We start from the raw sequence: 144,179 nt of genomic DNA, 5'->3' as shown, positions 1-144,179 counted from the left end.
CGCTTCTTGACTGTAGATTAAGAGAATTTCAATTTAAGAATGATATGTAAGTCATGAGATTTTAGTTAGTAAATGCTTGTTCTTACTATTTTTGAAAAATCTATAAAATGGGCAATATTTGACACACTAGAGTATCTACCTTGTGTTTAAAGTCAAATATATCTGAAGTGTTACTATTATCATATTATTAAGTTTGAAGATACTTAAAATACTGATCATTATTGCATTGTGAACAATTCTTTTTTTTTTTTTTTTGGTTTTTCGAGACAGGGTTTCTCTGTGGCTTTGGAGCCTGTCCTGGAACTAGCTCTTGTAGACCAGGCTGGTCTCGAACTCACAGAGATCCGCCTGCCTCTGCCTCCCAAGTGCTGGGATTAAAGGCGTGCGCCACCACCGCCCGGCCATTGTGAACAATTCTTACATAAGAGAGGAGGCAGCAGAATATTACACCTTGTTTTATTGCAATGGAATTGAGTTTACCCATGACATTGATTGAAAAATTGAGCATGCAGAGCACAAAGGTCTTCCTGGGAATGACATAAGTCAAATTCTAACCATGCCCTGATTACATGCTCTTCATTGCCCATAGGTTCTCACACAAATAAAAACAGCACGTAGCTCTCTCAGGGCACTTATTCAGTGCAAAGCCAGCATGAGCAATTGATTAATGGGCTAAACTTCCCAAAGGTAGGAGCCCAGCTAGGTCTCTACTCCCGACACCTGCTACTTGTTACATATTGATGAATGAAACACAAACGACAGAACAAAGTTGAGAATTGACCAACCTACATATCACCTGCCAGAAATAAAAAACAAGATTTGCTATAAAATTTCATTTTGAAGTCAGCTATTTTTCTTTGGGAAAATGTGCCTGTTTCCATGCTAGCTTTCAAAACCAGCTCATCCAAAAATAAATTTCACATTCATTGTTTTCATCAATATGTATCAAAACACCAGTTCCTGCACTCAGCAATTTGGATATAGATGTGGGGAAAAAAAAAAACACTGTTTAATTGGAACATGTGGTCAACGAGGGAGGAAAATGTGATCAGAAAATTATTCATATATGTAAATTATGAACTCTGACAGCAACACTTAAAGGAATGATGACAGTGTATAGCAAGTGAATAGGATTTAACCTGAGAAGATCAAGAAGACCTTGATGAGAACATGACTTTTGAGACAGGCATAGAAAAGTCATCACATATGGAATAAAGTTAGAAGTTTGTATGGATTTCTATTTATAGGAGGAAAAGAACTTGAATGAAGTCCTGGACTAGGCATCAGACTGAGAGAAGTAAATGATGGGTAATGAGGCAAGAAACTAAGGAACAAATGACAGATTAGCAGAGATAGGAGCTATGTGGGAGAAAGAGCATGGGATAGAAGACCTTGAATGTGTATGGAGGGGTTGCTTATATTTCTAAAGACCAAAGAACAAGACCAGGTTTAGCGTACTTGCTGCTGTATGTTGTATGTAAAGCCTGGCCAAATGCAAGTTCTCTCTCTGGGGTTGCCTACAGCAGTGGTGGGAGATGAAGCCAACAAATGTCTTCTGACCTATTGGTCCTATCGCTTCCTGGTACACAGATGCATTTATTGGACTTATGTGCAGGATGAGGTCTGAGTATTTCAATAGCTGTTTTACAATGCGAAGACTAAGACTTTGGTAATGCTCACTCCACACGGCTAGATGTCTCAACAGTCTCAATCAGAAGTCCTGCAGGGTTCCTGGAGAGCTACCAATCTCCAGTCTATTTATGTTGGAATCACAAAGAAGTCGGTTCTAATACCAGTGAAGAAACACTGCAGCAGCAGGACTGATGAATTTGTCAGAAAGAGTGAGGACAAACAGTTTCTTCTTCAATGTCCCTTTAGCTACACTGCTACTCTGCATGGCTCAGATTAACACCTGGTCTTGTTGCTTCACATAATCTGAGGAGTAGAACCTGCCCATCTCCAAAGTTCATTATTTAATCTGCTTCAGTACCTCTGGGGAGGACTATATGTTCAGGATGGAGAAAAAAGTAAATAAAACAGCCTAGGGAAATACTAACATGTGATAGCACATGGAAGAGGTGACTGGCTGTGTTTTTATAAGTCATATATGTAGGGAATTGCTACGTAGCAGGGACTAACTGTAAATTATTTTTAAAATCAGTTTTACAATGTTTCCTTTCAGAGTAATTCAAGTTCTACACATTGTATATTTTCCCCATAAGCTTTCATATTCAGTGAAAAAAATTATATTTTACAGGGTGACATTTAGGAAGGAATAGAGTAAGTGATGCTTGTTGAGCCCAGAAGAAAATCAAGTTCAGAAAAAGAAACCAAAAGCTGTAGGACAAATATGACTAAAAGGGATGGGGCCAAGCCAGAAGCAGAACGTCATAGCAAGAAAAGAAGTTCAGATTAACTCCATCTTCGCTTCCCATACTTCACAGATCAAATGAGGTGTATTAGTTAACTTTCTCATTGGTGTGGGGAAAAAAAGAGCTAGCCAACACATCTTGAGGCAGGAAGTGTTTATTTTGGGTCACAGTTTGAATGTATGGTTCACTGTGGTATGAAGTCATAAAGGCGTGAGTTTGAGGCAGCTGATTACATAGCATCTATAATCACAAAGGTGAAGGGAGTGAATGTGTTTCTCATTTGGGTTCAACCTGGGACCACAGCCCGCAGAATGTTTCTAAAATCAACGAGGAAATGCTGGAGCAGCAGGACTGATAGGTTTGTCAGAAGAGTGAGATCTTTCAGGGAAAATCTTCCCTCCTCAGGCTAATCTCTCTAGAAGCTCCCTTATGGACACAACTGAGTATGTTTTCATTGTGAATCTTAGTCCCAAATTGACAATCAAGATTAACCAGACCTGGATCTTCACCCACGGTATGTGGTGTAGTTGTTAGTTCCTTCTCAAAAGTGCCTTCTAAGCTCCCTTCAAGATGACAGACTACAAGCTTCTCCTTCCCAAGTCTGCATTTCGTCTTTAGCCTCCTTCTCTTCCATTATCAAATAAGCATCAATTTTGTAATAACCACTTGTGGACTTTTGTTATAGTCTAAATGGTGTGCCTTACAAAATTCATAATTTGAAACCTAATTGCCAGCCTAATTGTATTAAAGGATGGCTACTCAGGGAGACGATGCAGTTAGAAATCTTTGTCCTCCTGAATAAAAACAGATCCCATATATTAAAGGAACTTGTTCACTCCTCGGCCGTATGAGGATGTGGCAAGAAGGTGCCATGTATATAGAAGAAAGTTTATAGCACTCACCAAATTTGCTGGTATCTTAGATATTATGCTTTTAACTACCATGCCTATGTGTAATATGGTTTTGTTGTCTATAAACTAGCTAGTATATGTTATTTGTTGCAATAGCTTGGATGGACTAAGAGGTTTCTTTTCATTTTTTTTCTTTTAATTCAAGAAGTTATTGGATGAAATGGGCAGTATTTTTAAGACATACTTTAAGCCTGGGAATGGAGATTCGTGTATTTAGCATACATGGACTCCTGGTCCAAAACCACACGAAAAACAAAACTTTGTCTAATAGAATTCCACCTATGCAGTGATATTTTGTTTGTGTTTTAACAAATAAAGCTGCCTGAAGATCAGAGTGCTGAGCTAAGCCACTAGAAACTAGGCAGTGGTGGCACACACCTTTAATGATAGTGGGTAGTTCCACATCTTTAATTCCAGCACTAGGGAGGTGGAGACATGAAGGGGTATGGCTGGGTGGAGAGAGGAATGTAGTGGGGAGCTGCAGGCTGTGTTCCTGTCGCCCCAGTTCCTGGTCGCCTGGCTAGCTTATGCCCCGAAATAGCAACACACGAACTGTATTCTTTTAAACATTGCTTGGCCCATTATATCTAGCCTCTTCTCAGCTAACTCTCGCACCTGGACTAGCCCATTTCTAATAATGTATGTAGCACCCCAAGGTGCGTTTACCAGGAAGATTCTAGCCTATGCCCATCCTGGGTCGGAGCTTCATCATCTGCCCCAGAGAGGAGAGCTATGGAGTCTGAGCTCACTTCCTCTTCCTCCCAGCATTCTGTTCTGTTTACTCCACCCACCTATGTTCTAACCTATGAGGGCCAAGCAGTTTCTTTATTATTTAACCAATTACCTTCCTCCATTAGAGGAATCTAAGGAGGGAGGAGATAGGAGCTCAGATGTAGTCTGAAGTGCAGTCTGAGGATGCAGTCTGAGGCAGCAGTTTGAAGCATTCGGTCTAAGGATACAGTCAAAGGACAGAATTGCCCTTTTCACCTGAGGATTCGGTAGAGGTTAAAAAGTCTCTCTAGTGGCTGACTGCACTGCTTTTCTGATCTCTCAGCTTTCAACCCCTATTATCTGATCCCAGGTTTTTATTAAGAACAATTAGTATTCGTGCTACAAACCTATACTAGTTTCCATCAAAGGTAGGAATATTGCACTTCAGAGTTCTCCATTGTCATAAGGAAAATATGTTGTGTGGAGACAGGAAACAGATTTTTAAGGAATTTTGTGTGAGAAATGCTGTGGCTGTGTTCATCCTCACCCACATCTCCTCCAGAGAAATGTCCTTTGCTGCTGTTTTGTGAAAAAACAGAAATGTCCAGCTCAATTTGAAAAATGTGGTAAATAACAGTGTGGGAACAGGACAGTGCGGCAGAAAATGGGGAGTAAAGAATGCAATTATGGCTGTGAAATTCACTTTGAAGCACCGAGCAAAATTAATCAAAAGCAATGGTCTGTTTAAAACAACTCCCTTTTATGTTTCTCTTTGCGCTTGGTGCAATTTTTCAGAAGAAAAAAAATGCTACCAACATCAAATAAACTACCATTTCTATTTTCTCTCAAGTGACTGAAAATAATTGCTTTTATAAATTAAAAAAAATCTTTTCTTAAAGTCAGGAATGTTTTTCTGTTGTTGAGAAATATTTTTCTTTTTACATGGTCCTACCAATAGTCCTCTGCCCGCACAGGGAGGCTTTGAAATAACAGCTCATCTTCCTAAGAAAAATAATTACTTACGTAGAGTGAATCAAATATTATATCTCCAGATTGAATAGATTATGTGGCCAAGGCCACTGGACAGGCAGAGTTCTTTGCCTGAAGAAGGAGGGCATTGTGAGAGAATGAGTCCCCTTGGGATCGATGTGCAGAAATACTCAGCTAATGGGTTTTTCCATGGTTGCTTTTGAAACTTGGTTTTGTTGTCACATCCTTATGTGTGGGGAGAAATTAGTCAAGTGAGTGTTCTGAAGACATGGCTCAGTGGCTAAGAGCACTTGCTGTACAAACATGAAAATCTAGGCTCAAGTCCCTAGGACCCAGGGGTGCTCATGTATGCATCTGTAACCCGAACAATGTGGGGAGCAAAGACAGAGGGATCACTGGGGCTTGTTGGCTGCCATCCAAGATTGGGGTTCAGTTGAAACCATCTCAAAAAAATGAGGAGCTAGAGCAAAACACAGATACACTTATTGTGCTTCTGTGTAACACACACAGACTCATAAAATGAGAGAGAGAGAGAGAGAGAGAGAGAGAGGGAAGAGTCAAAAGTGTACATCACCATTTGCATTTTGACTTAAAATTTATAGAAATGAGGAACCATTCAAAAGGTGACACACCATGCCTAATTAACAAATTCTAACAAAATGTGAGTAAGTTACATTCATTATAATAAAGTTGTTTTTAGTGCAGTATGTGGTGACACACACCTTTAATCCCAGAACTCAAGAAGTAGAGCCAGGTGGATCTCTGTGAGTTCAAGACCAAAATAGTCTAAAAAGCCAATTCAAAGGCTAGCAAGGGCTACATATGTACACCCTCTACAAAAAAAAAAAAAAAAAAAAAAAAAAAAATCATCATGTTTTAAGTTTTGCAGAAAAACAATACTTTATTAGACTATTGATAACATTTCTGCCTTTAAATTGTTATATCAAAAGATATTTTCCAGTTGAAGTATTTTTTTTCTGGCTCAAACTAGCATTTATTTGTCTTTATTTACTTATACTGGAGTTTACTTATCCTGGAGTCAACTTTTAGTTGAAAACTTAGTTATAAAGTCAATTTAAAATGCTAAATTGTACATAAAGATGGGTTTTAAACATCTGTTACATTCTCACTCAGTAGATAATGGTATTTTTAATCTGTATTTGAATACATGGCCTCTAGACTCTAAAATTTGGGGCCATAGTAAGAGAAAAATGCTTATATTTAAACATGAAAATTGTATGTTTATATTTAAATGAGAATTCAGTGCAGAAGTTGCTTATTGCCAGAGAGGCCCATGGGAATTATTTATAAAGTATAGAAGATATATTTTTGATTTCTTTTTGCCTATACTTTACAGTTTATTAACCAGACCTTACTTTGACCTCCACATACATGTCATAGAGTTTTGGAGCATGCCTATACCCACCAAAATAAGATAAGTAAAATTTTTTTTCAAAAGTAGATATATAAGAGTTAGTGAGAAATACATTTAAGTTATTGGCTAAATAGTATTGCAAATCATGGTTTCTGTGTGATTATTTTGGGGCTGAGCAGCCAGGAACAAACAAACAGCCTTCATAAAACAGTGTGTCTTTTAAGTTCTATAGAAGATTTAACTATCTACATTCTCTAAAAGCTCCTGAAACAAGAGGCCCAACTAAACTTTCCCTTTTATAAGTTGCCTTGGTCATGGTATTTTGTCACAGCAGTAGAAACACAACTAAGACACCACCTAAACAAGAAGTTTATGGGAATATTAGAGAATGTTCCCTTCCCTAACATATCACATCAATTCTCATTTCAAGTACTACACTGGACTCTACCTGGAGAAGCTGGGAGGAGCCAACTGCCTGAGAAAGTATGCTTAGGGGAGTTCTAGGGAAAACAGAAGCCAGCTATTCAAGAAATTTGAAGTTCCTGGCACTCACAGCCACAGTAAACAACACAATCAGATTAACATAAATCCCCTAGTCTATTTTAATTCAGTTCCCACCTTTTATGTATATATCATCATCTTTCAACAGCAACAACAATAAAAATCTACAAGACCTTCCAAAGGTTTGGAAAAGATAATCTGAAGAGACAAAGAAGCATTAGAACCAGGATTAGATATGATATCAACTTTGAGATTATCAGATCAAAATTTTAATTGGAAATGATGTGTTAAAGGTTATGGTGGAATAATCAGATAATCAAGGTTAAGTGAGTCATAGAAGCAGAGTGATGGGAAAGCTAAGAAGGCATCGAAAGGAAATGACAAGAATGGAAGCAACATTAAAAGAAATAATGGATGGTGAAATTGGACTTAATAGATCCAACAGCTATGGAAAGACTCACTTGAAGACTAATCAATAGACACCGCTGAATTAAGGACTCAATGGCTAGAAGAGATGTCAAAGGTTGCAATATTATTTCCTCTTTGGAAAATAGTGTTGATTCTCTCTCATTCATTCTCTCCCTCCTCCCACCACTGGAATGTTGAATACCAACGTTACTTGATCCTAGTTTCAAGGCCATACAACATACAAATTGTATATAATTATCATTTAATTAGGATAATTAGTAAGACGGACTTGAAGAATTGCTCAGTGGGAAGAGTTCCATACAAGCATGAGGAGTCGAATCTGTATCCCCGGGGAACATGTAGAGCCAGATGTGCCACTGTTCACCTATGAACCAGTGCTGGGGGTCAGAGAGGCAAATCCTTGTGGTTTTCTTCTAGGCCAGTATAGCAAAAAGGATGAGGTATTCAAAAATATTTCAAAAAATAAGTAGAGTAATGATTGAGAAATATATCTAATGTCAAGTTCTGGTCTCTATATCCTCACATGTGTATATGCATACATACACCACAGATGGAGAGACATACATACATGCAGAAAGACAGACAAACACACACAATCAAAGAGACAGAGTCAGAGAGACACACACAGAAAGAAATTGTATATTTTCCCCAGTATTGACATAAACTTTGCAAATAATGTTTAAATATTCCGTACTATTTTGTTTTAATGAATGCTTCATCCTCTTTGTGCTGTGTGCTTTACCCAGATCTATGACTGCCTTGGTCTTTTCTGGGGCTGGGATCAGTTGTCAGGCAATGGAATGAAGAGCTCTAACTACGGCCTTTCCTCCTTGGACTCTAGGATTTTATGTCACTCCAGACAGTGTCAGTTTCAGTTCAGCTGTTCGTGTTTGAACATTTAGGTAATTTGCTTCCAAATATTCATGGCACTGAGTTATTGAAGGTCAAGTTACTGCTAAGTGGCCCTTTTGTAGTAATATGCTATTGGAACAAGAGGTCATCACTTTCTGCTTCTTGACATTTAAGCTAATTGGCACGCAGACACCTAATCATATTCTCCATGCACATCACTGTTGCGTATGTGGAATTTCATACTGCTGTAGACATGGACAAGAAAGTGGCACCTGCCAATCTAGTGTCATCACACTGTACCTGTCATATTGGGATCACCTTGAAAACTGTATCAAGTTCTGTCAGTGACGCCATTTGTGTCAACAACTTTAAAGATTTAAATGAAAGTCCAGAAGCTCTGGAATACATACCAAGAACAATATCCTTCAAATACATTTTGAAGAGATAGACAAGAATGTCACACACACACACACACACGAATGAGAATTCAGAGGACAGAAAGATCTCATTGTATCCAATAAAAACAAGCAATGATGCTTTGTAAGGTAAAATGGTTGGAAAATATTTGGAGAGGAAACCCTGATTGAATATAGATGCATTCCTGGCAGTAGGACACCATGATGAAGGAAAGGCAAACAAAAATACTCAGCAAATACTTTTGTGGACAATGAAAAAAGAGACCCAGAAGAGAACACTGTTAGGGCTGATGGATAACAAGATGAAAAAGATCCCAGTGAAAAGGCCTTAAAGACTTGGATTTCAGAAGATTGTTATTATGAACTATGTCTTATAACAATTTTGTTTTAATTAAATACCTAGAAATACAAGTCTGCTATTCCCCACTTTAAAACGTAAGCATTTTAATATACTTGCAGTTACTTCCATAATTGTCATTGTGTTTGTTCTTTAGCAAAAGTAATTTTCATCATAAATATAGGTTCATTATTCTTAGACATTTTTAATCACCAATCACAAAGATGCAGTTTAAATGTGTATATACATGCTTATTTTCCTAAACAAAATGTATTTTCCATGTTGAAGCTAGATTGTCACCTATTGAAGCAAATACATATGGCATAATCAAAAGATGCATTGGGAATTTGAGCTTAGAGAAAAAATATGAAAAAAAAGTGCCACCACGGACTATTTGAAACTGACCAATAAAATCTGGCTTAGAAAGTAAAATAAATAAATATTAAAGAACAGCAGGGACATCTTAGTGTGTTGAGAATCAAAAACAAGGAAGCAGGATGAGTTAAAACAAGGCACAAACTTTGGTCCAAAGCGATTAGGAGAATGATGTGGTGTTGACAGATTCAGTGAGTCATGAAGGAAGGACTGGTTTCCAGGAGAGTAGCTGTGGAACGTGGTGTCCTGAAGGCCGCTTGCTCATGACTGAGGCTCCCTGCTCCACAGTCTTGGCGTTGCTGTTTTACTTCCTAACTCCCCCTGTGCTCCTTCAATGGCTCCTTACCAGTCTAGTTGGTGTTAGTTTTTAAACAGATCATGCTTTCTGAATGTTTTCATTCATTTCTGAGTGTAATTATCCAAATACTCTAGCTTTCAAACACCTGTGGGAACTGTCTCGGCTCCTCAGGTAACTTTCTTATTGTCTATAGTATCTGTTGCTCCACCCACTCTCAATACGTCCCAAGTGAGACTTGCCTCTCTACTTCATTCTCCTTTGTTTGTAATCGTTGTTACTTATTTCTTCTGATTTGTTTTCTATGAAAATGGACTCCAAGATCTGTCTCTTTACATACTGTAGAAATGGGGAGCAGTACGTAGACTCCTCCTTAAACTTCAGTGCTGGGTAATGAAAGCAACAGCTTACCAAGTAGGCAGGTCTCCCTTCCCTTTAGTTTCTTTCTGCTTTGGTAGAACAATTTCTGAAGTATTTACTTCTCCACCCATAGTCTTTTGAATTCTCTTTGATATTTTTATCTATATATTTTAGAGATTCTAAAACAAACAAAAACAAAGCTAAAACCCCAAACAAACCCAAAGCCTATCTGTATGACATGAGGGACTGCTTGTTGAGGTTTCTGTCCTGCCCAGTACCCTACAGCTGGCAAGTCCCAAACAAAATCACACAGCGGTCTCCATAGGCTATAAAACTGATTGGCTCATTGGCTCAGGCTTCTTATTTACTCTTATAACTTATATAGCCCATTATTCTTATCTATGTTAGCCACATGGATCGGTACCTTTTTCAGCAAAGCAGGTTACATCTTGCTTCTTCCGTGGTCAGGGCAGGACTGGGAGAAATGGGCTTCTTCCTCCCTAGAATTCTCCTGTTCTCATGGCCCATCCTCTACTTCATGTCTGGTTGACCTGCCTATACTTCCTGCCTGGCCAATCAGTATTTATTTAAAACATGATCGACAGAATGCAGACAATTTTCCTGTACCATATCTGATTGTTCTTTGCCTGCAGATGAAAAACAAAAGAAAGCAATAAAACTTCTTAGTACTCTTCATTATTTTCTGCAGATACATTTTTTGCTGCTCTTTAGCTTTTATTAGGATTCTACAGAGTTATCTCAAGGTCAACTGATGGTATCAAGTTAGAAGTTAAAATTGCAAGTGGATTCTTTGGGCAGACATCAGGATGAGTGGATAAGCACAGCTTCTCTTCTCCTATTTCTGTGTATTTAATTCAGCAAATATTTATTGGGCAACAACCATGAGCTAAAAATTATTTTCCATGCTATTACTATCAGGTCTACTAGTTCTTACAACCTATGCATGCTTTTAATATTATCATTTACATTCTACTCAAGAGAGACCGCTCTAGAGATACTCTGTTATTCAAGACACACAGTGTGATCAAATGCAGAACTAGAGCTTGCACTCACGTCATTTGACACCCAACTCCCAGTGGATTGTGTGGGCTCGCAGGAGTGCAACCCTGATCATCCCATGAGAAAAACAGAGTATCTCTTCTACTTTGCACCTGCTCGGGCAAAACTCAGTTATTTCTTTACAGAATTCACAGTCGATTTGAAGGTTAATGTATACTTGAAAAGCTTTGCTTATGAGGCTGGATTGTAAACCATTATATTGGCTCACATCTTTACTAAACACACACACTGACGACTCTTTCGGTGGATGTGTCAGAAATGAAAGTAACACACACCAAGCTTTACTCATCGACTTTTCACTGAAGAGATGGGGTAAAGGGAACCTCCAGTGTGTGTTCTGCAGGATCCACTAAGTGAGCTGACCTCCCCTGCCAGTCTTTCTCCTTGTGTGAGTGCTTCATCACTTGTCTTGCATCTAACGTCTGATATTCTAAGCATAGAATCAATTAGGAAACAAGAACTCTCCTGATTAGGGGAAAGATGAACCTATACTTTTAATTGCCTTTATTCTGAACAGGTGTTGGTGTAGATGAGTATTGTATTTCCTGAGGAACTAGTAAATTTATTTTCAAAATGACTCCTAGTCGCTTGATGGTTGTCCAAACAACTCACAGGGAGTACTGGCAGTTACACAGGTGGAAGGAGAGGGAATTAAGTTTTTGCAGAGTATCATACACAGCATATAAAAAATAAAGAAAGAAAGAAACTCCATCAAGCAGCTACAAGAATTCCATGATTTACTGCAGATTTCTAAAAAGCAGGGGGAACTATCATATAGCATACTACTAACATAGATTTAAGGAAAATTCTGTTTACACCAAGCAGTTCTCACTTTCTTCTCAAATAAATAGCTCTCTCTCTTCTTCCTGTCTATTTATACTTGTCTTTATTCTTGCCATATTTAAGCAACTCACATCAACCCAATTCTAATGTACACAAGAAATAAATTCTGGAATTAAAAAAAAATACACATCTCCTAGTAGGTTTTTTTGTCCACCCATCTGACCACATTGAGAAGACCCTGTCAGACAAAATCAGGTCACTTCTATTCAAGAGAGAGGACAGACATAAATTCTTCAGAAAATATGTTCCTTCATAGTGTCACATTTTTCTCTCATGGTGGGACTTAATAGTTCCTATAGAAGCAAAAACAAAATCATTTATCTTTCTCGCCAATGGTTTGTGAAGATGTCACTTGTCAATCAAGTGTTAGTCACCACAGCAAATACTTGTGAAGACCTACAGGCAACACATGACTGCTGGGAGAATGAGAATTAACCTCTTCCAGGAATGATCCTTCTTCATTAGTGTCCAATGGTTAGTGGTCAGACCTGAAGCCACAGACACACAAAGAACATGAGTCATTTTATCTTAAAATTTTGGGCACTGGATGGAGATACATTCACTGTTATCAAGAAACTGAAGTATTTTTACCAGTGGAAGAATAGAGTTCGCTTTCAAAAACAAGGCATGGAAAAATGAGCAGCCATTAGCATGCTATTTTGTTCACCACATAAAAGAGAAGCCCTAGCTTTTGGAAACACAATGAATAGAGTTTTTAAATGCACTCTTCTGAGTAAAGCACAAAGCATTACATGCACATCAACAACAAATCACTTCCCCAAAGAGAAGGCAGGTTTTCACCTATGAACAGTTTAATTTCATTTTGCAGCCATTAGCTCAAACCTGAGGAATCACACTACTGAGCTTTTTATTTATTTGTGCACAGACATAAGAATAATTCATATTTCACAAACTTTTAGTTCTCAAATACACTATCTATACTCTATTGCTGGTTGTATGGTCATCCCTAGGTGGAATTGTTGTCATTAAGGTTTTTTTCCTCAGTTATTTCTGAAGGAGAGAATAGTGACATTGGAACACAGAAACTCAGAAACCCACACCAAGTTGTTTTAGTTCACTGGTAGTATCAAAGAGTCTTTCTATTTAATATATAAATATATTTATTTAAATTAAATATATTAATATTTAAGTGGTAAGGTTCTCAAGCTAAGCAAAATCTATCTAAAGTAGAGTGCAAACTAGTTTCCTTTTGCCATACTTTTAAACTACAAACTGGTAGTCTCTGGTACAAAGCTTTGATTTGTGTATATATTGCCCAAATTGCATAGAGGTGTGAAGTGTTTAATAATTTTCAGCCTATTCAATGTAAAAATTATTCTCAGATTTATTTTTTTGTCTGACTTGAACAGGTCGGAAAACTAGTTGAACTCTTAAAATAATGCTTAACCTCTTTCTTAGTTCTATGTTCTTCAACAAAATAAAATTCACCAGGGGAAAATATTCTTGTCCGATTTGAATTGTTAGCCTTGAGTTATGTTTGCATCCTTATTTCTTTTGCTTATCTGACATAATGTATTAATGTTTTACTCTAAAGATTGCAGGCAAGAATCTTTAGAGTACCAATGTTTGTGAATGGAGCATTTTGTGATTCTGTTAAGTGTATGTCTAGCAGACTCTAAAAGAATAAGAATTAAGAAGATTAAAGTTTTCTGAGGAAAGATTTGTTTTATTTAGGATCAAAGTTCCTACATATTAGGTGCATCTTTCAAGAAATGTGTATTTTAATTGAAAAAAGATACATTTTTATACTTATAGTCTCTTGAATTAAAGAGAGTCTTCTAATGTACATATATCATGCATTACGCATGACACACAATATAAAATACTTACAATAGAGACTGCTAAATCAAGGGAAGGATAAAATGTAAAAGAGGCCATATTTTCCCTCTAGATGCTGTAACCTTATGTATAAATGGAGTACAGCATTACAAATAGGAAGAAAAGAGACTGTAGTTATAATTGCCCCCCAGAAAGAAACAGGGTAGGATGAGAGAAATATTTTTCACCCTTTAAACATTTTTAAATTTATTTGTGTGCATAATTTACAATTTAAAAAGGAATTTTAAATAAATGAAATTGTAAATTATCGCTCAGACAATGGAGACCAATCTGTACTAAATGCCTAGGTTCTAGCGAGAGCAAGCGATTGTACAGCTGATCACATTGCATCTGCAGACAGGAACCAGAGGGATGAATGCTGGCCCTCTACTTACTTTCTCCTTTTCATTCAATCTGGAACCACAGTTCATAGCATGTGCCACCTATGTGCAGGGTAGGTTTTCTTCTATCCTCAATCTGATGTCTCTAGAAATAATCTCACATATATGCTCAAAGGTGAGTTTCCCAGCTTGTTCTATATTCTGTCATCATGGGGTCCACGTGACCTTTTCAAATTAATATATCTTTCTTCATAAAGCGTTATAAAAACATTCTTCCTTTAGGGCCATTACTTGTTGCTTGGTAATTTTTAAAGCATAAATTGAATGAATTTTCTTTAGAAACTTTTAATATTAGAGGCACTAAAGAAATGTACAGTATATAGTCTAGTCCTTAGATAATTTTGTCTTCATTGTTATAAACAACGGAAATCAGTTGTAATTGAGAAAGTATGTTGGTAACTGACAGAAAAAAAAATGTAAAGTTGGTGGGATCTTAAAACTCCAGTGAAAGAGATAGTTAGTTGTCAATCACCAGTGCCCCGTTTACTGCATCTATGGATAGATGACGGAGACCACATTAGAGATCCTTATTCCCTTATCACCACCGTGTCTCATCACCACTACAATCTTACTCCATACTAGTTCCATTTCTAGAACAAAATTAAAACAATCTATCTTTGTCTCACAAGCTATAGATTTAGAAGGTCCAGAAGAGTATCTGATTAGTGGAATTCATAAAGAATTCTCAGAAAGGAAGTACCTGACATTTTTGGCTTCTGAGCCAGTAAGTAGAGTGGTGTCTGTCTTCATGACTCAGAAAATGATCAGTTACACAAACTTGGACAAAATATTGGACTGCCACCATTAACCAAACAATATCCTTGACACAGGCACTACAAAATGTCCTCTTTTAGAGCTAAACTAAATTTTGTGTGCTGTGGAAATAAATTGTATACTTGATATGAATTTTGGGAAGAATGTTAAAGACAGAGAAAGCAAGAACATCAAAGTAAGTTTTTTTAAGGCTAAGTATAGGATCCATTTTAGCAATGATTATATAAAAGATAAATATAGAAAATGGTTCTGCAGACTTTGTGATTTCATGGAAACCTCACCGGTATTCACAACTGTGCATAATACCATCCTAACAGAGTGAGGGATATGCAATGTCCATGAAGGATGGCTATCATTCTTAAGACTTTCTTTAACGTGAAAGCAAGGAAAAGCGAACCCGTTCCCTAGCTGGAGTGTTGTAAAGGGTGCTGCAAATGACCTCCTCAACACATGGATGTAATTCAATCAAAAAAGACAATGCTATTGCCTTTAAATTTCTACAAAGAAAAGACAAAGGAAAAATAAAACATTAACACATTCACCGAGCTGGCTGTGACCTGGGGCCTATACTATCAACTGACTTTCTCTCAAGCTCACACCCGACTGAGCCCATTTTTCCTGCTTCCGGAAACTTGTAAACAACTTACATCTTTCATTCTGCCATCCTTAGGCCTGAGCTGCCAGACTGAGAACCGTGTGAAAGAAAAATCGTATATTCAGACAGAGTCACATTGTACTGCTCCCTCATACCCTGCTCACTGTGAGCATCACCACATTGATTCTGAAGCAGAGTTACCATTAGACCTCTGAGGGGTAGTTTTTTAGACTTTGTCCATGGTACTGAAAACGCCATTATTGCCGTATGGACAAATGGATAGGGTTTCCTTTGTTTTTCCAAATTATTACTTGTTTGAAGTACTAGTGAAGCTCATTTATATTTGCTTAGTTTTAGAAGTTAATTATGTGAGGAAAAGTTAGCATTTCATTATTTACTCTTGAAAACAGAAAACAGTGGGGCTGGAGAGATAGCTCCGAGATTAAGAGCACTTGCTGCTCTTCCAGAGGCCCGGAGTTTAGCTCTCAATACCCACACTGGATAACTTGCAACTGTCAAACATGTACAAAGCAATCTCCAGATGATCTGGCCTCCTCTTCAGACATCCGTGGGCTCCTGCCAGATGTGACATACACAATTAGAGAAACAAAGAAAGGTATTTTTCAATTAATGTTTTAAATTTGAGTTATATTACACCATTTCCCCTTCCTGCCCTCTAACTCCTCCAACAGATACCTCCTCACAGCCTTTCAAATTCATCACCTCTTTTTTTCTTTAATTGTTGTTATATACATAGATGTGCAGTAATTTTATTCTTTAATAAAAACCTTGAAAGTAGAAAGCACATTTGATGATTTAACCGGAGGGAGAATAGGAACCTTTAGTGTAGGAATGTGGATTATCTTTGTATGTACTTAAGAGCTGCATCAGCAAATTCTCAATCAATACACGAGTATGTCTAATCAATCCTCTTTCAAATAATCATTGCAGATGAGAAACTCTTGTGAAATCTACCCCCCAACCCCCAAGTCAGCCCCTGCCAACTCTAGACATTAGACTAGGAATACCTATTTTCTTATTCAGAGGGCATTTACTGAAGCACTGTGACAGGTGTGAGTTTTACTGTGACTGAACATTGGCTGTGCAATGTGGACAAGTCATTCAGCTACTGCTAAGACTAGATATTCATGTTTGTATAACAAAGGGAGATAGATTATGTGCTGCCTTTTCTCCTAGCTTGATTAGCGGCAGTGAAATAAGATACAGTCTCTGCCCAAGTGAATTATATATGGTACAGAATGGCAATGTGAAGTTATTTCAGTTGTTACATTAGAGTAATAGAGTTCTAACAAATACATTTAATTATGTATATTAACTATAAGTGTCTTATTATTTATCAGTTAATAAGGTGATTACTTATAAGAGTTAACTACTAAATCCCACAATTTGAGTACTGGAAAGTGTGATAACTCATAAGAACATCACACATTAATTTGTTCTCTCACTTGCAGAATATTTTCTAATAGGTTATCTTTGACCCATTCAACTGTAGAAAAAGCAGAGTAACATCTTCTATTAACTTTTCTGTGGACACATTTCAAAGTCTACTTTTCTACAGCTACAAGATGGTTCTTAAAGCTAGAGCTCAAGTACTTCATGGCTGGTATAAGTAAGGATAAGGAAAACATTTGATGTAACTTCTTTAAGACTATCTTCTATGTATTATTTCACAATTTCATGCACAGAGATAATGAATGTTGATCAATTCCAATCTTAGTTCCCCTCTCACTTTCTTATGACCCCTAAGTCTTGCCTCCCACTTTCTTTCTTTCTTTCTTTCTTTCTTTCTTTCTTTCTTTCTTTCTTTCTTTCTTTCTTTCTTGATTTTTTGAGGCAGGGATTCTTGGTGTATCTTTGGAGCCCGTTTTGGAACTTGCTCTGTAGACCAGGCTGGTGTTGAACTCACAGAGATTCTCCTGCCTCTGCCTCCCGAGGACTGGGAAGTCAGGACAGGACTCAAACAGGGAGGGATCCTGGAGTCAGGAGCTGAGACAGAAGCCTGTAGAGTGCTGCTTACTGACTAGTTCCATATGGCTTGCTCAGCCCGCTTTTTTATAAAACCCAGGACCACCAGCCCAATGATGGCACTACCTACAATGGTCTGGACTCTTCTCCATCAATCATTAATTTTAAAAATGTCCAACAGATTTTCCAATAGCCCCATATTATGGAGACATTTTTTTTTAAATTGAGGATCCCTCCTCTCATATGATTTTAGCTTGTGTCAAGTTGACATAAATCTAGCCAGCATACCATCCATACATGGTTTTCCCTATTCAAACTCTTATTGAGATATTTTAAAAAATTAGCATACAAAGCAATGAGTTTCCATAAGGCCTTTAGAGCTCATCCTTAGTTTTGGTTAATCTCCCTTCCATCCATTCTTTCCTGAACTTCCCCCACATTGTAGAAAAGGGGTGTCTAAATATAACAGTTGCTATCTTCAGATCAGCTATGCCTGTTTAAGGAGACCATCCTAATAGGACTGTCAAATGTTTGTATTTCCTCAGAAAAAGAGGTTGGGAATGGTCATTGGATCCTCATCTGAGATCCCAGCTACTAGAGAAAGTTCTTTCCTAGATTTTCTTCCTTGTGTTAGTAAAGTAAAGTGGGAAGACCCATGCGCTGTGGGAGTTCTCCTCCCTGGATAGAATCCTAAACTGTGTAAGTAGAAGAAGGACATTGAGTGGGAGAATGCATTCATAGCTCTCTGCCTCCAGGTTGTACATGAGATGCATCCTATTGCAATAATCCCATGCCACATTTGACTTCCTCATCATTATAGACTTGACCTTTGATCTGTGAACAAGAAAGAATATTTTCTCCTTAAGTTGCTTATGTCATAGTATTTGGACCACAGACACAACAAAACACAATACAACATCATCTAAACAATGATTTTGGTGGTTCACTTTTTGAGTTATAACTCAAAACCCGATATGAAGCCCTCTGTTCACATTGTTTTTGTGAGTAATGAAATAAAAGAGTGATTCTTGTGAGGTATTAGATAGGATTAAAATCTGATAGGGTAGAAGTTCAGGTCACAAGGATTAAGACATGTCTTTTGCTGTAAATACAGCTTCCTGTGAGGGACTTATAAAATCACAGTTTTATAATTTAGAAAGGAGAAAGCCTACCCCCAGAGGCCATGTATAGTTAAAGTCTTAAGCATGATCCATTGCTATCTTGATATTCTTATTTGAAATATTTATATAGCAAATTAATATTAAATCCACTTAGGGAATTTTTGTAACAAATGTTTTTAGTTGCTATGGAATTCAGGATTCTCTACTGGGAGGAAACTTCAATAAAACTCTAGGATGAGAATCCCCTTCCCTTGCTTTGTTCCCCTAGTTTTCCGTGACTTTCTACTCTGTCCAACTAGGAACACAGGCATGTGCCATAGCATCTAGTTTTATCACATTATTTTTGCCACAAAATATTTTATTAATTCTCTTTGTGTTTCACCTCATGCACCCCTCTTGCAATCTCTTTACAGTCCTTCTTTGTCTGCCATCCCCCCCTCCTCCTGAAGTGAAAAAGTGAATGAAATTTAAGCTCTAGCAATGCTGAAACATGCACAGACAGCCCACATATGGAAGTTCTGTTGAACTTGTTTGTACTGGGTTTCATGGTCTAAGTTGAGGAGGATGACTGACCAGATTTTTTCTTCAAGGGGGCGTCAGATCTCATTATAGATGGTTGTGAGACACTAAGTTGCTGGGAATTGAAGTCAGACCTTCAGAAGAGCAGGCAGTTCTCTTAACTGCTGAGCCATTTCTCTAGCCCCTGTGACTCCCACTGCCCCCCCCAAAAAGAAGTTAAAAAAAGAAAGAAAATAAAACATGCCCTCTTTGCATTATCTACATACTCATTGGGGCATGGTTAAGATCTCAGTAGCCTCCCTTAAATAGAACTGAGACTTCTCCTCCCACGTACCTACCAGAAGCCATCAATCATGGAGAACTACACTTCAGTGTCTCTTTCACACTTCTAAGAGTTCTCTTCAGTGGCTTCCTGTCTATGCCATTACCTTCTTTAGTGGTGAGGGGTTATCACAATTCCTCCTGCTTCCTTCCCTCTTAACTGTGTGTCTGCAGTCATCCATATCACAGTAAAAGTAGTCTCCTTGTTCTTCACAGTCAGAAAGAACACACATCATGGCTCTTCACACCATTTCTTGAGATAAAACAGATCACATACAAGGTTTCCAGATGCAGCAGAATTATGGATCCAGATAGGGCCCTGAGAGGCAGCCTGGACCTGGATATCAACATGTCCTCAGGTGGCACCGCAGGCCACTCAGATCAGTATGGTCCCTGGCAGCAGCAAGGCCTATAGACATACACATGGCCTTCTGTGGTAACACAGGACATGGATGTCCACATAGACCATAGTTTCAGTAGGTCCATGTACCAAAACACAGCTCTTGACTGTAGCAAAGACTCAAATATCACCATAGCCTCGGGTGGTAGATACCCACATGGCCCTTGGTGGCAAGATGTGCTTCTGATATTATCCAGGCTGATGACTCTTCTGCCTGAGAGCCCATCCTGGCGCTTTACTACATTTTAATATAAGTGTACTTTATGAAAAACAGTTGTATTTTATAAAAACAACAAACAGTGAAAAGAATAATACTGTTTCATGTTTTTGCAAATTTTTTTTTTTTTTGGTTTTTCGAGACAGGGTTTCTCTGTGGTTTTGGAGTCTGTCCTGGAACTAGCTCTGTAGACCAGGCTGGTCTCGAACTCACAGAGATCCGCCTGCCTCTGCCTCCCGAGTGCTGGGATTAAAGGCGTGCGCCACCACCGCCCGGCATGTTTTTGCAAATTTTGATGGAATTCTCCAATCTAAGGAAAATTTGATCTCACAATGATATCCTGTTGGGAATGGTTGCATCTTGCTGACTTGGGATGAGTCAGACAACCTACAAGAATCCATTCATTCCATTTTTACAATGTCTGTTGACAGGATAGAGTGCTGAAGAATTGAATTAATAAAGACCTCCTATCTGGGGTCAAACCGACCTATCAGGTGTGTGTGTGTGTTTTAGGGCAATTTGCTGCAGTACAACCCACCACAGTCTTTCTTCTGTGCATGTTGTTAAGTCCAACATCCTAAGATGGCTATACGGGTAAAATAATAAGAATGAAGGACTCAGAACACGTCCTGGAAAGGCATAAATTCATTGAAAACCGTAGCTCATTCCCAATGTATCACAGTCTGTTTACTGTATTACCTTGAGATGGAAATCCACCATAGCTCTCCTAATCCACAAAGCAGCAAGGCCAGTCATGAAGAAGAGATTCTGGAAAGTTTGTGTGTGTGGTGGGGGTCTAATTTTAAAATGTGTTCTCCTGTATGTAGATGAGATTTATTGCTAGCCAGTGTTCTCATACACTTATAAGTGTTTCTGCCACAATCACCAGAAAGTTTGGGGAGGTCTGTCACAATTACCAAATGTCCCTTGAGAAACTGGGGTTTCCTTTTAAGGTTTTTACTCTTAATAAAAACAAACAAACAAAAAAAAACCTTTAAGAGTGGACTCAAAAGGAAGCTCAAGGACAGTTTTATTAGAGTTTACAGGAAAAATTCCAAAGCAGACAATCTGCAAATGTTGGCAGCCTGGAGGGGAAAGATGGTGAGGAGGAAGAAAGAATGCCTTAGCGTTTGGTATATGGCATGGAGGTCAGCCAAAGGACAGACAAACAGCCACATGGTTGGCAGGGGAGCTCTAGAGAAAGACAAAGAGAGCCTGAATTACCAGAAAAAAAGCCTCCTTGGATCCAGCCAGTGTCAGAATGAAAGAGACAGAAAAGAAAATGGAAACCTGTACCAGACAGGCAGACCCAACAGAGTCTCATAACCGTTTCTAAGGACTAATGGGTTGCAATTCTGGGAAGGAAAAATACATCACCTCATTAAGGGAAACATATTTCTCTTGCCTTTTTAGTGTGGCTTAAGGGGAACCCGCCATCCTGAGGCCTGGTACCTTTATCAAGACACTGACTTGCCCAATTGGAATGCTACGTTCCTGAGGCATGGTACCTTAGTCAAATCATTGGCTTGCCCAACTGGAATGCCATGTTCCCGCCCAGGCAAGAGATCTCATTCTCTTAACAACAAGGAAATACTTTTTCTTTTTCTTTTTTTTTTTTTACTTATTTATTTATTTTTATTCTTTTTTAATTAAAATTTCCACCTGCTCCCCATTTCCCATTTCCCTCCCCTCCTCCCAAATATTGCCCTCCCCCACTTCCCTCCCCCTATCCCCACTCCTCTTCTCCTCCCCCCACTCCATTCCCCCTCCCTCTCGATACTGAAGAGCAGTCCAAATTCCCTGCCCTGCGGGAAGACCAAGGTCCTTCTATCTACGTCCAGAAAGGTGAGCGTCCAAACAGGCTAAGCTCCCACAAAGCCAGTTCATGTATTAGGATCGAAACCTAGTGCCATTGTCCTTGGCTTCTCATCAGTCTTCATTGACCGCCATGCTCAGAGAGTCCGGAATCAACCCATGCTTATTCAGTCCCAGACCAGCTGGCCTTGGTGGGCTCCCAATAAATCAGTTCCACTGTCACAGTGGGTGGGTGCATCCCTCGTGGTCCTGATTTTTTGCTCATGTTCTCCCTCCTTCTGCTCCTCATTTGGACCTTAAGAGCTCAGACCGTTGCTCCAAATTGAGACTCTGTCTCTACCTAGATCCATCGCCAGATGAAGGTTCTAAGGTGATATGCAAGATATTCATCAGTATAGGATAGGGTCATTTCAGGTTCCCTCTCCTTAGTTGCCCAAGGTACCAGCTGGGGACATATTCCTGGACACCTGCGAACCCCTCAAGAGTCAAGTCTCTTGCCAACCCTAAGATGGCTCCCTTAGATAGGATATATACTTCGCTGCTCCCGTATCCATCCTTCCTATATCCCAACCATCCCAATCCTCCGAGCTCCTCCCATCCTCCCCTTCTCATATTTCTCATCCCATTTCCCCTTTGCCCCATGCCACCTCACCCGCAAGTTCCCAGTTTTTGCCCTGCAATCTTGTCTACTTCCCCCTCTCCATGCGGATGACTATATGATTTTCTTTGGGTTCACTTTCTTATTTAGCTTCTATAGGATCACACATTATATGCTTAATGTCTTTTATTTTATGGCTAGAAACCGATTATGAGTGAGTACATCCCATGTTCCTCTTTTTGAGTCTGGGATACCTCACTCAGGATAGTGTTTTCTATTTCCATCCATTTGCACGCAAAATTCGAGAAGTCATTGTTTTTTACTGCTGAGTAGTACTCTAATATGTATATATTCCACACTTTCTTCATCCATTCCTCCATTGAAGGGCATCTAGGTTGTTTCCAGGTTTTGGCTATTACAAACAATGCTGCTATGAACATAGTTGAACAGATACTTTTGTCATTTGATGTGGCATCTCTTGGGTATATTCCCAATAGTGGTATTACTGGATCTTGGGGTAGACTGAACCTGATAGAAGAAAAAGTTGGAAGTACTCTACAACATATGGGTACAGGAGATCACTTCCTACGTTTATCCCCAGCAGCACAGACATTAAGGGCAACATTGAATAAATGGGACCTCCTGAAACTGAGTAGCTTCTGTAAAGCAAAGGACACTGTCACTAAGACAAAAAGGCAACCCACTGACTGGGAGAAGATCTTCACCAACCCTGCAACAGACAAAGGTCTGATCACCAAAATATATAAAGAACTCAAGAAACTAAACTTTAAAATGCTAATGAACCCAATAAAAAAATGGGGCACTGATCTGAACAGAGAATTCTCAACAGAAGAAATTCAAATGGCCAAAAGACACCTAAGGTCATGCTCAACCTCCTTAGCGATAAGGGAAATGCAAATTAAAACAACTTTGAGATACCATCTTACACCTGTCAGAATGGCTAAAATCAAGAACACCAATGATAGCCTTTGCTGGAGAGGTTGTGGAGAAAGAGGCACACTCATTCATTGCTGGTGGGAATGCAAACTTGTGCAACCACTTTGGAAATCAGTGTGGCGATTTCTCAGGAAATTTAGGAAATACTTTTTCTTTGATGAGACTTCAATGCTATTTGAACACCATGGTTGACATTTCTGAGTTTTTAATTACCTATAGTTAATTACAGTCTGAAAATATTAAGCAAAACGCTCAGAGTATTGTAGTAATGTATATTACTATATGGTTCTCATTTCTTGGTCTAATGCATCCATGCTGTATATGCTACCTCCCTGTTAGTCTCAGTAGGTATCCTACTTGTCAGTCTACACTATCCTGGTATCTCAGACTTGTGTTCAGGAATTACTGATTTTAGTGAGCAAGAGCCACACAGAGCAAAAGTAATGATGGTGAGAATTCAATCATGTAAACGAGTTGTTAAATAGTATTTCCTTTATATGAAAAGGTAAAAATACAATGAGTTATTTTGAGAGAGTTATTTACATAATTTGGATTATATTCCTTAAGGTTATCCTCAATCATTTAGTTGCTTTGCTTAAATATTAAACTGTTTCATAAATATTTACAGAAACAATGCATTCTGGGATTGGTATGAGCCAAAGTTTTGGAGTCAGTGGATGTCTTGAATTATATCCTCTGTAGAGCAGGTGAGTAGTGTAACATGATAATGTAAGCTAAAAGTTATGGCAGATTTCAGAAGAAATATCAAACTAAACTTTACATTAGAACAGTATGTTTAATTTTAATATAAAAACAATAGGTCTAATTAATAAGCATATACATTAGCATATTGTTATAGTTGTATCTCCTTTTATAATGTGACACAAGGCATACACACTAAACAGTTTGTGGAAGCTAAAAAACAAGAATGTAGATTTTCTTATAATTTGCATTATAAAATCATTTAAGTTATCATTCCATGCAGTATAAATGTCATTATTCTAAATGAGAAGCTAAATATCATTTCTCACTAACATTCAAGGCTCTTTCATTGACATGCTTTTTTGTCTACATACTTGTATAATTTCAGAATTCTACAGCCTTAATATGTATTTTTAAAATTTTTATGGGATTTATATACAAGTTTTATGTCTTTTCTTTTTATCCAGGATACAAATATTCAAAAGGACTGAAGGAGTAGCTGCCCAAGAATTTCTAGGCAAGGTCATTTGAACATGATCTGACTTATTAAACCATTACAGGAATTTCAATAGCACAATCCCTTCTTATACTGCCAAGGTTTTCAACTGACCTCCCTTAACCCCCACTTCACTTGTTTTCCTGGAATTGCAGTAGTCAATACCAGCTGGCTAGTTCTTCTCACTGCCCATCCACAGGTTTTATCTACTGAGAGGAGGTGCAAAGAATGCTTTGCTCACACCCCTCTGGGCTTCAAATTAAACTGACAAAAGACAGATCAACAAGAGGGGGACCATATTTAATCAAGTACATGAGAAAGGTGGTTCCAGCAATCAGGGGAATATAGTGTCTGGTTTAAGCTGATACAGATGACAGTTGCTCACACGTGAAGCAGTTAGAGTCAGGAAAGAAATAAGGACATGAGTCTTTGGGAGTGGGGTGTGACAATAGATGTCATGGTAGTATCAGGGAAGGTAATGCAAGGCGAATGAAGGTTGTCATAAGCCAAGCATGGTGCTACATACTTAGAATTCCAACACTTGAAAAAATGAAGCAGGAGGATTTCACGATTTCCAGGTCAGGCTATTCTGGGCAACATTGTCGGTTGAAGGCAAGCCTGCGCTTTAAAATCAAAACCCACCATTGTCACCAACAACAATTTATAAAATGGTTGTCTTGTTCATATGAAATATTTGTCAAGGGTTGAATATGAAATGTCTGCCACAAGGACAAGTGTTTTATCTATTGATCCCCAATTGATTGCACTATTTTGGGAGGTTATGGAGTCTTTAGAAGATGGTGTCTTGATGGAAGAAGCGTGTGAAGAAGCATGTGGCTGAAGACAGGCTTGTGGATTATAGTCTTCCTGGTTCCAGCAACCTGATATCCCTCCTGCTGTGTGAGTTCTGACATGCCTTCTCTGCCACGAGAAGCTGTCACCTCTGGAACTATGAGATAAAAAAATATAATAAAATAAACCATTTGTCTCCTCAATTGTTTTGCCAGCTATTTTTTCTGTGGGATGAGGGGGAAACTAATGTACTCTTAGAGCAGTCTGCCTTCTGACACAGCTTCTTGACTAAATATTCACACCTCACAGCAACTAGAACGCCAAAGGAAGAGGGAAAAACAAAGACATATTAGCCCATTTGATAGCATGACCTCAATGACACAAGATCTTTCATTTGACCCTGTTATTAAATATTTGCATTACCACTCAAGAATGCAAAGACTAAGCCTTCAAATCAGGATCCTTGAAATTCATTCCTGATTCATTCTATAGAATGCCTTATAGTTTTCTGGGCTTCCTTCAGGTGGTCAGTCATTTAGCTCAGAAAATAACCAATATTATTTTTATTTTATGAATAATTTTGTCAGTAAGGATTATGCTTCAAAACATAGCTAAAACATGATAACCTAATCAAAAGAATTGTAGGTATTTTTCCTTACGGATGAATGAATGATGGCCGTAAGAATGCTAATAACCATCCCCTCATTGTGACAAAAATCCAGAAATAAGCAATTTACAAATAGGGAAATCTATTTTGCCCCATGGCTTTCCACCATGGACAGTTGGCTTGTTGCTGTGAACACACATGGTAAGATAGACAATCATCCTGGAGGCATATGGTAAGGAAAGATGCACAACGCAAGTAGCCTGCAAACAAAGTGAGAATCGATTCAGTATCCTGCTACCCCTTCCAGTGCACACATCTTTGATATAATGATAACAGCTTCCCAATAAGAGGCCATAAGAACTCTACCACCTCTCAATAATACCACAGGCCAGGGACCAAGCCTTCCACAGATGGAGAACATTCAAGATCCAAATTGCTACAATAAGTTAATGTAAAGTCTATAGCACGAAGTCATTGCAATGGCCGGTGAGATGGCTCAGTGGACAAAGTCATGTTTAAGCATAACTACCTGAGTTTTGATCCTCAGCATCCATTTGAAAACCCAAGCATGGTGACACATGTTTGTAACCCCAGGACTAGGGATCTGGTACTTGTTGGCAATGATTCTAGCCAGATTTGTGAGCTCTATATACAGTGAGAAACATTCTAAAACATGTTGGAGAACAATACAGAAAGTCACCAATATCTATGTTTGACTTCCACATGTAGTGCCTATACATAAGCAAAACAACAACAACAACAACAACACACACACTCACACAGAGTCATTTAGTTATTGTCATCCTTAAAATGAAAGGAGGAAGTAGAGGTAAAGTTTATATGTCTCAAGAGTCCAACTTAGCAGGAAAGCCCAACATGGGGAGAATGAGTCTGAAATGAGGTTAGACCTTTCAAAAAATACAGTCTAAGTAGATGCCACACAGCGAAGCTAAAGGCACAAGAAGAGTAGCTCAACCTTTCCACTTTTCCACTCCTCAGTGCACCACCTACCCTCATCAGCTGAAAGCATTCTGAAGTCACATGACTTGAGGACATGCACATGCAAGTTGATACTCTCCACAAATCTGAGTAAGGCAAAGATCGATAATCTGAAAAAAGTCAGGATGGTGTAGGAGGTTTACAGAACTTGGCCAAGGTCGCAGAGCTCAAGTTTTCATGTCTATATTCAAGACTTTTCTCTGAAAATGGAGTAAGACGTCTTGTAAAGTGGAATTACTTACTTTCTTATGTAGTTTTCTCAGCTCGTATATACCATAGGATACTTTCAGAATGTGTCTTTCATTTTTTAATATATCTGGGAGAAAGGTAATGAAGAAGGATCTAAGGGATATAAGCTGTGATCACCGTGAGAGAACAACTTGGGTGTTGTTCAAGGTGAGGGAAAACAATACAGGGAAGAAACATCTACTGTTATGGTTTCAGTCAATAAGATGCAGCCTTTTCTCTGTACAGATCTTGCTGTAAGGGAACACTTTGTAAAGCAACAGTTTATATTAGGTTATATATGTCTTTCTTCCTTCCCTCCTTCCCTCCCTCCTTCCTTCCCTCCCTCCCTCCCTCCTTCCTTCCTTCCTTCCTTTCTTCCTTCCTTCTTTCCTTCCTTCCTTCTTTCCTTCCTTTCCTTCTTTTTTTTTTGTTTTTCCAAGACAGGGTTTCTCTATGTAACAGCCCTGACTGTCCTGGAACTAACTCTTGTAGACCAGGCTGGCCTTGAACTAATAGAGATCCGCCTGCCTCTGCCTCCCCAGTGCTGGGATTGAAGGCGTGCGCCACCACTGCCCGGCTTATGTATTTATTTCTGTACGCAGGTATGTAGGTATGTAGGGATGGAGTCAGAAAACAAATTGTTAGGTACTTGGTTCCTCCTTTCTACCATGTAGGTCCTGGGGATTAAACTCAGGTCAACAGGCTTGTAGACAGGTATTTTTGTTCACTGAGCCATGTGGCCAGTCCAAGGTCTTTTCATTTTCAACTCATAGAATATGTTCTCCAACAAAACTATTCCAATGGAACTGTCAATACTGATTTTTTAAAAAAGGCATAGAGTGGGTACCCTTTCATGTGACAATACAATTCTTATCAATCTAAGTAGTTATGGATTGGACAGGCAAAGAATATTTGAAGACTCAAAGGTATGGTGTGTAGAAATAAAGGAAGCATATTGAACATGGCTGTTTTGAATGGAGTGAATTCCCAGAAGATTATATATTGAAGTGCTAGACCTTCTTATTTTAGATCTAAATGTCTTTGGGATAAATTCTGTAAATAAGTTCAAATGTGTGACTGTTCACCAGGATAGTTAGGATAGAAGAACAATATCTTGCTTTACACATGGGCACACAAAATATAATAATGAATGTTGTTAGAAACATTGTTATTTTTCTCAATAAAAAAAGTACTTTGGGGTTTGTCCTTAGTCTATTTTGTGCTTATATGAGAGAGCACCTGAGACTGGTAAATTATGTATCCAACAGAATTTGATGGCTTATAGCCCCAGAGTCTAAGTAGTCCAGGATGGAGGGCTCAGCCTAGATCCACTAGTGACCTTCTTGATGCATCATCTCATGGAAGAAAGTGTGTGTGGTGTGTGTGCGTGCGTGCGTGTAGTCATGAGGTAGTTCAGAAAGAGGGGAAGAATCTTGTTCTTTCATAATAACCACAATAATAATTTATTCCCTTAGTAATGTTATTAACTCACGATGATAGAAACTTTATGTTTTAGGCCCTACTTCCCAATGCTGTTGTCCTGGACATTAAGACTGTATGCTTTTGCTGAGAAATTTTCAAACTACAGCATGACAAAAGGCTATACTTTCATTTCAGATGACATCTACCGTATTATCTTTTCACCAGAATATCAATAACACAGAGTAATGCAGTAGTCTAGGAGTTCTTAAGTAACGTCCTGTGAATCCACAGGTCCAGCTAATCTTGCCTAGTAAAGCGAATGTGTAAAGACCAAAACTGTCAGGTGCATGAACTTTGAAGATGAGTCAGTCCTCAAAGTGGGTTTTTATGCTAATTCATTATATTCTCAAATTTCTGTTCTCCATTTACTTCAACTGCAGACTTTCTAGAAGAAACACACATATATTAACCTGAAATTTTTATGGCAAAATCCTATATTTGGACAGTTGACAGTGTGCTAAAAAACATTGAGCAAAAAACCTTCAGAAATGAGCTGGAAACAAATGCCCTAAGTGGGCCATCAAACTTTTATTTATCTGTCTAGGGACTTTAAAAAAACTAATACCAAAGAATGGAGCTTTGAGATCATTGTACTGTCAAATTCCTGAAATTAAAGTTTAACATCTGGTAATATTTTTTTTTTTAAAAAACACATCCTGAATAGCTTTGTTAGCATTAATTTTAACTTTGTTGGTGCAGTGATGCTGAAGATCAAAGAAAGAGCCTTGTGTTTCCATACTCTCTACTGTTAAGATGTATTTTTGGTCTCAGTTACAAATGGAAGAGTTGACTTTCTAAAGCTCTCTATCCTAGGGAAAACCATGAAGCTGCTCTGTGAATGAGGAGAAACTGAATTGTGTTCTTCAACTGTGGAGAATTAGCTCTAGTGCATTCTCAGACAGACCCATGCTCCCTGGGTCTCACTCAGTGTTCTCAGAAACGGTCCGTGTTCCGGAATTCTAGAGTTATCCCTGAAATTCTTTGCTTCCAACCAATTCTCAACTTTTATATTCTAGCAAGGGTGTAGGACCACTAATAAAGCAAAAATTTGTAATTCATCGGCCTTCCTTTACCAAGCTTACTTTCCTCGTCATGGATTAAATTATATCCCGGTTTGTATGTGTATTGTATTTGCGACCATGCACTCACCCCTTTACGCTTCTCTGGGCTGCACCTTCGCTTTTGTCGCTAGGGTAGCTGGTGCAGTTGGAGATACTTTATTGTCTCTAGGTTGCTTTTTCATTGTTAGGCTTTTCTTACAATACCATTTACAGTAGAATATTCCACACATGTAGTTAATCGTTTGCTTAATTTGGCAACAGGGATATTAGAATTATACATCATCTAGGCAGTGATTCTTTTATAATGTTGTTTGCCTTATGTCTATTCATTTATATTCTCTTCAGTAAATAAACCTTAAATCCCCCAGAGTCTAGCAGTGACTGGCACACATTCCAGTACATGAAATAGACACAGAATGTCAATGCTGATGTATGTAACGATTAGTTAAGGAGAAAAGTACACCCAAGAAGGACTTCTAACAGCATTCTGCTTAGTTGACTTTTTTTTCTTCCAGCAGGTTCATTGCTTGTGAAATTCCTAGAAAGGCGTGGGTGACATAGGAAGTAGCTGGAATTCTGGGCCCATCCAGGTTTGGGGACCTTACAGGTAGAGAGGGACAGTGTTTATTTTGGAGACTTTGTGAAAGAGGGAGAGCTGGTAAACCAGCCTAAGGCTCCAGTCCCAGGTTGGGGGTCAGAATGTCAGAGTTTAACCAAAGCCACAAGCCCACAGACAGTCACCTGCCAGATGGGCGGTTCTGAAGGCCAACCCGCGCGACGGGCGGGGCCTAGAGGCAGGCGGGGCCCTCCAGGGGGCGGGGCAGCAGCAGAGCCCCTCCCCACCCAGCCGTAGGTCACAATGTAGGGCTACGACGGGCGGGGCGGGGCCAGAGGGCGGGACGGGGGCGGTGACGGCGGTAGGGGCGGGGCGGAAGGCGGAGTCGCGGCGGCTGGAGGACAGCGCCATTCTGGCCGGCCGCTCCCTCCGTCCGCTCGTCGCCACCGGCCCGCAGTGGTGCCCGGGAGCCGTCCGGCGAAGCCGCTGAGTGCGAACGCGTGACGCGGCCCCGCTCGCTCGCTCGCTCGCGCTCTCCCTCGCCTGTGCCCATGGGCCGGGCCGCCGCGGACGAGCGGCGCTGAGGAGGGGGGCGCGGAGGACCTGAGGCGGCCGCGGTGGCGCTCTCCGGCAGCCTCTCGCCGCCGCCGCCTGCCCGCGGGGCCCGCGTCCGCCCGCCGCCGCCACCGCCGGCACCGCCGTCACCGCCTTCGCGCCCGGCTGGCGGGGCCGCCGTCCTCCCGGGCCGTCCCCGCCGCTGTCCCGGGCCCGGCAGTGCACGGCAGGCGGGACCACCGCGGGGGCCATGACCGTGGAGCAGAATGTGCTGCAGCAGAGCACGGCGCAGAAGGTGAGGCGCGGGCTGCTCGCCGCTCCTCGACGGGCCGCGTGGCTTCCCCCGCCCGGCTTGACCACCCCGGGGCGTCGCGCTCGGTCCCGCGGGGCTGCGTGCTGAGCGGGATGTGTAGCGAGAGGCTCCCGGTCCACTCCCTTCTGCAGATCGCTCGCCCCGTAACCGACGGTGCAGCGTCCCCAGAGTGACCCTCACATTCCTCCAGTTCTCTGCCAGGCTTTGTAATTAAACTTTTCCCCCTTTGCTTCCTTTCCCATTCCCCTTTCTTCCGCAAGAATGTCACTTGTCACCCTCCTTTGGACAGTTTCTCTTTCGGAGGTGGTGTTATTCCAGGCCTACTGATCTCAAAAAAAGAAAAAAAAAATCTCCCAAACCTAGTTACCTGCCTTCCAGGTCAGGTACAAACAGCCAGGATGGACTCTAGACAAATAGAGGGTTTGGTTGGTTATTACTCTTTTTTTCTTTTCTTTTTCTTCTGAACATTGAAACTATCTCTCACTAGGAGAGACCTTTATGGCTGTTATTGAAATCTTTTGTCCCCTAAGTTTGACCTTGCTCTCCCGTTCGTTCACCCTTTACTCTGAGAGCAGCTAAACATTCAAGGGGGATCGTCACATCTTACTTTTGGAAGAACGTCTTGCTCTTCTAGGTTTTGCTTGAAGAATTTTAAATGCTCCATCATAGCTTGCCCATGCCCTCCCTGAAGAGGAGTTAGTCATGACTTGTTCTGCCTCCCCGCTTATTGCTGTGAAGAGCATTCTGAGCACAAGGGAAACGATGGCTTAGTCGTCTTCGAATTGTAGAAGCAATTAGGTTTACAGTGAACAGCCAAAGCCATGTTTGGCTCATCTGTGTGAGTAATGGGTGCCACACCCTGCTGTAGTTTTGACACTCCATACTTGCAATGTACCTGTGCCTGTCTTTAAAGTAAGGCCTGTTGTACTAAAATAGACCAATTATGTTCCAACAGCCTGCTATTTTTTTTTTCCCTTAGAGTAGTTTTAGCTTTCATACTTCTTGCGATACCTGAAGATGTTGGAGAATTTTGGGAAGCAATGATAGTGCTTTGTTTCAGGCGCTTCTGCTAAAGTTGGGTTTGAAGCCCATTTTAGTTGATCTTACTTGTAAACTGAGATTATTGTAGACTGTAATGTCTTTGTGGAAGAACAATTCAAGACTGAATAATGGACAAAACAGTTAGCCTTCTACTCATGTATGTTGTATCTTGAACACTATAATCTTTAGATTTTGATCTGGAGTGTGTGCTGAAGTGATGACTAGGTCATGTGATCTTCGGAATACTGAGCAATAGACTCAGTATCATTTTGTTTCTAGTTTTTTATATTTTAAGATTTCTTTATTTCAAAGTGGGAAATGTTGCTGTTCTTTGCTTCTCTTAAACATGAAAACGGCAAAGAATTTATTTATTGTTTGTGGTTTTTGTCATTATTGTTCATTTTTACTAACTACTTGGCATAGAGCCAGATCTTTATCTGAGCTCTATACATAAAACTGTAGAATCAAGAATCAAATTACTAGGAGTGATCATGGTTGTCAAGTCTGATATTTTTGTTTAATAAGCTTCCTCTTCCCAAAGAGAATATTCTCTAGTTGAATATATTCATGTTATGATGATTTTTTTTGCACATGTTAAGTATGTTACATTATTTCATTGACATTGGGAACTGTTTTTAGAGCAGCATCATATAGTTTTACTCATCCATCGTATTTACTTTTAATGGTATGGGGGATTGAACCCAGGGTCTCATGCATGCTAGGCAAGAACTTTATCAACTGACTTACATCTGTAGTTTCTTAAATGTGTTCCTTTCCCTTGTTAATACAGTTACTTTGTATCCAGTATTAGAACAGGTTCAAACAATATGCTTACAAATGCTCGAAACAATCTAATTCAAAGTTGAAGTCTTAAAAGTATGCTAGGAACTAGGAAGTATACTTACTTGGTTCTAGGAAGTAGGACGTGGGCTTCATACTTAAGAAGAAACAAAAGTGAAACTGATTTTCTTTAGAAGCTTCCTGGGCTGTCAGGAAAAGGGAGGGCATCTTTGGAGCACACTACTGGGCCGACAGAATTTTAACTGGATTTCTCTTTTCTAAAGAGTATGTAGGTTTGTTGACAAATGTTAAGGAAGTGGCTATTATAATAGTTGTTTTAATGACTGTTTATGTTTTTAAGTTTTTCCCCTCTTTTACTATAAAGAGCTGTAAGATTGTTATTTTTTAAAGCTACAGTCCCCAAAACTTTAAGTGTTTTGTTCACCTACTAAGTAACTAGTGACAATGTAATAACAAGTGACAGGGACTGTGTATTCCCCTCTTGTATTCTCTGCTTAATCAGTGAAGTTTGCTCAAGGAGTTTGGAAATATTGGAAACTGCTGGGAGAGTGGATTTTCTGAGGTTGAGATGTTTCAGGTGAGCATTTGGCAGTACACAGAGTACAGCTGAACCCGTGCTTATTTTCTTCAACCCTTGTGCTGGATATTTACCTCCCTGGGGGATCTTTAGATCTCCAAAGAAATTTGATACCTAAATTCAAGTTCCCCATGCAGGTTCTTTATGGGAGGACTGGGAACTTTCTCCCAGTAAACAAGGTGCTTTTAGGTGAGCGGGGCTTCCCATACTTGAAAGCATCCTGGTGAGTGGGTTGTCTACACTGTTACTCAATAGGGCTTGGACTTGTTCCTGCACGCAGTAGGACCCAGTAAATGTTTGACAAATGACTTTGTAAAGGAATGTTTCTTAGAAGGAAAGCAAGCACAGCGAGCACTTCGCTTCCTGAGTAAAGACTGACATTCAGTTATTGAGAAACGAGAACTTGAAAAACCACCTGCGCTAGGAAAAGAAGCAGTAGACAAAAAGGACAGGATGTGGACTAGGCCTAAGTCACCCTTCTGTGACCTTGCACAACTCATTAAATGTCTCATAAGTCTTCTTATTAAGCCTTAAGCTGTGTGTAGACATGAAAAACTTTTTCAAATCTGAGTGTTTATGCATGAGGATAATATAATATAAATATAATAATATAAATATCCTCTTCAATTTAAAAGATCAAGAAAATAGATTATTCAAAAAGCGCTATCGGTGTTCACTCAGTGCATTAAAACAAAAGCAGTTGTCAGAGAAAATCCAATTAATTTGCCATAAGGAAAATGTTAATTATGTAGGATGCCCATCAGTGAGAAAGCTGGGGCATAAAAACTCTCAGTTCAAGGCCAACTGGGTATATAGCAAATTAAACAATAGCTGCTGAAAGCGAAAGAGAGAGAGAGACAGACAGACACATAGAAAGACAAACAGAGGGACGGGGAAAAGAAAAGAAAAAAAACATGTTTATACACTTCTTTTGTGGTTACCAATCATATTTTCTAAATACAATACCACAATTCAAAACCATTTAAAGAAGTTTACCGGAAATACCATTCTGAGGACTGGAAAGCTAGATCAGTCAGTAAAATGCTTGCTGTCCAAACCTGAGAACCTGTGTTCCATCTCCAGCATCCATGTCTAAGCCAAACACAGCAGCACCCATTTGTAACCAAACACTGGGGAGAGAGGCAAGATGGACTCTTGGAGCACACTAGCTGCCATCCTACAGAGTCAGTGAACTTCAGGTTCAGAAAGAATTTCCAGGTCTAAGGTAGAAAACGATTAAGCCTGACATCCACCATCAGCCACCAGCTTAGTAGACATGAGTCTGTATGTACATGATATGTGTGTTTGAATGCAGGCAGGCATGTATCCCAGCAAGCATTTGAAGGTCAGAGGGCAACTCTGTAGTCATCTCTCTCCTTTCCCTTTTGCAAGGGGTTCTGGAAATCAAATTTAGGGCCCTTAGCTTGCAAGGTAAGGACTTTTACCTGTCTAGCCATCCAGCTGGCCCATTGCTTGTTTGATTATAGTTCAAACAGTCCTTAGTTCTCTGTGCAAAAGTGATATGCATTCAGTAGAAACTGTATTTTGAGTTCTTCTCCCAGACTAGGAAAATACTGTGGGATATGTCTGTCTTTCAATGTGGGGCGGCAGCAGTGAATCATAGCTCACACTCTGTGACTCTAAAGGAAACGAACTAGACTTTACGGGTCCCTTTGCTGTGGCCTCTTGGATACTGAGATTAATTTATGTGAGCTATTCAGAACTGTGTTGTAGAATAAGCTTTAGACTGGATTCTCTTTTCTAATTGAAGAGTAGCATTGTGTTTTCAGCATGATAACTATGATTTGGGGCAGGTAAATTTAGGCTAGTCTTGGTTTTTGCATGGAACCGTAGACATTTTCTTTGTTGTGAAAATCTATCCTCTTTTTGCTATTAAAATGTTTTTGAGCTTCAGATGTCTTCCGTATTTCAGTTTTGTTTCTTTTTTGCTGTTGAATATTTCCACAAATGTGGCTACATGGAGATGTTGGTGGTATATTGCTGGTTCTTTCTAGTTTTCCACCAGATTTTTTTTTTGTTTTGTTTTGTTTTGTGACACTGTTATATATAGATGATAGTAAGACTGAGTAGGCAGACATATTTGTATTTGTCTTGGACAAATACATTGGAGTAGATCCGTTAAAAGTATACTCTTAAATTGTTACTCAGACTCTCGTACATTCTCTCAGCTAGCTGTCTCTGAGAAGTCAGTCGGTGCACTATTTTCTGAGGACTTGGTCCTGTTACTTTTTTATGTCTTAGCCATTTTACTGAGTATAGTGGAAACTCATATTAGCTTGCATTTCCTTAATGACTAACAGGTTCTGAGATCTTTTGTGGTGATTATATTTCGGATGACTTTTAAATATTGTTTCTCATATAGTACCCAGTTTTCCATTATCACAGGTAACAGCAATTGAGTATCTTCCAAATTGAAACAGTAAAATGTTAAAGAAGTTGTTAAAGGAAACACAAAGCATGAAGTTTTAGAATCCATTTTACTCCTTAAAGACTGATAAAAAGGGTGATTGCTGAAAACTAGGAAGCATTTTCTTTATCATGCCTCATCAGACACTCAGTTCATCTCTTTAATAATTGAGTGTGCATGTACTCTAGAAATCCTCATGATGCATATTTTATTACCAGTGTATAAAATATTTTCCTAGTGGATGCGTTGCCACATGTGTGCAATCTCAGAAGCAGTCTAGGCTACTTAGTGAGACTGTGTCTTAAACTTCTACTATCCAAAACAAACTAACAGCAAACAAACAAATAAAACTTTTTACATAGTTTAGTTGGGGTAGAAGTTGGAAAGAACTTAGCGGAAGAATGGTAGGTATGGGATGAAATGTGGAGAGATATATTGGGCAAAGATGTCTGTTATACTTTTTGATCCATCTGAGGACAAGGTAGAAAGCTGATTTGAACCACCAAGCCCTGCTGCATCTGTTGGATTTTTTGCTGTTGCTGTTTAGTGAAAAAGGATAAAGAATATAAAGAGCATTAGGTATCAGGTAGGAGGCTGTAGAACTGAGACCTGAGTTCTCACTGAAGTAGGATGGCTCTGTATAGAGGGATGTGTGGAGAAGGACCAGGAAAGACTTAATGCTCTGTTAACATCAATGGGAGCAGCAATTGTACATGGTGTATGTAAAACTTAGTGTTTAATTTCATGACACAGTCCATGGAGAATCAGATGCCTTATTTCCTTAAGATGCTGTAAAAAAACAGCTTGGGCTGGAGCACTGAGCATCTCTGTCCCCCTCCAAGGCCTCTAAGCTGGGTCCAGAGATCTCAGCAAAAGTCCCTCAAACCTTTCCCTGAAGCCTCTAAGAAATCCCACATGTTGTGCTGAGAGAGAGGGTGAAATGTAGACGAGAAGTAGCTCTAAAGACTGTGTGAGAGGTAGCTGCAGCTCAGCACAGCTTGTCTGGAGTCAGCAGACATTCTGCAGCATGCACACTTCCTGAACTAACTTACCTGTTTCCTACCTAGAGGAGCATCAGCTTCAGGCTAGTGATAGGACTGTAGAACTAGATGAACTGAGGCTCCCTTTGGTGGCTGCCATGAGAGAGAGGGCACCAGTGGACTTGAGTTCATTCAGAGCTGTTGCTGGGCAGGTTACAACAGCCTACCGGTGGCCAATTTCAACTGTATTGTCTGGGTTGTGAGGCAGGGGCGGGGCTCTGGGGATACCCACAGAGATGCTCTTTCTGGTCCCATGGTCCCATGCTATGTGATGTGGTTCTAGGGCAGCAGGAACATTGACTGATGAATCTTACCAGTAGCTTATGTTAAGCTTCATTGGGGCTAGCTTGGGCACACCTCATGATGTGCAGGATTGGAGGGAGGATGATGTGTTGTAGATGGTGTGCCCTGTATTCCTTCCTTTTCTGGGGGAGCAGGTAGAGGTCTGTAACCTTAATATCCAAAGATATGGGCAACTGACTGATTGATTAGGGCCTCTCCTACTTTTCTCCCCTCCTTTCCTCCCTTTTCCTACTTCCTTGGCACTTTCAATTTGCCTATTTCTTTTACATTTATTTAAATTTAATTTTGATCTCCTCCCTCTCCCTCCCTCCCTTTCCTCCTTCCCCCTCCTCCAATGTGTGTGTGTGTGTGTGTTTGGATTCCCACATGGCATACATGCATAAGGAAACCAGATGGACAATTTGTGGAGTGATTCTGGGGTCTGAAGTTAGGTTGTCAGGCTTAGGGAACAAACATCTTACCTGCTGAGCCATCTTATTGGCTCCATTTGTCATACTGTTACCTGGGTTATTTCCCTTTTTGATTTTGAGTTTTAGAAATTCTTTGTGTACTTTCCATGTTGCCTTTTATGTGACTGATGTTTTACTTTTCTTACTAATTTGAGTAAAAATATTTTTTGCATATGTGCTCTGAGGTATAATAAGATTCATCATATATGTATGAAAATATCATAAATTTTGTATTGTTAACATATACTCTAAACAGATTTTTAAGGTTCACTTCATGTGAATTGTCCAAGCACCTTTGATTTGAAAAGATGATCCCTGATTTTTGAGTTAATCATTTCCTTCTGGAAAGTTGGCCGTACCTGAGTGGTTTGGTTTTTCACCTCCTCTGTGCCACTCTTACTCTATATAATGCCACAAATACCATGTCTTAAGAACATGCTTTGAAATAGGTTGGGGAAGTTTTTCTGCAGTCTTTTTGTAAAGAACGTTTTGACTGTTCTCTGTTTTTGCATCTCCATGTACAATTCTAGTGTTCTATGTACAGTTAGACCAAAAACTAAGTAGGAGTTTTGAGTAGAACTGTATTGATTATAGAGATCAATTCTGAGTGCATAGACTCTTAAGGACTCTTTTAATGTAATAACTCACTACATTTTCCCATTAATTTAGATTCTAATTTCTTAATGGTATATCATTTATAGACTTGGTGTGTCATTTATTAGAGTTGATTTTTGATACTATTCTAGATGGCATTTTTATGTTTGTGTTTTAATTGTTCTTTGGCAGATAGATTATAATCGATTTTTGCATAGGCTTTGCCCAATGAGGTTTTTTTTTTTTTCTTTCTTTTTTTTTTTTTTTTGCTGTGTGTGTGTGTTCTGATTTTTTTCCTTGCTGTTTGATTGCAATCTCTGAGTCTCCAGAAAAAAATATATTGACCTGGCATTCTTGCATTGTTCCTTGTTATATGTAGGAAATATTTTGTCCTGTACTACGTGTGATCTTTGCCACAGTTCTTTTGAAAGGTATATTTTGTAAGGTTGAAAATGTTTTCTTCAATAGCTAGTCTGTGAATATTTTGGTAAAACTCTGTTTGTGCTCAACCTTTTGTGTTTCTGGACATACCACAGCTTAATCACGCTACCATTAATAAACTATTTGGTTATCTATTTGAGTTCTTGTAGAAATTTCTGATTCTTTTTGTGAAATTCCTGTTTTTTGTTTGTCTTTTACAATTTCATTTTGATTTGAAGTAGTTCCTTGTAGTCCAGCTTCTATTTGTACAAATTAAAAGCAGGAAAGGTTTGCATTGGCCCCTGAAGTCCAGAGTTGGTTGGCCCTGTTGTTTTGGGGCTTGCTTATATCATGGTAAAGTGCCTGTTAGGGGCAGCTATGCAGATTGTGGTGGCCACAATTAAAGAAAAAGAGAGTGGAAAAGTAAGATCATTTTCCAGGGCATCTCCTCCCATAGCCTATGCCTCTTTCCTTCTTCTCCTCTTTCTTCTTCCTCTTCCTTCTTCTCTTCTGCCTCCTCCTCCTTGTCTTTTTTGTTTTGTTTTTTGTATTTTGAGAAGGGTCTTAAGGGTCTTTCTACATAGTGTTAGCTCTCCTGGAACTCACTCTGTAGACCAGACTGGCCACAGTAACTCTCAAAGATCTGCCTGCTTCCTCCAAGTGCTGGGAATAAAGGCCTGTGCCACTGTGCCCTGGCATTCACCCTTCTATTAGCTTCCTAACCCTTTAAATTCTTTTTGTAGTGAACATTCAGGAATTTAAGTTTCTAGGGAGTTTTTTTTTTTTTTTTTTTTGCTCAACATGAATCACTGAAGGAAACAGAAAAAGGCATAGCTATTGGATATGACTTCTATGAGCCTGGAAAGTGTGTGTGTGTGTGTGTGTGTGTGTATGTGTAAAATATTCGTATGGGTTATATAGTATAGAAGATTTAGCGGTTAATAAAACATCTGTTTCTGTTACACTGCTAAAATTTAATCACTGCTTCCTACTTTATGATTTCTATCTTTGAGAGATTGTGTATTTTATAGTTCATGTCTCCCAAGTTTGTATATTCTCATCAGTTTTGGATTCCAGTTGATTGCCCATTTTCTGCATAAATATATAGTGACCAGTCAGTGTCATGTCTGTCGTTTCATTTATTCTCTCTTAATTTTATGCAAATTGAGAAATTAATAACACACATGTAGGAGGAGGTTGCTTGTTTGCCCCGGTCACCCAGAACCAAAATAATCACACAAACTGTATTAATTAAATCACTGCTTGGGCCATTAGCTCTAGCTTGTTATTGGCTAACTCTTATTTCTTAATGTAACCCATCTCCAATAATCTGTGTATTGCCACTTGGTTGTGGCTTAACGGATGGCATCCGTCTCTGGCAGGGGCTACATGGCTCTGACTCTGCCTCCTTTCTCCCAGAATTCTGCTTAGTTTTCCCCAACCAGCTCTGTTCCTCTATAGCTCTGCTATAGACCCAAAGCAGTTCCTTTATTAACCAATGATATTCACAGCATACAGAAGGGAATCCCATATCATCTCCCCTTTTCTGTTTAAATGAAAAGGAAGGTTTTAACTTTAACACAGTAAAATTATATATAACAAAATGGCTATCAAGTAAGAATTATAATTACAACATTTATATCTAATTATCTTTTATCATATCTAAGGAAAACTATAAGTATAAATTCTTTAACTCCATCAAAGACTCCAAAATGATATATTACCTAGGAAAACAGAAAGTGCATACAACTGCTTAATGGCTTGACATAGACCCGCTCTGGTGTGGTGTGTGCAGCTCAGAGGCAGTGAACAGGCCTCCTGTGCCGTGTTGGACTGTACAGAGCAAGTAGGAAGTATCGTAAATACCTTACCAATGCTGCAGCTTAGATTCTTAAGTGCTTAACATTTTAAGAAGTGCTTTTGGTCAGAAAATAATTACAGATATGCAATAAAGACAAATCCAGATAAAAAAAGACCTCTAAATGGGTCACAGTGTTGGATAATTGTATGTAGACTTGGGGGAGAGAAGAAAAAGGGTATAGAGAGTTGGGAAAGAAGCAAATCGTTTTAAAAAAAGTCTTTAAAGAGACAGCATAAAGAAAGTCATAGATTAAAAGGAATAAAGAAAAATAAACCATGTAAAGATGGAAAATTTACAGAGAGTCTGGATTATGTATATTATTGTGTTTTCTTTGACTTTTTTTTGACTATGAAGGAACTAAGTACAGAGAGACATTTCATTGTATGGGCTACTAAGCTAAACCAGCATGTATATTATAAAGGTATCTTGACTTCAGAATTTGGGTTTAAGGATATGTTGCTTTGTAAAAGAGGTTCTTCTTTTGTTTCCACAGAGGATGAGAACCTGTGGATTTCTCCCAGACTAATATAGTTTACTGGACCAAAACCCCCTGAAAGGTTGCCGTGAACACCCCCCCAAAATTACTCATGCATAAGCTTATATTCTATTGAACCTGTGTTATGAGTAGCCAAAGGCTAAGGGAGGATGAAGGAAGAATGGACTACAGGAAGGGGATGAAGTGGTGAATTCAAGATTCAGACATACTTGAGCAGTTAAAGAGAAGCTTCTAACTTGAAAATAGCAAGGACAAAGAAACATGAAATGATCTGTTGCTCCTGTCACTCCAGGTGGCTCTACGAGAATTGTGGCAGAATAACAAACAAACCTTTAGTCCTTTCCCTTCCCTTGGTTTCTGGCAGAGCTCTGAAAACTCTTGGAATTGCCTTTTTTTCCCTTAGAGAGATGACTCATGATGCTTGATGGATGGTATAGATAGCTTTAGGATGGCAGCCGTTTGCCAGAGAAGCTAACCAGTGCCACTAGAGAGTTTGAACAATTGGGCATCACTGCTATCTCCAGTGAAGGGACAGGGTCTGCAGGTTGAGCTCAGTCAATATTTGTCAATGACTGAATTACCTGTTCCTTAATAAAATGCACTTCTTGTATGTTGTCAATTAAGTGCCCAGGAAATACTGTAGGAGAGTACTTAACATACTTAGTTAAATTTCACCTTCTTAGATTCCCCCCTCCCCATAGCATTTATTTTCTAAGGTTAAATTTTACCTTCCTAATTCTCTTGAGATTTACTTTCTTAGAAAATGTAGCAATATATTATTAGCATAAAGAAATTAAGGAACATTTTCTAGTTAAGGTCTAACCAGGACATAAGGAAAACACAAAAATTTGAGTAAGAAATGTTTATCATAATGAAGAATTGGCCAAGAACAGATTGTTGACTGCTAAGAGAAAAAAGTGCAAAAAGAGGAGGGGACAGGTCTTGTGGCATGATCCCATAGTGCCAGCTGGTGAGGAAGTGAGACTATGGAGCAGAAGGCCTGCTGGGGCTACAGAGTGAGTTGAAGATCAGCATGGACAACTGAGTGAGACCTTGTCTGAAACACTGAAAAGAGGCGTTCCAGTGATGACTCACTGGTTCAGAGCACTGCTGCTTTTCCAGGGAACCTAGCTTCAATTCTCAACACCCCCACTCCATGGCATCTCCTAACTTCAGTTCTAGTGGATCCAACTTCATTTTTGGGTTGCTGAAGGCACCAAGTTCACATGTGTTACATACATGCAGATAAAATACCCATGCACATAAAATAAGTAAAGCTTTAAAATATTAAAAAGAACTGAAGATGTAATTTAGTGATTAGAAAACTGATCTGTTATGTGTAAGGCCCTAGGTTCAATTCCCCACACCCTGCCCCACAAACAACAAAATGAAGGAAGAGTTTGGAAGAGTGGAAGAGGCCTTTTCTAGGAACCTTTCTGATTTTCCTTCTTCAGGAGAGATTATAATATGACTCACTGGGTAGGGGAGAAATATGCTGAATTGTGCATGCTGGGATATTCCCCGAAGCAGAAGAGGGGGTTTGTAGTCTCTAGGACAGTGGTTCTCAACCTGTAGGTTATGGCTCCTTTGGGGGTCACATATCAGATATTCACATTACAGTTTATGGACAGTACTAGAATTACAGTTATGAGGTAGCAATGAAAATAATTTTATGGTTGGGAGTCACCACAGCATGAGGCACTGCAGTAAAGTGTGGCAGCATTAGCAAGGTTGAGGATCATTGCCATAGGGTATTCATTCTGTAATCAATAGAACAACAATAACAACAACAACAACAACAAAAAACTGGATTTGCTTTAAAGAATTGTTTTTACATTATAACATTTAGGAATGATGAGACACTTTAGTTTGAAAATTCTACTCTGAACATTGAATTGTTTAGTTTTGATTTCAACTTTATATAATCTGCAATCACCTGGAATGAGTCTCAGTGAAGGACTGTCTATATCAGCCTGACCTGTGGGCCTGTCTGTGGGGAGTGTCTGGATTACTTTGAGACAGGAAAGACCCATCCATTATGGGTGACAGCATTCCCTGTGTTTGGGTCCTGGACTGCATGTGAATGGAAAAAGTGAGCCAAGTGTGAGCATGCATGCATCCATTCCATGTCTGCTTTGACCATGGATGTGAGCACCTACCTGCTTTATAGGCCTGCTGCTTTGACTTGCCTACTATGGTGGACTTCACCTGGAACTGTGAGCTGAAACAGTAAACCCTCTTTTATTTTAAGTTGCTTTTGACAGGATGTTTTCTCAAAGCAATAGGAAATAAAGCTAGGACAAGGATGTTTAATTAACTAACAAATTCATTATTCTTTCTGTGTGTACATATGTGTGAGGGCCAGATATTTAATGTTGAGTTATCTTCTTCAACTTCTATTTAATATTATGAGATAGGTCTCTTCCTTGAACCTGGACTTCACTGACTGATTGCTTAGGCTGTCTAGCTGGCTATGGCATGGGTTCTCCTGGCTCCACCTTCCCAGTACTGAGTTACAGGCCCAGGTCACTACATCATTCCATTTGGGTGGTACTGAAGAACCCTGCCTATATCTTCAGGCTTATGTGACAAGCTCTAGGTATTGAGTCATTTCAGTAGTGCTAAAGCATGTTTATTTCATTAGTATAAGGTTCTTTAATTTTGCACTACAAATGAATTATGAAAATTTAAGTCAGAAATTAGAAATACATAACATTTTAATTGGATAAAAGAACTATATCAGTGTCAAGAAGAAGCTAAATGCTTATTTTACTTTAAACCACAGATAAGGAAGTTAAAATATATGACTTAATTCTCAGAATTTTGTTTACCTATATGTTTTCTAGAATGCAGGTACTCTAGTTTAGAATCAGACTATGCTCCACAAGAGTTTTCCAGTTTGGTTTGTGGAACTGAATATGTATGATGTTCCCATGGAAACCATGTTTGTTCCTGTAGGGTTTTAATTTGGTCCTGAAATGTGCTTTATTTTGTAGACACTTAGGTTATAATGCTGTTAATAACATTCATTGAGTGAACTGCAATGACAGTTTCTACTTCTGATTATTTTATCTGCCATTTAGTAGGGTGGAGAATTCATGAAATGGTGTGGGTGTATTACAGATAGGACTGAAGAACTGGGTGACAGGTGCGGATAAGAATTCTTGGATGAGAAGGATGTAAACTTACATTTATCTAGGACTAGCTGTATTCATTACTCTTTGCTAGCAGTTTCCTATAGATCAACTCATGTCTTTTCTTAGTTTTTATTTTTTTCTGAGTTACACAACTGCTTGATTAACATGATTTATGAGTTTTATTTTTTAAAAATTTGATTTTTTTAAAAATAAGAGTTAAATATAGAACTGCTGGCATTTATAAGGTTAAATAGATATGGTAAAGAGTTCTGTGTTGAGGCATGGCTTGTTTAACTTCTGCTGAAGCGCTGCAAAGCCCAAACCAGCTTCATCTGGTGGCTGCAGACACTACAGCGTGCCTGAGCCATTCTGAGGATCCCTGTGTGCATTATTTATTAAAGTGAATAAAATAGTGGCCAGCCCAGAGGGATCGCCAACGAAACCAATCAAGCTAATGCATCACCCACACCTTGCTGATGTGCAAACACTTGGAAAGAAACCAACCTTGCAAATAGCCATATTAAAGGCAGGCTGAGTATAAGCTCTCCCCGAAGCTTACATAACTTACATAACCAGGGGTTTTCCAACTGGGTACACCAACTAAGTTGAGGATGTAACTGCTAACCAACAATTTCCTTGTTTTACCTCTGTGGTCTCCAACACTTCTGCTTTGGAACAAGCTAATTTATTAGTCGTTTTTGATTAAATAAGTGCTTTGAAAACTTTCATTTGTTTGCCCCCATTTAAACTTGTAACACTTTTAAGTATGATGGATAGTACCTAAATCAGATAGTAAGATGTATGAGATTCTAAGAGAGGAAAGGATGAAGGAAGAAGTTTTCTTAGCAGGTGAGCTTTGCTTTCTGTGTTCTAGAATTTAAGAGTTAGAAAATCTGCCCAGTGTTTCCTTAGTGTCTCTTTCCTGCATGGGAGGGCAAACCCTGTGAACCTGACGTCATCTTTGCAAACTCTCCAATATTGATTTTAATTAATATTTTTATGTATTTGAAATAAATATTTTCTAATTAAATAAAATGAAATTAATTAATTTTAATATGTGTTAATATTAACTGTGTCATATTAATATTAACATTGATTGAGCTCCTGTGTGCCAAACACTGAACTAGGTAGCAGGTGCACAGTAATGATTGAAATAATACTCCTCTTGTTGGACTTATTATCTGGAGAATAACCTTTCTATGTCATTTTAGAATTTATGTAAATCTGAAGAAAAATTGTAACTTTTGTAGATGATAAATGCACAAATCCTTGCATTAGAAAAGAAAATGAAATTCTGTAGATTTCCAGTGATGGATGGAAGAGAAACCAAAGTACAATGTAAGGCTCGAGACCCCCGCATGCAGACTTTCCAAGTACTAGCGTTTTAAAGGGGGCACTGAAAGCTGTGGAAAGACTTATACACAAAAAGAAGTTATAGATGATTTTATTTGAATGAAGATGAAGGTTCAAATGACACAGTATAAAAAAGCCTCAGGAAATCAAGATTTTTCTTTTCTTTTTTGTTTCTTCTTTCTTTGGTCAATGAAGGGAAGGTTTGCTGTTTAGAAAGTGGTATGCCAAAGATTATGCTTCCATGGAGACCAGATTCCTCAGGCTTAGCCTTCCTTTGGCTTTCTCAACGTTCCCCAGAATCAATGCTGCTTTTAGTCCCTCCCCCCATCTTCTTCTTCCCTCCCCCCCTTCCTTTTTTTCCTTTTTTCCTTCCTTCCCCCTGCCCCCCCTCGCCAGAACTAAGCATGAGACTTTATTGGCTGTGACTGAGGAGGATGAAGTGGGAGGAGTGGGTGGCACCAATAGTAGGCTGACATTGCTTCATGGATTTGTAGATGATGGAGAGCTCACCCAGGTAGTGTCCGATCACCTCTGGCTTGATTTCCTCTTGGCTGTAGGGCTTGCTGCTGTATACACTCACCATGCTGCCTACCTTCTCTGGCAGGATGATCAAATCCCACAGGCGGGTCTTCAGGCTTCTCCATGGGTGGCTCCTCCTTCTTGACCTTTCTCAGGCCCTTGCGTAGGGAGTGTTGCTTCTGCCACAGGCTACATTTCAGGTGCTACCTGTGGCTGTCACTGTACACCTGCATCAGCTGCTCATAGGATATGTCCAGCAGTGGGTCTAGGTCCATGCTGTGCTAGGTAAACTAGGGAAAGGTCTGCCTCTTCATCTGCTCCACTTCAGCCATCTTGCCTGCTTCATTCCTCCCCTTTCTTTAAGACAGGTTCCTCTTAATCCTATGTGGCCCTTGCTGGCCTTCAACTTGAAATCCTCTGACCTTAGCTTCCTGAGTGCTAGGATCACAGACCTGAGCCGCCATGCCTAGCCATCTTCTGTTCCTGACATGACTGATGGTCATGCTGTGTGAAGTCTGAAATCTGTAAGCACGTGTGGGAAGACTTTTCTCATATGGGACCTTTTCAGTCTCACAGAGATCCGTCTATAATCCATTCTTTTATTGAAACCACTGTTGACAGATCATTGGAGGGTTCTGGGAAATCTCATTCCAGAGGCCATGTGCATTTGAATTTCTTTCAGTGAATTACTAGTGAGTTATTATAAGAAACTGACACAGCAGTTTGCCCACTAACAGGCAGCTGCAGGATGGAGGATGTCCACACATGGCCACCCATCCTGAAGGGTGGTAGTGGAGTGAGTGATAGGCCACTTAGAGAGGCCTGCCACCGAGGGCCTAGCCAGCAAGTCTCTGAGCTTTGTGTCACTTCTCTAATGCTAGAAAGTCAAAAGACTTTTTTTTTCTAGTAGTTATTTTAAAATTTGCTGCCCCTAACCACCTTTGAGGGGACAGAGACCTTTGAGTTCTTTTCCTCTGTACTCAACAGAGTTTATTTAATTTTAGAAATTGAGTTAAAAAACCAGTACCAACCTAAGAGCTACTCAAATGTTAGTCTGTTTTTTCTCTGCCTTGTAGTCAGTAATGCTTTGGGTTTTCGTTTTCTTTTCTTTTTTCTATCACCATTATCTGAATACTGCATGTCAGTGCAGCTGCAGTTTTGCCCAGAGTTGTCGTTTTTTCACACCATTGATAGTGAGTCAAGAATCTGGAAAAGACAGGGACTGTGGAACTTCAAAGACCTGTATTTATTGCTGTTCGCATGTGCTGAGCTCTTGAAGAGACTTCAGGGAGCTTCAGTGAAAATAACTTCTGGGGGAGTGGAGCACACACTAAGATTATGAACTCCAGCATTTAGAAAAGAGTATTTTGTATAACAAGGGCATAATAAAAAATTTACCCCCACCCCAGCTAGCGATCCCCATTTTTTCATTCTCAACAGTTTTACTAATGTTAAATACGGTGTTTGTAAGTTATCAGTGAGCTGATCCAGGCCCTCTTGCTCCGCTTGTATAGAAATGAGCAGTGTAGAGAGACTTCATTAGTGTTAGCTATTCCTGGCTCTTGAGTGCCCAAGGCCTGGGGGCAGTGACAGTAGACTATATGCCCTGAAAACTAAGGCTTATTGAACTAGGCTTTAGAACTAGAGATTTTTGATTTTAAACATACAGGTTGGAGGCTTGCAGTTGTGGTTAACCACCAGTGGCTCCAAAATTTGGCTGTAGTCCTTTGTTTTCAATAGCAGTGAGTGGAAAGAACAGAGACCAGAAGGCAGCGCCTCCTAGAGCGATAACTCCTGGGTGGGCTGTGTGGTGCGACCTCAGTTCCCAAAGAAGCTAGTGTTACAGCACTGAGACCTATCCTGTCTGGACATTTGGATCTTGATTGCAGGTAGTGTTACAGCTTAGCATGTTGGGATTCTTGGCTCTTAAGGTTTCCATCTCCTTGGAATCCTTCCAGCTAGTCGAGCCTGCACTGCAGTTTGTCTTTGGCTCTCTTGCTCTGCCCCTGCTTGCTTTCTGAAACTCTGCAGCTGACTTTCTGTTACTGCTGCCACCTTGTGTTAGCTGTTTATGTACTTTAATAAGAAAAAGATGACTGCTAAGAAGATTCCTGCCTGGAAAGAAGCTTTGGGAACTGGTCTCAAGTCATACCAGCTGATTGTACCAGAGAAAGACTCACTCAATAAATGAACCAAGTACCCTAGTTGTTATCTGCAAGGTGTTTGGACCACTCACGATGCTCTCCTTTAAGGGAAAGTTGATGTTTGTGTTAATCAAGGCTTCTGCTTGTGGTCCTATTCTGATTTGGATGGAAATGGCTGCAGGGTCCTCCAGAGTCAGCTGAGAGCGCTGCTCCACGACTGGTAGAGACTGGGGTGCTCGTAACTAGAGTATGTCTTCAACTGTGCTGTACTGGACCTCTGCAGCTGTTGAAGTCTTCTTGGAGTAATTGTGACATGTTCAGTAAAGTTGGGCTGCTATGAGCTCCTCTATCTGGTTTCTGGGAACCAGGTTTCTTGACTGATAGTTCTTGAGGCTGATAACCATAAGGGAAGCCTTCACCCTTCTGGTCTACTTAAGACTGACTCATTCCAAGAACATCAACTGGATATTTATGATGTGGATGTAACTTAGTAAAGCTCAAAACAGAACTAGCAATTCTAAAGCTTGTGCCAAGGATTGGTAAGATTTAAGTGTGTGTTGCTGTTTCACTCCACCCCCAGTATTCCATAGAGCCAGAGTCCAGTGGTCTCTGTTTTTTTTTTTTTTTAAGAAAACATTTTAAAAGGCCCAGCATTTCATAGTCAACTGGAGAGATAAAAGAGATGTATTGAAATTGCCCTTGCTTTCTTATCCTGTATCAGAGCTGTATTCTGCAGGAGAAGAGATGGCATTGTACAATGACATCATGTAACATGTAACGAGGGAGAGGATGAAACCCTGTGTGCATTTTGTCATCTGTGCTTATTGATTTTTGTGGCATTCATAACCCCTCAAATCTGTTGAATTCTGTCTTCTTTTTGGTCCAGCAGTGGGAACAGATAGAACCTGCCAGCTTCTAATCTATAGCACCTAAAGAATCCATACAAAGGAGGCCCTTGGAACTCAGTAATGGACTCCAGATGTAGGAGATTGTGTTGAGTCCACCTTGCATCTGAACTTGGTAGAGGAGAGAGCCTTATACAGTATGCTTGTAATGAGGATGAGAGTGTGTCAAACCACAACTTTGGTAGGTGGGGTGTGGTGGCGCAAATGAATGTAGACAGATTATATAGATATATACAGCTTTAATAAGGAAATAAACTTACAGGACCACAGGTTCCCACGGTGTACCGGAAAAGCGGAGCAAAAGAAAAAAGGCTGCTGGGCTCACGCCCGGCAGATTTATCCGTAAACATTAGCCCGAGGCGAACACGCCCCCAATGGGTGGGGCTATGTCCCTACATCTCCCCCTTTTGTCTAAATAAGATAGAACCAAACCAAATACAACTATATACAATAATAACAAATAATAAATATAACAAACAATATTGAGAACAAAACTTTTGCTAAACATTCTATCTCAAGGAGTCTAAATAACATAGAGAGTAACTACAATTATATAATCTTCAACTCCGTCAAAGATCTGAGAAGGGAATAAATATTACTTAACAATCGAGAGATATCCAAAATGTGCAACAATTGACAGAGACAACTGACTACCTGGGCAATCACCCAAAGTCTCGTTTGCAATGTTGAGTCAACCAACTTTGGCTAAGGCCTAACATAACTGGCATACCATTATTAAAGGCAAGGAACTTTCTTAGGACTATCCTACCCTGTCTTGGCAAGATAAGACAATCCTGTTTCATCCACTTAGGGATATTCTGTATCTTTGTCAGAAGTTGAGGTATGGGCTTTTCTTAACCCAAAGGCCAGTTCTGCCAAGAAGACAAACTCCCAGTGGAGTGTCTTTGGTGCTCAACGTTCTCTCGGGAGTAGAGTGGTGTTGCCAGGAGTAATTGTGTCTCTTTGGCATAGAAATTTTAGGTTAGATTAAAGGCCATTTTCTACAGCTCTTCGAAGAGGCTGAAGATCATACTATCTATACTAAATATAATCTCTATGTAACTAAAAGACCTGATAAACTTAAAAATAAATATGACAAACATATAATTCTCAATACCTATCTAACTTTGAAGACTAAAAGAATAAACAACTGTGCAATATATGAAGACAATGATCTTCAACTGTAAACAATGTCATAGTATCAGAGGTAGAAATGTACAATGTAATATGGTAGATGTATCAATACAATATGGACAAAGTTATAAGCATACTCATACAAAAATAGAGGTAGGAACACTCATATTCAATATTCAACATATCAATATACAAGAAACAGTACCAGTACAATTTTCTATAGACAGTAATTCACAAATACCAATCATCCCAAAAAACCAGTTACCCCCTTCTTCTTCCTCTTCTTCTTCTTCTTCTTCTTTTTTTTTTTTCCCAAAAAAAAATATCACCCCATCCCCTCAACCCTAAACCAACCATTAAAAGATGTCCCCAACCCTGAGGGCAAACTCTGTTGGGAGAGGGGATGCCGTCCTCTAAGATTGCTTCTAGCTGACATGGGGGCGACGTTCTTCTTAGGGGGTCCTGTGAAAGCAAATGATGGTAAAATTTCCAAATTAACCTTTGACCTAAGAAAATTGTAACTAGTCTCAGAGCGTTTTGAGAAGGTCCGACCAGAGTGTTGTCAAAAATGTGCACCATTCGAAATTGTCTCTTGTAGTTGGTACCAAAAAACAGGTCTAATATTAGCGCTTTAAAAAAAAAAAATCATGACGTCATAAAAACCAGATGGAGTTGATGTTGTGGGGCCCCATCTTCATCCTGGAAACTTCAAAGATTACTGTAGGAAAATTTGTTGCTTGTTATGGGAAATTTAAACATTAACAACAAGGACATATACTGACATATAAAGAAAGACACAGATATGAGGAAAAGCAAAGAAAGTTTAAGACATATATGGGGGCCAAATGTGGCGGCGCAAATGAATGCAGACAGATTATATAGATATATACAGCTTTAATAAGGAAATAAACTTACAGGACCACAGGTTCCCACGGTGTACCGGAAAAGCGGAGCAAAAGAAAAAAGGCTGCTGGGCTCACACCCGGCAGATTTATCCATAAACATTAGCCCGAGGCGAACACGCCCCCAATGGGTGGGGCTATGTCCCTACAGTGGGGCAAGCCTTTTTGTTGTTTGAGGTTTCTGTCCTGTCCAACTCCCACAGTCATTAAGTCCCAAAGAAATCACACAGAGGTCTACATTAATTATAAACTGATTGGCCCATTAGCTCAGGCTTCTTATTAACTCTTATAACTTATATTAGCCCATTATTCTTATCTGTGTTAGCCACATGGCTCAGTACCTTTTCCAGTGGCACAGTCACATCTTGCTGCTTCTGTGTCTGGACAGGCCTGCAGATGGAGCTTCCCTCTTCCCAGAATTTTCCTGTTCTCATTGACGTGCCTCTACTTCCTGTCTGGTTGTCCCGCCTATACTTCCTGCCTGGGTACTGGCCAATTAGCATTTATTTAAAACATAATTGACAGAATATAGACAATTGTTCCACACCACCTTTCCTGTCCTGCTGCTTCAACAAGATACCCTGCACAATACAAGGATGAATGGGTTTGTTTTGGCTCATAGCTTTCAGAGATATAGTTCATCATGGCAGAGGAGGTATGATAACAGGAATAAGAGTTGATTTGTCACACCATGTCCACAGCAGGAAGTAGAGAAAATATTATGCCCCAAATTCCTCTCTCTTTTTAAATTCAGTCTAGGACACCAAAGCATGGAATGGTGCTGCCCATTCAGGGTGCGTCTTTCTAATTCAGTTAACTTAATCTGGAAAATCTTTCACAGGCATCCCAGCTTTTGTTTCCATGGTGATTCTAAATCCAGTCAGGCTGACAGAAGAGATTAACTGTTACAGGAAGGTGCAAACCTTACCAGACAAATCGGGGTCATAATTACACCAAAACCCTCGGCAATACAGACACAACTGCAGGAGATGAGCACACAGCTAATGACAAAGGGGACACCTTGGCCTGACAGGTGGCTTCTCAAAATTCTTTCCATTGCTTCCCCCATCTCTTGTCAATTTAACTAAGAAAATTGTCTCTAGCTTTTCTCTCACTTCCCCTTTCCCAATTTCCCTCTAACTTATTTCCTCTTTTTTTTTTTTTATTTTTCAGTCAAAATTGTGAAAGCATAGATCATTGTAGAATATGCTTTTTTTGGGTAATGCATCAGACAGACTTTTCAAAAAAAAATAAAACACTGAGTATATGTGGTGAAAGCCAGACTCTGCTCCCCACCCATTTCTCCACACTTCTCATTGAAATCTGTGTCAACCAGCTATTGCCATAAAAATCACCTTAGTATTCAGTGCATACCAAGGTATTGTCGCCATCTTCACTGACTTACTGGTAAGCTGAGTGGCCCTTTTCCACATCTGCCTCATTTTTGGGGGGTTGAGATTAAGTGTGCTGCCCAAGTCCTCTATTAAGGATTCTTTGGAATGCAAGAGGCAATTCCAGCTGTACAACTCACCCTCATTTCCGTTTGCATGCAGTTCTCTATTTTGCATTGATGAGTGTCCCTCTTCCAGGGAACAGGGAAGTATGTCTTTCGAGAATGGGAATAGGGAGATAGGGAGTAGCAGTAATGTGTTTATATATTGTTTGGTATATTACCATTCTAGCATAGTTTTATTTTATAGCCATACATTCATCATTAAAATAAATGGTTGTTTCTTTATTCATACTGCTTCTAGGCTTATTTGCATAAAGTTATTTGAGGCACATTTTTTTTTTTTTTAAATTTTCGAGACAGGGTTTCTCCGTAGCTTTTTGGTTCCTGTCCTGGAACTAGCTCTTGTAGACCAGGCTGGCCTCGAACTCACAGAGATCCGCCTGCCTCTGCCTCCCGAGTGCTGGGATTAAAGGTGTGCACCACCACCGCCCGGCATTGAGGCACATTTTGTGAATGAACCAGCCTGCCTCCATTTTAGGCTTAAAAGCATCTTACAGACAAACTAGGGTCTTTCCTGTTTATGATTAAACCCCTGTTTCTTAAGGATGGGGTTATGCCCCATCTGTAACCTTAACTATAAATGGTTCCAGGAATGGCAATAGTGTTTTTGTTTCAAAAAGTTATTTATAACCACCTTGCAACCCTACAGGTTATATGACTGCCTATGATGCCCTTATTATGAGTACCTGTTAAGATTATCTTATTTTGGCCCCGTTTTCTTCTGCTCCTGTAACCTTGCCGACTTCCCCCCATTTGAACATCCTCTATCCTGAGCACTATACAAGCCTGGTCTTCCTCACATCCCATGCTGACCTTTCAAACGCTGCCTTAAGGGGAAGCAGCCTGAGTACATGAGTAAAGAAGTTTGCTTTAATCAATTTGGCCATTGTTGTTTTATCTTCGGCACAGTATCTACGCCTTAATCTATTGCTATTTCAGCCAGCAAAATTGCTAATCCACAGTTACCAACCAGCTTCTCTGGGAGTGGCCTGGTCGCTCAGACTACAGCCTGGCAGGAACTCTATTCCCACAGGCACTGACTGTGCCAGTGCCAGTGCCACTAAAGGTAGCTTTAACCAAATCTCTATCATTCTATTTATAAGTAAAACTCAAGGTTCAAAGGCTGGGGTGAAACCTGCTAGCTCAGAGATGTTGAATAGCACGTAGCTAACCCCCTCTCTTTACTGGCATCTCCCAAAGAGAGCGAGCGTCCTTCAACTCAGCCAACCACTCGAAATCTCTCTCTACTCCTGGTGAATCTCATCTCTCTGTGTCTTCCAGGTGTCCTTTCATGCTCTGTGATGACTTTCTGTTAACTCCTGACCCAGGGTTCATTTTATTAAATTAATGCAAATGCAAGCTCGGGGTTTGCAGTGTGATAGAATATCCCCCAACACAGGAATAAAACGAATATTTTTTCATATTTCAGCCTGTAAATTGGTAGTTTGATTCTTTCAGCTGTTGAGTACTTCCTGGCGCATTCTATACTTTCTTGTTGTACTTTAATATTTATTGTATAATTAGATAATCCTGTCATCTTAGTTACTTAATACAGCTTTAATGGAAATAAAGATCCTAGATGGCATGGAAGATCTAACCATTGTCTGCTTGAATGCTTTCTCTCTTTTGAGTTGCTGCATCTTTGATTTAACTTCTAACATGACTTTTGCCTACCTGAAAATTATTTTCCCAACTCCTCTCAAGGTGTGAGGGGCTTGAAACTTTCTTATGAATGGTGGAGCCTTAGTGGAAGTCTTAAAGAAGTTTTTAAAGAAGGCAGGTCCCTTTGCTCTGGGCTAATTTTTCTAGAATTTTAATGGATATGGGCACACTAATGAAAAGAACTTCCATGGCTATTTTTTTTTCTCCTTGAGCCATTTGAGAATCAGTTGTGGACATCTTATTCTGTCACTTAAACATTCCTAAGGAAAAAGATGTTGTCCTACTATAATGCCATATAGGAATGTGCTAAAACATTGTCATACACTGAGCAGCTTTCCCCTATGCTTCTCAGTAATGTCCACTCACACTCTGCAGGGCATGCAGTAGCCTTTGCCAGCCTCTCTTGCTGCCCTGTGTGGTAGCTCCTCTGGATTTCCCTTATGCTGGAGACTGCCTCGTTGCCTTTGGTACTATAGACATCTTAACAGATGAAAGGATGAGAATTCCTTTGCTCTGCATTTCTTGTTTGAGGCTGTTTGATTATTCCTCAAGATTAGATTAGGTTTTGTAGCTGTGACATACTGCCACAGGTTATAGTGTGTTCGGAGGTACAAACTGTCATGTCTTGTACCAGCAATAACAATTTTGATTCCTGGCTAATGTGAACTGTTAGATTTCCCATTACGGTGTTACCCTTTCTTTTTATATTTTGTAGTTGGGAACTTTGTTATTAATTCTTTTTCTCAGCAAACTTTCACCCAGTTGTTCAAGTGTCCCTGAAGATTCCCAACTGAACTGGTACTGAGTTAAGGGTAAGCCATTTTGAAGTAATAATCCAGGAGACCTACATTATTTTAGGGACTAAGCTTGTTTTTTTGTTTGACATATTCTGTGCTTTATTTCATGGTGTTGTTTCACAGTTTGAGGGAACTGTGTTTTAAATACAAAGGCGTGTAGTGGGATTGTTCATAGAAGATCATTGAACACTTTGGTAAGAGTCCTGTGCTGTTTGGGTCATGAGATTTGCTAGACTAGTATACTGTGAAGAGAAGGGAAGGAAATGGGTCAAGCCAGTTCAACTTAGGATCTTTTATGACAGATTGGAGAATCATATGGTTTCTTTCATTGACTGGATCTTAGAACTCTTAGATGCATTTACTGGTTGTTGTATGTTTTGTTCTTTTGGCTTTTTGAGGGGCCCACCACCCAGTGCCCAAATAAATCACACATGTAGGTTTATTCTTAGTTATGAATGCCTGGCCTTAGCTTGGCTTGTTTCTTGTCAGCTTCTCTTAAATTAACCCGACGATCTTGCCTCTGGGCTTTTATCTTTCTCTATTTCTGTATACCTTTCTTTGCTTCTTTCACCGTGGCTTCATGTGTAGCTTGGTGACTGGCCCCTGGTATCGTCCTCTCCTTGTTCTCTTGTTTGCTCCTTGCAATCCTTTCTCCCAGAGTTCGCCTTCTATTTATACTCTCTGCCTGTTAGCCTCGCCTATCCTTGCTCCTGCCTCGCTATTGGCTGTTCATCTCTTTATTAGGACCTTCAGGTGTTTTAGACAGGCCCAGTAACACAGCTTCACAGAGTTAAACAAATGCAGCATAAACAAAGGTCACACACCTGAGAATACTATTCCTCAACAACTGGTTTACTGCGCAGGCGAGGAGCACGCATCTCTCGAACATCTAAACACCCCAGGAGTTCTCCTCAGACTCAAGCTACAAACTGTTCTCTTTTTTTGCTGAGGCATCATCTGATAGGATGGAAAATGTTAGCTCGGTAAGGCAGCCTGGGAGAGAAAGCAGAAGTTGAGGTTCAGAAATATGAGAGTAGAGCAAGGACTCCCTGAACTCTGTTGTGAAAGAGTGGTGTTTTTATCTTGTATCTTTCAAATTCTACTTTCTCTTTCCTCTCTCTTTTTTTTCTCTCTTTTAAAAAATACAATCTTTTTTTTTTAAAATTCCATTGTTTCTATTGTAATAATTCTGATTTTTTCCTGTCCTCTAGCACCAGCAGACATTTTTGAATCAGCTGAGAGAAATAACTGGGATTAATGATACCCAGATACTGCAACAAGCCCTGAAGGTATGACTTTTAGTTGTAGTTTAAAATTGTGGTGTATTTTTGCCTCCTTTGTGTACTGTATTTAAAAGCCAAGTCTCTTAGTTGAACCATATGATACCAGCAGAGATAGAGGAAAGCATTCTCTTGGAAAGCAAGAGCCTCATCTCCTGCACTGCAATTCTAAGCGTGTAAATTTCAGGAATTTGATGTTTGAGGGTACACTGGAGGGAGGCATAACCTCTCTGTATTGGATACTTTTCTTGCTGGCTAGTAGGAATTGTCTGAGTGTTGAGGAATAGTATTCTTAGCCTGTTTCTAGCATCTAAGTGGGGCTCAGAGTGTGGCTTAGAGTAAGAGGTGAAGGAGGATCATCACAAAGGAGAGAATCAGTAGAAATAAGCTTACATCATTCCTTGCATTCAGTTAATCTGAATGCCTCAAGGCTATTCAGCTTCAAATTTCAGTAATATGCGCAACATGCAATGTGACATTTTGGTTGCATTCTAGATACACCCTCATTTTCCCATGGAGGTGCCGAGATGAGTCAAGTCCCATGGATAGTTCTCAGTGATAGTGATCAAGAGAATGAAGTGTTGCTTGAAGTAGAACTGTATTTTGAGCTCATTTGTATGTAACATTTTTATCCCTCTCATCCCACATTGCCCCGGAGATTTTGTAACTTAACTATGGGGAAAATGTTAAAATGGTCCTTGATTCTGAGCCTGATGGCTTTATTTCCAGAGATACTTTATTTTTTTATTTATTTTTTTTTTACGATTGTACCAAAAATCATCAATGATAGTGTTCACTAAACATCAGACAATTTGGACCAACAGCTTTCAGTTCTTTATGTGGGTTTGTTAATTTATTCTCATATTTCCAAGAGATAAATGCTTCCATCTCCCTCTTTGGAGATGAGGAAATGGAGATGCTAAGTAGCCCACCCCACATCACACACAGCAGCGTGTGGGAGACTTGGAATGGAGCTGCAGGAGCCGTTCACAGGTGCCCGAATAAGGCTAAGTGTCTACCACTGTGCTGGGAGCTTGCTTTGTCTCATCTGCCAGGAGAAAACTGATGAAGCAGTGTTCCGGAGGGTGCTAATTCTGAGCTGTACATGCTGTTGTTAGAGGATTCCAGAGTGCAGCCCCAGTTCTGAGGAGCCTGACCTTTAGATGGCTACCAGTCCTTCATTCTGATATACATGACTAATCCATTCCAAGTCTATTTGCAGAAATTGCCTTTTCCAGGAGATCACAGAGGATGAGACTTTAGCCATCACTTTGCTATTGGAAATTTGAGGGAAACTCCCTCCACTTACTAAACTTGAGAAATATAGATCAAATTAAGTCTTGTCCACATTCCTTTGGTATGTTATTTTCTTCTTCACAAACTTTCATTTGAGAGAGTAAATAGGACACTTAGACCCTAACTGATGGCCTTTAGGATTTTTCAAGGTGTGTAGTAATGAGTCGATTCTTTAGCAACATACCAACAAGTCCTGTGCTTTGGTAACCACAGTCACTGACTTCATGATGTTTAACTTGAAAATGCTGTTAGCTACTTTTTTTTTTTTTTTTTTTTTAACCCTGTGGCCAAATACCCAACAAAAACAATTTGGGAGGGCTGGGGAGTTCGCTCAGTGGTAAGAGCACTTGCTGCTCTTGCGGAGGACTGGATTTTGGTTCACGGCACCTACATCACTTGGCCTGTAATTATTGTAGCTCCAGTTCTAGCAGGTCTGACCCCTTCTTCTTGCCCCTGCAGGCACTACACTCATGCATGCATCCACACACAGACAGACATGCACATCACACACATATCAAAAGATAAATAGAGGAGGAAGGGTTTGTGTCATGGTGGGGAGGTAATGGTGGCAGGAGCTTGAGGCTGCACCATCATCAGATCTTGTCAGAACAGGCAGCAGAGCTGGGAAAAGTGGGACAGAGTTATGCATACAACCCTCTCTGTGCAGAGGTGACTTTTGCCACTCAGCGTAGCTGCCTAGAAAGTTAAACAACTTCTCAAACCATTGCTATCTATTGAATTGTGGTCAATCACAGGAGCCCATGAAGAACGTTTTATGTCTAAGCCATAGCAAGAATCTATACTTAGTCATACAAACTGAATAACTGCCAAGTTGCAAAATTCCCAATGTGTCTGGGTTTTCATTAAATGAAGCAGGGCATTCAAAACACTTAGCACACTTCTAGACACCTAGTAGATGCTTTGTCAATGTCAGCTGTCATTCCTGCAGTTCATTTTATGAGCAGTGTACTATCTAACAGGGGCCTATTGTATCTTGGATGAGTCACTTAAGAGTCTCATCATGGGCACAAAGGCAGCACACTGTAAAGCCGTGCTGCCTTCCCAGCCACCCTTTTCTTAACTTCCTGCCACAGTGAGATTGCGAGCAGGTTTTGGTTTTTTTCTTTTGGCTGTTGATAATTTTATGGTTACTTTGATCACTGTATCGTGTCTTACCTTAACAATATTAATAGTGATAGCACACTCTGCTCTTAATCCACAGCCAGCACAAGATTTTTTTTTAAAATGAACGTAAATACGGTGTCCACAATGCTCCAGTGGTTTTCTGCTTAAACAGCCAGGCCTTCTGCATCCTGACTGCAGCTGCTATGGAGATGACTTGGTTAACATCTGAGTTTATTATGCTGTCTCAATTAGCTGTCCTGAGGCTCATATTACATTTTACTTTTAATCAGCCTCTTAGAGAATCTAAAGATAAAGCCAAGCAAGCCTCCTCATACTGCTTTTCGGCCTTCTGTTACTTCTAAATGAACATTAACATATTTGGTTAGCTGAGCTTTCGATGAGCACTGATGTGTGATGTGTGTATGGGAAGAGTTTTTATCTTGATGGCATGAGTGTTTCTGTCCTCTGCTGTACTAAGAATTCTTGACATTTTCTTAAGTTTCTCCTAGGTGCATCCAATATCCTTGTTAAGGAACCATATTTTAAGTATTCACTTTTCCACTCTGAAAGCAAAACCTAGAAAAAAATTCTTGATTACTCATTTTTTTAAAAATTAGAAGTTCATGATTGTATTTTTCCAAATGAATAGGTAGCTAAGAAAATAGAATTGATTTAGCAATGTAATAGAAGTTTTAATAATGAATATCAAATAATGAATATAGTTTTTAAAAGTAATTATTGAGGTAGAGTATATGGGTGACAAATTTTTACTGTTTAGAGTTGCATTACAATATATTCAAATCAAAATGATTTTTGTTACAAAATATTCAAGATAAAATTAGATACATTTTGGATGCCTTTACTCCAAAATCATTGGATGTTCCCTTCTTGCTATTTGAAGGATAGTAATGGAAACTTGGAGTTAGCAGTGGCTTTCCTCACTGCAAAGAATGCCAAGACCCCTCCACAGGAGGAGACAGCCTATTACCAGACAGCACTTCCAGGCAACGATAGATACATCAGTGTGGGAAGCCAAGCAGATGCAAGTAAGTTTTTCTTAATGTTTTATAGACATACAGTGAAATTTTCTTTTGATGTTGTATTACTTTTACTCATTAAACAGAAGTGAAGCATAAACAAAAAGTAATATAAATTTTTATTAGTGACAAACCATCTTATTTAAGTTATATATCCTTTTATGAGTATCTCTTATAGAATACATGACTTTGAAATATAAAAAAATGGTTCATTATATTCATAAAAAGTCTAGAATCTTAAGTGGATAGTTATTTGTCAATTTCAGCCTTCAGTAGAAGCCAAATACTGCTTTGAGGTTATAAATTTATAAGTTTACTATATTATAAAATTTCCTTTCCTCCACATTGAAAATAAAGATTTGAGGAGAAGGCTTTCATATAATCAAAATCCTCCTTAATCCAAAATGAAAACACACACACACACATCCCTTGAGAGAAATGTTTGGAGACACCATGCCCTCTCTCTTGCACCTTAAGTCAAGTTATATGAATTTGCCCAAAACCCTAGCTTATCATCATCACGGGAATATTCTCATGTACCATACAGAAATTTTTACTGTTTACTGACATTCCCATGGCTTAATTAATATGAAATAGGAGGTATTATTTAAGGTATGTACTTGGCCATGGTTTTAGTCCTAAGCACTCCAAAATAACAAAGTAGTATATATAAAGTGTAAGCACTTTTATGTGTTATAGATGTGAGACATGAGATCACTAACATGTTTGAGGAGCGTGTGTGGTCTCATTCTGTGGCCATGGAAATTAGGAAGAAGGAAGGAGAGCCACTTCCCTTCCCCTTTTCATGCTTGCATGAGGTGCACCTCCTGCTTATGTCAAGTTCAGCAATAACTGAGGCTTTGGGCAGTTTCTCCTGTTTTCCCTCCTTTCTTTACACTCTGACAATAAAATAGAATGAGCTGAAGTCACAACACCTGGTGCCACCTACCCCCTCAGTATTTAACTTACTCTTCTTTGGGCCAGGAAGAGTCTCTAACCTTTCCCTCTCAAGTCTAAGTTATTTCTGTCTTAAGAGTTAGCTAGCAACTGCCTGCTGGAAATCGTTTTTTCTGTCCTCTTGCTTGGAACAAGTCTTTCCAGTATCCAAAGTGTGCTTGCTGCTGAGGACTGTCATTTGGAAATCATTTCGTTGAACATTGATGCCACTAAATTTGGCATAGAAAAAAAAATCTTCAAGACCAATGAAACAACATTTTGATGTTGGAAGAAGCTGGGTTCTAAGTATAGGAAGGATGTGTGTTTGAGAATAGCATCCAGTTTTGTGGTGGAAAAAGGAACTAATTACATAGTTTTTTTTTATTGTTTTTGTTTTTTTTTTAAAAAAAAAAAACAGAAAAAAAAACAGAAAAAGCAAAGTGTAGTTTTTCCTGAAGCCAACTAGAAATGGAAATTGGCAAATAGTCCAGCCTTGAGCACTAGTTGGAGAGGTAAGGGTTTAGAAGGGCTTGTGGGAGCTCTTGTTGTTAATGCTCTGTTTATGACACAAAGACCAATGAACAGAGGGAGAAAAATGGAACTGTGAGACTATCCTAATAGAAGGCTTATTTGCTGTGCAAAGGAGGAGATATTGCTTAAGATAGATGATAGCACCTGTTCAAGACTTTCAGTGAGCACCAGTGAAAATGCTAGTGGACTCCGATGGTGACATAAATAGGTTCACTTAGAACACAGCTCACATTCAGAAGGCCATGTCTTGTGATAACCACCCCCATATGTATAACCACACGCACACACACACACACACACACACAAACACACAATCACTTTACTTTTCACCGACATTTGGCATAACGGGTTGTAATTGGACTCAGCTGATGGTCATTTTAGTGCCCTGCTCAACTGCTGTGGCTTCATTGCTAATGTGTTTCCCTAAGCTGGGAGCTCACTCTGTAATGTGTCCATCACATAGAGACATATAGATTACTGAGACACAGATCTGTTGAAATTTAATGAGTACTTACATGATGGCCCTCTTGGTCACACTTCAGTGTCATTACAGCGTTTGTGTCCTGTCTTGTAGAGTTATTGGAAGGAGAACAGTTGTTAGGAACCAGTTTTATTCAGCAAACCTAGCAAGCCTCAGAACTGAGGATTGAGAGGCACATTCAGCAGTTTATTGAAAAGTACTTTTGACTGTGCAGGTATTGTTGAGAAATGAAGCGATTTTCGTGTGTTTTTAGTTTTTATGGATTTGAAGGAAAGATTGTTACAAGTGAGTGTCAGTAAGTGCAGACTTGCTCATAAGCCTGAGTCTAGAGGGAAAAGCAATGACAGCTCTCAGGGCAGAATTTCTCAGGGATAGATGTGAAGGAAATGCTTCACTTTTGAGTACCTTCTCAGTTTTATTTGAAGTACATTGGTATTTGAAACTCTATAATAGTTTGTTTCAGATACTGAAAAGTTTTATTTTCTATAAATTATTACTCTTCTTTTCTTCAGCCAGAATTTGAGGGTAAATAAAATCATGGTCCCAGTCTATCACATGCTCATTTCAATGCTGGCAAAAATCTACCCTCTGAACTGAAAAATTCACAGTAAATATGCTACTGCATTTATGTAAGCTGGCAAATAACTATTTGTACTTGAATGTCTCTTTTAGAGAAAAAGAAACCATACTGTTTTCCACTTGATTTGAAGAACATTTATATTTGTGTCCCTTTCTGTAATATTGAAGAAGTAATAATCTTTTCAATACTTTTAATAGGAAAGCCATTTCATATTTTAGTTTGGCTTTTACTTTTTAGAGAAAAGTTACAATTTGAAGAAAACTTGTTTCTAGAACTTCAGTTATTGTACTGGGTAACTCTTCATAATATTCTTTACTATAATTTAATACTCTGTTATATTCTGGAAAAAGGCTCAAATTTTTGCTGTATATTTAACCTTTTCATAACTTGTATAATCCAGACAATACTAAGTAACAAATTTTCAAAGAATGCCTCATGCTCCTAGGTTAGGAAGGAAACTTTATGAGATCTTTAGAAAAAGAAAAAGAAATGCGTGTTAGTGAATAAAGCTCTTGCTGTACAAGGATGGGGACCTGTGCTTAAACCCCTGAATTCACATAGAAAACCTCTGTGTAGCGTGGTGCTTGCTGTTACACAGCAGAAACAAGAGGTTCACTGATCCTTGCTGGTTTCCAGGCTAGTTTAGACTTAATGATAGACCCTGTCTCCAGGGAATACTGTGGGCTGTAATTGGGCAGGATGCTGACATGAGTTTCTGACTTTCTGCACACACATCAGCCCCTACCACATACACAATTAAAGTGGACTAATTTACAATGCATGGTATTGGCTATCATAATTGTAATTGAATCAAAGCAGAAACAATGATATTTTTGGCTCTTGGCACACAGTGTCTTAGCCATGACTATACAAAAGAGTTTGCCCAATATTAAATCTATTAGTATTATTTTATACCACAACTATTAAATTGTTTTAAACTTTTTTAAAACAGGACAAAAACAGTATATGTCCACCAGAGCAAGATGCACCCCAGTTGAGCAATCAAAATATGGATCAAAAGATAAGAGGGATTTGGGTAGGTAATCATTACATAGAAAGTAATTCAGCATTATTAAGCTTTAGATAAACTGGTATAATACATTAGCACGAGTGCTAAGTAAGTAGTAGGCTCTTCAAACATTTGAATTGCTGTTGATGCCTAGGCTCCATACAACCTGAATGGCATTCAAAATGAGAAAACCCTTGAGGTTCCATCCTAGAATCTAGATCATGGGTGGACTGCTTGACAAGGGTGATTTAAGGTCCAGATGATGATGGGTGCAGCTTCTGTCCTCATGTCTGAGGAGTTATCAACAGACTCTTTCCTCTTTCCATTCCTCACACTTTTTGAAACTTACTTTAGGTAGAAAAAAAATTCAATGAAAGTTACAACTCTGTCTAGAAATTTCTATTACATGAAACTGTTTTGGTCATTCACAACACCCAAAGTTAAGCTTAGAAATAGGTTAGACCAGGGTGGTGGTGTGCAGCTGATTGGATATGTTAAGACGCTTCAAGCATCTAGTAGAATATTCTACTAGACTATTGTAGTAGAAGTGGACTATAGAACGGCCTGGATAACTTTTTTTAATTTATTTCATTCTTTTTTAAGTGGAGCTTTTATTTCTGAGGCTGGTGTTGTACTCAAGGCCTGTTTCTCTTTCCATGATGAAAATTTTCTGAGTTTCAGGAGAGAAGGCTGGCCATGGGCTCTCACTGTTTTCATAGTTGTGGACTGACGTGGAATGTTAACTTCAGTGTTTCCACCTTCTAAGATGCAAGACACAGAAAACAAGTGACAGTTTTTGAATGACTTCCCAAGTACTTTTCATTTTCTACTTTATAGATGCTACCATTATAAATTTAGTAGCTGTTCTTAAAATCAGAATTATATTTTTAACTAAACAGTTCCGTATAGTTGCCAGTAATCAAAATTAAAGTTAAATAATGTTGAAATTTATAGCTCCTATCATAAAAAATCCTGTCCATACATTACAGTTTTAGAGACTGTGTGTGGGATTATTATGTGAAAACCAACAAATCAGAGTAGGGAAGAAGTGGATGGAGAGTGGAGAAGGCACTTTGCCTATGTATATCTGTTTATATGGAAGTATTTTTTTAATGTAATGCCTTATCTGTCCTCTTTGTAGAAATTGGGAACACATACTCACATCTTATTACTGTCATTATACATAGCCCACTTTTGAAATTTATGCTTCATATTTGGGTATTATGTTTCAGTTGTTTTGGTACAGAAGTATTGATTTTTCTATGCTTTTAGGGAGCTTATTAAGCCATTGAAAGATACAGTCTGTTTTGTTTAAGAATGACAGTGAAGAATAATACTCCTGAGTTCTCAGAAGTTCACAGAGAACCACTTGTTATGTCAAGGTGGTGCCCTGGGTGTGGCTGGCTGGGAATAGGAATGACTATTTTAGGTCCTGTCCTTAGAGAATGCTTTTTGGGTGAGGTCACATTTGAACAAATACCTGAAGGGAAGTGAGGAAGGAATCACAGGACTGTGGAGAGAAATGAGCCACAGCGGCTGAATTGCATTTGCCTCCTGACACAAACAGTGAGACCGGCAGCCTCCGAGGCTGAGTTGTAAGGCTCAGTCAGCAGAGTCCTCACTTCTGATCTGTGCTTCCCATGTGAGCTCCCATCCTTCACTTCCTCTTCAAACAAGCCATGCAGTGTGTAGTTCTGGTTTGGCATTCTAACTTGTTACTTCAACTCTGTCTTGTCCTGGTATGTGTTCTTCCTCCAACTGTCCATCATATCTGTTTGGTGTCTTTGAATTGTTCTCACAGTGATCTTTAGGGACAGTATATAGCAAAAAAGTTTTTTCCCAAAGTCTTGTCATGGTGCAGATACGTGCATATAGTATGCAGGTATATGGATTGAGATTTCTACCAAGGCTATTTTGATTTTAAATTTACTTCTGTAATTACCACTTGTTTATAGCCAAGTTAATTCTCAGCATACAGAAAATGCTAGTTTTCCTTATACAACTGATGACTCTATGCATCTAATGTATTCATTGTTTTGCCAATTCCTGGAAAAAGAATTCAGCAAAACCCAAAGCTTGATTTTTCAGCTGGTCTTCAGTACATGCCAGAATCCCAAAGTAGACTTTGATACCATTGAAGGAATGAACTTGTTAGCAAGAGCAAGCAGGCACAGAGAGCAAGCTTCCCTTTCCTTGTCCCTTTATATAGGCTGCTAGCAAAAGGTGTATCCCAGATTAAAGGTGGATCTGGATTAAAAGTGTGTCTTCCCACTTCAAATGATTTAATTCAGAAAAACGTCTTCACAGGTGCACCCAGCCACGGTAGGTTTAGTTAATTCCTGATGTAGTCAAGCTGAGAACCAACAATAGCTAACAGAAAGAGAAAATTAGCTACTCATGAATTACAAAAAAGAAAATTCTCATTTAGCCATTATTAAAATTATATTTTACTTACTAATTTGTTAAGCAAAATGATACTTAAAATTGAAATAATTTAATATGTGAGTGGGTCATAAAAGTTTCCTTTCGTGATGGCCACATTGTTCTCAAACTATGGCAGAAAAAATTCAGTTTTGTAGAGAAATGTGAACACTATGAATAAAATTGTAATTACAGCAGCTTTATAGATAAGGAGACCTTTTCCTTTGCTGGAAGAATGTGTCAGTCAAGAACTGATAGCATCTGGTCTCAGCTAACCTTTTCCATCATTAGAAAGTACTGCTGCCCAGTACCAGGAGAGGCAGGTTCCAGTTCCCATCTGCATTACAGTTGTACCTAACTGCCCACCTCCTAGGGGATTAGAGATGTGGAGAGAGATGGGGAGCAGGGACAACTGAGTGTGGTCATTTCTAGCCACAGACAGGTTAGCCTTTTATACCAGTGGAAGAATAAGCATCTTCTGTATGTAATGCCATCAGGGAAAGGCAGATGATATGAATTGTGGTCTAGACGGGAGCAGAAAGCAGGACGCACAGGGTTGGGCCCCATTGGGGAAGACGAGTTGTCCAACCAGAATTGCTGCTCTGCTGTCATGTCCTGGCCTCCTCACAGGAATGACTGGCACAGAGAGTTGTAGCAATGTTTCTTGACATTTGTCTTCTGTTGGTCAGTTGATTGTGACTTATCTTTTGCCAACTTGATTGTAAAAACCAGATTACAAGAGCCCCAGTCCCGTGCGGCCAGAAGTCTTGTCGAACATGTTCATATTTAATAACGTGACACACTTTTGATCTTCGTGCTCCTTTAAACTCACAAATTTATGACGGACTTCAAAGAGCTTTCATTGATATGAAATACTTTCTGAGTTAATTCTAATTCAGGAACTGTTTAAAACATTTTTAAAATTCAGAAAAGCTTAGAAAACTAATTCTTAGTTAAAATAGCAACCTATTCTGTGAGGTAAATATTTTTGTATAGAATATATTTCTGACACAAACTAGCAAAAGGGTGCACCCTTTACGCTGCTGCGCCTTTCTCCTATCTATGGTATTAGAAAAGAGCTGGGATCTCAGATCTGTGTTGGAGGGTTTCCATTCTGTTGGAATAAGTTGCTTTGGTTCTGTTTTGTGAAGAAAATCTAGCTTCATACAGATGTTCATTTAGCAAAGAGAGGAGTGTTTTAACTGATTATTCAAATAATAATGATTATTCTGCTCAATATACTAAAACTCAATGCTTCTTAATTTCCTAAGGCTGAGTTACAGTGTGAATCCACAGGCACACTCATGTTGCACTGAATGGTGGTTATCAGTTGTCTTTTATACAGTGCTGTTATATTTTAAAATCTACCAATGTTTTGCTATTTTATGTCACCCTTACATGATTCTGTAAAACTATGTTGATAGTTGTAGTTCCATCTAAATTATGAAAGAATAATATACTAATGTATCACATTTGTTGGCAGCTTATGAACTGGTTCTACCAGAAAAGCCTTTACATCCTGAGAAACTATCAGGATCATGGTAGTTGAAACATAAATTTTTTCAAAATTCTGAGTTTGGATGGAATTCTCTATCAGTCATTAACAGAAGTTGCTCTGCAACAACTGACAAAATTGAAGTTTGGGTGTTTATCCTTTGTAGTATGTCATTTGTTTTTTCAACCAAAATATGAGAAATATTAACTTTGCAACCCCAGCATTGGACTAGCATTTATAGCAGGCTTTGTCACGTAGAAACTATGCATTTTTAGTCAGTAACAACTCCAAAACCTTGTAAATTAAGATTCAATTTCTTGTTAAAATTAGTTTTTTTTTGATCAAGGTTATAATTCTTAAGGTAAACTGATTTTTTTTTAAAGTATTGTGTTTATTTCTAAGTAATAACAGAAATTCACCTTGGTACTGGTGCCTTGATCAGCATCAGCAGGGCAAATATTAACTAACAGCAGCAGAGGGTATCACATAGCCATATTATTGTGATTATATTCTCTACCTTCTGGAATTCTGATCCCTTCTTTAAGGGACAAATAGATCACTTAAAAAAACTGATTGTGGGGCAAAATACATGGTGGGGTTTAAGAAATAAAAGCCTTAGACCTGGAGCCCGTGTACCATTCTTTATTTTTACACTGTTATTAGCATCTCAGCATTTGTGGGATAGGAGAAAATATACCATGCTTGCTTATTGTTTGCTTTTGTGTGAACTCCAATTCATGGATCCTGAAAGTGTGTAAGTGAAGAGTATAATTAGTTGCTGTTTCTAAGTGAGTTTCTAGGCAGTCAGGCATGAAACATCAACTATGCTTGGTAATTTCAGAGAAGGCATTTAATCTAAGGGATTAAGCAATTCCAGCTTTGCAGGGAATTGAGGGAGGGCCCTTGAGCTCAGTCTTCTTTAGTAACTGCAGATCTGACAACCACAGTGCTTCAGTCCTCTGCCACACCAGGAAGACAGCCGGTAGGGCGGCTCTGAGCAACTGTGTACTTCCTAAGTAACTTTGGCTTAGGGGATAGGAACCTCGATAAGTAACCTCCACTTGACTCTGACTGGATGTTGAAATGCTAATAGAGTGCCATTTTTGCTCTGTGAGTGACTTCCTTGCAGCTGAACTTTGATAGAACAACTTCTACGTGTCCACTAAGGACACTGGGAAAAACAGAAGCAGTAGGATCATGGCTGCTCCCTTGCTTCTACCATCAAAGTCTCCATTTAGTGATGGTATTGATGAGTTCCAGATCTTACTCTTAATTTTTCTTGCAGGTAAATGTGAAAGATTTGTTTGTTTTATGATGAAAACACAATAAAAAGATGTGGGAATGGAATCCAAGGGCTAATTGATCCTGTTCCTAGAGCTTGGCTTTCTGCTTTTCTGGGATTTTTCTAAAATTTATATCCTCTCCCATCATTGTTCAGGTTGTGTTTTAATTACCGAGAGAGCTCTTGTTTCATACTACCTAGAACTAGCCTCTTTTCTGTTACCGAATTTGGACTGGGTAGTTCTGCCCTCCTTATTGCTCCTCCCTCTTCTAGCTCAATCTTCATATAGCTCCTCCGTCTTCTAGCTCTATCTTCATATAACTCCACCCTCTTCTAGCTCTATCTTCATATAGTATAGCTCAACCTTCTTCTAGTGCTATCTATATATAGCTCCTCCCTCTTCTAGCTCTATCTTCATATAGCTCCTCCCTCTTCTGGCTCTATCTTCATATAGCTCTTCCCTCTTCTAGCTCTATCTTCATATAGCTCTACCTTTCTTTTGCTCCACCTATTTTATAGCTCCACCCTCTTTTACTGTGTCTGAGGATAGATATCTTGTAGCTAGCCTTGTGAAACCTTGTACTTGGTGGCATGTCAGCATCATTTCAGCTATTCTACTCTGTGGCTGTGTACTATCTGTTTTACCTATTTTTACAAACATGATTGAAACAAAGCTTACTATACTTTTATAAGGTTTTATTGTATTCAAGGACATAAAAAAGCCCTTTCTATGGCAACTATTTGTAATATTTTAATGGTTGTTGATTGCTACTATTGGAGGAGAAAGTGAAGATAACAATAAATTTAGACTTTTGTAGTTTCCTCAACACATGTATTTTGTAATTCAGTAACAAAATTAAGGTAGTTTTCTCCATATTTTCCCTTTTTCTCATGTAATATTTAGTTATTTCAAAGAAAATCAATACAGTTTAAACATACTTAAAATTTAAGGTACATGAATATAAATTATGTGCAATACATGAAGATCATTCCATTTCTATATTCTTTCATTAGACTGATTCTTATCATTTCTTAAATTGTAATAATAGCATTTATAGCAACAACTCCTCTGTCAAGGAAATTGACCAACATACATTGTAGAACTGCATTAAGCATGTTTTACCAATAGTGGTAATAGTCCTGGATTTTATTCATTGAATACAGAAGTAGAACTCATAGTGTTCAATGAAATGGACCAAGTGTTTTTGTGTGCACACCTCTGTATAAATGAAAATCTTATTTTCAGTGAAAAGAAAGGCATATGTCCTAAATCAATCACATGGTACAGAAGAGAAAAACAAAAAGTGACAGCTCCTTGCATCTCCTTTCCTACTTTTCACTAGAACTAAAAACTATCAACAATGTCACACACACACACACACACACAAAGTCCCCCTACTCTGTGGTTTGTTAGTGTGATATTTACACATCAGAGAGCACCAATGTAAGTGTTTGATAGTGATTGTTTTGCATTTTATTGATAAACCATATTCCCAGTAGGCTTTCTGCTTATTAGCTTTTTAATAAAATGTTACACAGTAAATAAATACCAAGAAATTTCTTCTTTTCACTACTTTTGGTAGATTTTGTAGAAGAAACTATTTAGTTACTAAGGATAGTTTATGGTAACCATGTTTGGATTTTTAAAGATATATTCATGCTTATAACATAGAGGATTAACTTAGTCCGTCCTGGCTTTTGGTTTGTCAAGGTTTATTGGGCATACAGTCGCTGTGGTGGGAGTTCCCTTTCAGTTGTTTGCCTTAATTCTGAGAAAGCTAGTTTTGCTTTTCAGATGTGATCGATCTCACTGGAGATGACAAAGATGATCTTCAGAGGGCGATTGCTTTGAGCTTGGCTGAATCAAATAAGGCATTCAGGGAGACTGGAATAACCGATGAAGAACAAGCCATCAGCAGGTAAGAGTGTAGACCCAGCATGTGTGTGTGAATCTGTCTGTACTCCAAAAGGAAAAAACAGACTTAAATTTTAAGAGCATTGAGATATACTTCATTCTAAAAAAAAAAAAAATCAATAATATGTGCTTGTATTTTTTACATTTTATGTAATCAAGCTTCATATTTAAAGTTTTAAACCTTTTAAATATTTTTTTAATTATGGAACTCATAATTTTGTCACAAATTTATTCCTTAATTTTTCTTTCTTTTTTTTATTTGTTCTTTTGAATCTACTGTCCAGTCTACCTTTAGGAATTTATCACAGGGTTCAAGTTTGTTTTTTGTTTTTTGTTTTTACTTTTTTTTTTGTGATAAGCCAAAGGTAATTTTTTTTTTTACTTCAATTGGCTATATGATACGGTATGTAATTATTTTGGATAGTGATACTATTTAATACCTTTGTGTGTACATAGACATGTTTGTGTGTGCTTGTTGTGGAGGCTAAAGATTATAGAATAAAAGGTATACTTGCTGCAAATGTTATTTTTAAATGCACATATATATTTGTTTACATCAATTTATATAAGCATATTAATATGAAAATATCTAGAAGGTTATATCCCGGATTAGTATTTATAATTCTGTGTCATGTGTTTTCTTGATGTTTTCATTGTGAGCTTAGCTTTTTAAAAAGCTATTAAATATTTATTGGGTTTATATTTAAATTGCCACCTTACAAATGTAGATTGTTAGATTATTAATCTTTTCTTCAGTTGTAATCTCCACTACATATTTATTTCTTTGGGATTTTTGAGACATGGTCTTATTGTGTATCGGATGGTGACCTTGAATTTTTGACCTCCTTCCTCTATTTATAGGTATGTACATCAATGAATGATAGGGTCATTGCATATTTAACCTGGTTATTTTGTTTAGTTTTTGAAGTGCTGTGCATCAAAATTACGACACTGACCATGTTAGGTCTAGCTTTTAACAGTCAGAGATGCCTTGAGTACTCAGGGTTTTAACTTCTTACCCTGTAATCTACTCTGTCAAAGCATCAAGTTCTAAAGACCCAAAAGGATCCAAAAAGGCAGTTGAGCCATCTTGCCAGTTTGTGTCAATGTTTTCTAATTGAAACACTATATACTTAAGTTCCATACGGGTTAATATTGAAGAGAATCCAAAAAAAGTTGTCAAGAGACAATTTCATCAGAATGTGGGTACAAAAACCCAAATGTTATATCATAGGTTAATACTTCCATGTGTTCCCTGTTGCAGTCCAGAGACAAACATTAGAAGTGTGAAGCTTCTGCCAGCACATTGTGGCATTCATTTTATAGTATGTTTGTAGTAGGGTATGAATACTGTAAAATATTGGCAAATGGTGTAGCATATTAAACATATATGCAGTGTCAGAGCTACTGAGTATTGTGTACTATGTATGATTGTAGGTAGTGTAAGTATAGTAGGCTTGTTTGTGCATCCTCACACACACAGCCTAGTATTGCTACAGTGGCTGTGCTGTAGCACTAGACCATTAGGCAAAGGAAAGTCCATATCCGTTGTACTTTCTTGGGACCACTGTTGCACATGCAGTCTAATCATGACCTGGTTATCCCTGTGTGGCTCATGGACATGTGTATGTCTGATTGTGTATGTATGTGTGTGTGTGTGTATGTGTAGTGAAGGATTATGATTATTTTTAAACTGATGGAGGTTTTGTGTATTTCTTAGGAAATAATCTGTACTTCACTTTATCTGTTGATTATTAATACTGCCATGTTCTTTTTATTTTTTTAAACTTTGTTTTTTATTTACTCTTTGTGTCTTTTACATTGAGCATCTCCATCCCATTCATTTTCCATCCCTTTGTATCCACTCTCCGCCTTTGCAACCTTCCCCCCAAAATAAAATATATTTATAATTTAAAAGAAAATAGAAAAAAGAAAATCAATCTCATCATGGAAGTTGAAGTATGACACAGTGAGTCACACAGCAAACCCTTTTATCTATATATCTTTACTTGCAAATGTTCATTGCAGAGAGTCCTTGGTCTGGTTGAAGGCCTCTGGTTTCTGCTACACTCACTGGAACTCCTCTTGCTTATCCTCTTGTTGCCCTGTGTCATGGAGATCCTGCAGCTTTGGGTCTGCAGATTATAGATGTGATAAATGTTGGGGTGGGTCAGCTTATAACCCTGGTTCTGAGCCTAGGGAGTTGCAGAGCTAGTCAGTTCACCATCTCTCCCTTGTCCTCACCACCAGGGTGAGCTCTCCTGCACTGCACTGGTTGGTTCACCCCTTGCAGCCGTGTGCAAGGGGTGGGACCAGGGTTCTCATGCTTTCATGTAAATGGAGACTGCACTTACATTTCTTGACCACCCAGATCCAAACAATCACACAGAAACTATATTAATTACAACACTGTTTCTTTAAATCTGTGTATCACCATTAGGTTGTGGCTTACCTGTAAGGTTCTGGAGTCTTTATCCTTTGATAGCTACATGGTGTCCCCTGACTCTGCTTTCTTTCTCCTTGTATTCAGCTTAATTTTCCCTCCTACTTATATTCTGCTCTGCCGTAGTCCAAAGGAGCTTCTTCATAAGCCAATCATAATAAAACATATTCACAACACACAGAGGGGAATCTCACATCACTTTCATGTCCTCTGGGTCAGTTCTCCCAAACATACACCTGCAGCACCAGCTCTACTGTGTTGCCCATGCATAGTGTAGGGGCCACTCTGCCAAGTGCTGCTGTTGATGAGGGGCAGGGACAGCTCTCCTGCTCTTATGACCTCAGGACCAGCTCTCCCACCTGCCTCAGGCATTGATGGGAGGGGTGTGGGGTGGAGGAGGCCACTGCCATGTTCCTAATGGCATCTATTTGCTACTTGAGGAATGTCAGGATCACATATTACTTCCCAGAACATGGTAGCCCGATAACAAATCCTGTATACTCACCAACAATAAGAAGTTGCTTAGTGTGTTGTATAATAGTGTAAATCTTTTTCAACACTGTGTTTTCATTTCTTAAGAGTTCTTGAAGCCAGCATAGCAGAGAATAAAGCATGTTTGAAGAGAACACCTACAGAAGTTTGGAGGGATTCTCGAAATCCATATGATAGAAAAAGACAAGACAAAGCTCCAGTTGGGCTCAAGAACGTCGGCAACACGTGCTGGTTTAGCGCTGTTATTCAGGTAAGGGTCAAGATTCAGCTCTCAATCAGCGGGCCTGAGGAGCAGTGCTATGTGCCATGCTGTTTCTTGCATATTTTTAGTAGAAGTTCAGGCAGGATTCATGTATGTGGTATAAAGTGGCTTGATTTCAGAATCTCCTAGCACTTTTTGTCTTTAATTACCAGTGTGACCTTTTTGTCTTCTGTTCTTTGTGTAGATGGGTTCTTGCTGTATAGCCCAAACTAGCTGAGAATCTAGAATTTGTTGCCTCAGCTTCTGAGGGCCAGGATTATAGGTTGGAGATATCACATCTAGTTAATTAAAAGTTGCATTGTTTTCAAACAGAGTCTCTTTTTAAAAACAAGCTTAATTTTCGAACAAGCTCTTGCTAGGTAGCTCAACTGACCTCAGTCTCCTGAGTGCTACAGACATGTAGCACAATGACTGGTTCCACTATGAAGCTTTCAATGAAACACAGGTTAATACCTTCCATTTACGTAAGCTTAATTTCTCCTGCTTCCTTGCCATTAGTAATCGCTGCTATTTTATTGATTTCTGAAGTGGTAGAAAGAAGATAGTTTTGTGGGTATTTTTCTAAAAGTTTAGAGAATAATTGTAACCAAGGTAAAAAATTAGAATTAACTTTTTTGTGTTTCAGATCAGGCTATTTATATATTAAGGAAATATTTATAAAATATACTATTATATTCACAATTGCAAGTTGATTATTTAAGAGGCATTTTGTTTGAGGCTGGTGTTGATGTGTAAATACATCACAGTACATACGTTAGAGTGCTTGAAAGAATAAATATTGATAATTCAAGATTAACACATTTTATTTTTACCTTAGAAAATCTTTGCAAAATGCTTTGTTTGCTTCTTCAAAATAGGAAATGTTTGTAAATACACATACCCACTATCTTCTCAACTAGAAATAATATTTTTGATAATATATTTATTATAATCTCTGAAGTTTAGCTTTTTATACAATGACAATTGTCATAATTTTTCATTCTGTTTATATGAATAATCAAATTTCAAAATTTAAATTAAGCATTCTATAAATATTTTGTGTTTTTTCATAAGACAGTTAAAATGTGGCTTAATTGTGTATTGTTCCTAATAAGGACTTAAAAGTCATTGGGCTTATGTGCCATTTGTTTTTATGCTCAACAAGACTACTTTGTAGCTTTCTGAGTCTATGTTTTTATGTTGGCTTCAGCGGAGTGACATATATATCTTATGCTTTTTGTTTTCTGTCAGCTGTTGTCATTGTTAGGTGACTAATGTGTGATTTTAATGTTTTTCTGTGTAGTTAGTATAGGTCTTAAGCCCCCACCTCTTGCTTTGTGGCACATGGGCATATAAGTAGATTTCCTTTGCTTTTCGGGACTTGCCTCGTTCTTACTATGTTATGATAGACACTGCTAAGTAAGATGGCTCATTACTTGGTTTCACAAATGTTGAGTCTGAGAAATATCTGGATTACTATGAATATGTACCCATTCTTTGACAGTAGTTTTCATTGTAAATTTGTTACTTCTGTAATATAAAAAGGCAATATATAGCATTTATTGGCTACTTGAGAGCCCTGTAGGCATTACAGTGGTGTCTTAGGTTTTTCTCCTCTCTTGTTCATTCATAGCATAATTTAGACAGTTTGACCTGTGAAAAACAGATGTGAAGCTGTGAGCCAAGTGTTCCTGAGTACGCCAGGCTGCCTTTCTCCAGCACTGTGTGGACAATGATTCTCCCTTGCCAGGCTTTTCATGGGGAAGTTCAAGCAGAGGAAGTTCCTGTCCACAGCCAGTGCATGATAGCTAGCTAAGTGCTCTTCAGGTCTCCTGACAGTGTTCACAGGAAATTCCCACTTGAAGTGATAAATTATCAACAGAGCAGCAGAAACTCTGTTTGTTAATGAGTTCTTTTACCAACTCAGCTCTAATGTGAGGGAGTAACCATCCACTTACCCCAAGACTACTAGGTGACCGTGCGTGCGTGCGTGCGTGCGTGTGTGTGTGAAAGGAACATACCAGAAAAAACTATGACGTATTCTTCCTTAATAGAAAGAAGTCATTTTATTAGTCTATGATAGCTAAAGAACATTTGACTTCTCTAGCAGAAATCTAAATGCCTATAACAAATCATCATACCCCATAAGTTTGGGTTATCACACCTTAAGAAAAATGCCTTTTAGGGAAGACATGAAGCTCCAAACTGTGGAATTCTGTGGAAGGAAACATGCGTTCACTCATGGCCAGCTGTGTGTACTGTATCTCCAATGTTCACTGTCATTTCGGGGAGCTATTATTGTATGTTTAATTATTAGGTTTATTTCTTTTTCCTTTTCGGCATCACTGGATTCTCAGGTGTGAGCCGAGATGCGACTGCTTACTTAGAAAGGGAGCTTTTCACCTAAAGTTGCCTCCATTAGCACCAACACTTTCGTTGGAATTCCTTCCAACTGCGTGGAATGCTCTGTGCAGTTTCAGTCCCAGACTCTCCCAGGGCGGAACTCACTCAGCTCACAGTTTAATGTGAGACAAGATGAAGGTCAATGGGTCATCTCCTTAGATCAGCAGACAGCAGCAGTGCTTCTCAGTGGACGGGAAAGTGAACTGGACTACAGGAATCCCTTACTTCAAATTTCTTGATAAAGTACAGGAAGAGGTTTGTTGCACACCCAGACCAAAGGGAATTCTTACTGCTCAGAAACAAGGAAGACATTCCAGAGGGAGTTCAAAGCCCTGTAGTGGGATTCTCATTCCTCTTTGGCAATTTTCTCCTAAAATTCATCACAAAAGTGGCTCAGATTTCCCCCTTAAGCTCTATTCCATTTCAACAATTCACATCTCAAGCATTCTTCCTCTACCACTGCACTGAGGAGGTGACTTTGCAGTCACCATTTCTCAAGGTCATCACTTGCTTCACCCTAAGACAGTGCAGCAGCATTGCTAATCTTTCTTGTCTTGCAGTGGTCTAGTGAGTCCTCTGTGTGTCATAATCTTCAGTGGTATTTATCAAGAGATGTATGATGCTTGATGATTTCCTTTCTCGATGTTTCACAGATTCAAAAGCTCTGCTTTTCTGTTTTCCTTTTCCTTGTTTGATTTCCCTACTCTTGCTACTGTGCTCAAAACCTTTCGCTTGATTAAGCTCTGGCTTTAAAATGGCGCTTTCTGCTTAGATTCTCATTTGCAGCTTTAGCTGTATCCCTTCTGATTTATACTCCTCCTTTCATCCTTTTAATCTGTAATCAGACGATGATAATTCTCATGAAAAAGAGACTGCTTATTTTAGCTGTGCTTTCTTCTTTGTCCTCTGTTGTTCATGCCATGGTCTTCCATAAGTATTTATTAAATGTGTGAATAAATGAGTTGGGCTATTGGCAAGATCCCTTCTCAGAGGAACAAAAACAATAAGTTCAAGAAAATGAGTTATTTTATCTGCTCATATGTTTAATTAAAATCTTTACAGGATGTGGTGGCACACACAGGAGACAGAGGCATGTGGATTTCGCTGAGTTCAAGTTCAGCCTGACTAAGGCCAGCCAGGGGTATGCAGGAGGATGCTATCTCAAATCACAAACAAACAAGTAACAAAAGAGAAGGGCTTATCCATAAGTCAATACAGGTCGCTTTTCTCATAGTTTCTATTAGAAGTTGCTTTTCACCGTTTGTACTTAGCTTTCCTGTCCTCCTTTTTTTTTTTTTTTTTAAGGCAAATGGTGAGCCAGATTTACCAAAATTTATCTACTTTTAATTTTATTTACTATTATCATTATATTGTTATTTTTATTTGGTTTTAAGAGAGTGTTTTTCTGTAACAGCCCTGGCTGTCCTGGAACTCACTTTGGTAGACCAGGCTGATCTTTAATTCACAGAGATTCTCCTGCCTCTGCTTTCCCAGTGCTGGGATTAAAGGTACACTACAAATACCCATTTTTTAAAAAATAAGTTGTTATCATTGATTTGTGATGCTGCATTTATGTCCTATAAAGTAAGCAAATTTATATATCATTAAATTCAATACATTATCGTTGCTTGTATCAATTTATATACTGTACAAAATATGACTCAAGGAAGAAGTATAATTACACTGTCAAACTTGAAGGAATAGTTACAAGTGTGTAAAATATTTATAAAAAGTATCTTTCAGAGATGCTCAGATGAATTTATATCTATTAAGTATGTGTTCTAGTACGTACTATTGTATATTTCATTTTGAACAAATGTTATGATGATAGTGGATTACAAAGTACCCCTTTTAGCTAACAATCAAGGTCATCATGAGTGACTTGTAATTGAGCTCAGTGGTAGAGAAAGTTCAAGGCCTTGATTCAATTTCCAGCAGCTAAAACACCACCAAGAAGAAAGGCTTTCTTGAGTGTCTATCCTACTGTGGACTTTTGCATTATTTCATTTTTACAATTATACATTTGTCTCCTATTGTGTTTTCTTGGGTATCAAGAGAATATGTAATATTTTGTGTTTTTGTCACCTAGCATCTGATGAATACATTGATTTGTACTCAATTTTTGTTGGTAAATAATTTAAAATAGAACACATCTAAAAACTTCTTCACTGTATATTATCTATTTTCAGAAAATTTCTTGTTAATGACATAGTAACGTAAACAGATTTTAATAATGTTATACTCTGTATGCTTTAAAAAATGTTCTTGTATAATTTTGTACTTCTCATGTAGGATAAATGTTAGTTAGGAAGATTAATATTTTGGTATTGGATATAGCATACTAGCCAGGGCACTTGCCTTGCATGCACAAGGCCATGGGTTCAATTCCCTTCAACCCCCATTCAAAAATATTTTAAAAATGAGAATACTATTTTAAAACATAAGTAGGCTGTTCTCAGGGAGAAAATAGGCATTCTTTTGATAATTGCCACAATTCCTTATGTAACTAGTAGAGTTATCAAGAATGAGTCTTGGTAACAGTGATAGTCACAATTCCATTGACAGAAATTTCACTTAGATATCTTAAATTGTTCTTTTTCAGTCCTTATTCAATCTTTTGGAATTTAGAAGATTAGTTTTGAATTACAAGCCTCCATCAAACGCTCAAGATTTACCCCGAAACCAAAAGGTAAAATTATAAAAGATTTTTAAATTCGGGTCCTTTTAGTTTTTATAGTCTTTTTTTTTTTTTTTTGAGAATTTTGGAAGCACTTACTTACTTCATCAAACCTGAAACTGTTCAAATTTTAATGTTATGACATTAATTTCTATTACAGTAACTTCCTTCCTCTTTTCTACACATCATAAATGTGAATTTTCTTTGTCCGTGTGTCACCATAGCATACCACTTTTATGTGGCCAGTTAGGGACCCCTCACCCATAGTGCTGCATGGGTGTAGCTGCATGTAGTGTAGGCTGCATGTTACAATTTAAGGTCTTTCCTTAACTGACTCCCTAAAACTATTGTCAGTCTCAGCATTTCTTTTCTCTTGATCATCCAGAAAAATCCTTTGAACCTCAGATATGTGCTGTGTTCCAGGGCAAACCCATCCCTTCTGTGTTGGAAGTTAGTGGTAGGCAGCTTGAGATTGATGAGAGCAGATTCCAGGGTCTGATGCACGAGTTTAGTTATGGTCCTAAAGCAAGTCATATTTCTTTCTGAATTTCCTTTTCTGTAGTGTAGACAGTGGTTGTAATTATTTCCTAGAGATGCTGAGGAGATTAAATAAGATGAACTTGTAAAGTCCTTATAAAAAGTATCTGTTATACAGTATTATTGGCTATTTTTAAGGAAAATTTTAATTTTAATAAATTATAACTTTAATTTTAATAAAAATTGGACTGATTTGCATGCATATATTTATACCTAGTGGAAGAAAAGCATTGTAGGGGGAGATGATGTGCTTTGGTGCAAGTACCAGGTCATCTATGAAGGGCCGGTGGCCTTAAAGCAACAGGCTGTAGAGCAAAGAAGGTGACGTTTTGTGTTTCAGTGATGTACTGAACTTTGTGTGACCCATTGTTACAGTGATAAATTATTAAGCTGCATTATCCTTTTAGTGTTTAATATTTTAAACCACTTTTTCTGCAAATACATGAAACTTTTATAATGCACACCAGAAGAAATAAAACATGTAGTACAGCCAACTTTTAGAGTGCAGTCTTTGGACTGGGTCAGGCTAAAGAACAACTACTTCTTAAAAAGGAATCAAGGCAATTTAACAACCTCATACTGCTAGGGAAATTACACAAACTTCTTCAAGTATAAGAATCTTTACAGGGGAGTTTGGACTGCTGCCTCTCTGTATCACCTTAGTATCATCAGTTCACCCTTCTCATGTCTCAGTAGAAGGCATATATAATTTACATGCCTTTAGTTAGAATTACCTCCAACTGTGTATTTATGTGTGCTGTGCTTACCTTTTGTTTCTTTCATTTTACTATTTCATAGAACTTCAAACTCTTGTTTTTCATAGTTTGAATAAGACCAAATCAGTTTTGTAACTTTATTTTAAAAGAAGAAATTATCCATGTTTATATACCAGAGCTACTTGTGAAGTCCTTAGGATACTCAGCTGTGCTAATTGAGTGCATAATGAATGCATGCTGGAGGAATATGTAATAAGTGCATACTAGAGGAGTGTGTAATGAGTGTATGCTGGAGGAGTGTGTAATGAGTGTATGCTGGAGGAGTGTGTAATGAGTGCATGCTGGAGGAGTATGTAATGAGTGTTGCTGGAGGAGTGTGTAATGAGTGCATGTGTAATGAGCGCATGCTGGAGGAGTGTGTAATGAGCGCATGCTGGAGGAGTGTGTAATGAGCGCATGCTGGAGGAGTGTGTAATGAGTGCATGCTGGAGGAGTGTGTAATGAGTGCATGCTGGAGGAGTGTGTAATGAGTGCATGCTGGAGGAGTGTGTAATGAGTGCATGCTAGAGGTGTGTGTAATGAGTGCATGCTAGAGGAGTGTGTAATGAGTGCATGCTAGAGGAGTGTGTAATGAGTGCATGCTGGAGGAGTGTGTAATGAGTGCATGCTGGAGGAGTGTGTAATGAGTGCATGCTGGAGGAGTGTGTAATGAGTGCATGCTGGAGGAGTGTGTAATGAGCGCATGCTGGAGGACCGTGTAATGAGTGCATGCTAGGGAAGTTTCTTTCTTGTGCTGAAAGGAGAGTTACCATTTCTATTCTTTGAAAGACCCTTATGCAGAAAAATATTGTGAAAATTTGCAGAAGGTTTGATAAATAAAGGTCTTTAATATGCCATGTAATAGCAGGAAACAATGTGCTCAATGCCTTTAAAACCAGTGTTGCAATTATGGATAATAGTCAATCACTGCTTCATGCTAAATTCACTTGAGATAATGAAACATATTTTCTGTCTTAAAGGTGTAAATATAACATTTGCCATTTCTCTTAATAGTGAATTTACATTGAACTCATGACATGTTTACTGTTACTCCGAACTAGAAGACCAAAGTATTAAGATACAGACTACATCTGAGATTGGCTTAATCATATTACAGAGATGCCATTTTCATGCACTGCTAAGAATATGTTTTTAAATAAATAAAGCTTCCCACAAATACTTTGTGCATTATAGTAAGAGGCAGGACTCTCTTAAAAGCCTAGATTTTATTTTAGACAGTTAGTTTGTCTAGAATTATGTGCTCACTTATTTGAACTATAAGTTTAGTATACAGGCTAATTGTTATTTGAGAGATAATGACTGCTTTCATCTCCCACTACAGATATTCTTTGAGTTTAGAATATTACAAGCCCCATCAGGTTTTTATGAAGCAAATGAAAGTGTGTGTTTCCACAAAAATTTCTACACCATTGTATCCAGCAACAGAAGCAGAGACTGTTAGATAAATATGTTGTATTTAATCTACGATATAATGCTACACAGCAGCAAACTGTATCAAATTACAAGTGTGCACAAACATGTAGATGAAGCACTTAAAAAGTATACTGATTGCACAAAACCAGTCTAAAGCAAATACTTAGAGGATGACTCCATTCGTATAAATGTCCAGAAAATGCAACCTGACTGCTGTTAGCTGAGATGACTAGGGAGTGGCCGCATTTTGGGGTGTGGTGAATAAATATGTTTGTTATCTTGATGGTAATAATGCATACAAGAAGCTTGGGAAATTGTGTATTTTTTAATTATGTATATATTGTGCATTAATTATGCCACACCAAGCCTGTTTACAAAAGTAGTGTTTGAATTGTTTTTATGTGTGCCATTATTTTCATAATTTAGTCAAGTGAAATAGTTGCTATGTTTTATTATATAATACTATACCCTTTGATAGTCACATTCTAGCTTCAGGTATTGACTGAGACAGATATTTCATAATATTTTGCTCTCCAAATAATCTTGGCAGAAATTCTCTTAGTTAAAAAAAAATATTGTGCCAGGCAGTCGTGGTGCACACCTTTAATCCCAGCACTTGGGAGGCAGAGGCAGAGGCAGGTGGATCTCTGTGAGTTTAAAAAAAAAAAATTATCCCTATAATTTGATCAGAACTATCCTCGTTTGCCATAGACTGAGAGACAATGACGAAGTGGACATCAAAAAAACAGGGTATTTGGGGAAATTGTTGTATAGATTAAAATTAATAATGTTTATATTGTTAAAACTTACCTATATAGGGCAGTTGTAGAAAAAGTTAAAGATGGGATAGATTAATTTTTATGTATATATTTTGTCTTTAATCTTATTACTGTTTATGGAATATATATTTAAATAAGTGTTGTTTGCAGTTCGTTATGGTTTACAAATTTCATTTTAGAATTAGTTCATGTGAGAATGCTTCAGTGGTGTGTGTGTTAAATGATAAGACTTTGATTTCTTTCCTGTTTCTTAGAGCTCCTTGTTTAGTGCATTGAGAGAACAAGGATTTTTATGTAGACTGTTATTCTGAACATCAGTTATAGAACATTATCTGTATTGATACTTCTGTAGTAATGTCGATCATGAAAATTAAAAACCTTCCCTTATTTAAATAGTATCTTTAACGTTTATGTTAAAATTATTGTTACAAAGACTATTATGGGAACTGATTTTCTGATTTGCTGCCCTAAAACGTTTCACTAAGTTACATACATTTCATGATTTTTAAATGTTTTTTGGTTTAAATAAATGAATAAAATTCTTTTTTTTTACCAGAAGGTTTAGTGTAATCAACCAGTAAGAATTGAATACTTGCTTTGTGTAGCAAAAAAGAGACGGGATATGGAAATGTTTGAGAAATGTATAATCCTAGAGATAATAAAATTAAGATTTCATGTTAGGGCTTTGATTAGTGATTATGCTAACATTATATATATATTGTTATATATTAAGAATTTAAATTGACAAATTACAGTAATTACAATGAATTCATACTAAATCTTATAATTTACAAAATGATTAAATGAAATAATTTTATTAATAAGGTATAAGGTAGTATGTATAAATATGTGTTAGTGTTTATTAGGTCATTAAGTAAGGATTAGACACAGTCCTAACATTAGTTAAATAATTAGAGTCATTGTATGAGAAGTGACAGTTGGCAGTCTATAGTCAAAGGCACTCAATCCAGTAGATAAGAATTTGGAGACGCTGTTGACTTGGAGGGGTCTAAAGCACTCAGAGATGAGGAGGGTCCTTGGTTTAAATGGGCGTTTGGAGTACAGCACTCAGATGGTGCCTGACATGCACTGAGCTCCCACTGAACTGTGTTGGCTCTTCTGCTTGCTCTTGTCAGCAGCAGCTGCACCCTGATGAATGGGAAGATTATAATGAGGAGACTTAAATGAGGTGGCTATTCTTGGCTGGGGAGTGACATAATTTGCTATGATTATGTGTTATTTATGCAGAAACGGTGAGGCTAGCCTAAGGTCCTCGGTTGTGACTCTTAACTCCTTTGAGTTTTGTAGCTAGCACTTTTTCAATGTGTTGGAGTGCCAGATTTGGCCTAATAGATGTCAGTTACTTTCTAGTTCCTGTTGACCAGTAAAAAGTTTCCTGATTTCACTGGGAATGCTGTTTTTATTTTTATTTTTATTTTTATTTCTATATGTAGGAACATCGGAATTTGCCTTTTATGCGGGAACTGAGGTATCTCTTTGCACTTCTGGTTGGTACCAAGAGGAAATATGTTGACCCATCTAGAGCAGTTGAGATTCTGAAGGATGCCTTCAAATCCAATGACTCACAGCAGGTAGCCTCCTGTCCCTTTTAACTGATTATTTTCATATAATCTTCTAGATCTTTGTGACACTTTTCCAAGTGTGTCTGCTGATTAACGATGACATTACTCAACTTTATTAATAATAACTTGAAGCCATTGAAATCATTATGTTTTGGAAAACACTTAAACATAGCAAAAAGTGACTATGTTGGAGGAATAAAGGTAAATGAATGTAAGTTATAGAATGATGGGCATTGCCAAGGAAAAACAATGAACAAAATTAAGAATATTAATATGTTTAAAAGATTTTATGTGTATGGGAGTTTGTCTTGCATGTATATGTCTGTACTATGTGAGTACCTGGCGTGCCTGCAAGCTACAGGAGGACATTAGATCCCCTGGAACTGGAGGCACAGATGGTTGTGAGCCACCATGTGGTTCCTGGGAGTTGAATCTGGATCCTCTGGAAGAGTAGATAGTTCTCTTAACTACTGAGTCATCTCTCCACGTCCTATATTTAACAATTTTAATGAACTTGTGATAACCCGATGCAATATAGTATATGTGTTGTCATGTCCCGCCTTTGCAAATAGGCGCCAGTTTTCCTGTATTACCTGTAAGGGGTTTTAAAAAAAATTGCTTCTGTCATTTTTCTTGCTTTTAATTATTTTTCATAGTTCCTTTTAGTTAACATTTGCCAAAAACAGTATTTCAGATGATTTCTTACACAGGAACAAGCGATGTCTATAACCCAGCATTGTTACTTGAGTGGTCAGACAGATTCAGAGCACACACAGGACATGTAGTTGTAAAATGTAATAAATGTTGGAGATTCTGCAGCCTCACAGGGGTGTCGATGACACAGGGAACATCACGGAGTTACTGCCTGTTGGACAGGGACCTCTGTTTTACATGGATTCATAAAATAAAAATTTAGATCAGGATTCAGAAGAAAAAATATGTTTCTGTTTTCTGGATTTTTCTTAAAGTTTAAGTTGTTTAGAAAACATATGCAAACACAAAGTACTCACAGCAGCATTTGATGTTATGGCGTTTTTCTTTTTAAATGTTTTCCCAAAGCAGCCTAGAGCTTTCCATATGTTCCATCTACTCTGCTTCCTCACTTACTCTTTCTAGTTGCAGCAATACTAACACAAGCTAAAGAAATAAAATAATATTCCCCACATAATCAGCTCTAGAAGCCTGCTTCTGGTTCCAAATATATCATATTCATTTATTAACTTATTGCTACAGCCTTCTCGTGCATACGTGGCTGTTCTCTCTAGTTGCTCTTTGTATAAAATTATTTTTGCACAAGCTCTCTTCTATTCTTTGACATATTTTCTTCTCTGCTTTCCACATTTATTTTTCCCCCTTCTTTCTACAGAAGCCTGTTGATCTTTTGGTATCTTTCCTATTAAAGCTGGGGCATGTGTGGGACTCTTCCCTAAGAGTGAAAGTCCTGATGGACAGGGCTTGCTATCATGCTGTTCTTTGCTTCTGAATGCTCTAGTGTGAATAACTTTCCTTTGCATGGACCGACTAGTTTTATCTTTGTTGCTTCTTTTTCTTTAAATTTCTTTAAAGGTAGATGCACATTAGTTACTTTGGTACAAGTGTGATTTTCTGACATTCACATTAGTGTGTTAATTTAATGTGTATCCAAGTCACATGAGTACTGTGATTAGGTTTTTTTTTTGTTTTGTTTTGTTTTTTTTTTTTTTTTTTTTTGGTTTGTTTTGGTTTTGTTGGTTTTGAGACAGGATTTCTCTTTATAGCTTTAGACCCTTAGAGCCTTCCCTGAAACTTGTTTTGTAGACCAGGTTGCCTTTGAACTCACAAAGAAGCTGCCTGCCCCTGCCTCCCAAGTGCTGTAATTTAAGGTATACACCTCTACGTCCCAGCTTGGTATTTTGTACTTGTGTTTCTTTCATATTCTCCCAGAATATGTCATGTTTGAAACTGTGAGACAATTTTATGTGCGATTCTTTGTTGTATGGCAGTCCTGTCGGTCTTAGTCATACTTTTTTTTATAGTTTAAACATGCATTGTTAAGGACCTTTCTTGTTCATCTTGTTGTGTAATTGTTAATTTTAGATTGATTATATAGAAAGATATGGAATAGTTCTCTCGAAGACTTGTCATAAGTAGGAAACATTGATGGTTCCTTTTAGCTACAGTCTTCAAGAAGAACAAAATTGTTTAAAATGCTTACAAATTAATCATGTGGCTCAGGAACAATAGAAAATGATTAATATACGCGGAGGCCAAGGGTTTAGAATGAAGATGCGGGAAGAGCCATGTGCTCTCTGATAGGGGTATCTTCCTGCCTCCACCATTTTGTGGTATTGTTTGGCCCTGGCCCTAGAAGGCTAGTTTTGATTTCTGCCTGTCTTCATTTGTGCTAATTGCCTTCTTTTGTTCTGTGTTCTACTGGCAATTCGTAAAGTTAGGGCACTTCTTTTATCTAATCCAAATTCACCGTAAGATTATTAGCGATTTCCACAAAGACCCATATTCAGTTAAAATTGCTTTTTGAGGTTTTCCATAATTTTTTTTTTTTTGCTGCTATTTTGTTCGAGGTGATACAAGTATATACAATAGAGACTTTTGTGCTGAGACCAGTCCTGTTTAACTTTATGGTACTAGAGCTGCTTGCTCTTCCTACATTTTAGCATCAACATTTTATAGGTGAATTCACTGAGCTAAGCACTACTTGGGAAAAAATGCAATTACTTTATTCTTGAGGCTACTTTAGTTATGGTAAATTACCTATGTGGCTTCATCTGTCTAGTCTTGATGCCACGAACTGGTCTTTCTTTTTAAACCTATTCTTCTATCTTCCAAACAACATTATGTAAATGGTGGTAGTAATTACGTGGGCCACTACTTACCGTACTATTTTTTGTTAGGGGATCAACAAATCAAACAAAGGGATGACAAAAGGTATTATTTAGCTATTTCTGAATGTAAAATTCATTTGGGGTTTAAAGCTAGACTAAATAATTGGGCTTACTACCTATAAAAGTTAATAAATATCTTGATAAAAGTGGATATGGATTAAAAGTTGTATATGAGTTGAACATTTGTCAAAACACTAGTCTTTTTGTTTTAGGAGAAAAAGGTGATGATAATTTTGTATAAAACAGAGTCTTTTGGTAAAAGGAAGTCTTTCATTTCATGGATTCATTACAAAGTATACAGGGAGGAAATAACTAATATTTTTGAAAAATTCATATGTTACATTTTATATGTGTGTGTTTCCTAAAAATGAAACCTTGTGATTTTAATACTTTTTAAAACATTGGGTTTTTTTTGTCCTGGTTAAATTATGAAAATTTATTGCATTTTATGGGACACATCTCATGATACTTTTGTGAGTAGTGTCTGGCTATGTTTTATTTTCCAGCATCTAGCATGTTTATTATTAGTAAGATCAATATCAACCAACTGACCTTTTTCTCTCCACAGCAAGATGTGAGTGAGTTTACACACAAGTTGTTAGATTGGTTAGAAGACGCCTTTCAAATGAAAGCTGAAGAAGAAACGTAAGTCACTGTGATATTTAAAGATGGGGCTTTAAAGTCAATAAATGAGAATCATTTTTGTTCTCCCGGTGCAGTTCAAACATGCAAGTGAGAGAAACTTTTGGGTGTCCTAGTGTTATCTGTGTTATTAAAAGAATGTTTGGAAGTTAAGGTAGCACATTTCCGGTAGCTGCCAGTTTCTCCTATCAGATCTGGTGTGAGAGTCCTAAGGTTACCAATCTTACAGCCCTGTGTTCTTCCTGGGTTCAACTTTTCATGAGGAAGAAGGGGGATAGCTGGGCATGAATTTCAAAAAACCTTACTTCATCTTAAAGTCCTTTCCTGAGGATAGGACGAACACTTCCCCCTCCATATTCATGCTGCCCATTCTGTAAATTGGGTGTAAGCACAGATCCTTGACAGTTTCACAGTTATTTGTGGGGACAGTGGCAGTTCAACACTGTGTGTTGTTTCTCAGGTGCCATTTACCTACTGTTTAAAAAGAGGCGCTCTCATTGGAGTGGAGTTTGCTCAGTCTCCTGAGGCCACTCTTTTTATATCAACTATTTGTCCCCTTATGGGTGCTTTGCCTGCATGTTTATCTGTGTGCCACATTATGTGTCTGCTGCCTGAGGAGGCAAAGGGAGGGATCAAATCACCTGGAACCTGAGCGAGGGTGGTCCTCAGCCACCACATGTGTGCTAGAAAGGAAAGCCAGGTTCTCTGCGAGAGCAGCAAGCACTGTTGACTGCCAAGCCATTTCTCCAACTGCACCTTTATGTATTTTGTTGAAGCCCAGCCATTTAGATTGCTGCTAAAGGATATTGTGAAATCTGCAGCGTGCACTGAACAATATGTAGAACACAGGCAAGAAATCCTAGGCTCAAAATTATTACCTCCTTCCTTCTTTCAGTTTTCCTAAGTATCTTTCGTGTTCTTTTTCTTTTTATTTTAAAATACATTCAGCCTTATTGTTATGTAAAGGCCACTAGAACATGGTTTGCCATTAATTTCAATAGGCTGCAATATCATTATCCATCAGAGATGTACTTAAACATTCAACCCTCGAATTTGCTGTCAAAATCCAAGGGAATTTTTTCCCAAATGACATTTAATTGATCTTTTAAGGCAAAATTCAGAGGAATTATACCCAGAAATCAGATTATTTTGCCTTGTGTACAAAAGTCAATAAATTAAAAAAATATGTTCCAGTTTTTTAGTTTTTGTGGGCTCCATAGTAAGCTGTACCTGTACAGAGTTTGCTGGGGTCCTCATCTTTGGGCTGTGTTCTTTCACTTAAATATCTCTAGTTTTCTCAGCACCTCAGATATTGAGCTGAGTGTGCCTGGATTTTATATTTCAGAAGAATATTAAGACACATACAACACACACGCACACACACATGTACACACACACACAGAGCTAGCACCAGCATGTTACCTTGTCATTTTTACCCTGCAGTATTAATCTCTTAATTTTGTGCAATTCTGACTTGTGTTGTTGCCAGAATAATGACAGAAATTTAGGATAAAACCTAAGCTGAGAAAGCCTTATTGGCTTTAATTCTGCAGAATGACAGCCATTACTAGTGAGTTGCTTGTAGACCACTGTCTGTGAACGTAAACCAAGCTGAGAGAATCTTACTAAGGCCTTACTTTACAGTACAGTGCCAAAGTTTAATGAGAGAAGTGTCCTTTGGCCATAAGTTGTGATTAGCTGAGTAGTGCACTAAGAAATAGAGATTGGAGTGCGGAGCCCTAAATGGGACAGCTATACTGCCCCCTTCAAGGTTCAGGGGCATCATGAAAGGAGGAGGAAACCAAATGGGAATTCCAGAGATAGGGAGCTCTCCAGTAAAAAGGCATTTTTTTTGTACCTGGCAGTGCCTGTGCTCTCAGGAGCTTAGTGTTCTGGTTATCTGCGCATGAGTGGACTCAGCCGCACTGCATCGTGGATCTTGTGTGGAAATTGACTTCACATCCCATACTGAGAAGTGTTTGCCTCCTAACACTTGTTACAAAGAGGGCAAGTTGCTCATTCTCTAATAAACAACTCTTAATCTCTTACAAGGCATTGTAATTATCCCCAGTGGGTCACACACAAAACAATGCCATGAAAGTAGGGTGGGGCTTACTAGGAAGAAGCACTTCAGTGGGAGAGGAAGAGAAATGAGAGGAATGAGTAGGAAAGGCAAAATTCATTACATAAACATTAAATTACCAAAAATTGATAAAAGAATATTCAATATTATTATGTTTAATAATAACAAAACATGCAACTTATTAAAGCAAAAGAAAACAAAATAAAAATGAATTTAGCACCAAGTGTGTGCTATTTGAGGGAACAAAATTAAACATTTGCAAATTATCTCCATCATAGAAAGGCATTTGAGAGCTGATTTCTTTTTGGCTTGTTTGGAAGTTTATGCCATTGGATACCTGTTAACTCAGAGGGTGCATTTTCCATTTGAGATCATTTTTTGCCCATCAGCCCTCCTTTCTGATGGAGAATGTTCTAGCAATGTGTTTTCCGCTATAGTTGCTGCAAAGGCCTCTAAACCCTGCCTCCAAGGTTGTGTTCTGTCTTCATCTTAGTTTCATGTAGATACTTGCCCACAACTCCCTATTCAAACCTCAGCACTGAATCTGCTCTTGATGCTTTTGAGACCCAAAGCCTAGCCTCCAGTAAAGATACCTTTGCAGTACTATTCTGAGATTACTTTTGGTGTGTGTCCCCACTCCTGAATATATTTCTTAATGCTATATCCTTTTTCTAAATGACTTATTTATGTGGATCAATGTTTTGGCTGAGTGGATGAGTACCATGTATGCACCTAGTGCCTGTGGATGCCAAAAGATATTGTTGAAACTCTGGGACTGAAACTACAGATCATTGTTAGCTGCCTAGACATGCTGGGAAACAAACCTGGGTCTTCTGCAGGAGAAAAAAGCCATCCTAACCACTGAGTCATCTCTGCAGCCTTTAGATGCTTGTCTTTTGGGGTGCCATATACCTTTGAGTTCAGTTACATGCATGTATACATTGTGTGTGTGTGTGTGTCTGTCACATCCCTTCCTTTAGAAAGTGATGATGGTTAGTTTTAAATGTCTACCAGAAACAACTTAGACTTAGGAGAGCACTTCAACTGAGGAGTTATCTAGATCACATTGGTCTCTGAGCGTATCTGTGGGCGATTGTCCTGTTAACTGAGATGTGAAGACTTACCCTGAATGTGGGCAGCACCATACCATGGACTGAGCCCTAAATTGTGTAGCAGTGATGAAAGCTAGCTGACGTGAGCAGGCAGCATGAGTGCGTTAGTTTTCCTGTGGTTCAGACTGTGGTTGTAGTGTGACCAGCAATCTCAAGCTCCTGCCTTGGTGAATGTCCTGAGATGATGGGATGTTACTTGGAATTATAAGCCAATAAGCCTTTCCTCCCAAAGCTTCTTTTTTAGCTGGGGTGTTTTACAGCAGCAGCAGAAATAAAAATCAACAGAAGGCTTGAGTTAGATTGTAGCATTTTGCTAGCATCTGCTTTATACAGAGCCAGGATTGCTTGAAAGACCGAGTGCACGCTTCATGGTCAGTTACTCTGTGCCCCTTACACTTGCTGTTGTTCTAATTCCTTCAGTGACATCTTGATTGTTTCCTCACAATGAAGATTAGTGATACCTGAGTTAGGATATCTGTAACATGAAGGACCAGGCCTGCTTGTGGAGTTCTTTGTTCTGCCTGGTACCCCCAGCTGTTTAGTCTCAAAGAAAATCACACATAGGTCTCCATAAATTATAAGCTGATTGGCCCATTAGCTCTAGCCTCTCACTGGCTAACTCTCACATCTTGATTAACCCATTTTTCTGATTTTCATGTGGCTCAGTACCTTTTTCAGTGATGCATGTGACATCCTGCTGCTTTGGTGGTCTGGGCAGGAGTGGGAGGAATCAACTTCCTCCTTCCCAGAATGCTCCTGTTCTCATTGCATCATTTCTACTTCCTGTCTGGTTTTCCTGTCTGTACTTCCTGCCTGACCAATCAGCATTTATTTAAAACATGATTGCCAGAATACAGACAATTCTTCTGCACCATATATCCAAATTATCCGTCCCCTCTACTTTCTTCCCACTCACCTGGTTGAACAAGTGTGCTCCGCCAACTCACTGGTCCAGAAAGATTCAACTGTGGATGCCTCTGTGGCTCTGTTCCCTGAGAGTTTCTTTTTGAGAAAAGTGCATGTTTCTTGCCCTTTCTTTGTTAACCTTCTAATGCCCAGAGGCAGCTGAACATAAAGTCATCAGACTTGAGCAGTCTTTTTATCTCCCTGTATTAACCATTGTTCTAGAAGGTTCTCTCAGTGCTTTGAAGTGTTACCCTTGAATTCCTACTTTATCCTCTCAGGTAAACATCATAAAGGATATCCTACACTACACTGCTCAATCGCCTTTTATCCATAATCTTCCACCTTCCACTCTCCATTTATAGCTGTTTGGTTTTTTTTCTAAAATTTTTAGAAAAAAGTCCTTTTTATTCCTTTTTTATCTAAATCTTAAATTTTCCTGGAACTACCCTCATTTCCTTCTCAGTAGTTCTTAGTTTTCTCTGGTTGTGCATTCAGTTCAGTGAGAGTTGTGTCTCTTATAATAGGACTTTTCATTGCTTCTTAACTTTTTTTCAGTTCTGCTTTTCCCTGTTTCTATTGATGTAACCACAGCACATTTCTAGGGTTCATGATCTGTGATTCAGAGTAAAGAGTGTCTGGGAAGATGCAAAGAAGACAGAGTAGACAGTTCTGAAATGTCCATGCTTGTAGCCTTCAGGAAAGATGTGGTATCCTCAGTGCAGAGTGTGCCAGAATTCTCACAGGTGCTTTGAAAATAAGTAATTAGAGTTCAGAATTAGCATAACCAGTTGCAACTAGTTGCTTCTGCGAAGTTATCAAGTCAAAAGGCATCAGATAGGTCATCATTCTTCCCAAGAGTTAATTTGTGTGATTGGAAAGGGTCAAGGCCTAGATAACATAGGTTTCCTTCATGGAAATGCTGATTCCTATTAATAATTACAGCCAAAGAATCACAATTGTCACTTTTTGGATGTTTTCCCCATGTCAAGTGAGTCTCTAGAACCATTTGTTGTCACAGTTTAGAACATTCTTTCTTAGGAAGATTCCCAAAGATTAAGTTTTTGTGTTGTGTAAACACTTCGATTTTTATAGTCAGATATAATTTAACTGCTGGGTCTATATAATTGTATTGATGACAGCAACCCTCAAATTAGTGACATACACTATATCCTCACATGTCCCCAGTGTGTATAAGTAAGGGACCCTGTTCTCTGCTTATCCAGGGCTGCAGGTGAGCAGGAACCTCCCCTAGGTACAAACTTGCAGTAACCACACATGAAAGCAAGTTCTATAACTTGCCTTATTGTAGAATGAGTGGGAACACTTCACAGCCCTAGGTGGCTACTATCAAACCAGGTAATGTGAAGTCAGGACCTCTGTGCAGTGCTGATATATGAAATATATATATGAAATAGTATAGCAGCCACACAGCATAGTTTGGTAGTTCTTCAAAAATTAAAAATGCATCTTGATTTGTGGGCATGTGTTCCAATGCTTTAAACACAGTCTGAAGCAGTATTTGTATACCCTGTTCATAAAAAACTGTATACCCTGTGACAAAATGTCCATTGATAATGAATGAACGAAACAATAGCATATTATTCAGCTTCTAATAAATGGGAATTCTGATACTTCATAAAACATGGATGAAACATGAAGACACATTAATTGAAATTAAATTAATCATGGAAAAGACATAGGTCATTTATGTATGAGACATCAAGTTGTCAAACGCAAAGAAGCTGAAGGACATGCAAGATGGGATGACTGTAAGGCCCGGTGAGCTTTACATGGCTCTAAGGATCTGTGATGACCTGTGTAAAACCACTTTAAAAATCATGTCAGATTTATAAATTTAAACAAAATAATAAATTCCTTTATACAGTTGTGAGCACAGCAAAGTTTCATACAGACCAGGTTAAATAGTGTCTTTTGGAGGTGTATAAGTTCTAAAGAAGACAAAGTAGGGGCTGGAGAGATGGCTCAGTGGTTAAGAGCACCGATGCTCTTCCAGAGGATCAGGGTTCGATTCCCAGTACCCACATGGCAGCTAATAACTGTCTGTGACTCCAGTTCCATGGGATCCAACACCCTCACAGAGACATATATGAAGATAAAAACACCAATGCATATAAAATAAATAAATTTTTTAAAAAGTAAAACCTGACGATTTTCTTGCTTCCTTCAAACAAAAAGGCAAAATCTCATAGGCTCTACTTCAGAACCAGGGTGTTTGGTCTTCTCACTGGTGGCACTTGCAACTCTATGTACTTTAGTGGGTGAATGTGGGAAATGAGGTTTTTTTTCAGAAATCTTTTAGGATGAAGCATCCCTTTCTCTTCCCAATAAGGCAAGTATTATACTAGCTTAAAAGTATGAGATGGCATGTACAGTGGTAATAGGAAGAGCAAGCACCTCCTGAGCGTAGCTGACTTCTCAGCTGGTCCCAAGCAGTAACTCATTCAGCCCTCATATCCATTCTGCCAGCTCAATTACTGTAATTATCCTTAGCTGACAGGTAAAGAAATTGAAGAATAAATTTAAGTACTTTGCCCAAGGTGACACAATAAATAACAGAGCTGTGTGCGTGATAATCATGTGAATATTACCATCTCGTCATATATTGTTCTTTTTAATGGTCCTTTTTAATGTTTTCTCAATTATTTATAGAACTGATAATTATAAGCATATTTCTATCTTTTAAACATGCTTTAGGGATGAAGAGAAGCCAAAGAACCCTATGGTAGAGTTGTTCTACGGAAGATTCCTAGCCATGGGAGTGCTTGAAGGTATGGTTGCTTGTTTACTTTTATTATCTCAAGATGCTGCTGTCTGTTGGCTCTTTTGACTGTGTTTGTTGGTAGTCTTTATTTGTAACTGGATGTACTCTTCTGCCCCCTTCCTACTCATCTTTTGCACAGACCTAACTACAGTGTATGTTCACACTGCACTTCCTTTATCATAATACTTCTTTCAATAAAAGGCCTTTGAGATGCTGAGAACTTCAGAATGTGAATTAGAGAGAACTGATATGATCCTAAAAGCCTATGGCTTTTTAACATGTGTCTTTTTGGATTTGACTATAAGAGATGCTCAACCCAGGATAAGGAATAACTCAGCAGAAGAGTGTAACTGTACAGGCTTCCGTCCTGAGCCCCTCGAGGAAAAGAGAGGGAGATGGCAGAGGGGCAGGGACTGAACCAGGTGTCCACGGACATTCCATAATTAGAAGAGTTCACAAATCTGGAAATGCTTATGCCCTCAGGCAGTTCAGGTGTGGAACTTGCATGCTGTGCTGGAGTTGAATGACCACCTTGGTTTGATGGTCACTTGGTTAAGTTTGAATTTAGCAAGTCGGCACAGTGTGTTTCAGAGTGATTATAACATCCTTACTCATTTTTAAGAAATGGAAGTATTTTGTTTTTTAATATTGACTGAGAGTAATTCTACTCATTGTAGGCTGCATATTTTTTAAAACTTAGGTCTTTTAAATTTCTGTTTGATTTTTTAAAAAAGGAAAGATATCAGGCTCATTAAATATATGTTTTTCAAATATTTGATTCTCAAGCTATAAACTTTTGAGAAAAATTCCAAAATGTCACAGGGGATTTTTCACATTGTTCAAAGCGTTGTCTTTTTGTAATGGCCTGAATAAGGCAGACATAAACTGCATATTAGGCATTTAAAGTTACAATGAGGTAACTGCATTTTTCTTCAAATGCTAAACAATTATTTAGCACGCAAAATCAGGTTGTTTAATTTGCCCTTCTGATTTATCTGAAGTAGCACTGTGTAAATGAGGAAGTAGGTCTAAGCAGGCTGGGACTGGGTACTGCAGTACACTTCAGAGCATATTCAGCTGGTACAATCCTTCATCGTGGCTGTCAATTCATCTTGACACTTAGTATTAGGAAGTTGTTTCATAGATATTGTGCTAATTGATGTGGCTTAAATACGTTTCTATCTAAACTGTGTGTGTTACAATGAAAATCATTCAGGTCACTGTTCTACCATGTTTCATTTCTTATCCTCACCCTGTTTCTTTTTTTTTTTCTTGCTGATTTTTTTATTAATTAATTAATTTAATTATTAAAGATTTCTGCCTCTTCCCCGCCACCACCTCCCCTTCCCTCCCCCTCCCCCAATCAAGTCTTCCTTCCTCCTCAGCCCAAAGAGTAAGCAGGTTTCTCTGCCCTGTGGGAGGTCCAAGGACCACCCACCTCCATCCAGGTCTATTAAGGTGAGCATCCAAACTACCTGGGCTCCCACAAAGCCATTACATGCAATAGGATCAAGAACCCATTGCCATTGTTCTTCAGTTCTCAGTAGTCCTCATTGTCCATTATGTTCAGCGAGACCGGTTTTGTCCCATGCTTTTTCAGTCCCCGGCCAGCTGGCCTTGGTGAGTTCCCGATAGATCATCCCCATTGCCTCAGTGTGTGGGTGCACCCCTCGCCGTCCTGAGTTCCTTGCTCGTGCTCACTCTCCTTCTGCTCCTCCTTTGGATCGTGAGACTTCAGTCCAGTGCTCCAATGTTGGTCTCTGTCTCTGTCTTCTTTCATCGCCTGATGAAGGTTAATATTCAGGGGGATGCTTATATGTTTTTCTTTGGGTTCACCTTCTTATTTAGCTTCTCTAGAGTCACGAATTATAGTCTCAATGTCCTTTATTTATGGCTAGAAACCAAATATGAGTGAGTACATCCCATGTTCCTCTTTTTGGGTCTGGCTTACCTCACTCAAGATAGTGTTTTCAATTTCCGTCCATTTGTATGCAAAATTCAAGAAGTCATTGTTTTTTACTGCTGAGTAGTACTCTAATATGTATATATTCCATACTTTCTTCATCCATTCTTCCAATGAAGGACATCTAGGTTGTTTCCAGGTTCTGGCAATTACAAACAATGCTGCTATGAACATAGTTGAGCATATACTTTTGTTGTATGTTTGGGCATCTCTTGGGTATATTCCCAATAGTGGTATTGCTGGGTCAAGAGGTAGGTTGAACCCGACTTTCCTGAGAAACCGCCACACTGCTTTCCAAAGTGGTTGCACAAGTTTGCATTCCCACCAGCAATGGATGAGAGTGCCCCTTTCTCCACAACCTCTCCAGCAGAGGCTATCATTGGTGTTTTTGATTTTAGCCATTCTGACCGGTGTAAGATGGTATCTTAATGTTGTCTTGATTTGCATTTCCCTGATTGCTAAGGAAGTTGAGCATGATCTTAAGTGACTTTTGGCCATTTGAACTTCTTCTGTTGAAAAGTCTCTGTTCAGCTCAGTGCCCCATTTTATAATTGGATTGATTAACCTTTTACGGTCTAATTTCTTGAGTTCTTTGTATATTTTGGATATCAGACCTTTGTCAGTTGCGGGGTTGGTGAAGATCTTCTCCCAGTCAGTGGGTTGCCTTTCTGTCTTAGTGACAGTGTCCTTTGCTTTACAGAAGCTTCTCAGTCTCAGGAGGTCCCATTTATTCAATGATGTCCTTAGTGTTTGTGCTGCTGGGGTTGTACGTAGGAAGTGTTCTCCTGTGCCCATGTGTTGTAGAGTACTTCCCACTTTCTCTTCTATCAGATTCAGTGTGTTTGGACTGATATTGAGGTCTTTAATCCATTTGGACTTGAGTTTTGTGCATGGTGATATATATGGATCTATTTTCATTCTTCTACAGATTGACTTCCAGTTTTGTCAGCACAATTTGTTGAAGATGCTCTCTTTTTTCCATTGTATACTTTTAGCTCCTTTATCGAAAATCAGGTGTTCATAGGTTTGTGGGCTAAAGTCAGGGTCTTCTATTCTATTCCATTGGTCGACTTCTCTGTTTTTATGCCAGTACCAAGCCGTTTTCAGTACTGTAGCTCTGTAATAGAGTTTGAAGTCTGGGATGGTAATGCCTCCAGACAATCCTTTATTGTATAAGATTGTTTTGGCTATCCTGGGTTTTTTGTTTTTCCATATAAAGTTGATTATTGTCTTCTCCAGATCTGTGAAGAATTTTGATGGGATTTTGATGGGGATTGCGTTGAATCTATAGATTGCTTTTGGTAGAATTGCCATTTTTACTATGTTGATCCTCCCAATCCAAGAGCAAGGGAGGTCCTTCCATTTTCTGGTATCCTCTTCAATTTCTTTCTTCAAAGACTTAAAGTTCTTGCCAAATAGATCTTTCACTTCCTTGGTCAGAGTTACCCCAAGGTATTTTATGCTATTTGTGGCTATCGTGAAAGGTGATGCTTCTCTGATTTCCCTCTCTGCTTCCTTATCCTTAGTGTATAGGAAGGCAACTGATTTTTTGGAGTTGATTTTGTATCCTGCCACATTACCAAAGGTGTTTATCAGCTGTAGGAGTTCTTTGGTAGAGTTTTTGGGGTCGGTTATGTATACTATCATATCATCTGCAAATAATGAAAGCTTAACTTCTTCCTTTCCAATATGGATCCCCTTGATCCCCTTATGTTGTCTTATTGCTATTGCTAGAACTTCAAGCACTATATTGAAGAGGTATGGAGAGAGTGGACATCCTTGTCGTGTTCCTGATTTTAGTGGGATGGCTTTGAGTTTTTCTCCATTTAATTTAATGTTAGCTGTCGGCTTGCTGTAAATAGCTTTTATTATATTTAGGTATGCCCCTTGTATCCCTAATCTCTCCAAGACCTTTATCATAAAGGAGTGTTGAATTTTGTCAAATGCTTTTTCAGCATCTAATGAAATGATCATATGGTTTTTCACCCTGTTTCATACCTGTCGTTCCTTGCAGCAATTTTCTGTTACTTTATTAATGTATTTTTCCTACAAAGCATCCTCAGCATTTGGAGAACTTCTATTCCAATGACCTGCCTTTGCTCCTGTCAGGTCTTTTGTCTTCACACTCCCCTTTCCTCCGAGTGTTCGAGATCACTCTTATATCCCCCATTCTCTCTGAATCCAATTCTCGGACTCTCCGTGAACTGCGTGGAGAGTCTCCATGATTCTCACTCTTCACCTTGCTCTCCATGGACTGCACATCTGAGTGCTGCTGAATAAGACATGCACAGCAGGAGTTGCTGCAATGTGTCTTGAATTTTCAGTGATGCACAGAAACGTAAATTCTGGCATAAAGGGAGGACTTGAGAAGAGAGCTTCATGTCCCTGCCTTGGTAACCTCACCTGGACAATGACACTGGCCTCCCTGAATTTTCCGTAGGGGCTATTTTCATTTCCCTACTCATTTCAAGCCTAAAATTTTATTTATTTACTTATTTGTCTCTTTATTATCTAACAAATATCTTTCAAATTTTCATGGAATTATTTTGAAGCCATAAAATGTACCAAAATTCTGAATTTAATTTAATTCCAACATCTTAATTTTTTTAGAATGGCCTATTTCCCTCTGTGTATGAGCTTTAGACTTCATTGGCTCTATCCATTTATACCCTTCCATATTCTTTTCATCATAAAATATGAAAGGGTGGTGTAAGCGGAGGCTGCTTGTTTGTTTCCTGGCTGCCCAGACCTGAATAATTACACAGAAAAGTATATTAATTACAAGCAGTGTTTGGCCTATTAGCTCAGGCTTCTTATTAACCAACTCTTATATCTTAATCTATTTCTATTAATCTATGTACCACCACAAAGCGGTGGCTTACCAGAAAGGTTCCAACATCCTCCTCCTTCAGTAGCCATATGGCATCTCCCTGACTCTGCCTACTCTTTCTCTGTATCTCTGTTTGGAGTTCCCACCTGGTTTTATTCTGTCCTGTCATAGGCTGAAGCTGCTTCTTTATTAACCAATGGTAATAAAGCATATTCACAGCATACTGAGGAGAATCTTATATCAGAAGGGCCATACACACATACATATGCATGTGTATATACACACATATCCAGTGTTAGCACAGTGTCTTAAGAGCTCATATACATGTAAGTTAAAATTACTATCTGTGACTAAGTGTGAATGAATACACTCGTGTATATGTATTAGCCAGTGGGAAATCTCTACTAACCCATTGTCACATGTATGCATACATATACACATATACATATATATTATATATAAAATATATATGGGTTCGTGTGTGTGTGTAGGAAAGCTCTACTCACCCATTATTCTCTGGAGCACAGTGATTGATGCTCTTTTAGATTCAGGAAAGGATCCATATATACAGTTACTTTTAGTAGCTGAAAAGCCAAATTGAGGAACATTAATTAACTTCTCCAACCATCCTATAGGAAAAAAATTTGAAAACACTGAAATGTTTGGTCAGTATCCACTTCAGGTCAACGGGTTCAAAGACCTGCATGAGTGCCTAGAAGCTGCGATGATTGAAGGAGAGATTGAATCGTTACATTCAGATAATTCAGGAAAATCAGGTCAAGAGGTGAGTTCAGCGTTTTCATTGTCCTCTTAACTCCCATTTTTTAAAAATGCCCCAATGCATATTTAAGGTTCTAATTACATAGCTGCTAATGATGGAGAAAATATTAAAAAATGTTTGCATTTAATTACAATAATTAGATGTAAATTGTGAAAGTTGTACAGAATATAATCTATGTTAGATTACATTCTACACAATTACATTGTACAGAATATAATCTATGTTAGATTACATTCTATACAATTATATTTTACAGAATATAATCTATGATAGATTATATTTAGATCATATTCCTGTTAAGGTTCAGATTTAAGATCATGCACACTTACTGAGGAGTATGTGGTGCCATTTTTGTGACTCTGGCATTCCCTTTAACAGCACCTTATTACAGGGCTTATAAAAATAAATAGCTTAAATCTTTGGTCCATTATTTTACATCTCTGTATCTGTTTGCTTGAATGTAAACATTCACCATTGAAACAAATAGTAGGCTTTTGTAAATCTTGAGGTTTACATGAAAACAACTTTTTTGAAGGTTCGTTGAATCTCACATGTGTATGTGTGGGTGAGTGGGGACACTGGCTCAGAGCAGCAAGAAATTTAACACATTAAACATAGTTTGTGTTTAAATTTTATAAATATAGTTTTACAAACAAACTTTATCTGCTAATTGCAAATCTTTTTCATAAATTACTATAATGTATAGTTGTAAGGTTCAAGATAAAAACGGGAAGAAAAAAGAAAAAAATCTAAACAAAATAGGAAGATAATGTTTTCCCAATTTTAGGGTGAGAACAGTGAGCATTAGTGCCAGACAAGTAATTTTCCCTCTGAGTCAAGTCATGGGATATGACAAGTGGGTCGATTTCAGGAAGTGTCACTCAGCAGAAGACTGAAGGAGGCAGAACTCTTGAGTCTTAATGGAAACTGTCCTTCTCTTCTGGCTGGGATTTCTAATGTAAACAATTGTGGAAAAAGAGCAGTATGGAGATAAGGTTTCCCTCTGTCCTCTTACACATCAGACCCACCATTGGGTTTTCCAAGGCTATGAAAACCTTTTAAAAAGACATCAGCTGTAAGGAAGCCACTGTACTCCTTTCTCCGTGATGTCAGACGGTGATGTCAGCAGCAGTGGTGTATCCCCATCTGAAAAAGTTCAATGGGGAAAACAGAAACTGATCTCAGTATTTGTTGTGTTTCCTTTCAGCATTGGTTTACTGAGCTGCCTCCTGTATTAACATTTGAACTGTCAAGATTTGAATTTAATCAAGCATTGGGAAGACCAGAAAAAATTCACAATAAATTAGAATTTCCCCAAGTTTTATATCTGGACAGGTATGGTTTACAGAGAATGTTACAGTTTTGCAACCTCTCAGTGAGTGAGGGAAGGGTAACTGTGTGGTAACTATGTGATGTTATTTCTTTCAGTTGAAGCCTCATTGATACATGATAGCTTGATATTTTTCATGGGAATATGTTCATTTCTTTTATAAATATATAGTTATAAATGCATATTGGAATGTTAAAATATTCTTGTGTTTTACATATGATATCTTATAAAATTTCAATTGACCCTTTATAGTAATAATTAGACTTAACACCATACCTGCTTCCAAGTTATTTGGAAATACTAATGATTGCTAATTTTTTCCTTGATAGGTATATGCACAGAAACAGAGAAATAACAAGAATTAAACGTGAAGAGATCAAACGACTTAAAGATTACCTCACAGTATTACAACAAAGATTAGAGAGGTATTTAACTTTTATGTAGTTATGATAGGAAAGTATGTATTTGGTGATTATCAAAATTTTTAATTTTTAGTATGCTCTGGGTAACTTATAACTTAAACTTATATGATTTGAAGTTTGATTAATTATTTTAGAAAATAGATTGCATCTTTAATAGGCTTTAAAGGCTTATTTAGAAATTGAAATTAAATATGTGATTATCATCAGCTTGTTCCCCTGATGCTATAAATGGAGCTAAAAGACTCTAGCACAGAGCATGAGATTTACTTTGTGTTGAAAAGAATGGCAGGTAAAAGAGAAGATTCAAACTCTAACCTCCCTGGTCTCCCAAACGTCATACAGCAGCGTCACTCGGGAATAAGGTAGGCAGTGAGAGGAGGTTAGGCAGCTCATAGGCGCGTGGCGAGAGCCAGTGCTATTGAGTACCCCAAGTGAGTGGCTGTGTGTGCAAATGTTGCTACATCCACAATACTGCATTATTTGTTAGGAAACCTCATGAAATGTAGAATGTGGGTGTCATGCAGCCAGATAAGTCCACAGGCTGAAATGTGGTGTATATAATTCCAGTTGGTTAGCTACAACTTTATTTGAGTTCCTCCCATTTGCTTTTAATCTTCACACTAATAACAAATTGTTGAGTGAATATGTATTATATTTCCAGTAGGTTTTATTCTCATAAGGTTCATATGTATGAAAAGTGCTCACAAAGTAAATAATGGTAAAAGCCACTACTTTGAAGCTGAGATCAGTGTAGGATTCAAAGAGAATATTTGCAGATGGTCCAACAGGTTGTCTTCCCACTGATCATAGTTTAGAACGGCATCTTCCCCTGATCCACAGTTTAGAACGCCATCTTCCCACTGATCCACAGTTTAGAACGACATCTTCCCCTGATCCACAGTTTAGAACGGCATCTTCTTACTGATCCACAGTTTAGAACGCCATCTTCCCCTGATCCACAGTTCAGAACAGTGTCTTAGGTACAGCTGTACTCACAGCTTTCCATTTTGATCAGTTTTGCTGTCCTTTCGAGAACATTTAGTGCATTTCTTTAATGTATATTCAGTTTCATCTTCTTCCTTAGAAAGTAAGCTTCATTTCTGACTTATTTGTGTTGTTTCATTTTATAAGACTTGCTTAAAAACATATTGCTGATGATATAGATAAAACATTGGTATATTTTATTAACAGATATTTAAGCTATGGTTCCGGTCCCAAAAGATTCCCCTTGGTAGATGTTCTACAGTATGCATTGGAATTTGCCTCGAGTAAACCTGTTTGCACCTCTCCGGTTGATGATATTGATGCTAGTTCCTCAACTAGTGGCTCCATACCATCCCAGTCTTCACCAAGGTAACGTTTCTACCTACACACAGCCTGCTGCTGGGCTGACTGTGTCCTGGAACACATCCGGGCAGGGTTTGATCAAGTGTGCATGCTGTGACTTCAACAACCCTTCTAAAACTCACTTAGAAGATTATTCTTTTATTATTTCAGTAGATCTATAGTTATCAATTGGAATTCTCATAAACTTTTTTCTATTCAGATTTATTCTTTGCAATGTTGTGGTCTGTAGATTTTAAACATTTTATCATATGTAAAGCAATTCAGAGTAGAATTTGTTTCTGTGACTCTAGCTTGGTATTAACAAGAGATCTTTAGAGCATGCATTAGATTTCTCATTTAAAAACAGAAAGACAATCTTACTTTAGACTCACAATTTCATCCTTGTGAGATTCAAGTCTTCAAGCACTAAGGATATTAGATCTGTTCTTAAGACCACTTCCTCTTGAAATTATGAGAGACTCTGATGCTATCTTATGTATCTGGCCTAGTCTTTCCTAGTGCTGGAAGTTTAATCAGTAATGTATTCTTTAAATACACAGCACAACAGAACAGCAGGGAACCCCTGCTTCAGAACTGCCCAGCTCATCACCTGCATCAGGTGCTGCCCTATCACTGAGGACAGTGATACACAAACCATTCACTCAGTCTCGGATACCTCCAGATTTACCCATGCATCCAGCACCAAGGCACATAACAGAAGAGGAACTGTCTGTGCTAGAGAGCTGTTTACATCGCTGGAGGACAGAAATAGAAAATGACACACGAGGTAAGAAGCTTCTCCTGGTGTGTTACTTCAGATGACGTCAGATACCTCTGGGTTTCATATTTAAACACAAGTATTTTTTTCAATCTTTTATGAAGATTTTCTGTGTGAGAAACTGATGTGACTCTCCAATTTTATGCAGTGAGTGTCGGAGTCACAGGGACTGAAAGGGCTTCCCCAGATTCCTTAACTGATTAATGATATAACAGATGGTCTGATTTGCAGTGGAGTATCTAAATTTGTATCAAACTGGCTTTGCCTTTGCAGCTACTCCATTGGTGAAATGTCACAGAGCATCAAAATTTGTACTTAGTGATGTCCGCATAGTGAAAAGGGGATGACTGTTTATGTTTAGGTGTAAAAATTTAAGAAGTTAGTTTTCATTTTTGTTTGTTTTTTCCTAAATTGTACTTAAGATTGAGCCTGGAGGCATCTTCGTGCTAGAGATGCTGAGTCCCATCTCCAACCTTAGACTTTTAATTTTTAAATCTGGTCTAACAGATTTGCAGAAATGATCCGTGAACCCAATGCCAGTATGGACAATTTTCAGGGACTATGCAGCAAAATAAGAAAAATAAGGATTTTATGTGCAGGAGCCATTGTACATGAATGCATCCATACTGTAGTGCCAAGTTGTCTTTCTTGAAAGAAATTTTATTTTGAACTCATATCTTTTTCTGTTAAAATATACTTTTTAACTTTAATATTTCATGATAAGTTATAGTATAGTTTTTTAACTTGTCAAAATATACATACCCAACTAACTCTAAACTATTAATTATAGTAAAAGGAAGAAATCACATTAAACAGCTTTCATTGCTCTAGGTGTCTTACTGTAAATGTCAAATTGACTCCTATGGTAAATGTGACTAAAGAACAATCGCAGCTTAATAGAGTCAATAATTGTACTGTTAGCCTCAGTAACTAGAGAGCTTATCTTAATGTTGTACATATACATAGAAAATAATGTTAATATTAGAATTTGCTAACATTAATTAAGCATAGTGTTTATTGAATGCTATAATAAGTGTTGGATAATTTTCTTCTGGACTTGGCAGATGGTAGGTGCTAATAAACATTTGACAGTAAGGTACTGAATCAAGGGAAAAAAGAAATGAAAAATTAGAAATATTATTCAGTGACAACAGGCACATGGAGGTTAACAATCACAGACCTGAGAGAGAAATCTCATTGCTCCCTTTAGTTCACAGTAGCATAAATAAGTAAAATAAACTTTTGTAAATACAAATTGGTGCCTCCCTACTTGGAAGAGGAAGAAAAGGTGATGAGTTCAATTTAGATAGATGTCAATTTAGATAGATGAGCATGAGGAACATTCATGGCATAAGAAGTTGTGTATACCATGCTGTGGACAAGGAAAGACTGATTCACTCCAGATCCTTGTTTTTGTCTTTAATTCCTATTGATACAGTGTACCAGCTTTAGTTTTAAAACTGTTGTGTTATATCCCAATGTACAGCAATAATGTATTTAATATCCATTGTTGGCCTACTACATATATATGCATGTATATAAATACATAATATAAACATAATATTTTTCAATAAATAGAATATGTTTTTAAGATAGCATTTTTTAGTTAAGGTTTGTATGTTTTAAAATTATGCCTGTTATAAATAGTTCTGTGTGAGAGGGTACTCTCAGAAAATTTCCAAACCCTGGATTTACTTTTTTCTGGAGTAGTCTGGTAGGTCATAAATGCCATTTCTGTGTCTTGATTTGCTTTCCCTTAATTATAAGTGCATTGAATTTTCATATTTTTAAAAATGTATTATTTATCTCATTATTTTATTTTGTAAACATTTTGGACAGTTTAATATATACCAAAACTGAAATGCTGAAAGTATTATATACATTATTTATTTACTGTAACAAGTTGTGAAGTAGTTTATTTGCCTATATTTTATATTAAGTATTTTTCTAATTCTTATTTCTGAAAAGGCAGTGTACTCTATTTGAAACATTAATATTTTTGCCCATAGTGCATGCCATAGACTCTATTTTCCCAGTTTGACATTTGACCTTTATGCTGGTTTTTGTTTTGTTGGTTATTTCCCTTTAATTTGTGTGTGTATTTTGTTTCCATGTATTTTGGTACATCCCTGTGTGCAGTGCCTCTGGAGGCCAGAAGTGGGCTTCAGATGCCCATAGGATTACAGTTACAGATGGTTGTGAGCTGCTGTGTATGTGGGTGCTGGGAATTGAACTCACATCTTCTGAAAGAGCAACCAGTGCTCTTAACCAGTGAGTCATCTCTGTAGCACCCCCCTTTTTTGGTTTGTAGTGCTGATTAAAATTTTAGGTGTTCATAGGGTGTTGATGTTATGTTTTTATGTTTTTTTTTTAATTTTCTACTAGGCTAAAATAATTCTTTCCAGAGTTTGAAGTTATTAATATTTTTTGATATTTTTTTTTCTGGCTTCTTGGTTCTCTTCAACCAATTAATAGTATGTTGTGATTATATGGTATTTAAATGTATTGATACAGTCATTTATTAAGATTTTGAAATTCTGAAATAATGTAGCTGTGGACACCCAGTCTTTAGTTTTATAGGATTCTTTTCTAGAGAAGTAGAAATAGAGGTAGAAAGTACTGTAGTTAGAGTCCTTTCCCTGGGTTACTTTAGTCTTTCAGTTACTTATATGTACACAAGCTCATAGTGGATTTTTTTCTAGAAAAATCTCCAGTACCATGTGTGTATGTATGGGGTGGTGGGTTAGGATTCCTTGAAAGCTTACTGAATGCTTGAGTGCAGTTTAATTTTCTTGGCACTGCATATTTCTTTGATGAGTCCTATTTTTGGTACTTTTGACTTTATTTCACAAGGACTCCAATGCTAGTTAATATCTATTTTTGACATTCTTAAATTTATTGAATAATTCTTAGCTGGAAGAGGAATGATAACTAGCATCTTAAAGACTAGTTTAGGAAACTTTTCTTCTTCTCTAGTGTGATTATAAGAGAACCTCGGTCCCTCTGCTATTACTCTCAGTAAAAATTCATGTGACACTTGTCATCCATTAAGTCACGACTTCTGTCTGCAGATCTGCAGGAAAGCATATCCAGAATCCACCGAACCATTGAACTTATGTACTCTGACAAATCCATGATCCAAGTAAGTGAACACTGAGCTGCTATCATTGTCAGAATTGTTGACATACACTCTAATTCATCTTTACATTGCTTTTAAGGATGTTTTTTAATTATGTGGATGTTTCTGTGTTTATCAGTGCCTCTGGAGGCCAAAGGTGTTAGATAACTTTTGAGCTGGAGTTGCAGGCAGCTATGATCGGCTGCACATATGTGCTGAGGATAAAACTTAGGTCCTCTGGAAGAGCAATAAGTGCTTTTGACTGTTGAACTACTATCCTTCCATCCTCTCTCGTTTATCTTATCTATCTTATACTAACTCCCAATACATGTTTTGTCCTATAACTTGGATATATTTTATTATAATAAGTAATATATTTGGTATTACAGAATAAACTAATGGGAGAAAATTTCTGATAAAAATTTTAAAACATTTCCTTTATGATATACCTAGCTACCTTAAAAATATTTCAATAAAATCTATTTTCCAAACATCAGAAAACATATGCCCATTTAAAGATACTTAATTTTGGGAGAGTTACAAAACTCAGTTAATGTTTAATTTCTAGCTGGGAGTGGTAGCACTCTCCTTTAAAGCCAGCACCCAGAATGTTGGGTCACGTAGATCTAGCACATGGTTTCCAGGCCAAGGAGGGCTACATAGTAAGAAACTGTTTCCAAACAGCAAGAAGAGATAAAATGTTAACTCTGGATATGAAGAGATTATACAGTCTGTTTTTTGTGAAAACTGAGGGAAACTGTGTGTGTATTAAATGTTCACCATGACTCCTTTGTTCAGTAGAAATAAGTGGTAGGCCTCACACTAACACACACTAGTCTATTTTCAATTACTACACGTTTTGTATATATTTTAGTTTATTTAACTCCTCCAGATTTCCAGCCACCCCCAGATTATTTTGCATGTTATTTTTTTTTGTTCTGTTGTTTTTCTCTAAAAGTTTGATTCCAGCTACTTTACTTCCATTTAAAAAAAAAGTGCCCTCCTCCCTGCATCTTTCCTCAAATAGGGAGTGTTCAGATTCAGTTGGAGATGGTATAAAGACTGTATATTCAAAGTTCTACTTTGTTTTTTTTTCCATGTTAGGTCCCTTATCGCCTTCATGCTGTTTTAGTTCACGAAGGTCAGGCCAATGCCGGGCACTATTGGGCATATATTTTTGACCATCGTGAAAGCAGATGGATGAAGTACAATGATATTGCTGTGACTAAGTCATCATGGGAAGAGCTAGTAAGGGACTCTTTTGGTGGTTATCGAAATGCCAGTGCTTACTGTTTGATGTACATAAATGACAAGGCACAATTCTTAATACAAGGTAAGATGATGCATCATCACCATTATTATTGTTTAGAGGTTATTTACCTTTTATTTTTATGTATGAGTGTTTTACCTGCATGTATAAGAGTGCACTGTATAAGAAGAGCCTCGTGCCTGTGTGCCCACCAGAAGATCAGAGTGGATCCCTTAGAACTGGAGTTACAGACTGTTATCGAGAGCCACTATATGGATGTTGGGGACTGTATCCATGTCCTCAAGAACAGCAAGTTCTTTTGACTGCTAAGCCAGGTCTGCAGTCCCAGAGTGATAGACTTTTGAATAAGGACTCAGGGTGGAAAATGCGATGTGGGAAGCTGAATTGAGGAAGTGGCATAACCTAAGGTAGACTTTGGCAATGTGACCCATGCAGTCATATTGTCCTCACAGCTAAATAGTAAGTGTAAAGCTGAATGTTTTCCTCCATGGTGCATCGACACATTGACGGACATTTGACACCTCAGGTAACACAGAAGACTTTCTTTCTGGGCTGTGACATTTCCTCCAGTTTCACTTAGCAGTCTTGTACATTTTGAACTTTATATACTTTACTATATTTGAACTTCATGTCTTCTCCTCTTGCAAAGTTTTTTGTAACATTCAAAAACATTTGTTTATGTGTTCTCAAACAGATTTCTTCCATTGGATAGGGTGTGTGTTTGGCTAGCCTTGCTCACTGTAATCTTCTTAGCTCAGAGCCAAAGCCAGTATGAGTCTTTTTTGTTGTTGTTGTTGTTACTCTAACACGGGCTTTTCATAAAGAAAACACCCAGTAAAGGCTCTGAAGAGATGCAGCCAACTTTTTTTTTTGTATCACCTGACCAGGCTGTCCATTTCTAACTTAAGAGAGTTTACAATTCACGTGACTTGTTAAGTACTGGTTACATACTATGTCAGAACATCTTGCTGCATTGATAAGCTTCTTAAGTTTGTATTTTTGTGTTATAGTTAACTCCTTAACATGAAAAACAGTTTCAGTTCTGCGTAGAGCCTAAAAAAAGTCATGATTGCTGCCCACTTCTGTGAAAAGGCCACTTTCTGCATGATCATAGATTGGGTGCTGTCTTAGAGTGGCAAAAATGATATTATATCAGTGTTAGAGACACAAAACATTTTAATCACAGATTGTGTCTCATCAGTACCCTTCAGACTCTAGAAACTTCTCAGAATCCCTTAGTTCATTTTCAAATACTCATGCCATTGTTTGTCTGAGCACTTTAAGACTTTTAAAGAAAAGCTAGGTAATATTGTTTGAAATAATAACTATATATAATAGTGGTCTAGAGTTTATATTCTATTTGAAATGTATTCTTGTTTGAGCTTTGCATTTTTCCTTTAATTCTTAATTTTATAGTAGTTTTTTGAAATTTGATTTGCAGAGGAGTTTAATAAAGAGACTGGGCAGGCCCTTGTTGGACTAGAAACATTGCCACCAGATTTGAGAGATTTTGTTGAGGAAGACAACCAACGATTTGAGAAGGAACTTGAAGAATGGGATACGCAACTTGCACAAAGAGCATTGCAGGAAAAGCTTTTAGCTGCTCAAAAACTGAGGGAGGCGGAGTTTTCTGCAGCTACAGGTTTGTCAAATTTTACTGTTGTATTTTATTATTAAGTAACAGCATCAATTATTATTGTGTTTTAATATATGATATGCTCACTAATGCTCAGGAGTAGAGCCATGTGCTCAACACCCAATTTTTTTTAAAAAAAAAATTGAATAATGTTAGTCAAAACTAAATATTTAAAACTATCTGTCAAGCTAAAAATGGTATATAGGTAATTAAAACTGGCACCTGTTTAAGAAATTAAAGCATGAAATTTAACTACAGTCAAGCATAAAGAAGCAATAGAAGTTAGTAAAGGTCTAGGACCCCCCATGCCCAGAGCTCAGAGCTTCCTTGTTCCTTGACCGACACCACTGCACATACATTTGCCTTTTCAAGAAAATTGCTAAGATTTTCCTGCCTACTTTGAGCCAGGTGCTATCCTTCTGGCAGGAAGAAGGAAAGGCTGTGGTTAGGAAAGAAGTAAATTGACTTGCTGGGTCAATTATGAAAGAGTTCTCAATAGACAATATTAAAATACTCATGTTTATTATATAATACTGGGATAGCAGCATTGATTCAGTTTCTTTTTTCTTAAATTGTGATTACAAAACAGGGTTGGGAATATACCTCAGTTGTAGAGCCATATGATCAATACCTACTTTTACAAAAGATAAAGTAATTTCACTAAGCACTAAATATTTAAAACTGTCTTCCAAGCTAAAAATTGTATACAGATCAATAAAACTGGCAAATTCATAAAAAGCATAAATGTTAAAATATGTAATTCTTAGATATTACCTGAAAAAACATTAAATATTCAAAGTAAATACTAAAATAATTTAATACAAAGAGCTTTTAGGACAATTGAAGATAAAATTTCTTTTAATCTTTTTTTAAGCAGATTAATTGCAAACAGGTTTTAGGACCATGAGTTTCTTGCTACAAATTTCCCATTTCTCTGCACTGAAAAGTGAGAAGATAGGAAGTAAATCTAGAGAATTTCCACACAAAAATGAGAAAACCCAGAGAGACCCCTGACTTCTCATCTCTGCTTCTCTCCACTCTGAGTGGATCATTTTACCTACTCACTTTCCTTGCCGGGATTTCCATCTTCTTTTCTCAATAAAGATTAAGCAAAGGAACCAGCTACAGATCTGTATCCACTTAGTGATATTTCAAGAAGGAATATTAGTGACTTAGGGTTTCTCTTGCTGTGAAGAGGCACCATGACAACAGCAACTTTTATAAAGGAAAACATTTAATTGGGTGGCTTGCAGTTCCAGGGGTTTAGTCCATTATCATCATTGGTGCGGCCTGGTGGCATACAGGCTTAACATGGTACTGGAGAAGGAGCTGAGAGTTAATACACCTGTTGACCTGCAGCAACAGGAAGTGGTTGAGACACTGGGTATGGCTTGGTCATATATGAGACCTCAAAACCTACCGCTACTTCCTCCAACAAGGCCATACCTACCTCAACTAAGCCAGACCTCCTAATAGTGCCACCCCCTATGAGCTTATGGGGGCCAACTACATTTAAACTACCACCACTAGGATATACAATACTAATCAAATTGCTATTTGTTGTTTGCTAAACCTAGTAGTATTATTTTTTTCCAGTAATATTCATTGCCCACAGAAGCTAAATGTATGCAAATCTTATCCAGCCTATCTTCCAACTCTTCCCTCTTCTTTTCTTAATTCATTATGTTCAATTAGTGCTATCCATAGTATGCGGACATTGAGCTCCATCTACCAGAGAATAGCCAGCTTACCATGGGCTGCCAGCTCTTAAATATAACAAAGTAATGTCTTTTTTGTTATGAGTTAGCTTGATGTTTAACTCATGTTTTGAGGCCTTTATTATTAACATTACACAGTTGAGTTTAGAGACCCAGAAATGCAGACTCAAGAGTTCCATGTTTGTTTGCTCACAGCCAGCCCAACATTGCTCTCTCAAAGCTGTGTTTAGGGGAGGATTGAATATACTCTTGATTGAATGGAGAAGATGCAGTAATCTCTTTTTCTCTGTCAGTATGCATGTGGTGAATATGGTTCCCAGAAAGTCAAGGTAATAAGCACCTTTTTTTTCCTTGAGTGCTTCTCTGATTACTTTTCTAGGCTGTTAGCTTGTCCCTCCTCTCACCTTAACCTGTTCCTCATAGCTCTCACATGTAGGGAACTTTCCTACAATGGTGACATTGCTAATAGTGTTCATAACTTAGGCAGTTTTTATCCTCTGAATATCTCAAAATATTTATGAATCTTTTCAAGATCACTCCAATCTATTTTCACTACCAAGTTTTTTATAACCCTTCTTAGTTTGTCCTTAATTTTAATTTGCTTATTAATGTGATTTATATCAAGGTTTTTTTAAGAGTCTTTTATTGATCCTTAAAAATGTTTTCCAAAAACTCTTTCTTCTTCCTAGACTCTTTTCATTTCCAAAATAATCCTGCCCACAAGTTTCAAGACACAAATCAGCTGGCATATCTTCTAAAATGTTCTTATTAATAGCACTCTCCCAAGTGTGTATATTGGGCCCATAGTTCATTTCTAGAAAGTTATGAATATCATTACATTTAATATATTGTATTATAATAGATTTATCTTGATTTCCTGTGAAATTAAAATAGATGACATATATAAATATTTATGTAATGTCAGTTTTTTAGTCTATCCATAGAAAGTCAGTCTGGGTGACAGTCAAAATCATTTAATATTGCCTATAAAGTATTTTGAAATCACATTTCTAAATAGAAGAAAACCATGGACCCATGAAATATAATAGATTTGACTGTCCTCATCAAATAAAATTATTCTTTTAGATGCTTGATATTGATAAACTCTTGGACTGTTAGTTAGACTAGTATTTTACCAGGTTGGTTTTTTTGCCCTTGTTGTGCTAAGTTCTCTAACCTATTAGCCATTATTCTTGCTGTATGGTGAAAAGAAACTGGCAAACACAGGGAAACACTTTCTTGGCAAATGTCTGTAAAGTCCTAAGTATAAAGCAAGAAACCATCCAGGAAGAGATGCACTGTCTTATTGGAAGTATCTTATTATTATCTCTACCCTGTCCTCAGTAGGGGTATTGAACATACCATTCTCAATCAGGAACTAGTTATACATGTAGGGAATTAATGATTTTAGCTTCTCTCCTTCCTTGCTATATATGATTTAAGCAATCTCACTTCTGGTTTTCCTTATAGTAAAAATCACCTCTATCCCCATAGTAACCCATGTCAAAAATTGTGGAATTACCTTTATGTTCAAGTTCTGATTCCTAATGTTGCTTCCAAAATACACATTTACATCTCATCACTTTTGTCTGCCCTTATTGCTGTCTGTCATCCAAAGGGCAATCATATCGTTTAAGATTGCTCCAATAGCTTTTAATATCTTCATGACCTCAATTCTACTTTCTTTTGTAATCCATTACCCAAGATGTAACTAGTATAATTTTCTGTGTGTGCTAGAGATAGAACTGAAAGACTTTTGCATACTAGTAAGCTTTATATAGCCCATAATTCTTTAAAGAAAAAAACTTGTTATACTGCTGTTGTATTAAAACTTTTCCTATCTCTTGTTCAGCTCAAAACATTTCTAGGATTCAGGACTGTTAGCCTTTTCCAATCAGCATCCTACCTTGATTCTTTGTTATTGTACGGTGTAACACCTAGCTTACTATCATTACTTGGCTGTTTGTGTTTCCTCTGACAGAATAAACTCACTAACCATTGGGTTTTGGAGTTCACCTTATCCTCCATCCCACAAACTAAATTGCTTACAAAACCCTCATTTTATTTCTAGACTTTATTGTCCTGATACGGCTATGTTTTACTGCCTTTCTATTGCTGTAACAAAACACCATGGACAAGGCAACCTCTAAGAGAAAACAATTGGAGCTCGTGGTTGCAGAGCATTTGTGTCCATGACTCATGGCAGGGAGCTTGGTGGCAGAAAGGCTGCAGCAGTAGCTGATAACTTATATCTGATTCAAAAGCACGAGGCAGAGATGGATACCCTCTGAGTACTGTCTGCTTTGGAACTTCAAAGGCTGTCTCCAGTGACACATCTCCTCTAAGGGGAACCTGCCTCCAAATGTTTTGGAAGTAGTTCCAGCAACTTGGGATCGGGTGTTCAAACACTTGAACCTATGGAGCATTCTCATTCAAACCTTTTTGCAATTATTATCCTTCCATTTTTAATTAGTGATCTTGTCCATAATTAATTCTAAGAGAAGACGTTACTGTCTGTTTTGTCACTCCTGGAGATCTAGTGCCTAGCTTTGTACCTGGCACACAGTTAGGTGTTTAATTAAAATTTGTTGGTGAAATGAATGCCCATATGTGTATATTGAAATTGTAGTATATGTATATTGAAATTGTAGTACTATGTTTTGAATGATAAATGCTTGGTATAAAAGTAAAACGTTAAATGACGTTTTCCTGTGGCTCTGCTTTGTCTCGTGGGATGTCTCACTAACTCTAGCAGCAGTGTGGAGGGTTCATCCTGTCTGTCATTCTTCATGTTCATTCTTTAGCTTAACAATTTCCATTGTTCTATTAAGTTATGTTCCTATTTTTGCTGGGCCTTAGAGAATTAGCAATGCAAAAGGGAAATAGCATGCCCGCTCATGAGAGTTTTACAGCGTGGCAGGGGATATAAGTTTTAAGTCAACTGATAATTAAGCCATAATTGTGGTAAAGTTGTCTTTAAATGACAAGTTTTGTGTTACTGTAGAACAGGGGTTCTCTTGTGTTAGTGGTTTTCTTTCTGTAAAGGAGCCATTTGCTTTTATGGAGACTCTCCATTGTCACATTTTGCGAGGGGACAGAGGTGTTACATCAGGAGGGATATGCTGGGTTCACAAGTGTCCCTCTACTCCCCAGACTTACTCAAACCACTGGTACTTAAGCAAGTAAGCAAATTCCCAGAAGGTGGGAGAACACACAGGTGGAGGGAAGAGCATACAGTGCTGATGGGTGGAAGGCGAACTTCTCTTTTCGTGTCCACAGAAGTGGTGGTGTGTGGCCTCTTTCCAGCAGAGGATATAAGGAGGCATTGAAAGGGAAGGTCAAAGCCCAATGACATAAGCTTTGTAGGTCATTGTATAGTCAGTGTATGGTTGGACCTATGATCTGGAGCTCAAGTTAGGTAGAGCTGGAAGTAACTTCGAATCCTTTTCCTGTATGGTATTTGAAGACACAAACTCATGTTGGCACCAGTGTGGAAGGTTGCCATTGTTTTCTCTTGTGAGAGTACTCAGCTTTCGAGGGATAGGATCGCAAAGGAGACAGTAGGGTTCACTCAGGGTTACAATTTGTCAGATAGAGATGGGGAAAAATACAAACATGTTCTCATTGCAGAAATGCATGCCGAAATTCCTATCGGAAACCAATTTTCCTTTTGACAAAACCTGGATGGTTTTGAGACTTTGGTGCTTTTCATGTAGAAAATCTCCTTATGTAAAACATAATTAAATAGTCTTGGTTTTGTTATTTCCTTTTTGCTTACTTTTGGTTGGAAAGATCCTAGTGTATCGAAGGTCACATTTTATAGCACAAGACTTGACTTGGTTAGTGCATAACTTCTGAGCTAGCAAGAAGCTCCTCATCGTCATCTAGTGTCTCGTGGTCTATGTTAAGATGCACAATTGATTCTTTTCTCCTGAAGCACAAGCAGGAGGAGCAGACTATCTAGAGCAGCCATCAAGGAGTGACTTCTCAAAACACTGGAAAGAAGAAACCGTCCGAGTGATCGCCAAAGCAGCGCATGAGCACGGAGATAAAGGGCCCGAGACAGTTTTACAGTCGGTAAGACCTCTTCTGTGCCTCTCGGAACACAGCATTCCCACAGTGTAATGGAAAGTTACCCTGACTGGGAGGTGGGGATGCTGTGGCTCTGCCACAGCGTGATCTGGGAGCGTGGGCTCTCATTTCCTCAGCTTATTGTTTTATATCAAATTCCCTCTTAAGTTTCTATTTTCTTGTCAGAGGAATAAGAAGAATCAGCAATCACAGACTAAATTGTCCATTTGACTTGGAATTTAAAGAGAAGTATATATAAAGTTCGATAGTTTTTATCTTCTCCTCCATCCCCGTCTGTGATGTGCCAATCCTGGAATAATTAGGAGTTTAAGATGAGGTTATCATTGTCTTGACAAAAGTGTTTAACAAGAAGTGAGATTATTACTAGGAAATAGGTGTGCTGTGCAGTTTGTGAGTATTCTGGGTAGAATCTTACAGTAATGTGTTTCCAGTTTGTCTTGTAGTCATCCCACCCCCATTTTAGTAGTGAATATGACCAGTCCCCACGCTTTATGAGAGCTCCTATAGGATGTGAAGACTGTGTTTGCAGAGAACTAAAGCAAATCAGGCACTTCAGAAATTTACATGACAGTCAGTCTCAGCAATAGCCTGCTGACTTAAGACCTCCATAAACCAAACATTCCAGTTAAGTGAGACTTTCTGTTAGCTATGTTGTGATGAACTAAATAATAACCAGAAGTTCTTTTGCTTTCACTTCCAGCTTGGAAATATATTACAGCCTTCTTAGTATAAAAATTAATTTAAATATCTTATTTTATGATTATAAGTTCTGCAAATGTCTTAGAATCTGTAAATTAATTTAAGAATATTAGGTAACTCTAAAGCTTTTCATGGAAAATATTTTGTTTCATGAGTCTGAAAATTATCCTCTTGGGGGCCATGGAAACAGGATAACTGGGGAACAAGAACAGACAGTAGATATGGGGAGAATAATTTTATAGTAAAATTTTAATTTGGGGTCTTTATAAATTGGCACCTTGAGTTATTAAAACCTAAGGAATATCATGCTTTTAGCTTGGCTCAGAAAACCAATAACATAATTTAGAGTAATATAGGATTACGTTTCATTTTAGTTCAGCTAATCATAAATATTTTAACTCACACATATCCCCACATAAATTTGCATGACTTAGATGTCTTGGATGCTTGGGTATCTTATTAATTTAGTGTGTGCTGCCTCTTATCTTCTGGGGAAAAAAAAAGAAAGAAAAGAGAATATGACTGGCAAGCTAATTGTTTTCCACAGACCATCCTGTGACATGGTGTCTCCTTTGACTCTGCTGTCCATGAAATCTGAACCTGCTGAAGAAGTTGTCAACTTTTTCTGTCTGAGCAACTGTGGCTCTGGGTCTAAGGGGCATTGCTTAGGAGCCTGGCAGTCATTTCTGGTTATGTTTTGACATTTCTATTTAGCATGTATTAGCAACTAAAGTGAGAGAGTTCAGGCTTTAGATAGACATTTCTGTGACTTTTGTGTGTGGATTTCACTTCTTACTAGACATACAATCTTACAAACTTTTTAATTGACTTTCAGTTGTTTTTTTCTAAGCAATTGAAGTGACTGTGGAGTTATCATGAGGCTTTATTTGTTTTTGCTTCATTTTGATAGCAGGCCTCAGGGTGCTGGTCACGTCACATCAGCTCTTAGGTGTCTCGCCAGTGCACAGCATTGTAAGTTCCAGCTGGAGAGCAGGCTTGACTCCCATAAGACTTAGAGTCACAGCCGCTATCTACAGTCTCCAAATGTTCAGGCCAGTTGCTTTTCAGGAGAATTGCTCTGATTTCTACTTGAACACTTTAGGATATGTAAGAGAGTGGAAAGCTGATGGCAAGAAAGAATCTTTGTGCCTGGTTTTAGTGATGGACCAGTGGTCCGTCACTGTCAACTGGACCCTTTCTGCTTTTGTTTTTAACTACTTTTGAAATTTTCAGTATGGCTGCAGCATGAAATTTTCTGTCTTGCCTCTCTTTTATTTACCTAAACTTACAAGATAAATATTTTCTCACCTTATAAGCTCAGTAAAAATTTATTGAATATTATACCACTGAATAGTAGAAATTTCGTATGCTTACCCAGTTCCATTGTATATTGTTTCCACTTTTACATTATTATAAATAGGCTATTATAATAAAAAGTGTCTGCCATTTTACATGTTTTCTTAAAATAGACTCTGTATTTAATTATTAAAGAGGGTGTCATATAAATGCCCCAAAGTAATACCTGCTCTCAAAACAAAACAAAGCATACTCATTTACTCCACATTTGCTTCAGTTTTACTAGGAAAAAGAAAACTGAAACCTGACGACAATTTACTCTGGATTGTATTTCTAGTCAGAAGTAAAATCTATACCTCTGAGATTTTATCACTCCCTTCTATGAGAATATTGTTTTACAAAATCATTCAGGCAGCGAGTTTGGGTCTATTTTAATTAATTCTATCATGGTAACTGAGAACCTTCTAATTTTGTTGCCTTTGTTTAGTTTTTCTTAATTTATTCACTATGAGATTTGATATAATAGAAAACTAAAAATAAACATCTAATTTACTTTAGTGTACGCACAGCTACTTTATATGAAAAATCTTCTGAATCAGTTTGAGCTGTTTTATTCAGTTAAAATCTCTTTTCTTCCAAAATTTATCCTTACCAACATTATGCTTATGAAACTTAACAGTAGCAACAACGGTTTGTTTTTGTTAACTCAAATTTCCCTCCTCACATAGTTGTTTTACAGGCACCATGTAGGTATTTTCTTGAAGTTTATATTTCCTATTTTTTAAAGGTTTTATGTATGTGAATCTCTGTGTGTGGGTTTGTGCACAAGAAAGTGCAAGTGTCCACAGAATCCAGCAAAGGACGCTGGGTCCCTTTGAGTTGAAGTTAGAGGTGAACGTGAGCTGCCAGTTACAGGTGCAAGAAATCAAGCTTAGTTTCTCTGTAAGAACAGTATGTGCTCTTTTCTGCTGAGCCATCTCTTCTGCCCCATGCTGTCTTTAAAATGATATCATTTTAGATGGTTTACTCATAAGCAATTTGTCACTAAGGTTCCAACATGGATTGTAACTTTCTGGCTTGCATTTCACTTTTGCGAATGGAGACATGGCACAATTTCTCAAATATTAGAAGTATTAACAATTTCTAATTAGAACAAATACATCTCTACAAAATATGTGTGGTAGTACTATTAGTTTAAATTTATTACAATGTAAATTATTCAAAGTAATTTAATAAAATAATGTAATGATTTTGGCAATATCTGCCATTTATACCGGCTGTTAAATATTAGATTCTTAAATATTAGCTCATGATCACGACAAAAGAACAGAGTGGGTATTTCAACATGATGAAAATTCAGATAAGTAGAGCACCCTAAATGCATTATAAGAGTAATTTTTTTTAAAAAGAAACATTTTCTTTAAAAAAAGAAATACTGTCCTTAGCCATTACTTGTGTTTTCATTGTTAAAGTCTATTTGAATAATGGTGAAAAATATTTAAAACATTAAAATTCTCTTATATTTCAAACAGAAATAAAAATTGGTTATTGTTATCCATATTTAGTATTGGAACTAATGTTTATCTTTGCTAAACAAAGTTCTGGTGCAGATGGCAATGACTGAAGCAGCCTAAATACTTTTAGGGCTTGATATCTGCTGACTGAGCAATAAGATGTGCAAGTAATAACCTGTCAGTCACACAGGACTATGTAAAACCTTTGCCCTTGCAAACTGCTGGGTTTAGAGGAGGTCGTAATCTCATTCTCTTCGAAATAGCAAGAATGTCTTTGGGGCTGTTTGCTTTAAATAGTACTATTAAATACAACTTGGGTCTTTTTTATTTTAAATACTGTAAGTCTAAAATACTTTGTGAAAAGCTACTTTAAGCATTTGGAGTGCAAAGAGAAAGACACAGTTTTATATTATAATTTGATCAATAAATTTGCCTTTAATGTTTATCTTGTGGCTTCATTTTATACCTCATAAATACAGATATCTGAAAAGAGATTATAAATCTGTGCATGTAAAGAGAATGCTTCCATTGTTGTCTTTTCTAATTTGCATACCAATGATTTTCTTCTGCAGAATCCTGAAAATGCCACAAGCCAGCCACCTTCTAGCCAGCAAGTTGTAGAGGTGGCGATCCCTCACGTAGGGAAGCTTATGGTTGAGTCAAAGGAGGGAGGGTATGATGACGAGGTACCTTGACTGGAGTGTTCTGCACCGTTTGCACCCACTCTGTGCTGATGTGTACAGATACCTTAGGCATCACTCAGGCATGCCTGCACCCACCTACTTAAAGTCTGTCTGTTGCTACATAACATAAAGCTTTACATCCTATGCTGTGAAACCTTGCCAGTTACTAACAGAACTTGGGAATTAAATATGAGCATTAGAGAATAGATGAAAAGAATGATTGTATGTTTCTAAATCTGTGTTATGCAGAAATAACTTCAGTTTACTCGCAGGGTGACAGATTGCAGTAATATTCACTTAGTTGTATAATAAACATTTTGTATTTAAAAATAATTGATATTTTCCTAGCCTGCTTTACTTGTATAATTTCTTTTATACTTTGCACATCATTGCTCACCACCACAACAGAAAGCCCTACATAACATATCGCAAGATAGGTAATTGATGTTTTTGCTGCTCTAGACTCGTCTGTATCAGCAAATATGATGGCTGGTGGACATCACTGAGTGCCTAGAATGTTTTTTGTCTCATGGCACCTCCCTCTTCCAATTTGTCTTCTGATTATCTGTCTACTTAGTTGTCCCAACAACCTTCAGGCATTTTTGTTTCTTATAACAAAGTTCTCTTTAATCCAATGGAAATTGAGATGTTTAGTTCATCGGATTATTGTCATTCCTTTTTTGAATTTTTTCCCTTGAAACTCTTAAAATGGTTTTGTTCTGTATTTTGAGAGAGGACAGTTTTTGAATAGTGGTAGTAGAGATATGGAGGTGGGTGTGATTTAAGGGAAGAGAGATTTGTTGGATACCACAGCTTTTTAGTGTTTGTATCATGGAAAAGAATTGGATGTGTGCTAAATATTTTTTCTAAATATCATTTTTCCTCCAAAATGTATTCCTGAGTTTCAGTTACAACTATTTAAGAATAAATCATCAAACTTTTAAGTGTTTTGAAGCATTGGTATCACTGTGCCTGTATGAGAAATTATATCTACTAAAGGACTAGATTTAAAAGCCAGTAACTGGCACAAGGACTTGCATAAGCAGGCAATGAACCCTAGGGAAATTGCAACCCTTCATGTATAATCCAGAATCAAACTATGAGGAAGTTTGGGCAAGTTTGAGGTAATGACCTTAGTCTCTAAATTTCAGTAAGAACTTTATAGCACGTTAACTTCAGAGGTATTTTAAATGCAAGCAGCCAAGAATGAATCATTTTGATAACAACAGTACTTAAGTATTGCATATAATACTAATAGCACTATGTCACATTGTTCCATGTTTGCTTTTGAAAATTATCCAAACTGACACAATTTAATAAAGGTACTAGTTTATTATAATGCACCTACTTGCTTGTTTTCAGTGTGAGCTAATTGTGGCATTTATGAAAGAATTGTCATCACTCACTAATCACCAACTGGTGGGAAAGCCTGTTGCTGCCAGAGTTTTATGTTTTGATGTACTTTTTTTTTTTTTGACATCCTTGCTTAGCAGTGCATGTGCCTTGAGACCTTTTAAGATAAGCTATATAGAGGGCAGATATACAGGTTGTACAGTTATACAGAGGTGCTTAGTCCAGGAGCAGGAGAGGGATCCAATGGAGTTTTTCAGTGGCTCACCCATCCTTGAGCAAAAGCTTTTGCTTTTTCCTAAACAGTTCCTTTGGAGAAGAATTCATTTTTCTCATTTGTCCAGAAGGGGGTGCCTGTTTACAATTCTCAACTTTCAAAAGGATGCCTTTTTACAGCTCGTACAAAGGCATCTTACTAGCCAGCTGAGCCGCTGTACAGATGAATGATCCTTTACTGTACACCAGAAAACATTTGCTTTCTTATAAATGCATCATTTGACTTGCCACAGTAGAGAACAAAGGGCTTTTAAGTTGCATGTAAATAATTCATTTCACTTTGTTTTAGATTTTTGTTTGTTACTGTTAACCATTCAGAAATTCTTACTTTCAATTTCTATGCCAGATCATGATGACACCCAGTATGCAAGGTATTATCATGGCGATAGGTAAATCCAGGAGTGTGTATGACAGGTGTGGCCCTGAAGCAGGGTTCTTTAAGGTACTATTAACATTTTCATATTTTCAAGAAATGTAGTGTTTTACAGCATCCTGTTTCTTTAAACAAATTTCTGTTTTCCTTCTGAAGCATGACAATCTGGTGGTGTTCTGGGAGCTGCTTGTGTGTAAGATTCCAAGATTCTTTCTCTTTTTGAATGCAGATAATTCAAGAAAATCGAAACATTTTACCTGAATTTTATTTGTTGTTAGTAATTTAATCAAGAGATTAAGGATATTGAAGAGCAGTAACAGGGACTGTATAATTGCTTCTGATAATAACTTATTTCTTCCTTTGAGTTTAGATCATGGGTCAGTCAGTTTTAAAATGTTTCCTTTAAGTTTTCTATTTGATACTAAATCGATTTTCTAATGGTTTCTAAAAATAATTCATTTATTATTTTTAGTTTCTTGTTATCAACTGGTGAATTTTTAATATTTTAGTCAACTCAAGAAGCAGGAGGGCATAGAATTGACTCCCTTTCACCATCTCACACCTTCCCCCTTAAGTATGTCAGCTTGCCAAAATTTTTAGGTTTTTTTGTTTGTTTAGCGGTTTTTTTTTTTCTTTTTTTTTTTTGGAAAGATGAGAACACCATTTGTGGTGTGTTAATTTTTTACAATTTACCAAAGATTCTCTCTCTGTGTGTATTTCCCTTTCCTCTGTCTTAGGGCTATTTAAAAAGGGTCACTATTAAGACTGTCAGTTTCATTAGGATGGTAGCGATGTAGTTCTTTAATTTTAGCACTAGGGAGGCAGAGGCAAGTGGATCTCTAAATTTATGGCCATCCTTGTTTACAAAGCAAATTTTGGGACATCCAGGGCTGTTACAGAAAGAAACCCTGTCTCAAAAAAAAAAAAAAAGTCAGCATCTAATCCTTTTTGACATTAACATTCTCAAACTGTCCCTTTATTTTCTGAATTTTGAATTTTGTCATCACTTCCTCTGTTCTTCGGAAGCCACACCCGCCTGCTAGCTTTCTTCAGCCCTGTGTAAGGGACAAAAGCAGGCCACTTATTTGCCTTCTCAATAAGTACTTTTGAATTTGTTGGAATTAAACAATTTTATGGATATTTGTTAGACTTTTTGAATATCCAACTTGAAGTGTTAAATTGTAAACCTTTTATCAAACTAGTCAGTCCCAGGACAAATTTATTGGTCTCTTAAGACCTCATGCAAAAAGGTTAAAAAATCTTCTACAAGAATAGGAAGGAAGAGGGCATTCAAATGCCTTCTGCATTTGCAGTAGTGTTGCTGCCTGTGCTCTTTACAGTTGCCCTAAGTTGCAGATGGTGTTTCCATCCCATCCTTTCTTAGGGTTTCTATTGCTGGGAAGAGACACCATGAGCAACTCTCATAAAGGAAACATTTCACTAGGGTGGCTGGCTTACAGTTTCAGAGGTTCAGTCCATTATCGTCATGTCAGGGAGCATGGCAGCATGCAGGTGGACATGGTGCTGGAGTACTAGCTGAGAGCCCTACATCTTTCAGGCAACAGGAAATCAGCTGACTGTCCTACAAAAGAGACCTCAAAGCCTGCCTGCACACTTCCTCCAACAAGGCCACATCTCCTAATAGTGCCACTTCCTTTGGGGGCCATTTTCTTTCAACCACCACATCTCCCTTTTGTCCTTCATTTCCCCTTAATTGCCTCCACACATGTATTTAATTTTTTGTTATAGTTTTCTGTATTTGTCATTGGCTCCTCTCTCTTCTAGTTACTAGAGTCGTCTTTTTTTAAATCAATTTTACATATGTCTTTTTATTATTCCTTTATGTGTCTATGTCTATGTTTTTAGCTTACATTTCTTCCTTGCACCACTTTCATTCAGTGCCCACAGAGGTCATAAGAGGGCATCAGTAATGCCGACGGCTGAGGGAGGGCTTGTGCCAAGCCGAGCTGGCCAAGCCAAGCTGGTGGCAGGCAGCCGAGCCAGGGGATGGGGCGTGCAGGGTGGTTCTAAAACCAAACGCTGGGCACCAGATAATGCGCGAAACAATCCCACACCAGTTTGGATTTAAAGGGGTATTTATTTTAGGGGTAAAACTTACAAAACACCAACAGTCAGGAAAGGAGTCTAATCGCTGGAGCAAGAGCCAGAATCAGGAGCCAGAACCAAGAGAGTGAGCCAAGGCTTGCCCCTCTTTTTTAATGAGAAATCGACCACACCCCAGTGGGCTGGTATTTGGGCGGCTATTGGCTGAAGGAGCAGAAGGCGCTCCGCAGCACATCAGATTCTCCTGGAACTGGAGTTACAGATGGCTGTGAGCTATCATGTAGGTTCTGGGACTTGAACTCAGGTCCTCTAGAAGAACAAACAGTGATTTTAACCACTCAGCCAACTACAGCCATGATGTTACCAATTTTGTTTCTCAGAAAAATCTTTTTATAGTTTAAATTTTCAACTTGGATTGCATTTTTATTATTCGTGCATAGCTCATTGCTTTGAAATCTATTATTATTATTACCTTGAACATTTATATCATGTATTTTTTGTATTTTTCTATTTATTTCCTCCACCTCTTAAATAATCAGAATTTGATGTACAATGAAAAATACAGGCTATAAAGCAAATGAGAAGCTAGTTTTTGGAACAGCGACTAATTGAATAGACTGTTAGATATTTTGTACCTCTTAGGAAGCTGGAGAGAAGGCTTAGCAGATAAGAACACTACCTTCTCTTCCAAAAGACCTGAATTAATTCCCTGTATCCACATGGTGGCTCACAACCATCTGTAATGGGATCTGGTGCCCTCCCAAGGAAGAGACTTGGTTAGTCGTCCTCATCAACTTAGACCATGAAACCCAATATGGACAAGTTCAACAGAACCACCATATAAAGGCTGCCCATGTATGCTTCAGCATTGCCAGGGCATAAATTTCATTTTCCATTCAGTGTCTAATAAATATAAACACCCATATAAATGTTATACTTGGTAGTCTGCTGAATCCAATATTTGGAAGAATTTTCAAGATGCGCTACAGAAAACTGGCAGTTTGAAGACTCACTAGTGGCAGTTAACACAAGGCTCATGGCCTTTATTAGCAGTTAGAATCCTCTTCAGGTGTCTCCTGCCTGGAGTCCTCTCCACTGCACCCTGATAATGCTCACCAGTTCTGTGTCCAAACCTCACTTATAAGGATAGCTGGAGGCTACCAGGATGGAAACAGAGTATTGGCATATGATGACTGCTCCCATCTTCCCCTATTCTGTGAATAATATAGAGGATATTTTATTCTTTTCAATGACTAATTTATGAAGGTGTTAAAAATGGGAATGGCGTTTTTCTCTGTATCTTGAACATTACCAAGAAAACCTTTAAAGTTGAATTTATAGAAAATTTTGATTACCTGTATGTAGTGTGAAAGAGTTAGTAGGCAGGCAGATGGGACTAAGATGTTCTGCCTGGTTCCTTCTCAAGTTGACCTTTTGTGATAGGGTTGATTTCCATTTTAAGTAGAAAAATCCCTAAGTGAAATGGTTTAGAGATAATATTTCCAAGAAAGGCAGATTAAAATTATTTCAATGAGAAAAACTAAAATAAAAAAGATAGAAAATAAAGGGCGATTGTAAAAGTCTGGTTATTATAAGTTATGTACAGACTGGGGGAGTAGCTTGTATTTTCTTTGAAAGGCATAGAAATTCTCTTTTGGAAACTATTATCTGCACCTATAACAGTAGTATCTCCAGGGTTTTATGACATGAACTTCTGTATTATGGAACATTGTTCTTGATGGGGCATCATTGCTCCACAGTAATTATTGCAAGTTGATAATTATGTAGTTACTCCCTTTTACACCTTAGTACCCATTACTAGTGCTGCTTCTTTGTTTACTTTGTATATGTAAAATGTATTTATTTTAACTTATAAGAATGCTTAAAAGTACAGTGGCAGTAAGTTACCCCATGTCACCCCAATCAGACTCAGAAGTAGAACTCCTGAGGTGCTCCTGTATCACCTCTATGCTCCTTCCTGTAGGCCCCACTACCAAATGCATCTATTGCCTCCTGACGTTAGTCTTGGTGTTAGTGTTGTGTTCTGCCTGTGTACTTCAAACCCTTTGCTCCTGGCTCTTTTCAGTGTGTCCGCATTTAAAACATGTTTAGAATTCTATGTCGTTGAGTGTGCTTGTAGTTTGTAGGGTGTCGTATATGTAGACACATTGGTATTCCATAGTATGGCTGTACCATTATCTGTGTTTCCGTTCTACTCTTGATTGATATAACAATTTATAAGGCATGCCCTTTAGCCCAGTGGATATAGTTTTAGTAGTTATGGATTGACGTATTCCTGAATGAATCTTTTTTTTTCTAGTGGGGAAGCAAACATTAACAATTGAAATTTGTATGATGAAGAAAATAAGTGAATAAAGATTACTTACATACAGTAAAGATCAGAAGTAGTATCTAGAATGCTTCTTAGAGAAAGTGACATTTGAACAATACCCACATCCAAAAGGGAACTATGAATGGTTTCTCTCACTTGCTGTTTCACTTGGCACATGAACTTCAGCTGGCAAATGGCCAGCTGTTTGCTCTGTCTCTTTCTGGGTAGATAGGTACATTCACTTAAACTTACTCATATGTTTATAAGTTTTTCTATAATGTACTCAACATTTATAACTTAAAGCAGGGTTTTACATTGTTTCTTCCTTATTTTCCCATAGTATAATGGGAAGTTATTCATGCCACATATCATACATTCATCACATGATTTTTTGTTTTTTTTTCCATTAGAATTAAAGAAAGGCACTTAAACATTTTCTTAGTCAACACCATACCTGAAAATGCAAGTATGTGTCCAGCTGTGACACACTAGGAGCCCATGGGAGCAGGATCTCAGCATTCTTAGAATTCACTCCTGTTGTAGTTTAAGAAGTTGATACTTGCAAGGTCTCAGGTTTTAAATCCAAGTTTTCTCACTTAATTCTGCAACTGTGGACCTTATATTAAATTATCAGAGCCAGTGTTTTCATTGAGACATCTTAAAAAATTAAGTGACGTAACCCATTTAAGAGAATCCATTAGGTAATATCTGTCACAAAAAGTTTAATTGAAATTGTTAGTTATCGAAGGCTATGACTGAGAGCTTTGTTGCTGGATATTAGGGTCACGTCTAGTTGTGAACATCAGTCTATCACTAAATACTTACACAAATATAGTTGAGTAGAATTGCGAAGTCAAAATGCCTGCAAATTTTAAATGTTCTTCAGCACCTGGCATGCTCCTTCACATACGGTTTTTAGCTTGTTTACAATTGTCTGATGATCGAGCATTACAAAGCTCAATCCCTGATTAAAATATATTTGAGCATCAGTACATTTGAAGAAATATCTTCCCTGCTGGTATTTGTGATAACTGTCTTTTTTTTTTTTTTTTTTGATTTATTGAGACAGGGTTTCTCTACATAAAAGCCCTACTAGCTGTCCCATAACTCACTTTGTAGACCAGACTGGCCTTGAACGCACAGAGATTTGCTTTCCTTGCCTCTGTAGTGCTGGAATTAAAGGTGTGTGATATCATGCCTAGCGACTTTGTCCAATTTTTTATATTGTAGGAATTATTATTTGTTCATGTTAAGTGAGATAAGATAATTTATTCAATAGTTTGCCAGTTGTACTTTGCTGTTTAAAAATTTGTATTTTATACTCTTTTTGGGAATGAATTTTAATAAGTCACTTTTTTCATAGATCTAAGAAATCTGTAATTACACAAACCATTAATTCTTCACCTTCCATGTTTTTAACTATAATTCAGATTATAGGATTTTAATTTTCTTCAAATAGGAAAAGTTCTAAAACTTCCAAAACAATTTTGTAATACATCTTTTATTTTATACTGACTTAAAATGCCATTTTATAATATAATAGTTTGTGTCTCTGCATTTTATTGCCGTACTTTAAAGCAATGAACATGTCACCTCATGCATCATTGATGTAGCTGACATTTTATAGAATAATATTTGCTAATTTTTGTGGTTTTTTTAATGAAATATTTGATGAAACTTTTTAGTTTTATGATTTTTAGAATTAATTGCTACACTTTCCTTGGACCCTTAAAGAATCTAAATGGTATTTATGTTCATGTGTTAATTTAGGATGAAATTGGAAGTTATGTTTGATACTTAGGTTATTTTAAAAAGGAACCAGATATGACTTTTCAATATGTCATCTTTTTGTATCACATTTAATAAGGTTTCATAATTTTGCTTGATATTTATCTTTTTACATTGTTCTTATATGCATAAATGTTTTAATACAAAGTGGTACTTGCAAGTTATGATGAATACAATATATCTATGCTTTCATATAAATTTTCAATATGGTCTCTTGATTATGTCATTAAACTGATCCCAAATAAATAGTTCATTACTTCCATTATGTATTTATTTCATATCCAGTTTTATCATGTTGAATATAAACTTTCGTGTATATTCTTGTTTTATTTTTAATGTTTTCTTGCATAGAATTTACTGACTAACCTTTTAAGTGTTGTATGACATAAGTAAAATATTTCAATAAATGTTTATAGCTATTTTTCCTCTGAAATAAAGCAACATAGATTATAGGATTACTTGAGGAAGTTATGCATAAAAAGAAAGTAAAGGGAATGAACTAATAAACCATTTTTAATTGAATGAATTTTTTGTAATATGTCTTGCATGCAATGCAAAGTATTTTTATAATTAGCAGAGTTAGAATTTAGATATAAACAGGAAATCAATGACTATTTTGAAAATTTTATTTATGTGGACTTCATGTGATCAGTATAGCAGTATTTGATATGTTAGTCTACACATATTTATAGGTATATATCTTTTTGGTTGTGCTTGTATGCTGAAAGATATATTAATATTTTGTTATTCTCAATTTTAAAGTATTTTATGGTTAAAGGAACATGTGATACTACGGCATGTATAATAATCATTACTTTTATATGAATCATTAATTTCAATGTAATAAAATTTGAATACTGTTGTTGTAAAGAAGTCTTCATTTTGAGGTGACTAGAACTCCGGGGCCTTAGTGTGACTGCTAGTGAAGCAACTGTAGTAGTGTTACTGCCTCAAAGAGCCTGGGTGCTTCTGGAGAAGGGTCTCATTCTCCTTGGGAAGGGAGTCTAATGCGGCAGGTGCACCATGGTGGAGAACCCCAAAACCTGAATCTTACAATGTGAATCACATCAAAGTGAGGCACACTGTTTGACCACTTCTGTGTGCAGAAACAAAGAGATTTATAAGATAGCGGGATAAAGAAGTTCCTATGTAGCTAATTTTTTAGAATTTTAAAGTATGGGCTATGGGGACTCATATATACCAACTTACTTACCCATTAAAAGTTAAAAACAAACATTTAAATACAGCTATAATTGTGGAGAACTTTAAATTATAATTGATCAAAAAGCCTTTGCTCTTGTTTTCTTTTCTAGGCAATTAAATTGGAGTATTCAAGACTGGTTAAGTTGGCTCAAGAAGATACCCCACCAGAAACAGATTACCGTTTACATCATATCCTGGTCTATTTTATCCAGAACCAAGCCCCAAAGAAAATCATTGAGAAAACATTACTCGAACAATTTGGAGATAGAAATTTGAGTTTTGATGAAAGGTAATATAACAACATAAAACATCTAATTCACATGCTCATACTTTTATTATTGTTCTGGTTTTGGTCTTGCTTTGCTAATCACAAGTGTAAGTTATATATATGTACAAAAATACAATAAGTATAACATAAAACTCATCTTCCATTAATTTCAGTATTTGCTTTGCCATTTCTTTAAATTTTCTAGCTATGCCCTTTTAAAGTTTGAGTTAAAAGTAATTTGGATAATTACAAATTATGAATAAAAAAAGTAACTCTTCTGTAAAAGAAAAATGTGATTTTTCCATGTCTGTACTGTGCAGATTTTGGGTCAGGTAATTTTGTCATCATGCTTTCATGATTCATCAGATGTAGCAAAAGCTCTAAGCACACTGTGCGAAGCCAACAGTGCTCTCATCTTAGGAAAACCTCTTCCCATAGCTGCTGGAAGCTGGAAGGTGACAATCGTTGGAGAGAAATGCCTAGTCATTGAAAATTCTTTGCTATAAAAGAAGATTGAAAATAGTTAATTTTGTTCATCCACAACTAATTGTCAGAATGTCTCGTGTTATTATTAATCTGTTTTCTAGTTAAACTGAATTTCATTTAAAAGAAATAGGCCCCAGGTACAAAGGTTCAAGTTAATATTTTTTTTTATTTTATTTTGAGACACTATATAATCCAGGTTGCCTTTTGGAACTTACTTGTAGTCCAGGCTAGCCTCACATGTACAGAGATCTTCCTGACTCTGACTCCTTAGTGCGGGAATTAAAGGCGTGTACCACCACATCTGGCTCTTTTTTAATTCTTAAAAAAAATATCATTTGTGTTTGTATGTGCATTGGCAGGAGGGGGGAGGAGAGAGACATGCCTGCCATTGTGTATGTGTGGAGGTCAGAGGACACTGGGCAGTTGTAAAGGGGGATGAACCCTGCTTAGGTCAAACTGTTGAGCTACCACACTGACACTCATGGAGATTTTGTTGTTGTGTGTTTGGTAGTTTGGCTTTATGCAACATACTTTTATAGTTTTTCTGGATTTTGTTTTTGATTTAGAAATGTATTTCTTATATTTGAAGGTGTCACAACATAATGAAAGTTGCCCAAGCCAAACTGGAAATGATCAAACCTGAAGAAGTAAACTTGGAGGAATATGAGGTAGCGTGCTTTGAAAATACTGCCCTCTAGTTGCCCTCACTGATCTCAGCATAACACAGACTGGGTGTTTGTAGCATGAGTTCTAGTTCTTAAAAATGAAAACCCAGAGTCGGATATTAGGGGGTGAAAGCTGAGAGATCAGAGAAGCAGAGCAGTCTTACCTCTGCTTGTTCTTACCTCTGCGAAACCCTCTTATCAAATGGGGGTATCCTTCTCTCCAAGTCTTCAGACTGAATGACCTGAGCTCCTGTCTCCTGCCTTATATTCCCCTCTCCACTCAGCCATATCCCTTCCTGTCTCCACTTCCCTAGTGTTGGGATTAAAGACCTGTAACTCGAAAAATACTGGAATTAAAGGTGTGAGCCACTACCATTTGGTTCTGTTTCTATTTTAGACTGGATCAATCTTGTGTACTCCAGAGTGGCCTTGAACTCACAGAGATTCCTTAGCCTCTTCCCTGAGTGCTGGGTTTAAAGATGTGTGCTACCACTTCCTGGCCTCTATGGCTGACTAGTAGCTGGTTCCACACTCTGATCTCACGCAAGCTTTCTTTGTTATAGTGCAAACAAAATATCACCACAGACTTGTATAGATGATAAATAAAAGTTAAAATTTTAAATTCGTAGAATTAATTAATAACAATTCTTCAGTAAATAATTTTAGATGACTTTGGTACAGTTGCTTATAGACCAAAATGTTTTAAAGAAAATCTTTGTTTTTTATGTTCACATGCCATGTTCTTGTATTATATCAACTAGTTTTCAATTAGTTTTATAGAGAATTTTTCTAGTTTAAAACATTTAATATGTCACATTAATGTTGAAAGGGCAAGGATTTATGAAAAGCGCACTAGACATTCTTCCACACAAGACAGGTATAGTGACTGACTTAATGCTCCTCCGACCTCTATACGTACACCTTGGCAGACATGTCTTTCTCGTCTCCCTGCCAGCACACACACAGACACAAATACATTTTTTTTTTAAAGAATTAAAAAGAGCCAGAAGTGGTGGTGCATGCTCTTAGTCCCAGGCCGTCTTACTACTGGTGTGGACATGAGCACTTGAGGCACAGAGATGGGCGATGAACTGCCTGAAGGTGTCAGTTGTAGGAGTTGATGGTGCTTGGCCAGCATACCCATCCTGCATTCTTAGATGCCATTCTATCTACACAGACTGCTGTAGTTTCTACTTTCCCATTACTTCATCATACATGTTAGATGTTAGACAGTCTTTTTTTTGTTTGTTTTTTGTTTTGTTTTTTGAGACAGGGTTTTACTGTGTAGCTTTGGAGCCTGTCCTGGCACTAGCTCTATAGACCAGACTGACCTCGCGCTCACAGAGATCCACCAGCCTCTGCCTCCTGAGTGCTGGGATTAAAGCTGTGCATCACCACAGCCCGGCTAGATACTCATTTTAGTCATTTTATGTCATCTCAGTTGGGTATGCTGAGACATTGTTGTCTGAGAGTATGCACACACACACGTCAACACGTCATGGCTTATGAGATTTTTGTGAGGACAAAATCCTTGATTAACATTATTTTGAATATATATTTTAATTGACCCAGTTCAAACTTCTAGTATTTATGCTTTTTAAATTAACACTATTTTAAAATCTATATTAAAATTACTTTTATGTATATCTTTCATTAATCTCTATTCTTATTTACAAACTTATTTCTATTACATTTTTTTAATTAGAAGATAAGACAATGGTTTCATTATACCGTTTCACTGTGTGTTCACTTTGTGGACTCCCATTTGGTCTCCACATACCCTTTCTGGTCCTGGCCTTACATGTTTGGGTTTTTCCTGTTTTGCCCTGACTGGGATCCCACTATGTCCACCATGCTCACATCAAGCCCTTGTATTCCTCTCCCTGACTCTGAATTTTTTATTTAAAAGATTGATTTATAAGCCGGGCGGTGGTGGCGCACGCCTTTAATCCCAGCACTTGGGAGGCAGAGGCAGGCGGATCTCTGAGTTTGAGACCAACCTGGTCTACAAGAGCTAGTTCCAGGACAGGCTCCAAAACCACAGTGAAACCCTGTCTCGAAAAACAAAAACAAAAGATTTATTTATGTATATGGGTATTTGTCTGCATGTTTGTCTGTACCCAGAAGAGGACATCAGATTGCAGGGGATTATAGTTACAGTTTCGAGCTGCCATGTGGGTGCTGGGAACTGAATGCAGGACCTCTGGAAGAGCAGCTAGTGCTCTTAACCACTGAGCCATCTCTCCAGCTCCGTTTCACTTCCCTTCCCAAATAGCCCTAATATGTTCACTCTGTTGTATGTACATGTACACAACTATGTTTCCACATGTATTTAATATATATATCATTTGCATATTTAAGTGTAAATTTTGATTATGAGAAAAAGATGCTATTTTGTCTTTCCTGGGTTCTGCTTAATTTGTTTAAAATGATGATTCTCAGTTCCATCTAGTTCCTCACAGATGTCAGAATTTCCTCATTTATGACTGAATAAAAGCAGATGCATGTATGCTACCCATTCTTAGCCATCGGTTAATAAGCACCTAGGCTTAGTCAATATTTTCAGTCTTGTGAGTAGCACAGCAGAAAACGTGGAGGGCAGATGTCTCTGAGTGTGCTAACTCATATCCCTTGGGTATGCTACTCAGAGTGGCAAGGCTGGGTATCACAGTAGCTTTATACATTTTCTGGGGAAGCTCAATACTGATGTCCTTAACAGCTGCCTATTTTATAGTCCAGCAACAGTGTGAGTATTCCTTTATTCTTGCATCCTTCCCATTACTCCCTGCTATATGAACTTAATTACCTTATATTTAATAGGTAATCACTCATTATAGCAACAGAGAAAGTACACATCTTTTAAGAACATTTTTTCATCTACTAAACAGTGTCAAAAATAAAAAGCTTAAAAATATTGCAAATGTTTAAGGTTGTGAATGATGAAAAATTTACTTTTGTGGCCAGAAAAAATATATTAATATAATAAAGTAAACAAGACTGAAAAAGAAGAAACATAGTTATCTTTATTTGCACATTTTTATGTAGATACTAAAATAACAATACAGATTCAAAAACTATAGCTTTGAAACAGAAATTTTGCTACCTACTGACTTTTATCTCATGTTCTAGTAACAATTAAAAATAGGTGTATTTTTAAAATAGCATTGTTTCTAGTAGCACAAAACTGTGAAGCACCTAAAATTAAATTTAGAAAGATAAGTACATAAAATCTGGGAAGAAAATTATAAAACTTATTTGGAGACAATAGAAACTGAAAAATGCACATAAGGTATTTCAAATATTAGATATTGGAAATGTGTTGATTTTTCTTTAACATAGTACAGACCAAATATAATTCCTATGAAAAATTTGAGTAGTTTATTTTTATGGAGCCTAATAATATGATTACTTTATGGAGCCTAATTAATATGATAGAAAGCAATGTAACCAGACACCCTAAAAAGGACTAAAGCGTTTACTTTGCTAGAAATCAGGACAAAGCCTTCATAAAACCTTTGGAATAATATCCCGTATGAGTATGTATCCCAGAAATAGCAAGCAAGTCTTTGATTGGTTGGAATGCTTTTATTAGTAACTCTGAGGAATGAAATTGATATCATCTCCATCTCTAAAGTCCACTTCAACTGAGAAAGTTGTATTAAGCTGTCTAAAAGTCAAAGTGAACAGAAAGTCAAAGAAAGTTATTTACCTGTAAGCGAAATGTATTGAGCAGAGAGTTGTGACCAGAACATACAGTCCGGAGCCAGTGATATTTTAGAGTATGTTTCCCGTGCCCATGACTTTGTTATATGTTAACTGTTGATCTCTTCTCCCATGCTCATGGGGCTTGCTTTTTAAGTGTTTTGATTCTGCAGTCCTTTTCTCAGGTTACTTTGAAAGATCGGATCACTATATTTTTGTTCTGAAACATCATGTTCTTTTTTACTGAAGTCTTAATTGTATAGGTACTTAAATGGCACATTGTTTAGCTTCTACACAACTCTTGCTTTTGTTTGGTCTCAGTACAGAATAAATCAGCAAACATTGACCCACATGCCTCTAGCTCAGCGTTCATGCTGGCAAGTGCTCACACTACAGTCCTGGCCGTTACTGACACACCGTCTGCCTCATCAGCAAAGGCTCCTTCCTTTTCGGGAGACTTTGCTGGTGGAGATCTAAGGCAGCTCCAGAGTGGGTAACATATCTGTGGAACTGTATCAGTTTGTGAACACCAGCTAATAGTATCAAATCAAAATTCTGTTTCTAGTAAAGGACAATGTAGAGAACATTTCTCCTCTCTTTTGCTCATCATGACATACCCAGAAAAGATTTACAGTTTTTGTCAGAACTTCCTTTTAGATGAACCCTATTACTGAATGTTTTGTTTTTTGAACTATTATTTATTAAACTTTTTAAAAACTGCTTTTTTTGGCACTGAGTATCCATGCCCTACTATTGTGTTTGAGGAAGAGACCTGGTCAGTTGCTCTCATCAACTTAGACCATGAAACCCAATATGTACAAGTTCAACAAAAACCGCCATATACTGTCTGCCCACGCATGCTTGAGCATTGCCAGTGCCTAAATTTCAAATTCATTATTGTGTTTTGGGAGTGGGGCTTTCTTTTCATCATATATCAGGTAAATAGAGTACTCAACAACACATTTAAAATTGCCCTAGATTTAATAATATTAAATAAGTGAACTATGACATTTATTTTCCTAAAATTCTGTATCAAGCAACAGGTTTGTGCTCTGGACAGAATTGTATGAATAAACCATTCCACTTTGTACTATTATAATAATTTATTAGTAAAAATTATGGTGAAGAGTGTTTTATGGGAAAATGGAAATTTGATTATCCTGCAATTTTATTATTTTTTATTTTATAATCTATATATTTTTTTTAGATGGAAGTTTTATAATTATATTTATGTACAGAAAACTAAGCAGTACATTTAACCCAGTTTAGTGGCGAGTTCTTTGGCCTTTGCCTTTTCCAGCTTGGCAATTCGAGCCACAGATTAGGACCCAGGACGTTGCCTCCCCAGTGGCGGCGGATCTCATCATATCTGTCGTTGTAATTGGTCCTAATAGCTTCCACCAGCTTTGCCAGAGCACCCTTGTCTTCCGAGTTAACCTGTGTGAAGGCAACAGTGGTGCACGTCTTCCTGTGGACCAGCCGTCCCAGCCTGGCCTTTCCCTTGATGATGCAGTAGAGGACCCCCATCTTGCGACACAGGGCAGGAAGGAAGACCACCAGCTCAATGGGGTCTACGTCGTGGGCAGTCACCACCAGCTGAGCCTTCTTGTTCTCTACCAAAGTGGTGACTGTATTGACGCCCGCTCTAAGGACAGGTGGTCTCTTAGTTGGGACATCCCCTTTGCCGGCAGCTTTCTTCTCAGCACGGGCCAGCAGCCTCTGCTTCTTTTCCTGCTTGGTCTCTGGCCTGTACTTGTGGGCAAGTTTAAGCAACTGGGTAGCTGTTTGCCGGTCCAGGGCCTAGGTGAACTGGTTAATGGCAGGAGGAACTTTGAGGCGCTTATAGAGGATGGCCCTCTGCCGCTGCAGCCTGATGTAGCGGGGCCATTTGACGAAGCGTGTGAGATCTCTCTTGGGCTGGATGTCCTGCCCAATGCCGAAGTTCTTAGGCCTCTTCTCAAACAAAGGATTCACCACCTTCTTCGCCTCCTGCTTCTTCACGACGGCGGGGGCCGGGGCCACCTTCTTCCCCTTGGCCTTCTTTCCCTTGGGCATCTTGCCGGGCTGGAGGAGAGAGCTATAATCTATATTCTTAATCTTCTGGTAATAGATATTTTTGTTGTTTAATTTCTCATCCATGACTAAATGCCTAAACTTCTTTACTTATTATTTTACTAAACAGTAGTGTGTACTACCTAAGTTATTATAATATTTTTTTATTTTCCCTCATTTGCATAGCTATCAGAACAGTGCATTGTTTTATGAACATTCTTACCTTAGTTTTACTTTTCATCTTTAATATGTTATATACAGGAGTGGCATAAAGATTATAAGAAATTCAGAGAAACAACTATGTATCTCATTATTGGGCTAGAAAATTTCCAGAGAGAAAGGTAAGACAGATGGACAAATATGGAAAAGGTTTGTTCTTGTTATTAATTCTTTTATGTGATTATCATCCAATGCAAATTTTGCAGCATACATTTTAATGTTTTAGTTTGGAACAATTTTAGATTACAGATTATTACAAATTTAATACAATGAGATCACGTTCCTCCATATAAAATATATTTTCTTTTTTTATACTATACTTTTTAATAAAACTTATCCAAAAGAGTTGACATTAATTTTTTTGTTTTTCTCAGTTTCTTTTTTAAATAATTTAATTAAAATTTGATCTTCAGTTTCACACATGAATACATTATATATTGACCACTCCTACCCTCTCCCATTTCTTCCCTATCCTTTCCAGCTACTTCCTACCAATTTCTCTCAAGCATTCATGTCTATTCTTTTTGTTTGTGGCTCATTGAATTGACCATGGTTGAGTTTAACCATAATTTCTTGTGACCATGGGTTTGGATTTGTCCATTGATGCCTAGTGGACTATAATTGAAAATTTTTATGAAACCCGTCCTTAAATTTTGGGGAGGAAAAGAGCTGATAGTCCAGCATGTATTACTGTTTAAATTTCCTAAAAACTATTGTGACGTTAGTGATTGTTATACTTCTTTTTCTTCTTGTTGATGTAAATCATAGGTAATACTTGTGTTTTTATCTGACCCCCCAGGTACCATAAAAAGAGCATCTGTGATAGAAAGATATTCAGTGATAGCATGCTATTTACTTTGTACAAGGCCCAAGGTTTAATTCTTTTGCACACTCACAAAGAAACAAGTTTGTCTGTAGAAACTTCTAAATAATACACACATTTTAAATTGAAGATAATTTGTAATGATTTCAATTTATATAGCTATGAAATTGTTATTTTAACTATTTTCATTTTTAATTGAAAAGTTTTCTTTTTTTAATATGTGTAACATGAAGGGTGGGACTTGTCGGGGTTTCTGTCCTGCCCAGTTCCCACAGCCGGCAAGTCCCAAAGAAAATCACACAGAGGTTTCCATAAGATTATAAACTGATTGGCCCATTAGCTCAGGCTTCTTATTAGCTCTTGTAGCTTATATTAACCCATATTTTTATCTATGTTAGCCACATGGCTCAGTACCTTTTTCATTGGGGCAGGTCACATCTTGCTTCTTTTGTGGTCTGGGCAGGATTGAGAGGAATGAGCTTCCTCCTTCCCAGAATTCTGTTCTCATATACTTCCTGCTGGCCAATCAGCGTTTATTTAAAACATGATTGGTAGAATATAGAAAATTCTCCTTCACCAAATATGATATATTGTTATTATGAATTCCCCTCCCCCACAATCTCCACACTTTCTCTCCCACCCAAATCCATGTCCTTATTTTATTAGAATATAAATAGCAATCTAAATAGAAACGTGTAAGTATTTTAACTATTAATAAAAAATACTTCTTTACTTGTCATTTCTCTTCTTTGATAGTTTGTACTCATTTCCCCATATATTTGTTTCTACCTTAGTAACAACTTATTAACTACTTATTTTTAATAAGCTGTTTTCTTTCCTTTTTAATTATTTTTTTATTTTTATTGAGCTCTACATTTTTCTCTGCTCCCCTCCCTGCCTTTCCCCTCCCCTTCAACCCTCCCCCAAGGTCCCCATGCTCCCAATTTACTCAGGAGATCTTGTCCTTTTTTTAATTATCATTTAGATTAGATCTATGTATGCTTTATTTTCAATGCATTGTCTTATGTTAGACAAGCAAAATGATAACTGACCTATTTTTTTTTGTGTGTGTGTTAATAAACTGTAGGAAGTTTATGATGTGCTTTTAATGGCAAGTTGCCATTTATTTTGAGAATGTAGCTGTTCAACCTGGTGTTACCAAGTGTGATTGACAAGTTTTCTATAACTATATATATGTACTCTGTGTGTGTGTGTATTCAGTTTCTTAGGAGTCTTGGCCACATTCTTCAAGCCACTTACTTGTGACTAGTACTTACTCTTCATAGTACAATGCTTGCCAAGTGCCTACAACTTATCTAGCCATAGATTCTTAGCCAAATAGTGGTGCCAGTTGAGTTTCTTCTTGTAGACAGATACTTCATTCCTATCAAAAAGTGATTAGTTATTCCCATAATGTGCCACTATTGCACCGATAGGCCTGGCTCGCCAGGTCAGTTGTTGTAGTTGTGCTGTCTTCAGCAATAGGGTCTTGCCAGCAATTTTGGGAATATAACCCAAGGCAGTCCAGCCTGTAATGTTTGAGGTTCTGTGGAAACCTCACTGGTCAACAATTCCAAAAGAAATAACTCATACCAGGAACTCAGTTTATTTATCCTCTTCTGGTGTCTAGTAGAGGCATTGTTGCCCTGTTCTAGGATAACACTTTGAAGAATCATGTGTGCGTATGTATGCATGTTTATTTGTATGTATGTATGTATGTATGTATGTATGTATGTATGTATGTATGAATGCTTGTATATATGGAAGCTGAGTAGTATACCTTTTTATGTCTTTTTCTAAAGATCTTGGTGTTATTTATCCCACCCCATTCTTGCTCCTCTGTTCTACCCTTTAGCTGTTTAACTCTTCCTAATTTGTCCCAGTAAATTCCCAAATTGTATGTTTCCTATTTTCTGCACACCCACCATCTCCTGTGAGCATTTTCTCTTTTATACTTTATATGTATACATAAAGAAAACATTACTTATATAGACATTGCTCAAGAAAAATGATATTTGTAAGTATAAAGAAAAATAATCTTTCCATAGGAAAATATTGTGTTAAACACATTGATTATTGTGCTTTCACATCAGTCTTAAATTTTGGTCATGAGTGGACAACATCAAAACCCCAATATACTAAAAACAACAGAAGGAACTATTGAATTTCAGCTGAGGCCTTTCTCCCGTTTTTTTTTTTTTTTTTTTTCTTGTTTTGTTCTACTTTTAAAATATGCCTCTTGCCTTTGGGTTTTGCTTTTGATGTTGATGAACTTGATGCATTGTAAATTTTAATGTTGTGGAGAATAGACATTTAAATATATACCTTGTGGGATGCCATTTTTCCTGATGGCCTATTGAGAACAAGGGACAGAAGCAATGACAGAGAGCTTTGTAGTCCTGTGAGCATGACAGAGATAACTCTCCAGGAGACAGCTTCAGACAATCTGCTCAACTTTATTCCAGAGTATAGGGAATATATAGGATTGGGGGACACTTGCTAGGGAATCACCTGGTTTGGATTAGACAGCACACTCCTATGATAAAGATCTTAGGACAAGTCTTAGTTATCATCCATGAAATCACGGTTCATTGTAATGTTCCTAGTGTAGTACTTAATTACCAAATGGGTAGCAGGGGGAAAGCTGCTTCAGAGAACTGTGTCCAGGGTCCCATCAAAGATAAGTCAGGCATCAAAGCCTAGAGACAGTCTCCAAGTAAGGTCAGATAGAGAACTGGGTGCCTTCAGTGGATGTGGGTGGGGGAATAGATAGGGTGGGGAAGGTGGAGAGCTCAGAGAGCTTGCCTCTGACTGCAACCTCTGGCCTCCCAGCATTTTATGATTGTAGATCGTTTTATAATTATGAAATACTAATATCATGTGTTTGTTTTAAGTTATATAGACTCCTTGCTGTTCCTTATCTGTGCTTATCAGAATAACAGAGAGCTCTTGTCAAAGGGTCCTTACAGAGGGCATGATGGAGAGTTGATTTCACATTACAGAAGGGAGTGTTTACTGGTGAGTGACCATAACGTGTTTGCATTGGCCCTCTGCTGGACACAGTCTCCAGTTCTCACATAAGTAATTGACTATAAATACTGTCAGGATAAGAATTGTAGTATATCTGTATGAAAATGGTTTTTTTTAATGAGAGATGATTGCTTTCATTGTATTTCCAAATTCCGCCTTTAGATTGCCACTTCCCTTTATTGCTGGATAATGAAGAATGATATTCTGTACAACAAACACTTTGTTTACTGAGGCATAAATCATGTTGAACTTTGTTTGCATAGTATCAAAATTTCATTGAACATGCTGACTATTATTTGTTGCTGGAGACTGGTAGTTTTTCCTCAAACATCTCAAGTTCTCTAAAATAGCATTTTCAATGCAGGTTTTTATAAGTCACTTTCAAAACATTTTACTCTACTTTATTGAATTTTACAGATGTAGAGCACTTACTTTATTGATACACACTGTATTAACTGGCCTTCCTGTTTGAAATCACAAATTCCCCTAAACTTGGACTACATTGATCTCACTATTGACTTTGGCATCTCTTCCATTTTACCAATACCTAGTAAATAACTATGTATTAATTGTTTTTATTCTTAAAAATAATGAATAAAGCCCTCTAGGTTTGTAATATGAATTAATTGTAAGAAAAGAAATTTTAAGTGGACTTTTGATTAAATGTTTTCTCTTAGAACTATTTGGTTTAGATTAATTTTAGTGTGAAGTATTGTCTTTGCAGTTTTTAGTGAAATTATGGGAAGATGTGAATTTATTTTTGTCTGTTACCTTTGTTATGTGCAGAGGTTTTCCTGACAACTTTTTTTTGTGTATGATATCATTATATCTGACGACTACTATTTCTGACTGCTGTCAGAACATATTTAGCATGTTGTCTTTAGTGCAGTGTCTTAACGGTAAAATATGTTCTCTTCTCTCATTCCATTAAGAAATTAAATGAACAAGCAGCAGAGATGTTCGAGTCGGGAGAGGACCGAGAAGTGAACAATGGCTTGATTATTATGAATGAGTTTATCGTTCCTTTCTTGCCCTTGTTGTTGGTGGATGAAATGGAAGAGAAAGACATCCTTGCTGTGGAAGATATGAGGAATCGATGGTGTTCGTACTTAGGGCAAGAGATGGAATGTAAGTTTGAACAGTGCGTGAGGCACCTGAGGTGGGATGTAGCAGCAGAAGATGCTGTTTTATTTTGGCATTGTTTCATGTTCTGTAGCACATCCATGCTCACACTGTTGCCATTTTCCTCCTTTACTAGCTAATATGTGCACATTTCTGTGCCATGAACTTTAAAAAAAAAAATATATCATATCCCCAAAATGGCAGTAATTTCATGCATTTTTAAATGAATCCTCTCCTATAACAAACCTATTGTAGGAAGTCCTTTAATTTTTCTTCGTGTTTAGGTAGATCTAATTATTTGTATTTGCAGCAAACCTTCAAGAAAAGCTGACGGATTTTCTGCCAAAACTGCTTGATTGTTCTACCGAGATTAAAAGTTTCCATGAGCCTCCAAAGTTACCTTCCTATTCCGCGCATGAACTCTGTGAGAGATTCGCCCGAATCATGTTGTCCCTCAGTCGTACTCCTGCTGATGGAAGATAAACTGCACAGAGTTCTCACACACTATAGAAACTCTTTTCTTACCCCATCTTCCTGTCACAGGACTTGCTTGCTGCTGCTAGAGTTTTTAACTTTTTATTTTAATAACTGCAAAAGACAAAACGACTATGCCGACCTTAACCAGACTGCAAACAATAAAGCCGAGAATCGCATGGCATTCAGACTTTGTTTTATCTGGAACCGATATATAATTACAAATCAATTAATTTCTTGTGGTAAAACTATGTTTTTGCCGCCTTCTATTGCAGTATTGCCTCTTCGTTTTCCTTATCAACAGCTTTCCATTTAGTCTGGAATTTCCAAGACTAAACCATTAAAGTGTTCAACACTGTGTATGATATATAATATTTGGTAGCTTGTAAATGAAATCAAAGAATAAAGTTTTATTTATGGCTACCTATGTGTTTGTAAGCAGGTATATGTATATTGGTGTGTATTTTAGATATATAAATGAATTTAGTTATAGGGTTGACATTGGGTGATGCATAAAACAATAGCCCTTTTATTTACTATAATGGTACCATATTGGAATTGTACTTAGTACTTAGCACTTCAGTGTGTCTATATGAACTGACTTCTTAGACCTAAATATGTTGTATTCAGTCACTGAAGTGAGTGACTGGGTTTTAAGTCTAGCTGCACTGAAACTTTTAACCTTTTCTTAGATTAAACGTTTGCTCCTTTATGTGTGTAAATAATATAACAAGATGACTATTTCAAGAGAAACCTGAAAAAAGTACTTGAATAAGGGCTATTGTGAAATTTAAAAAGAAAATGTGCACATATACACACATACATGCACATACATTTATTCTTCATAATGGAGGGCAATGTTTTTCATTATATAATTATTCTATTTTTGTAAATTATATACTACTTTAAATGAAAATGTCCTTTACTAATCAATGCTGTGAATGAAATTGATACTGTTCAGTGAGGAATTCTAAGAATCCTACCTTTTTATTTCCTCCGTTTTTTTTCACAAAAGGTAAAAGCTGTAGAATATTTTATAGATGGAACTACTGTTTCAAGATTAATGAAGTGATATTGTGAATGGAAGTCTAGATTAATGCTTTAAAGGTAATGCTGTTACCACCCATATATTTTTGAATTTATAAAAATTCTTTATAATTGATACTTTGTTAGCTTAGTAAAATGTATCAATATGCTGTGTGTGTGTTTTAGCGTTGTCACCAAACCAATACTTTCTACAAGTGCCTCTCACAAGAGATCCAATAGAGCAGTGGTTCTCAACCTTCCTAATGCTGCACCCCTTTAATATAGTTCCTCGTGTTGTGCTGACCCCCAACCATAAAGTTATTTCATTGCGACTTCATAGCTGTAATTTTGCTACTGTTATGATTCATAATGTAAATATCTGATATGTGACCCCAGAGGGGCTGAGACCTACAGGTTGATAAACGCTGTACCAGAGGAAGCTAAACAACCCTGGTGATTTTTTGAAGGGGATGCTGGGTAGTGAGACAACCATGAGGAGGCATTGGGACCAGACCTGTGTAAAATTAGCTGTTGCATATGTGGGCATCAAAGTGTGTTTGGGTTTAGCGTTCTTTACTGGGCAGACTTCTACACTGGTCTTTGTCTTTTTAAAAGTCTGGAAACTTTACGTTTTGCTAGTTATCTCACATTTTATGATATCTTAACAAAATAGTGAACTTCTTTATATTGATGTACATAGTTGCCTGCTAAGCACAGAGTAGTCAAATACCATGTGGAAATTATTCTCTCAGAAGCACATCCAGGGGATTGTGTGGTTCTTATGCCTATGGTAAGTAGTGTTATATTAAGTTTGTACTTAGGAAAGAGTTCATGGGCCAGTGAGACAGCTCAGTGGGTAAAGGAATTTGCCGCCAAGCCTGACAATCTCCGTTCCATCCCTAGGACTCACGTGGTGGAAGGAGAGCTCTGACTCCCACAAGTTGTACTCTGAAAACACACAGACATGCTTGCACTAAAAAATATATTAAATAAAATATCATTTTAAAAAAAACAATGTTCTTTTCATTTCTAGGACTGAATCTGAAATAACTTAGTAATATAAATGAACTTTAT

At 37.8% G+C, this 144,179-nt stretch overlaps 1 protein-coding gene and 1 pseudogene across 2 annotated transcripts; one reads left to right on the top strand and one right to left on the bottom strand.

Moving 5' to 3' along the window:
* Positions 1–30,715: 30,715 nt before the first annotated feature.
* Usp25 (ubiquitin specific peptidase 25) lies at positions 30,716–142,502 on the top strand. Of its 2 annotated transcripts, XM_057763624.1 has the most exons (26): positions 30,716–31,163; positions 56,469–56,546; positions 59,860–60,004; positions 70,526–70,649; positions 73,668–73,830; positions 78,827–78,913; positions 83,861–83,998; positions 87,440–87,516; positions 94,330–94,403; positions 99,825–99,973; positions 101,178–101,305; positions 101,630–101,725; positions 102,914–103,075; positions 103,609–103,835; positions 106,898–106,968; positions 108,049–108,277; positions 109,656–109,856; positions 115,506–115,645; positions 119,742–119,855; positions 121,825–121,920; positions 129,349–129,527; positions 130,582–130,660; positions 136,673–136,752; positions 140,348–140,471; positions 141,416–141,611; positions 141,916–142,502. In XM_057763624.1, the coding sequence occupies exons 1-26, from the start codon at positions 31,119–31,121 to the stop codon at positions 142,086–142,088; spliced, it is 3,375 nt and encodes a 1,124-aa protein (XP_057619607.1). In that variant the 5' UTR covers positions 30,716–31,118; the 3' UTR covers positions 142,089–142,502. The 2 variants fall into 2 exon arrangements, with proteins under 2 accessions (XP_057619607.1, XP_057619608.1); XM_057763625.1 differs by lacking the exons at positions 119,742–119,855; positions 121,825–121,920.
* On the bottom strand, positions 46,094–46,532 carry LOC130870817 (40S ribosomal protein S15-like; annotated as a pseudogene).
* Positions 142,503–144,179: the final 1,677 nt, after the last annotated feature.

The sequence above is a fragment of the Chionomys nivalis genome, chromosome 3, assembly GCF_950005125.1.
Source record: "Chionomys nivalis chromosome 3, mChiNiv1.1, whole genome shotgun sequence".
Lineage (NCBI taxonomy): Eukaryota > Metazoa > Chordata > Mammalia > Rodentia > Cricetidae > Chionomys > Chionomys nivalis.
This window is presented reverse-complemented; position numbering and strand designations above follow the sequence as displayed.

Bases quoted from the DNA above. Each gene is read 5' to 3' on its own strand.
- Usp25 (XM_057763624.1), top strand. From the start codon at position 31,119: ATGACCGTGGAGCAGAATGTGCTGCAGCAGAGCACGGCGCAGAAG. The intron at 56,547-59,859 runs GTATGACTTTTA...TGCTATTTGAAG, and splicing joins TACTGCAACAAGCCCTGAAG to GATAGTAATGGAAACTTGGA. The intron at 94,404-99,824 runs GTATGGTTGCTT...ACCATCCTATAG, and splicing joins AGCCATGGGAGTGCTTGAAG to GAAAAAAATTTGAAAACACT.